The sequence below is a fragment of the Melampsora larici-populina genome (genome assembly GCF_000204055.1).
Source record: "Melampsora larici-populina 98AG31 unplaced genomic scaffold MELLAscaffold_28, whole genome shotgun sequence".
Lineage (NCBI taxonomy): Eukaryota > Fungi > Basidiomycota > Pucciniomycetes > Pucciniales > Melampsoraceae > Melampsora > Melampsora laricis-populina.
This window is the reverse complement of record NW_006768792.1, coordinates 696,584-826,646: the sequence shown is the minus strand read 5'-3', so window position 1 is coordinate 826,646 and position 130,063 is coordinate 696,584. Positions and strand designations below refer to the sequence as shown.

General features: G+C 41.3%; 17 protein-coding genes across 17 annotated transcripts; 10 read left to right on the top strand and 7 right to left on the bottom strand.

Moving 5' to 3' along the window:
* Window positions 1-2,350: 2,350 nt before the first annotated feature.
* Window positions 2,351-3,713, bottom strand: MELLADRAFT_88690 (uncharacterized protein; the record flags this gene model as incomplete). Its single annotated transcript, XM_007412002.1, has 4 exons — window positions 2,351-3,072; window positions 3,133-3,320; window positions 3,391-3,595; window positions 3,662-3,713. The coding sequence occupies 4 exons, from the start codon at window positions 3,711-3,713 to the stop codon at window positions 2,351-2,353; spliced, it is 1,167 nt and encodes a 388-aa protein (XP_007412064.1).
* A 5,864-nt stretch (window positions 3,714-9,577) lies between these two features.
* MELLADRAFT_88689 (uncharacterized protein) lies at window positions 9,578-10,609 on the bottom strand (the record flags this gene model as incomplete). The annotated part of the gene is made up of 4 exons (XM_007412001.1): window positions 9,578-9,900; window positions 9,986-10,082; window positions 10,153-10,303; window positions 10,380-10,609. 4 exons carry the CDS (start codon window positions 10,607-10,609, stop codon window positions 9,578-9,580), a joined length of 801 nt encoding a protein of 266 aa, XP_007412063.1.
* Window positions 10,610-10,894: 285 nt separating this feature from the next.
* On the top strand, window positions 10,895-12,896 carry MELLADRAFT_108298 (uncharacterized protein; the record flags this gene model as incomplete). The annotated part of the gene is made up of 8 exons (XM_007412043.1): window positions 10,895-10,927; window positions 11,014-11,268; window positions 11,365-11,502; window positions 11,574-11,823; window positions 11,889-12,037; window positions 12,141-12,181; window positions 12,366-12,544; window positions 12,625-12,896. The coding sequence occupies 8 exons, from the start codon at window positions 10,895-10,897 to the stop codon at window positions 12,894-12,896; spliced, it is 1,317 nt and encodes a 438-aa protein (XP_007412105.1).
* Window positions 12,897-15,187: 2,291 nt separating this feature from the next.
* MELLADRAFT_108297 (uncharacterized protein) lies at window positions 15,188-15,708 on the bottom strand (the record flags this gene model as incomplete). Its single annotated transcript, XM_007412000.1, has 2 exons — window positions 15,188-15,348; window positions 15,462-15,708. The coding sequence occupies 2 exons, from the start codon at window positions 15,706-15,708 to the stop codon at window positions 15,188-15,190; spliced, it is 408 nt and encodes a 135-aa protein (XP_007412062.1).
* A 13,205-nt stretch (window positions 15,709-28,913) lies between these two features.
* On the bottom strand, window positions 28,914-30,621 carry MELLADRAFT_49109 (uncharacterized protein; the record flags this gene model as incomplete). The annotated part of the gene is made up of 5 exons (XM_007411999.1): window positions 28,914-29,306; window positions 29,400-29,769; window positions 29,852-30,235; window positions 30,309-30,501; window positions 30,568-30,621. 5 exons carry the CDS (start codon window positions 30,568-30,570, stop codon window positions 29,267-29,269), a joined length of 990 nt encoding a protein of 329 aa, XP_007412061.1.
* A 3,076-nt stretch (window positions 30,622-33,697) lies between these two features.
* MELLADRAFT_88687 (uncharacterized protein) lies at window positions 33,698-35,025 on the top strand (the record flags this gene model as incomplete). The annotated part of the gene is made up of 4 exons (XM_007412044.1): window positions 33,698-33,953; window positions 34,027-34,496; window positions 34,552-34,835; window positions 34,896-35,025. The coding sequence occupies 4 exons, from the start codon at window positions 33,698-33,700 to the stop codon at window positions 35,023-35,025; spliced, it is 1,140 nt and encodes a 379-aa protein (XP_007412106.1).
* Window positions 35,026-35,369: 344 nt separating this feature from the next.
* On the bottom strand, window positions 35,370-36,582 carry MELLADRAFT_108294 (uncharacterized protein; the record flags this gene model as incomplete). Its single annotated transcript, XM_007411998.1, has 3 exons — window positions 35,370-35,411; window positions 35,832-36,310; window positions 36,387-36,582. 3 exons carry the CDS (start codon window positions 36,580-36,582, stop codon window positions 35,370-35,372), a joined length of 717 nt encoding a protein of 238 aa, XP_007412060.1.
* A 3,810-nt stretch (window positions 36,583-40,392) lies between these two features.
* On the top strand, window positions 40,393-42,334 carry MELLADRAFT_75154 (uncharacterized protein; the record flags this gene model as incomplete). Its single annotated transcript, XM_007412045.1, has 4 exons — window positions 40,393-40,786; window positions 40,872-40,961; window positions 41,028-41,353; window positions 41,416-42,334. The coding sequence occupies 4 exons, from the start codon at window positions 40,626-40,628 to the stop codon at window positions 41,550-41,552; spliced, it is 714 nt and encodes a 237-aa protein (XP_007412107.1).
* A 282-nt stretch (window positions 42,335-42,616) lies between these two features.
* MELLADRAFT_56632 (uncharacterized protein) lies at window positions 42,617-44,020 on the bottom strand (the record flags this gene model as incomplete). The annotated part of the gene is made up of 1 exon (XM_007411997.1): window positions 42,617-44,020. One exon carries the CDS (start codon window positions 43,928-43,930, stop codon window positions 43,433-43,435), a length of 498 nt encoding a protein of 165 aa, XP_007412059.1.
* Window positions 44,021-46,717: 2,697 nt separating this feature from the next.
* MELLADRAFT_108292 (uncharacterized protein) lies at window positions 46,718-47,328 on the top strand (the record flags this gene model as incomplete). The annotated part of the gene is made up of 2 exons (XM_007412046.1): window positions 46,718-47,129; window positions 47,165-47,328. 2 exons carry the CDS (start codon window positions 46,718-46,720, stop codon window positions 47,326-47,328), a joined length of 576 nt encoding a protein of 191 aa, XP_007412108.1.
* Window positions 47,329-48,471: 1,143 nt separating this feature from the next.
* On the top strand, window positions 48,472-48,975 carry MELLADRAFT_108291 (uncharacterized protein; the record flags this gene model as incomplete). The annotated part of the gene is made up of 2 exons (XM_007412047.1): window positions 48,472-48,641; window positions 48,675-48,975. 2 exons carry the CDS (start codon window positions 48,472-48,474, stop codon window positions 48,973-48,975), a joined length of 471 nt encoding a protein of 156 aa, XP_007412109.1.
* A 1,591-nt stretch (window positions 48,976-50,566) lies between these two features.
* On the top strand, window positions 50,567-51,426 carry MELLADRAFT_56630 (uncharacterized protein; the record flags this gene model as incomplete). The annotated part of the gene is made up of 1 exon (XM_007412048.1): window positions 50,567-51,426. The coding sequence occupies one exon, from the start codon at window positions 50,579-50,581 to the stop codon at window positions 50,750-50,752; it is 174 nt and encodes a 57-aa protein (XP_007412110.1).
* A 24-nt stretch (window positions 51,427-51,450) lies between these two features.
* MELLADRAFT_88683 (uncharacterized protein) lies at window positions 51,451-52,623 on the top strand (the record flags this gene model as incomplete). The annotated part of the gene is made up of 5 exons (XM_007412049.1): window positions 51,451-51,479; window positions 51,759-51,841; window positions 52,193-52,287; window positions 52,464-52,497; window positions 52,559-52,623. The coding sequence occupies 5 exons, from the start codon at window positions 51,451-51,453 to the stop codon at window positions 52,621-52,623; spliced, it is 306 nt and encodes a 101-aa protein (XP_007412111.1).
* Window positions 52,624-69,965: 17,342 nt separating this feature from the next.
* Window positions 69,966-71,204, top strand: MELLADRAFT_88682 (family 12 glycoside hydrolase; the record flags this gene model as incomplete). The annotated part of the gene is made up of 5 exons (XM_007412050.1): window positions 69,966-70,199; window positions 70,279-70,388; window positions 70,462-70,555; window positions 70,624-70,976; window positions 71,051-71,204. 5 exons carry the CDS (start codon window positions 69,966-69,968, stop codon window positions 71,202-71,204), a joined length of 945 nt encoding a protein of 314 aa, XP_007412112.1.
* A 33,128-nt stretch (window positions 71,205-104,332) lies between these two features.
* Window positions 104,333-104,644, bottom strand: MELLADRAFT_88681 (uncharacterized protein; the record flags this gene model as incomplete). Its single annotated transcript, XM_007411996.1, has 3 exons — window positions 104,333-104,435; window positions 104,524-104,540; window positions 104,585-104,644. 3 exons carry the CDS (start codon window positions 104,642-104,644, stop codon window positions 104,333-104,335), a joined length of 180 nt encoding a protein of 59 aa, XP_007412058.1.
* Window positions 104,645-109,892: 5,248 nt separating this feature from the next.
* On the top strand, window positions 109,893-110,195 carry MELLADRAFT_108289 (uncharacterized protein; the record flags this gene model as incomplete). Its single annotated transcript, XM_007412051.1, has 1 exon — window positions 109,893-110,195. The coding sequence occupies one exon, from the start codon at window positions 109,893-109,895 to the stop codon at window positions 110,193-110,195; it is 303 nt and encodes a 100-aa protein (XP_007412113.1).
* Window positions 110,196-111,718: 1,523 nt separating this feature from the next.
* Window positions 111,719-112,592, top strand: MELLADRAFT_37321 (uncharacterized protein; the record flags this gene model as incomplete). Its single annotated transcript, XM_007412052.1, has 5 exons — window positions 111,719-111,791; window positions 111,980-112,023; window positions 112,134-112,174; window positions 112,294-112,363; window positions 112,461-112,592. Coding segments are annotated over 5 exons (360 nt in total), but the record flags the coding sequence as incomplete, so codon positions are not given.
* Between the last annotated feature and the right edge of the window lie 17,471 nt (window positions 112,593-130,063).

The window sequence follows — 130,063 nt, the reverse complement described above, 5'->3', positions numbered from 1 at the left end:
TCCACATTATGAACCATACCTATCACCCTTTGTTACATCGGCCACACCTTATCATCCATCACCTTTAGAATCATCACAAGAACATCATAGTCATGAGATCTGGCCACCGCATCAAACAAGATATAACCGGTCCAAATAATGAATAGATTCCATCTTATCATCAAAGTCTAGCTGTGGATATGTGCGCACTGGTCTTGATGAACCCATCTCTCTTAGCTTAACACAAGCCCGCATACATAAATCAATCTCTTTAAATCTTCATTTAATCAAGCCTCATACTTTTAGTTCAGTTTTAACTGTTTACCCTTTTGATTCACAAGCAGAGGATGAAAAATTAAATCAAGACTCTGGACCAGATCGTCTACTTTCCAAAGCTATCTTTGATCAAACAACGATGATGAAGTCAAACTATGAAAAGGTCAAAACCTGGAAAGATTTTGGTATGTCAAATATTCAATCATGGTTTTGTTTGGGCTGGATCTGACATGAGCTTCAATATGTTTGCAGCAAAAGCTCGTATGTGTCTAGACAGAAATTGGAGTTCAGGCAATGGCCATTGGATATCAGCTATGAGTCCAGTTTGGAGATTTACAATTTAATCATGGGTTTAATTATAGGGTAGCCATGTCAGAGTCAGGAAAAGTAGTTAACCAAAATGGCTCGCACTACACTTCGTTTGGTCGTGGGTGCTTGGAATCTATAATCTGTTATACATATCTGAAAGAGAGACTCTTGCAATTGAAATGGCCAAGATCTTGGAGAAGGTTTCGTTTGTCTTGCTATGTCTTCAATTACACTTTGAAATGACTACACCACATCTTTAAGATCAATCTGCATTATCTTCTTTATATGGAAAAATGGGGCATATAAGGTGGTTTTTTCAATCTCGATATCCGCCGTATGTGTAACAGTACTGATTAGATATCTTATGTTATACCGCAATAGGTGTAATTGCTTTTACAAGTGCAGCTCAACAAAAACATTTTGGACAAGTACCAATCCAGAAGCTATATGGCCATCACCATCAGTTGAGTGCAGTTACTTTTGATGAAAACTGTCACTGAAGAGCCCTTTACATATTGATCACAAGATGCTTGAGAAAATATATACAAAGATATCTTGAACTAATGTATTCCAATGATAGATGATCTGAAGCATTTTTTGAATCAGGTCTCAAAGTGAACCAAAAGAAAAAGACTCAAAATTGTTATATATAAAGGACTTTATCTTTTCCCTGGGCAAAATCGAGATCAAAACAATATCCAATACACAAATGATATTATGTAAGAGAAATATAAAAGTAATCACGGTATTTATATTCATCCTTAGACTTGTTAGAGTCACATCTGGTAATGTTTTTTTGTACAAGTGATTTTAGAACATTACTTCACGTATCTTTTTCTCTCTGTTTCTCTCTCTCTCTGTTGGGTAAGCAAAATGATTCATGAGTTTATTTAAAATGACAATTGCAAATAGAAAAAAAAGAGAGAATCAAATGAATGTTAGAAAAGGAAAAAACAGAAAAACAGAAAACAAAAAGAAATATTCAAACAAATCCAAAAAATTGATATTGTATGAATGCAAAGGAGAAAAACAAAATTAGGAAAGAATTAAGACCCAAAGCAGACAAAAGGCATAGTAAAAGTAAAAAGTAAAAAGGAAAAATAAATATTGAGTTTTTGTAGATGTTTTTCTTTCTTCAAAAAATTGCAAAACAAAAGAAGTAAAAAATGTAAAGAGTACAGAGAAAAAATCCAACAAAAAAGAACAAAAAGGTTTTCTATATACTTTGAACAAAAGGAATTAAGTAAAAAGGGGGATATCTAGACAATGCTGCAAGATTTAGCTCTCAGCAAAAAAAAAGTAAAAGTAAAACACTATGCAAAAAAAAGAAAAGAAAAAAGAAACTCCAGCCGAGAAATCTAGAAATCCATTTCAAAGAAGGAGATTACGTAAAATATCAACGATGAACCGATCTATGAATCCCACCACCTTCGCTAGCGGTTCTAAAACTAATCAGACTCGAAACCAAATCATCAGGTCCATTAATTCCTAAAGAGTTTTGATGATCATCCGAATTGAGGATCCGAAGCTGCAAACCATTCATGATAATGAGGTGAGGAACCCGAGCCCCGATTAGGTAAACAAATCCAACATGATTGGTCTTGATTCGTCGATTCTTCTGTCCATGATCTAGTTTGAGTTCGAATATGTGATGGGGGTGGTGATTCGAATCCAGTATCTAATCTAATCCTTTCTCCAATCCCAGTAGGTAAAGGTGTTGTCATCGGATCGGATGAAGTCGTTCTATTCGAAAGGGTAATCACTTGGATTGTTTCTACTACTGCTGTCATTTTGACACTTTCAGATCTAGATTGAGTCTTCTAATCGGTTGTTGTTGTTGTTGTTGTGAATGTTTTCCATTCTTCTTTTTCTGTTTTTCATTATAAAACTTGGCATTCGTTCGATTTTCATATTCTAACTCATGATCTGATCTTAATCTTGCCATAATAATACTATCAGCACCTTTACAGATCAATTTGATTTTTCCATCCGGACATCTAACCAAATGACTCATTTGTTTTCTAGAACTATTGAATTCGATAATCTTCAAAAGTTGATACTTTTGTTTGACGCCCAAGATTTCTAAATATAATTGGTCACCTAATTTCTTCACAAACACAAATCCTAAATCTCTTGCTGCTGCTACTAAGGCTGCTTCACCTGGACTTTCAGCTTTATATTCGATTTTACCTTCACTTTTACCTGCGTTCACATCATGACATAAAGCAAGTGAAGTCCAAAATTCAATCATTCTAATCCGATGTTCTTCTGATTCAAGATCTTCATTGAACATATCTTCCACTAATCCTGGTGAGATCAAGGTAAGACTTTCGGAATTTAAATATCGATGTCGAAAATGTCGATTCATCAAATCAATCATCCTTAGTTCAGATTCAGCTAAATGAGTAGCAGCTAAAGTCGGATCATCTAATGCAGATGGATCATGATCAGCCCCTCTTTTAGCTGCTCCTCTCATCGCATCAGTAACGCCTTCTCCATAAGCAATACCTGAAATCGAACAACGTTGAAATTCCATGACGTTTTGAGTTAAAGTGCCTGTCTAATCACTAAAGATATATTCGATTTGACCTAGATCATCTGAAAGATTTGATGATTTAGGTTCAGCTGGACAATTCGAGGGTTCATAGTACATTTCGATATCTCTGAAAATCGTCAAAGCTTCGATCGTTCGAACAAATTCGAGAGTGATGACCAATGAGATGGGTACAATTGATTGAAACAGAATCAAAGCTGCACTGTGAGATGCTCAAAAAGATCAAATCAATATTCAACTTGAACCAGAAGCCAAAAGAAAAAGAGACGAACCCGAAAGTGACCAATGCATCTAATGTAGCAATCAAAAAGATACTTGCGTTTTGTTCATAATAATAAGGACTAGTCGACGTATTACCTGAATAGATTCCATCTCCAATCGCATTGATAGCACAGAGTAAAACCAAGATGACAAAATTGATGATCACAGCATAATTGGTTTCATCTGAGATTTTGGCTTTCTTGGAAGGAGTATCACCTATGAAAAATTCAGAAAAAATCAGTATCATTTAGAATGTTGAATTCCAAAGAAAAGTCTGCTAACCTTGATCTAACATGATTTTAGTATCTTTACCAGTAAAGACCACTAAACCCATAACCCGTTGAGTATTTCTCAAAGTACAACCTCTCAATAACATCTCATTAACCCCAATCACTTTCCTTTTCTCAGATCCTTTTTCAAGTTTACGTCCTTCACACTACAGAAAATGTAATCTTTACCGGGCGGAAAAGAAAACTACTGACATAGAAAAATCCTGAGGCAACAGGAAAAGAGCTAAAAATCTGAAAAAATATGCACCTTTTTCCTAGACGTTGGGGCGTCATGATGAGTATTTTTTTGTATTTTACGCACAGATATTGGTTAATGAACTAACAATAAAGGCTGAAAATCATCAAAAACCTGCCTGTAACAATAGCTGAAATTTGGGTCATGATTATGACAACAATATTTTGTGGTCTAAAAACTTCAATAACTTTGGCAATTCTGCTCCAAATAACTTGATTGTTGGTTCATTCAAAAGCTAAACCATTCTCCTTTACACTTCATAAAGGCAGCAAGGTGTTATCTTGTCATGTAAACACTCTACATTTGTTCAAACAATTCTACATGAATAGCTCTGTAGGATCTTTTGCAGACCAGCTACAGATGTGATATCACAATAATAAATGTACAGGAAAGGCCCACCTTGTTTATGAACTTGAAATTGAGTGATTTGATCCAGAACTTCAAAAGTTATTGATGTTTGAAGATTTCAAAATCCTGTCTTCAAAATCATGGGCCAAATTTCAGGTATTGTTACAGGTGGGTTTTTGATGATTTTCAGCCTTTATTGTTAGTACATTAGCCAATATTTTTGTGTAAAATACAAAAAAATACTCATTATGACGCCCCAACGTCTAGGAACAAGGTGCACATTTTTCCAGATTTTTAGCTCTTTTCCTGTTGCCTCAGGATTTTTCTATGTCAGTAGTTTTCTTTTCCGCCCGGTAAAGATTAACTTTTTTGTAGTGAAAGTAGCCATCTACCCAGTATATCCCACTTGTGAATCTTACTAGAGATGTGACAGGTTTTCTCATGTTTTCTACCTTGTACTATTATTACGTAGTTCAATCTGATGGGGTATGCTTAAAGTTGTGAAAATGAATTCAGATTTTTCACTCAAATCAAGTCATGCAAAAATTTCTCTGCTTAATAACATAGTGTAATGATTGACATAGCAAGACAGTGGAACCCACACAATTCCATAATTTGGGTGAACATCTCAGGCTACACTATTTTTCAGGTTACACAAATTGGCATAATATCCCATGATGCATGATTATATGCAAAAAAGAAAAATGCATAAATATAGGCATTTTTTTGGGTAGGGGTAACAGGTCGGAGCTCAGGGATGTGGTGTATTTCAGGGGTCAGGTATCATGCATATTGTTATGCATCATTCATAAAGGCCAAAATTGATGATCACATACAGGTGAGCATTGTACACTTTCCTGAATTCTCCAAAAAAAGATTGGTTTTCTGTCAGATGCCTTCAATCAACAATTTTGGTAGTGCTCAGGTGATCAGGTTGATTTGCTCAATCTTTGCTGTGTTCTATCTAGACAAGCAACAAAATTGTTATGCATTTGTTCCACTGATGCATGTCTCCAATCAGTTGTTTCATTATTACTCATCAATCTTCTTCTTCTGCCATTGGATAATTGAGTGGACTGATTAGGAGGATCATTTGAAGTTTTGAATTGATTAGCTAAATTTGTGGCATTGGGTAGTACTAGTGGCAGACATGGCATGGTAAAGCCTGGGAACTGGTTGTAGGATAGCATAGAGATCTTGGTGGCTGAAATTTTCAGCAGGAAGCACAGCACCCCTATATTCTGGGACACAGATTTCAGCTGGAGATTCAACACCCTGGATCCAAGCTCCCTGGCCATGCCTGGCACTGCGTGGTTTCCTCTACACTGCAAGCCATATTTGGTTGGATGTTTCTGAGTTGATTTTCCTCAATCTCATGACTGGCAAAGTTATTGAGTAAAAGGAAGATCTTCCTCTTGGCCTCTTATGGAGCTGTGGGTCCCACACAAGAAATCACATCTCAAGGATAAAAGATATGATGCTTTGTTCATATAATATCTGATTCCAAGCCTGGATTGGGTCTTCTTGTTGAAGCATTGAGTTGGTTTCCATCAAATGATGAAGGTGAGATGAATTGCCTGATCCATCAGCATTTCAGATCCACACAGAAGTGATTCTGGACTTTGAGCCTTTCACACCAGGAGTGCTGACACCTGCTAAGCCCCATTTCAGTAGCACCCTGTGAAAGACCCAGAAGAAGAGGTATCTTTGAGAAGAGTGATCAAAGGAAGAGAAAGATAGACAAAAAGGACTTACATGTAAAACAAGCCAGTCTTGTTCATATTGTAAAGATTTCTTGGTCTATATTAAGTCACAATCTCTTCAATTTATTCTTTTTCAGCTGTAACCATTTCAGGTTTGGCAGATCCAGCCTTGTCATGCTGCTTGAATTCACACAGGCCATGTTGGTTCTCAAACAAGTCAAGCCATCCACCATCAAGGGTGAGCCACTTCTGCCTGTCAATACTTTTGATTTAAGCAAGGTGATACCACTTTTCCTTGATTTGCTCTGCCAGCCTACAGAGTAAGTTACTTACTGCCTGGAGTACAAAGGAACATATTTGATAATAAGGACATATACAAAATAAGACAAATACATCTTCTCTCATAAACCACATCTGAGTTACAGGAAAACCACACACACTACACCAGATTGCAAATTTACCGCTGAGTTTAGAAAACTGAAAAGACATAGAAAATTATACACAAGGCAGAAGGGGTCAAAAAACTATGGAAAAAATAAGGGTTGCATTCCCCTGTGTGTGCCCAATATTTTGCATATTTTTACAGATTTTTACGGCAGCAGTGTATATCAGGTCAGAAACTCAGTTTATGTCCAAAACTGGCAGTCATGGAGACATTAACCCTGTGAGACCAATAAGATTGTCAAATTTGTGTGAAAATCTGGAATGTCTGCCCATTCTGCAAGCTACATGTTTAATTCACCAGATACACATTAGAATGAATGGTGTGTGTCCAAAAATGAAGAAGGTACAGCAATCACCGTCCCCAACAGCAAAGCTAGAAAAGCTTAGAAATCTGTTCCACAAGGGTTTCAGCATCCAAATGAAAACTGTAGATCCAGTATGTGGCTTTCATAATGTGCAACTGCCAAATTGATCAAAAGAAAATTGTTGTATTTGTGATTGTTGAAAAGTTTCTGCCCAAGCCTGGGTAGTTTTGGACAAAATTTGAGTTTCTGACCAAATACACCCAAGATCATTTTTCTATGGAACATCTTCAAAACTCAAGGTAAAAATATGAAAAAACATGCAAAATGATGGGAAATCACAGACTGATTCAACCAGAATTTTTTCAAATTTTTCCTACCTCTCATGCATTGCTGAAAATTTTCTACATCTTGACTTTTCTAAACTCCATGGTATATTATTGATTTGGCGTAGTGACAACTCACACTCATTTTCAAGAGTGAAACAGAAGGAAAATAATCAAGACAACCCAGTCAGTGTCTCTTAATAGACTGACTGCTTTGTACATAATGAAAAACAAGAAGCCATCTACACAGCATATTTGACCTGGCAGGGTTAGAACCCTGACCAGGTATGGGTTTTTGTTAGACTAAACCAACAAAAACCATGTCATCCAGGCAGAGAATTTATGGTACTCAAAACCACTAGGTTCAAGCCACCTTTTTCAAAAAATGTGAAAAACATAGATTCAAAGTTGATCTTTTTGCGGGGGAATTCCTGGGAATTCTCTGGAACTTTTTTTTTGGAGTTCTGTACGGTTCATTTTCTCCGCAAAAACAACATTTTGAAAGCAGGTTTTCAAGAAAGGTAGCACGGACCTAGCCGTTTTGAGTACCGTAATTATTCAAGCCCTGACCAGGCAGAATGTGATCACAATAACACAACTAATAAAACAATTCTGCTGTCAGTCAAACAAATATAAAGACTGAATGCTTTGTTGAGCAAAATGTACATGTACATACTTTTTGCTACATACTTTTTTTTAGCGGGGAAAACAAGTCCAAATAGATATTTGTTTTTTTCCCGCCAAAACAAAGTATATATGAAAACTAAATATGTGTACATATGTAGCTTTGTGTACCATAAATCTAACCTTTAGAACTCCAATTACTCAATAACCTTTTGAAACAACCAGCGAATTACTTTTACCATTAGATTCCATTCATAACTACATAAGATCCAATCTTGGTTCTCTGAACCCTTGAACCATTTTGTTTAAAACTGTCACCACTATTCCTTTTTTACCAACCAGACTGTTGTCAAAATAAGACCCAAAACTACTTGTAGACTTGCTACCAATGTCAAAGATATTCCTCAGATCTTATATTGATAAAGCTCTTCTAAAGTATGAGTTTGGCCTTTCCCTTAGATATGTATACTCTGTTGAAACACAAACAGGGCATTGAAAAGGTACCTCGATGAGTGTACAAGCAGACGCAAAAAGTTTACGTCACCCCGGGCCCCGACCAGCTTGATTCTGCAGTACACTCTTGGGTTAGTGAACTGGTCGGGCCCAGGGGGTGACGTAAACTTTTTGCGTCTGCTTGTACAAGTTTATGTTAATGTTTTTGTATGGGATTATGTGTGTATCATCTCTAATTTGTTTGAGTGTTGATGCTCTTAGATTAGTTATTGCAAGTTGAAGTGTCAATCAATACCATTCAATGTTGTTGTTAATCTTTTCTACTGTCATTTTTTCTCTCTAGATAATGTATTTGTATCATTGTTGTCTTGTCTCAATCTAAATCTCTTTCCTCATCTTTTGCAAAGGGAGTGAGTTGTATCGCATTGCCTTCAAAGTCTTATCTTACTGATATTCTTATGTGTTATAGGCCTCCATAAGATCTTTAGCCACAAGCCTTTGAGCTCATAGTTTTGTTTCTCACTTTAACTACTGCCTCCTGACTTTGAGGGATTTTCTTTTCACCTTCCATATTTTACTATCAGTACCTTATTCTTAATGATGTGTTCTGCTTTATTTCTTTTTAAGTTGTGTGTTGGTGTTCATTTGATTTGTAGCAGCTTCAACTAAAGTCAATTGAAGACATTTGCGTGTGATATTCATGATATGAAAAACAGTAAGGCTTGTTGTCTTTTGCAACAAGAAGTTTGTCAATCAAAATTTGTTCAGTTATAAAATTACCGCCTTTATCAAGCCATTTGTCATCAGCAGTAGAAATGTTTTTGCCAGTGTCTTGGCAAGTTTCAATATTGGCTTTTTTGAGGTGTCTTTCAGTTTGAAGCCCTTTCTCGAGTGATAGGAGCTTGTGCTCCTCCAAGTTTTGATCAGATGAAACAGCAGCAGGAAGGAGGGGAGTTGGTGCTACATGGATGATGTTGCCAATCTTTGTGGCATGTATGGGATTATGGTGGTCAACTTTGAGGGGCTCAACCGCCGGGGAAGGGGTTTCTGAATCATTCATGTTTGGTTTTGTTTGTGATTGAAGCTTACCCTTCTGAAGCTATGCTTTTTGGCTACAGAGATCCGCTTTTTCAAAGTTTGACCTATGCATTCTGGCATAATTATACAAGAAACCTAGCCTTGGGCCCGGGCCAAGTTTGAGAAGCCCTGGCCTATACAAAATGACTAAATATGCAATTGCATGGGTTCGATTGTATACGTTCAATACGAGCTTAGAGGGACGCAAACAAAGTTGAGCTTGGGAAATAGATACATGCTTAACCAAGCCATAACGCAACATTTGCAAGACACCAGGACAGTTATTGACATACAAAGGAAACAAAGATAACTAGACTTTTCGAATTCAAGCAATGAACTTTGTTCAACTTTTGATTCAAGCACACAAGATTCCAGCCACCAAGAGTTTAGAGTAGTTCACTTTCTTCCTTTCTTCTTCTTAGAAGAACCTGGTGGTTTTGAACTAGGTTTTTGAGCGGAAGTTTTGTTTGTCTTTTTTGACTCGATGGATTTTGAATTTGAATCATTTGATGGGATTTCATCTGTTGTAATCTCTGGAGCTTGAGAATCGGCAGCTTCTAAGACTCCATGTGAGACTGCTGGTGAATTGTATGGAAGTCTCAAGGAGATCAGAGGCAATGGTCCACTGATTCTGTCATCAATTGTAGGTGGCGGTAGATTTAATCGCTTTGATTCAAGTGGTCGCAAAAGAGTACCGAGTCGACAGAGAAGCGTATATTCTAGTCCGATTGAAGCACAGATTGAGATAATCAATATAAATCATTGTCTCTGATTGAAGGTAATCCATTCTCAATCGAGACTCACTATCTTTGATGGACCTAACAGTCGGTTTTCCTCCTTTCTTGATCAAAACTTTCACTCGACCTGGGTTCTGCCAATCCGAAGGATGGGTCTTGTCATTCTACTAAAGATACTCAAAATTGAATTGGCTTGTTTTCCAAATATGAGTCTTCAAAGAACAATAAGCTGACCTCTAATTGAGCTGGAAATCCGATTTGACTACAAACTTGTTGAATATGATGAGCTAATGGCCACCGTAGTGAGTACTTCAAGCTAACTCGTCTTCCACCTGTCTTATATGGTACTTTAGCATCTAAATAGATCGGATAAATGGTTTCCCAACTGTGTAATCCAAGAGGCAGTTATTATCTCTCTCTGGCTCTTGGGGTATATAAAAGGTTTTAAGAGAAATACTAACTTTTTCCATCTGGTTCTATCAGGTTCTCGTTTCTCTTGTGGCATCATTCCCATCCCACTACTTCCACCCATCATCCCACTGAACATACTGGCCAGATCCGCCATATTGGGTGGTACGGATCCCGAGGCCATCGGATGTGGTAGAGAACTTCCAGGTATGGCGGATGAAGATGATGCTTCTACGAGTGGAAAATCGAAATCGTCAACATCCTCTGGTGCAATTGGTGCCATCTCTAGTCGTAGGTAGTTGTGTGAATACGTAGATTCGATCGACTTCTCTTGCCCTCACCACCTAATCCGGCCCTATGTATTCCATTTTCTGACCTTCGGGGTAGCCCCGGGCCTCGATTTGGGGCCCGACCATTGTGGATGCTCTAAGGTGTAAGCTGGTGTAAGTCCCTCTGGGACTTAAGTTATTGTCTCAGTCTGAAATCAAAAAAAGTTGATTAATTCTGGTTAATTTTTTTCCCCTTCGGAACATCAACAGACATCAACAGCTTCTGAAGTACAAAAAAGATGGCAGCCCAGATCGAACATCGTACGTTGGAAGTGGGTACACTGCAGATAAAAAATCGCCAACCTTTCCTTCCATCAAGCGTCCTGATCCGGCTTCCCTTTTGATCTTCACCTTCCAGATCAACGGTTGCTTTAAACGATTTACCGTCCTTGTGAAGTCCAGAAAGACGATTGATGTGACGGCCTTCCTACCTAGAATAGAAGATCCAAGTCGCAGTTATGAATTTAAGCTGAAGAGTCGAAATAATGATTCAACAACGGCAGCGGGGCAGCTGGCGGTGGAGTCGAGTGAAGGTGACCAACGCGAGTTGGTTCTCCATCTGAGCAAGACCTTCCGCGAGACTTATAGTCCTGCATGGGGGTTGCTGCTGCAAGTCAGTCTAGTTTAACATTGGTATACTTATAGTCGCCTTTTTCGTGACATTAAAGCGGCGTTTGTTTGCGTGTGGATCGATTTTACACCTCTTCAGTTTGGCATTATTCGCGCGGGCAACTTCCAAGCCTTTCACCTGTCGTCTCTTGAATCCAAAGACTCGGCCGGATGGAAGACTACTGTTATTGGGAAAGCGTCAGATATAGTGAGCTGGTTCGATGGTATAAGTGTTCATGTGAGTATCTGAGCTCCCTCTTGCTGGCTCAAGTTGAACATCGAGCGGCTTTTACTAAATGGTGATCACAGGATTCTCTTTACTTCAAAGCACGGCTATTCCATCCGGAAGCTTCAATTGATGTTAAAGCCTTGATTAGTCAGCGCCGTGAGTTAGATGACCTGCGGAGAGCGATGCGTCGAATGCGCACTACATTTGAAGCCCTCCAACGACCCTCAATCGACATCACTCGTCTAGTCTTTCATCCCAAGCGTAAAGGAACTGTCAAGAATCTATATGTTCCAAGTCATATACTCACTCGGTTTGATTACTTTCAATCATGTAAGCTTCACCTCGGCAATCCGACCTAGCCTCACAACCCCTGATCTGTATGGGAACTTTCCTAGTGCATTCACAAAAATATTCTGAAACCGCACAAACAGACGATTCACTGCCTCCATTGAATGAAGCGACGCGACAAGGTGGTGAAGGGTTCATCTACGAAGATTCTGATGATGAATGGGATATTGATGACGATCCTCGCGAGCCCCTAAACGTATACTCACATCAATTTTGCATTTTCTACCATACCAAGGTTCCTCAGTTCCAGCTTGAGAACGCATTAATTTGATAATTGTTATTTGGATATGTGATTACAGACCGATACATTTCAGGCTACCATCCATGTCATGGACACATCGTCAGTCTTTACATTTTCATATGTATCACGGCGTCAACTCAAACTCAATGTCATCGCACAGTCGACGAACCTATCAGGCATTCATAGATTATGCATTTTGCGGGTGAGCGGAAATCAAAACTTCAGGTTGAATACAGATTGCTGAATGTCTGAACCTGTCAATCCAATTCTTTCTTGCGACTAGGGCTTTGTACTTTGCACCTCCCCAATCTGCGTACCGCAAATTTGTGCTAGAGTGTAAACCCGGCGATGTGCCAATTCCTCCATGGCATGAGTGGGCCGAGGATAATATTACATCTCATACCATCGTACCTGAGTACAAAACTCCCACAAGCCCCAAGAGCTTATACAGAATGGCCGATAGTAAGCACAGTCCGACATCATGTACTTGAATCAAGCCCCCTCTTTGAATCTCTCTGACAGATCTCTCTGACGGTTATCAGTGTTGATGATTCCTGAACTGAAAGATGTATGCCGAGAACAGATCTTCGATTGCTTAAACATCGAAAATGTGGTATCGGAGATTCTGAGCCCACTTTTTCAGCATTATCAAGAATTGCGTATATCTGGCTATGAATTTATACAAAAGAACTGGGACTCAGTTGTGCAAAGAGGTGAAATGAGTCGTATACTTACAAATCTCTCGAGTGAGGAGGCAGTTCTTGTCAACGAGACCATGTTGAAAGTCCTCACATGTGGTGTACCTAAAGGGTAATACGAGGTTTTCTGCTTTGATCTCAAGTCATGTTCACTTTATACTTGTCTGATATCTTTTTGACGCAATTCTGTCTCGCTAAAATACAATCGAGCTACATTCACGTGCATGTTAACTACATACTCTCAATCTTTAGCACTGTATGTACTATGTTGTAAAAATATGTTGTTTGTTAAATTTTGAAGCACCATGCACCCAGAGATTGGACAAATAAGGTATCTTGACAAGTGCTGACTCTGGGATACGCTATCTGCTCATTTTTGGTACCAATTGACAAATGGATAAGAAACCTGACAATGGGATCATCAGGTGATTTGCTTATTGTTGTGTTTTGATAGGTACTGGCTCTGATCATAATGTACTGTTTATGTGAGTCTGGCAATTCTCAGAACCAGATATTGTGAAGGAATGCTCTTTCACTTTTGACAATTATGCAGATGCTTACTCCAGTTCAAAATTCTGTGTTGCAAAATCTTCACTTTGCAGGCTTTTGGCAACCCATTTTGGAGCAGCTTGGAGATATCCCTCACATAAAACTGAGATGGTGCTTTCTTAGACCTTGGGGAGATGATTGAGAGATAAATTCTGTTTGGATGACAATCAAACATTAATCAAAGGGCTAAAGTCACAAGTTGAAAGACAGACTTGTTCTAGCTTACCCATTTTTGATCACATCAATGTGAAGGCTAGATCTAAGGGTTTGTTGACAAAGATTGAGATCACCTCCAAAAGGTCTCATGATTGATAATGAGATTGTTGGATGAGTAATACAATAGTATCTCTTCTGAATAATCTAAGTACAACTCTGATCTGTGACATGTTTATACATAGGTGTCATCTAGTATGTGTAACAATTCATAACACAAAGAGCCTTTACACCACTGGGGCATTCTGTGTCAAATGATTGCATCACCAAGTCTTAATTTGCTCATTGTCTCACATTGGCCTGTGGGTGGGCTGCCCAGAGCAGCTTTGAGCCCAGCCTGTTATGAAATGCCTCCAGACTGGCCACCTCTGCCCTTGGTCCACCAGGGGCCTAGCTCTGGCCGTTGTTTGACCACAGATCAATCACAACACCACCAAGTGACACCACCACCAGTCACAAACACCAGTCCATCACACCATGTTCACCCCTTTCACAACTGCCACCATGAACAGCTCAACCCAACTCATTTGATTGAACCCTCCCCCATATAAGTTGCTTGCCACCCTACTCACCTGGTCTTTTTCATCAATAGTGTGCTGACCACGAGTTGTAGATTTTCTTGGGAAGAAAAAACCCCCACTGGACCAGGTTATTGATGCACTGTATCACAGACTCCAGCTACTAGTCACTGGCAGGGAAGAGACTACCACTGACTTCAAGAAGATTGCAAGCAAATTTCAATATGTTTTCAATAAAATTTCAACATAACTTCAACTGGACCTAAGAGCCAGCACAAGTGACATGGGTGCATTATATGCAGGGGATCTCTGATAACATGCAATCAATTGTGGGCTCAGTTCACTTTTGATTTTTCTCCAGCCTTCAATTTGTCACAACAAAATTCTTCAAGTCATGTCAAGATTCAACAAACAGATGTTTGATGACAATAACAACGAACAAGTGATCATGTATAAAATATATCACAAATTTAACATGCATATTGATCTTACTTCAGACAATTTAACCTGCTCAAATGCATACCCGCACAGCTGCATAATGCACGATAATGCATAGAAAAAATCTTGAATATTGAGGCTTTTTACTGCCAAATTTAACAACAGAATTGCATAACCCGTCAAAATGCAAAGCAAAGGTCCGCCACCAACACCACCGGCGCTCCGCTCCGCTTCGCTATATCTCAAAAATTCATGAGCGGAGCGATTCACACTATGATAAAACGCTAATCACCCCGCTATCTTTTTGGAAGCGCTATGACTCCTGAGAGCGGTGCAATTGTTGAGGTCGCTCCGCTCCGCTATGGGAAAATTTAACGTTCAAAAGTGCCTAAAAGCACTGTCAGGAATCTTTTACATAGAAAGGACACACACACCCAAGTATTCAAACAAAAAAATTACCCAGAACCATTAAAAAAGTAAAACCCAAAGCATTAGAAAATGCACAATTTGTGTATTTTCTTTTGATGAAAAGAATAAGCTAACCTGACAAAGTAATTGATAAGATCTAGTCTCTCTCCAACCTTCAATCCTGGCCAAATTCGCACTCACCTCACGTTTCATCAGACTTTCATCCAAAAACACAGGTCCAGATCTTAACATTTTAATCTTCTCTTCCAACGTGTTTGTATTCAAATACAAACACGTTGGAAGGCAATTGGTTTTGTATTTGGTGAAATTGAAGATGTACCCAAATGATCTTCTCCCCATCTATAAGCTACTCTTACAAACCTACTCACATAATCTTTACACCTAGCTCGGATGATTGGTTCACCTAAATGCGAAGTAATAGCTGAGATAATATGAAGAAAACAAATAACACATCCAACCAAACTTATGTGAGTCATTCATGGTATCTCCTCTCTTGAAATAAGATCATCCCACTTCAAATCATGAATAAAATACATACATCATCCATAAAACTATGATTCACTGAGTCTCTGACCAACTCATTCTTAGCACCAGTAAGAGTAGCATGAGAAAGCACGACCCCACCAATCACCAGCGTAGTCTTTGAGCCATCTTCTAAACCTCCACCACCACCACCCCCAGTTTTTGTTGTACTATTAGCCAAATTAGTAGATGCAACTCCAGTAGTCAAGGTCATTTCAGTTAAAGATCTTTCAGGTGGGATAGGTGAAAATGATCTCATGGGTTGAGACAACATTGTAATCTTGCCTGTCTCAATATTACAAAACACATCCCATGCTTCTGTATGTGATTTAAAAATTGGATTTGTAACACCAGATATATAACCAGGACTAGATCAAAAAAACAGGGAAAGGAAAGAGAAGAGAAGAGAAAGAAGTCAATCTTTTAAAAATCAATAACTTTTGCGGTTCTCCCGCAAACCACTTGATTTTGAGTCCATTGACAAGCTGAACCTCCTGTCTACAATGTTTCATAGCACATCACATACATAGCTAGTCTTTGTGAGATTCTACATAGCTACCTATGTGGAACTCTTACAGAGGACTGTGAGGGCTGGGTGCTCTTTGTAGGAGTACTCAGTTCTCACTAAAGGGTAAATGGTAGGTTTCTTAATTTTAACTTCTTTATTTCAAATATGTAGTAGGTACAAATTGAAGTAAAGAAGGAAAAAGAAAGAGAAAAAAAAGGACTGACAGTCTGTTTGGACAAATCCAGACAGACTTCAGTTAATTGACTCCTGAAGAGGAGATTTAGTAATTATAATAAGATGTTATTATAATAAATGAAGGTTGGATCCTGGACCTTCCTTTAGTCTTTATTGTAACAGATCAAAGAGTGATTTAGTTCACCAATCTGGTTGTTCTTAAAGTCACCAACTTGGAGTTATTCTTAAGGTCACCAGCCTGAATTTCTTCTTAAGGTCACTAGCCTGGAGTTGTTGGAGGTCACTAGCCTTGATTGGGTTTCTACTTAGGGGAAGTAGAGGATCCAGAGGGGAATGAAGAATTGTGTTACCTACTTTCAATCAGGAAGCTGATTAAAGTTGATGAAGCTTATCACTAGTCTTATTTGTATAAGACTTTTGATATTTACTTCAGTTGAACTTTAATTGTTCTTTAAAAGTAGTGGGTAATAATTGCTTGGGGGTCTTTTCCTGAAGGCTGAGAGAGGAGGGGTTTATATACTCTCCTCTCTAAACCTAACTGTAGTGATATTTGTTATTATCACTACATTGGTTCAGGGTTATTCATTAACATATAGTGATGATTGTTACTAGTGATGCTTAGTTACATATACATGTTATGTGTGATATGTAATATAAGCATTTAACTCTTGACACTGAGTTATGAGGTGTAAATGGTGATTTATTACATATTACACGTTGTTTTACAGGTTCAGGTATATGTAATAAAGGTTTTGATACATTGTATTACATGTTACATACAGTTTATATTCAGTATGTAGCATGTAATTGATTTTATACATAGGGTTTTTACTGTTACAGGTTAGTTTTGGGTACATGTATATGTACTCAGGGCTGACAAGGACATAGCATGTTTTAATGACAAGCTAACACCCTACTACCTCAATTAAGTTTGAAGAACTGGGGACCAGCTTTCAAATGAACTGACAATTGATTGATCTCAAGCAGACTTGTGAAATTTATGGCTGTTTTTATATTGCAAAATCCTGTCTCCAACATCTTGGGCCAAATTTCAGGTGTTGTTACAGGTTGTTATTTGATGATTTGTCACCTATATTTTTAGTACATTGAACAATACCTGTGTGTAAAATACAAAAAAATACTCATCATGGAGCTCCAACATCTGCAAATCAGATGCGCATTTTCTTAGATTTTTTGCTCTCCTCTGGGTGTCTCAGGATTTTTCTATGTGAATACTTTTCTTTACCGCCCGGAAAAGATTATGTTTCTTGTAGTGCATCTGAAGGATCTGTGTCAGTTGCTGATCTCTCCAGAGACAATGATCAGATGGTGTTTGCTGTGGAAGTTGAAGTAAATTAAATTGTGAAGACAAGAACACAGTAAAGATGAACGGGTTGATGTGAGGATTGGCCAAGGAGCCAGATGACCATGGCAAGCTGGTGCAAGGAGAAAGGGGAGCTGTGCTACAGCCAATGAAGACAAGCTAAATCAAATAAATAAAGGACTGCTTTGATGGTTGATTCAAAGTAATAAAAGCTCACCAGGCTCTGGAACTGCTTAATGGAGCATTGGACAACATGAGTTGGGTGGATAAGGGCAAGATTCTACATGAACACAAGATTAATGAGACATGTGCATCAAATTGCAAACAACACAAATAACTCACTGGTCTCTACTCATACTTTGATCATGAGGGCCTGGTAGCTACAAGTCCAAACCAAAGGTGATATTGATCTTAATTGATTGATTTGGCCATTGGCAGGCCTGAAGGGTCATTCATCCAAACAAGGGAAATGAGATATTTGAATGAGTGAAATCAGTGAAATGTAGGGAAAAGCTTATGGGATGGAGTAGTGGTGGGACATTCTTTGGTGGACCATGATGCATACTTGTCTCTTGCTTGAGAAATTGGGATTTTGGTGCTTTTTGAGTTTCCCATTTGATCCTGAGGGTCACACTTTATGGTCCTTGGAGGTAGCAATAAAAATGTGGTTGACAAAATTTGTGGCTGGCTTTTGTTTAAAAAAGTTGGTGGGTGAATGAATGACAAACCCAAAGATTGTGATGTCCAACCAGTGAAGGATTCCTGAGGTGGAGTCAAGTGACCTGTGAAAATGGTTTATAAGTCATGAGTTGTTTGGGTAGTATTGAACTGTGCTGCCAAACAACCCATAGGTCTATTGAACCAATTCTTCTGACCTAGGCCACCAGGTTAGAGTTGGCCTGCAGACACCACCTGTACAGGCCTGTATTGACTGTATTTAGGTGGTGGTGGCAGACAAACAAGGAAAGAATTTTTTTAATCATGCCACAAAAAAGCAGAACAGTTGTACACAAAGTTACCGCCAAATAAGCAACTGGGTGTATGTTCCAAGTTTTTTGGTAAGTGGGCTAGGTTTCAGCCTGAGCCCCAACCCAAAAAACAAGGGTAATGGCCCACCCACACCCCAAACCAGCCCCCCCTGCACCCTATGGAATACATATAGAGTCATACCAACATCAAAACATGACATGGATTTTACATGTAATTTTTCCATGTCATGTTTGTTTGAAATTCACTCTTGAGCCAAATACCGTCCGACATGACTCATACCGACACACATCGACATGGATTTTTGATTCAAAAAACCGTGTTGTAACATGAGTCATGGCGGATGGTCTGACGGCGGGGAAGTGTCATACCAACCATAAACATGACACCATACTACATCTCATAGCTTTGCCCAATCCTGCCCGATCCACCACTGATATCCAATACATAGTTTTAATAAATCAAATCATCCTAAACAGCATTTAGTCACAATGTATTTCATTTTGAAAATTTGAAATTCAAAATGAACTTTCAAAGCCAGTTCCTGTCTGAAGTACCTTCTAAATCACCAACTCCAACTTTTCATCTTTCACTTTTGTTTCTTTAGGTAAGTCTTTCAACTCCCATCTTTGAAGTACTCACAATATTCAACTTGGAACTGATTTGATTTGACTCAAATTGATTTAGTTCATCATTGAACTGTTTTCTTCCTCATGTATAGTCATCTTCACTGATAGGTTCAACAACTTTACATGGATTATCTTTGTTTTTGGATTTATACTTCTCTTTGTGATTAGATAAGAAAATGTTAACTCAACTTGAATCAACCCAATTCGATTCTTTCCATTCAATTCAACCCAAAACAATCATTTTGATATGATTCAACTGAAACAAATCATTTCCATTTGATTCAACCAAAACAACTCGTTCTCATTTGATTCTAACAATCCTTTCTATCCAAATCATCCAAAAATGACTGTTTTGATTCAATTCAACTGAATCGATTTGTTTTCATTTGATTCAACTGAATCGATTTGTTTTCATTCGATTCAACTGAATCAATTTGTTTTCATTTGATTCAACTGAATCGATTTGTTCTCATTCAATTCCACTGAAATCAATCATCTTATCATCTCATTGTCCAATCCAACCAAATTAGATTCATTTAAACTCAACTCTATCAATCTCACTTTCTTAAAAGTAATCAAACTAATTAATAATTAAATTCATCTATTTAAAACATGATAATGATGTGAGCTGAAAATTTATTCTTCATTCCATGATGGTCAGATACAAGTACACGCAGAATTTTCACAGGCCAAGTTGATAGTGGATGATGTTGTATCTTGCATGTTCATTCTTCACTTTGTGGATGTAGGACTACTTGATGTCAATACCATTCCACTATCAATTTGGTTTTGGATCATGATGATCTATGGTCACTTCATGAGGTTCAACTGTACTTGTCCTCCCCAAGACTGGGTTGGCTTCACGTACCAGAATCTTGTGGGTAGGGTTCGACGCAGACCTTATGCAAGCCTAGTCATCATTATCCAAGTGTGGGATGGAGTCGGACTCTCAAAGTGTGATGCTCTCTGACCATTAGGAGTCCTAAACTGAGGATATTTTATTTTTATGTTTTGTTAGTGATAAGAAGAAATACAAATCTCCATAACGGAAACACGGTCAAAAGAAGTTCAATGCTAATCAAGGGGGAATTCAAATAGCAATTAAGAAAAGCAAGATAAATCCTTGTAATTTCACTTGATTCATTTTTTTTCTATTACTTTAAAAGTTTGTCCCCTTTTATCACATTCTGAATTAGTTTTTTTCATATACTTCAAGGTATAATTGTGGTTGAGATTCATAGAGTCTGAGACCACGAGTTTTCAAATAAAATGTGTAAGATATCTATGGTACAGTTCCAAAAGAGTTCAAATCTTGTCCTTCAAAAGGAGTGCCATCCCAGTTGTGATCTAACAAAGCATTACGCATGAAACAAAATGCAGCCCATATGTTAGAGTACTTAAGGTTCTCATGTGAGAGATTCAAGGTGGGCATGATGTTATCTGCAACCGATGAAAACCAATCAGGTGTGCATGTAAACAAACTATGTTTGGCAGGATAATCTTCTATGATTTGCCTATCTATGTCTTCAGCTGGGACAAGGATCAAACCATCATGTCCATCAAACAACTCTACAGGGTTTTTGTAGCAAAAGTCAGCACTGTGACAACTGGGAAGGGAGGAGTGAGGATCCTTTCTGCGCTTGCTGTGGTTGTGCCGCTCAGTGAATAGATCCAGCTGCTTCTGAATAAAAGGAATCCATAAATAAAGGAACAGAAGCCTTAAAAACAAGTGGAAGTCAGTGTTTGATGTAGAGATCATAGGAGTATCACTTACCAATCAAGTTGAATGTCAGGGTCAAAGAAACCCGCCTCAAGTGATTCAAAAAGTCTATTAACAACACCACGGTTTATATGTCGTCGCATGAGTTGGCTCCAAAAGCACTCTATCTTCTGGTTTCTAATTGATTTTGGAAACTTGTGTCTTTTCAATGCTTGGTCCTCAGGAAGTCCACTGTGAATACAAACAAATGCAGAGTGACTGGCTGCCATGGTTGCAGTCTCAGTCCCTCGATCAGTATAAAGATACTGTGGTGCACCACCATACTTCTTAACACATTGAAGATAGTAAATATCAGTATGACGGGGGTCACTATTGGTGACATGTACAAAGAGACCCAGGATGCGGCGGGACCAAGCATCAATGAAGCCGTATATCCTAATGCCCCACTTCTGGAGCTTGTCATGACCATCTGCTGACCATATATGATTAGGACCTCGACACTTAAAAGTACGGCAAACTAGGACTCTTCTTTGTCAACGTAATACTCCTTCTGGATCAATTTGCCTCAACATCTCTGCAAGACGGTCTCTGTTTGTTTGTAAAAAAGGTAAGTAAGCATCTTGTTAGAGATATTACACAGCAAAGAACACACCTATGGATGTGGACATTGTGTTCCTTGAGTAAAATGTTTTTGATGGAACAAATACCAGCTTCTTCTCCATTTTCTGACTGGATATTGGTAATAAGTTGAGCAATTTCTTCTTCTGTGTACTTTCTTTTGTCGATATCATCAACCTTACGTGTTAGGTTCATTTCTTTGCAATAACGACCCAAGGTTGATCGACTCATTTTAATATTATTCTCGTTCTTCAGGCATATGAGGATTTCTTTCATTGATTTGCCTTCATGGAAGTGTTTGCTGATGCTATTACGTGTTTCAAGCTGTGATTTGCGGAGGGGAGGCTTGGTGTTGTTGTGATTCAAAAGTTTACAATGTCAATTGATTGTTCTTTCAGTCAGTTTTATTCCTTCTTTCATGAGGTTATCTTGTATTTCTCGTATGGTCAGTCCATTGTTGAAACCAATCTCCAGTACCGCATTGATAATAGCTTTGTTGTTTTGTTTTGGCATTTTCGTGGATGAGCAAGATGAAGGAAGAAGAATGCAGATGAATTATGGATTAAAGAGGTGTTGACTGTAGAGCTGGAAGGGTGTTTAATGTGGTTATTGGAAGTTTTGGTGGTTGAGCCAATCAAGTGTTTAGTTCGGGGCTTTTTTTGAACTCTTAATTGCAAAAAATTACACATGGAACCATGTGGTGTCGTGGTGACACTTCCTGGATGGCATGATGTATGAGATGACTCATGTTACAACACGGTTTTATTGAATTGAAAATCATGTCAATGTGTGTCGGTATGAGTCATGTCGGACGGTTTTTGGCTTGAGAGTGAATTTTGAACAAACATGACATGGAAAAATTACATGTAAAATCCATGTCATGTTTTAATGTTGATATGACTCTATACATATTCCATAGCACCCAAACCCTACCCCGAACTGATCAAAACATGGCTCTCAGAAGAGGACCCCGGAAAGCTCCAGGTGAACTATCCGACGTAAAATGAATGGATTGAGGGTCGAAAAAAGGCCAACGTACCGACGAAAAAGGTATTTTTTGGGGGTTTTTCAAGCCAAAATCAGATTTTTGGAATTCAGACCTACCAACGTGACAGGTATGGATTTCTCCTGAGCCAAAGAAAAAGCCCAAAAACACTGTCTTTTGGACGTACGTACCGACCAAAAACGAATGGACAGGTCTCCTGGGAGATTTTTAGCGATTTTTGCTCTTTAAACCTACCAACGTAACCAGAATTGTTAAGCTTGATTTTCGGGTTTTTACCGCGTCACGGGGTATTGAAAAGGTCAATTGGGGTGGTTTTAGGTCGGATACTTTCCCTGGAGCTTTCCGGGGTCCTCTCAGAAGCCCCCGAACCCCTATCCCAACTGCCTAACACCCGCGGAGAACATCAGGGGTTCAAGGACTACGCCCCTCCGCCCCCAAACCCTACGGAGTCCCAAAAAGCCTGCCCAACCCCACACCGCGAGGATTTGGGGCTCGGGCCACCCTCGGGGCGTCGGTTGCGGGGCTCAGGCTGAGGTAGGTTTGAAATGTATATACAGTATCCGGCGTCTGCACAGGTGAGTATCCAAAGCAGATGGCGCTCGGAGATCTTCTGATGTGATCAATACCTGACTTGACGCTTCACTTCCTTTCATTTCTCCCTGATGTGATGCAGTTCACCGGTGTGCAGTTTGAATACAATGCGAGATGTCGAGTTCAGTTCGGAAGCGCGGCATCTCTTGTCATCCTACTTGCGCCACTTTCATCTTTACATTGAGATCACCGAAATTAAATTTGAGCCTGATCCTCACGTGATGGAGCGTGGAGGATGAAGAAGGGCTCAAAAGCCTAATCTTGGGTTATGAATGGCCATGAATAAACCCTCACTTAGGCCCTGTTTGGTATGGCTTACGCCTTTTGAAAATGCATTACTGGGTAATAGATTATGCAATGCAAAACCTGTTACGTTTTGAAATCTAGTTTCGAAATGTGTAAAAACCATTAATCACTTTTTCAAAGTGAAAAGTGATCGATGCTGTTTGGTACGTACCAAACACCATCATCCATAATCCACTGTCACGATGTCCGACTCCGAGTCCGATTCCGAAAATTCGCGATCAACCATTTCCTCGGTTGAATACTCGTCATCCATTGAAGACCTGATGGATGACTCCATGGACAACCTGAGCACTAGTTCTCTGTCGGATTCATCATCTTCAGATGATGATGACATAATCATCGCAGCAGCTGTTCTTGAGATTGAAGAGAAGGAACGTGAGCAACGCTACGCCAGCATTCCTTGTAGGACTTCAAATCTTCGAGGCTATGCTTATGAGAAAGAACTACTCGAAGGTAGTAATGTCCGCTTTCTGGAGGTCTTGAAGCTTGAAAAGCACGCGTTCAAGCATCTAATGACATACCTCAAGCCTCTATTGGAACCTTCAGAGCACATATCAGTCAATGAACAAGTAATGATCTTCTTATTCATCAGTGGTCATTCAGTAGAAATGAGACATGCTGCCGAGCGATTCCAACACTCCACGGAAACAGTCCATCAATATTTTCATATTGTTCGAAATGCTCTAGAAAGCCTTGTTGATTCTGTCATCATTCAACCAGGACCTGATTCTCCGATACCCGACGAAATAGTTGACAATCCTAAACTCTATCCATGGTTCTCTCGCTGCATTGGAGCTCTTGACGGCACTCACATAGAAGCTCAGGTCAAATTTGCTGACAGATCTAAACATCGAAATAGACATGGGACATTATCACAAAACGTGCTAGCCGCTTGTTCTTTCAATATGAAGTTTCTATTCATTTATGCTGGGATAGGAGGTAGGGCACACAACTCCTTTGTGCTCACCAGAGCACGTGAGAATAGAGCTTTCATAGTACCTGAAGGTCAGTATTCTTCTTGATCTAATTTTTAATCCAACATTTTAATTCAAATATGTCTTTGTAGGGAGATACTATTTAGGTGATTCTGGTTATGCACATTGCTCAGATGTGTTCATTCCATACTCAGGTACTTGTTATCATCTTCAAGAGTGGCACATTGGAAACCGTGCACCGCGTACACCTCGTGAACTTTACAATCTACGTCATGCTACAGCACGAAACGTCATTGAGCGCATATTTGGTGTTATGAAGATGCGATCTCAGATCATGAAATACATGCCACGTTTTGATCTAGAAGTTCAATATTCACTAGTGGTAGCATGTGCAGTTCTACACAACATCATTCGAGATGCAGGACCTGAAGACTCTTTCTATGACGAGTTTGACCGCTTACAACGGGAGGAAGAGAATACTCAAGATTTGGCATGGGCACAAGCTAGAGCAAACAATGATTATGAAGAGCCTGACCTTGGAATTCAGAATGAAGCACATGCTCAGAGGGATGCAATGGCTCAAGAAATGTTTAATGATTATTTGGCTCATCCATGTAGACAGTGGAGATGAAATCTAGTTTAATTATGGCTCATCCAGGTAGACAGCAGACAAGAATTCTATTTGTCTTACAGCATAAGATAATGTAAATACAAATTAAAAAAACTATACTGGTGTGATCTCATTCTTCAGCCAATCCCATTGCATATCATCTGGCAGTGAATTAAAAAAAAAAGCCTTGTCTTCAGTGTTTAAAATGATGGCTGCTTTCATCTTCTCATCTTTGTCAGTAATCATGGATGCTATTTTAGATCGAAAGACTTCCATGGCCTTGGCTTGCTCTGGATACCTCTCCTTCCTTGCATGGATGAGACTCTGGTGGCGAAGTCGTTCAAGTGCAGCAGCCTCTGCTTGTGCCTTCCTTTTGTTTCGCAGGGTTTCCATTTGCAGCTGCCTTTCATGTCGTATTAACTCGAGTTGAGCTTGTCGTTCCTCGCGTATCCTAATGTTCTCCTGACACTCATGTTCTTTAGCTGCCAATTTCGCTTTACCAACCTCAACTAGTCCCATCAAGGCATCGGCGCTGCTTGGCTGGTTTGGCTTCTTACGATGTGGGCGAGGCTTTGGGGAAAAAGGAGCTGGTCGTTTAGCATTGGTCGGCTTGGGTGGCGGAGATGGTGAAGTTGGAGGTAAGGAGGAATCAGGCAAGGCTATCGGTGCGATAGCCTGGTCTAGCACAGCTGTAGGTGTTGGACCATTGGTTGATCGATTGGTTTGATCGTTGACAGTCAATCGATTGGCCGTATCGTTCAGAGTCCTTGATGTTGAGTCTGTAGAAAGTAATGTTGATAAGAAGATGATGAGGGAAATGAAAATTTGTGTAAAAACTTACCTGGAATTCCTTCAGTTGGGTCAAATGCTGGTGGCAAATCCAAATCGGTCCCATCATCTAAAGCTAGTTCTTCTGCGGTGAGTTCAGCAGTCCTCGATCTCTTTGTCCTGGCTACGCGACTGCCTCGGACCAAAGTGTCATCCGCATTTCGACCATGCTCGAGTTCGTTCATGAGCTCATAGTTGGGAAAACCTTTGTTTTTAAAAGTTTTGTACTTCGAATTCGTCTGTTGGACAAACATTGTCAGTATGAAAAGGAAATGAGCAAATGAGATCAAAGTGACTGACATTGATCTTGATTGCCCACCATTCATCTGATGCAATGATCATGTTCTTCTCGTCATCCCAACCAGCGCCTGTAAATTTCTTGAGGGCATCGAATGTCTTGTACAAAGCACGTTGCTGATAGAACGATTATTAGCTGACTTTTTTAGATGAGCAATTGAGGGAACATGTACTGACAGAGTTATAATGATTCTTCAACGCTGATACTTTGTATGACTCGTGGTATCGATCGTTGAAAGCTTTTACAACGGTACCCCATGCTTCCTTTTTGAATACGTTCTCAACTCGAGCACCGTTGTGGGCTTGTTCCAAGAGACTTCGTAAAATGAAATCACTACGCCCATTGCCAAAGTTTGCTGAACCCCTATCCGGTTCCTTCGCCATTACGATCGTTCGAGGTCAATTGCCTAAGGTTGATATATTCAAGACATGGTATTAGCTTGCAATCCGAAAAAGAAGGCTGAAAATTGGAGAGTAGAGTACGAGTCGATGGAAAAAAACGTACTTGAAAGGTAGTGCTCCTCGAAAAGTGAGGTGCGTCAGAGTTCCAGTACGTGGGTGAGGTGAATTCGTACTTGTGAAATTTTTGAGAGTTCTTGACTCTTGACCCTGCAGAGCCCCGATTTTAAGGGCTTCCTACGGGTCCATTAATAGATTAATGGACTTGAAAGCTGCTCGAAAGCAGCTTTCAAAATACCCTATTTTCTACACAAAATAATGGATTATTGATGGTAAAATGTATTTTGGAATGGGGGGCAAAAGGGGTACCAAACGATTATTTTTAAAAAAGAGGAAAATGTATTATTTTCAAAAAATAATACATTTTACCCGGTTTTGGTAAGCCATACCAAACGGGGCCTTACACTGCTTTTTATATATATTTCATTCTTTTTCCTGAGTCATCGCGATGCCTTGAGTGAGGTAGCTTGGTTGAAAAATAGAATTCTTCTCTCACCCACCGCCGATGCTACCCACAGCCGCCCACGTGTCATTCTGAATCTACATTACACAGCGGTAGAACCATAATCTGGACGCCTGCGTGGCGCTCCGGCGTCCAAAGTTTTCTTGTGGAAAAGTTCCCTACTCTTTCCTTCAAATAGGGATCGAGGGGCGCTGTGAAGTTGACTATATCACTTTCTTCACTGAGTCTCAATATCTATAGCTTCGGTAAGCTTTTGTGCCATCATTTTCCCTTGTGTGTCAACCTTGGTGCGTATTTATTTTCGATAATCTGGCTCTTTTTGCAATGTCGTGTCATCACTTTGCTTGTTATCTGTCTACCGAATCTTTCGATAGTACTCAGTGTTCCATTGGAAAGCCTAGATTTTGACGCTGTAGTCAAAGACTTTCGTAGTATTTGTGTCTCTTCCCGAACATTGCGAGCTGACCTTTGTCCTTGCCTTTTCTTCCTCGATCACAAACGTTTGGGATCGATCTTTCACGATTTTGACATTGACTTGACCTCGTAAATCACCTTCGGCTCACATCTTGAAGCAAACGCATCAAAGAGGAAACTTTGAAAACTTTTGAAATGCCTCACCTCACGAAGTTAATGACAATCACCGTATTGGCCATGCTAGCCCTTGTGGTGGTTTCTGTTCCGGTGTCCGACGGGGTGAGTCATGCACAATCTCTCAGGTGTTTTCAATTGCCAACCCAAAGAAACTGACTTGATGTATGTTTTCTGTTATAGAATCCAAGGCTTCACGTTGAACGGTCTGAAGTCGAGGAATCCCGTATTGAGAAGCGATTGGTCAATGCCCGAACCTGGTGATGGACCAATGGCATGTTCTTTCTCAAATGTTTCCAGGGGTGTTTTTTGCAATTGGCTTGGTATGTGTTTCTTTACCGCTAAGGCCGAGATTTGCTCCGATTTAAACATGAGGATCTGAATATGATGCAACGCTTTCGGGATGTTTCTTTCGATAACACAGCGCAACCACTAATAAGCACATTGGCGTTTGTTTCTGCGCATCATTCATCACTTATCTTTACAACCTCAGCCCCCCCTCCACAAGTCTCGCATCCTGTTTATCCATACGTTTTTCACTCCATTACACTTCCGTACGAGTGTGTCCTTTTGTTTTATTTTGTTTCGTACGAAGTATAAGATCTTCTATTTCTACTCTGTGAAACACGGACACCTTATTCTATATGCACGCATACTACGTCCGCCACTTGTTTAAGTAATCCTTGTCTCTCATATGATACCTTTCGGATGAATTCATGAGCAGCCTACGCCAGTATTCCTCCATATATAGAGATGAAAACCTAATGCCAAGGACATGTCGTGGTCAGAAGTCAGGTAGAAAATGCGAAGCTCTAGAACGAGCCTGTTGACACTATCAACAATACGAACCTGTTCAGCAGGTTGCACATGGAAATTCAATGATGTGTAGCAGAATAACATCAAAAAAGGTCCAAAAGTTATCGATGAAGATGATTTTTGCATATTTTGTCCGCCTCCACACAGGATGAGGAATTGAAATCCTTACCAAGGTACCAACAAAACTAAAAACAAGAGTCTCTTGCGATCTCGTTATCGGTTAGCAACTATCCGAGTATGAACCTTTTCAATTTATAACATGTTCACATTAGCACGCCTAGCTAGCTATCTGACATAGCATTTTTCAGGTTGGTAGTATCCTTGGGAGCGTTTAATTTTCGTAGAGGCTGGTTAATGGTTATCAACCTGACCACTCGTGAAAAGTCACTCCTGTGTGGTAGGTAAAGACAAATCTGAAAAAACCCCCAGCAACATTGTTAGATTGATCTGATGATTTAGGTTGAAAAGGCAAACATGTTTGGATGGGCTGATTCCCGCCTACGGGGGAAAAGGATACAGGGACTGTGGGAGACCAGTCTTCAAGCCGACCATTCCTTCCCAGTTCAATAGACAGGCCTCAGCTTGCGGAATGGTTGGTCTGTTGATTTAAAATGAGAACCAAATGTTATCAAATCCAAAGCTTGCTTTGGCCATTCATCAAGGATGAATTTTTGCTCACTTCATCTGTGCGCAAACAAGCAAACCCATCCATACATGATTGGGGGCTGATAGAGTTTCTACTGTACAACACTGATGTTTTTCTGCGATATGTCTTCACGAGGAGAAGCTTCACAATGTGATATTCATACCTCTCAGGATGATACCAAGATTGTTAAACGTTGCTCGTAGATCCGGAGGAAATTGATTCACACGCTGGTAATCAAATGGCGTCGGGCTTCGGACAGGCGGTAAATTCACGCAGTGGGGTATTATTGACTTATCCGACGTATTCTCTCATCAACGCGTCTTTTTGAAGCCTAATGATGTATGGAACAGTGATAGCACAAATGGAATCAGCCCTCGTGATTCAAAAGGAGATATATCCGTCATTCTTGCGCAAAGATACTAACCTCATGATAAGTTTTTCCCATTGCTCCGTTGAGGGGACCGGTGGGGGCATCAAATCCTCTGGAGCCAGTACGAAGTGAGGGATCATCGCTACCTGCCCATTAGGGTTCACTTCCGTTTCGATTTGATCGCCCTCAGTTGTTTGATTATCTGTCTGTTCATCCTCGATATTTCGAGATTTCTTACTCGCTCCTGCCTCGTCCACATCGTCTTCGATGGTTTTCCGCTTGCCTCGCATGTCGGATGTTGCATTAGTTGTGGGATGTGGGTGCGAAACGAACGGCTTGCCATTTGTTATTGGAAAGGGTGGTGCAATGTGATCGGAAGGCAGTTCCAGAACTTTCATCACCTTGTCGAATGAGTCTTGCCAAGCTAAATTGGTAGGCGACAGCATGTGCGAGAAAAACTATCGTTAAGCTAAGAACCAGATAAGACGTGACCATTGAATTCTGACCTTGTCGTTCTTCAGCTGACTCGTATTTCAAAAGATCTTGACCATCTTCGCCAGATTCGTCTTGGTCACCGAAATAACTCGGCCCCTGATTTTTGAACATAGGATACACGTCATCGTTCTTCTTGAGACCATCCAGCTCGACTTGATGCTTGGACGCGCCTTCGAATAATTCCTTCACGCCGGGAAGTTCTTTTGCTCGACCGAAATATTTGTATCCACGTTGGCCTGGAACACTACGACCGGCACCATCGAATGTACTAGAGCCAATCCTTCTATAATTTGCCCCCCCAAGATTGATGATCTGAGTTTCCCAATGCCCTTTTTCACGTAGTAGTTTGTTGATCTCATCGTTCAGGTCTCGAACTTCGTAATCTGTCAAACCAGCTGGAATTAGCGGAATAGAGAATCGAATTCAGTAACTGTACTTGATTCACGATGAGCTCTCCAGAACACAGACCATCTTGAATTTTGGATACCTTCCTACTGATTTCTCTCAGAATCTCGCCTCGCCACCTTTCACACTGGCGAAGATCCTGACAGCTACTAGCAAGCCGCGGTCGCCGATCGGTTTTGGTAGACATTCCAAGCTCAACTGCTTGGGCTTCCCGGAACCGGTAGAGCATAGATTGTGCTTTTTCTTCATTTCGAGCCTATACTCGAGCAAACGTCGATCAGATGAAGTGATATGTTGGCCTATTTGTCTTTTGATGACTCACCATGACTGTTATCGAAGGAGGCGTGTTGACGGTTTGATGAGCTTTGCAAAATCAGATGTTCATACTGAAGTGTATCATGTCAAGTGCCGAGCCCTGCCCCGTCACCTGTCCTGATCCACTTGCGGCATCCTCGGGTCAAACTCGAGGGGTGCGCACTGCGTGTTTTCGAGAGTATCCGAATGTTTGCTCAACACGCGAGCGCTCGCGAGTGCGAATGCTTACGAGCGGTCCGGATATATATTTCATATGTCTAATTTGGGCCGTGACAACGCTTCCATCCTCTTACGGATAATCAAACGCAAAACCTTTCTCACATCATCCTACCACGTCAACCATAACGCCCAATGGGATAACAAAGTATCGCATCACCAAAGAGAGTCCTCGATCACATTCCACCAACCATCCTTATCACAACTACCAATCCCCGATCACAATCTAATCGTGAGATGATTTCAACTTACCTGGCCTCAGCTGAAGCCTGAGCAATCATCCATCAACCTTCAAAAGGTCAATGTGAAGGATTAGACGAACGCTAACACTTCTGCTCACTGTATAATACAATTACGAATTAAAGTAGAGTTACTCACATTCGAAAAATTACCAAGTATCAATGACCAAGCGCACTGTTTCAAAAGCGCCATCAACGTCCATCCCCTCCAAATATATTAGACCACTCGTACCAGGGCAACCTCTACCAGCCATTGTGTACAATCAACCCACAGGAACCATATGCACCTCTGAGAACTGCCTATTACGACCACTACACTCGACCATCTATTGGAAACCAAACAGACAAACAACTCATAACCCACTCGTGGGCATCAGTGTAAGGATTAGGTCATCATTCCATTATAAATAGATTTTAACCATTGATTTTGACCCTTTCCAGTGCCAAATAGACAAAAAATACTTCAGGTCATTTCCCAAAGCATTATACGAAACCACCCTTATAGGACTTAATGCAGATATAACCCTCAATCGAAATCGACGTTCATCTAACATTCAAATGATTAACAATCTCGATCCCATGTTGACAGGCTCAACCGCTCCTCAACCGCCGCCAACACCCCCATGCACCCAAAACCACGATAACCATGCAACAGGAAAAAAATCAACTCAGGCCAAATCTAAATCTCCCTGTCGCGGCGTTAACGGGGTTATCTGGCCTGGACACAGTCGTCGAAAAAACAATAATTGCAGTGTGCGAGCATGCTCTGACGTAAGTGACCTTGTCCACAGCATGCCAGTCATATTCGATGAGTTACTGACTAATAAAATGTATATAAAGTGTTGTGACAACTTAAACAAACAGGCCGGAGGATGTATACCACATCGTCGCAATCGCAAAAACAAGGAGGACGCTCTCGCTAAGAAAGCTGACGATGTTGTCAACAAGCAACATACTGTGGAAGTTTCTCCATCTGAAATCGACATTGGACGGCGTGTGTGCCAAGGCGAAGCAAATAAATTTTTACATCTAACTTTGAAAAAGCAAGCCGAAGAACGACTCCAACAAGAACAAGATTCACAGGCTGACAAGAATATATCATTGTTTGTGTGGTCATGTTCTTTTGTAAGTTCCATTTTAACTAACAACAATTGGACACCGACACTTACTTTCTATTGTATTTGCTTTTAGGAAAAGCCTCGCTTGTTCAGAACCAACGTGTCCACCTGGCCGCACTTCGCATTGAACATGTCGGAGGAAATCCTGGAGCTGGTCAAGGATAAATTGGGAGAGGACTGGGTCGGACTTTTACAAGTCTGGAATGAAGAGGAACAGTTATGGGTTAGTACTTTTTCATCGTATTCAAACTGGAGATCGATATATTACTGACTTATTACAATTAGGCTAATATGAAGTTATCACACAAGGAGAAATATTGCGCCGAGACACGCAAGTTGTTGATCGTCTTTCCGTCGATCAACCCTGACCACTGCCAAGATGTCGAAATCCATCGAGCATCACTCACAAAACCTTCAATCACATCACTAATGGAAAGTCGACACCTACTACCGTGGCTCAGCAAACCGGGCCATTCCAATCTTAGCCCTTCTGGAATTACGAAAACACCGTCACCTGCGAGAAATAACACACCAGCCGAGTTGAAAAATAGATATATACACGGCAATTTTGAACCAAGCAGCGATGACGGTAGTGAGCAATCTCAATCATCGGACAACCAAACCAGTCAGCCATCAAGCTCAAGCACCAAAAGACGCCAATCATCTTCTACCGTTACAAACCAGGCACAACACATCAACAAGCGATCCAAGCCTGCGTCAAATGAAAACAACTCCGACTCGACTGTCACCAAATTGATACCATGGCCTCGGGAAGTCAATATGCGAATGATGAAAAGTTATCTGGATGAATGCAACAAACAAACTACCATTGATGCGTGGAAGTATCTTTTTGGTCACACTCACATCTATGTCCAACCAACCTCCACTCGATATCAACGCTGGCTGGAAACAATAACACACGATCGCTTAGATCCGTATGTAGTTCAACATGGCGAGGACTCTGTCAAACAAGGTATTAAACATTTCGCAGCTGAATGGCGATTAGTGAACAAACGAAACCAGATTGAAGAGAACCAGGGAGTTAAAATAGTTAAACATGTTTAACTATTTCCTAATTCATACTATTCATACAAAGGAGAGATATCCCTGTCTTACATTTTTGACTATCATTATCATTACATGTATGTAATCTATGTTGGATTCATTTTTTTCTACCTACCTCATTAATTGTATCATACTATATCTCATCGTAAAAAACCCCAAAAAAAATTTTATGTTATATCTTCTCTTGCAATACCGAATTTATTTCTTGAACAACTTTGAGTGGAGAAGTATGATACCTATGGTTCATGCAATATATAAAACAATCACGGTGTCACATTATCAATGCATGTGGTTTTATATAAATAAAGGAAAATTGAATACCCGTTAGTCCGAACCCTGCATGAAAATGTGCAACCTCGACTTACCCAATATCCAAGCAATATCTAAACATTACTTTCGCGTAAATTGTAGGTTATATATTAATCATTTTCGCATCTGGTCATGCTGACCCTATTTCAATAGGATCCATATCGTACAAATGGATTCTGTAAACGTAACCATGCCTGCTACCAATTACAACTTTGTCACTCCAGATCCAGAAGATGAAGAGGAAGTATCTCAAGAAATCACGGGAAGCGATCTCAATCCCGCTCTGGATATCTCCGATCCTCATCGTGGCGCCAGTTTCGAGTTTTCTGCAATGTCGATTGAAGTTGGTCAGGCACAGGCGGTATCTACTAGTTTTGCAGGAAGTCTAGTTCTTGATGGACTTGAAGACAGCTATAACTATGCCAATGACATTCTTGAACAGTCTCGTAAGTATATGAGGTATAAATATTATTAGACATCTCACTGACTGTAAGTTATTGGTGCCTATTGAATGTATAGAAACTATCGAAGACGAGTCCGATATAGTACCTTATTATGAAACCATAGAGGATTTAGGACGTAAAAAGAATGGTATGCTATACCGATTGTCGCCCAAATGTTTCCGAGATCAGCAACCACACTACAATCCATTGGAGGTCGTGCCTTACTTGGACGATCGTGTGGGTTATAGCGAGGGACAACAAGTCCAAGTAGCAAACCACTCATTAGACTGGGTCGTTCGCAAAGCCTACCTTCATCACCGAGACTATCAAATCGCCGGATCATATCATATCAAGTACAACCTCACATGGGCGAACTTGCTGTCACAAGGTCGTTCCCACTGTTTTGAGCGAGCTCAAAACAGCCGATACGTCGCGATGGCTTTGGAATCGTTTCAAAAGGATCTGTTCAGGAAGCGAAGGGAGAACGGCAATGGCAATATCAACCCTTTGCACCTACAATGGGCCATCGTCGCGTCCTCGATGTCGGTAAGTTATTCACTTGTATGATTACTTACTGTTGTTGAAACGATTGTGTCCACAGGTCCAGCCGTTGCATATATTGCAGAGTTCGGCTACCGCAACTACCGATAATGAGCCACTCTGGAAAATATTCAAGGGAGCAACCACCGCTCGTTTCCACCGATTTATTCATGTCAACGCTTTCCACAACGAGCCTTCAATGGAACCAGAAGCTTGGCCTTGGACGAGTCTGATCTACGCTTTCTTACACTACACGTATGAACTTAGTGGTGACCGCACCTTGATCGCCAATCTGGACTGCGATGAACATGGAAACTTGAGCAACATAGTATGTTATGACAAAGAGTTAGTGCTCTCGCCCTATGATGTGATTCAGTACATATCCTGATGCCACATACTCCATAGGACAGTTCCATATCACAGTCGCCAAAGCGTAGAAATGGCTAAAGCTGTTGATTTAGCATTTAGCAAATTTGTAGACCAACACGAATGTAATGAGGTATGCGAACATGTAGGAAGCGTCAACCTTAAATAAAATATGTGCACTATAACTGTTGTATTGACCAAGTAAAATAGTATGTTTCACTCCATGATTGATAGTGTAATGTTTGTCCGAAGTATTCAGATAGTTACATTCTTAAATATTATAGTATTTGTTCAACGCCTACCAAACAAATAATAAAGGATTAGGGAAAAATAAAGGTGATAATTTATATAAAACATAGATAGGATGCGAGAGAGAGTGTATGGCTGGGGAATTGCTGTGTGTGGATTCATTAGTCCTGATTCCAAGTATCTTCTTCGGCTTCAAAGATTTTTAATCCCAGCTCGTGACACACAATGTTACACTTATGATGACCTTTGAAGAGCATAAACACCCTATCTATAATTCCACCGAGTTCGACCGAATGGTAGCTGGTTCTGCAACCCGAGTCAAGTTGTTTCATCAATCAAGACTGCTCTAGCCAATGTCGATTATTAAAAATACATTCTTACCTCTTATGATAACATACAACGCTTGAAATAGTTCCATCACCATCGCAATCCAATTGCGCAATCAAAGACTTAAATTCACTGCTCTCGTATGCAAAGTGGATAAATGCGTGGATTATGTGGGTCCAAGGGTCTTCTGCGTCTTGAGTACAAGCAAAAGAATATGGATGCACGTAACGTTGGTTATTGTCATCAACTGGTGCTTCACACAAAAGCCAAGAGGGTTCGTATCGGAGTGGTCCAATTGTATGCAATATAAAAGCCGAAGGAACCTACAAAGCAAACATAGTAAAGTGATCAGGATGAGGCCAATTAATAATTAGCTGTTTTATACATAGCGAAGCATACCTGCAATCCCCTTGAAGTTGCGTGTAGGGTCCGTCTTAATAACTTGGATTTCTTCTTCAACACTTTTTCAGGTGTTACCCATCGTGTCTTGAGAGCTTTCTGAAAGTGCCTCAACATTTTGGCAGCATACAAGTTGGATCGCACTCTCTCAAATGCCGCATCACGACCATGATCCTCCATCGATCGCCAAGTTTTGTTGAACTTCGCCCAGATCGGTCCTTTGACCAGTTCGCTTTCAACTTGAACATATCTGAATACCCAGCGATCAAGTATATCACGTGATACAGAGCCACAGACAAATGGTTTATACGATTTGTACACAACCAGTTTGGAAGGCTTGTCGCGAATGTCTTGTTTGATGTTGTAAGTTAACGTGGCTTCTTCAAAATCATGGACTTGAACAAAGAATATAAAACCGCTCCTCGTTTTGAATAAACATCGGAACGGGAGTGACAGTTCGCTTGAAATATCAGAAACGTCTAATCAACCCGAAATAATAGCATTCGTCTTTGATTAGTTTATGAACTTCCTGGTATGATCGAAACTCCACATTACCATCACTAGATGACTGCTGTTCCGCGTCCCGGTTATCTGCTTCCGACACCTCTTCATTCGATTCTCCTGCAGGCATGATCATACCGCGGGAGGTAGAAGTACTGGATAAGTTATCGCTAGTTTCAGTTTGGCTGACAATAGGTGGAGACGATGTGTTGTTATCTACAAGACTAGGTTTTCGAATGTTTGTAGACATTGTCTTGATTAGTGAATATATTGATTATATGAACTTTAATAATTTAAGGCAATGATAGAGAGGAAATATGGCATTGGACAATTAGATAGCGTAAGTGGAAAGATGTGATCAAGATGTGTTATATTTTGTATTGGTTTATAACCAATCGGCGATACGTTTACCTTTGTCTCAAAGGTAAAATTGTAAGTCTCGATCGCTTTGTAAACGATCGAGACTAGTAAGTTATGATATCTGTGCCATATATGATACTTGTAAGTAAGCGCTCAGGGTGAGCGCGTATGAGCGAGGTGATACTTTAATAATGGAACCAATCACTCATGGTCATTTTCTAATATCAAATGTGATTATATACGAATAAATATTCACCGCGCATAAGGATAACAAAATTTTGTCCATTAATTTTTAAAATGAATAGACACAAATAATATAAATATATACGGGAAACCAATCAATGATATGCTTATATAACACAAGAAATTTTATTTTGTTTAACAAGAAATAAATATCAATAATTTGTAAAACAGTTTATGGAATGTACTGTACATCCAATTACATTAGTGCCAGCTGCAATTACAACGATTCAGTCTTGAACAATATATTTCCAAAGAATGACACATTAGGTCGAGATGCCACCTTCCCACACGTTCGAACATTATGTAGCCTGATCATTTCTTCAAGGAAGAAATTGTATTTAACAGAATGCATATTTCGGCAGATTGAATCAAAACGACCAAACCAAGAGTTGACTATTTCGGCCGCGGACGAGTTGAACCTCCAGCTGCCGTCGGGTCGCTTGAGTTGTGGGAACAGTTGCGGATCATTGTTGAGGCGACATGATGTATGTGTTTCCTTGTGAGACTTGATGTGAAAGGCATCTACAGGTAGTATTGTGTTCCGGAACGCGTGTGTATCCTCAGCACTAGTGCGGATGTGAGAGTGTAGGTTACATGCATTATCGTAGAAGATCACTTGGGGCATTTCATCCGGAAATACCTCTTGAATCCATTCCTGGGATCATAGCACATTGGTTAGCTGGTTCAAAACTTTATAAGTTTATAATCACTTACTTTAACCTTAGTTACTGATTCTGATTTAAAACAAGTCTTACGCGCCATGATGACCCCACACGGTGAAACCATCAACTGTTCGTTGTGTGTCCTGATGCGGGACAACAAGATCTTTGGTTTTTTTTTGCTGTTATCACCGCCGTCGCGCGCACCCTCATGCTCCCGCTCCTCTACCTCCGAATACATGAGGTCTTTGGCGGTTAGATTGACCTCACCTGTTTCAGCGGAAAGCATTACACTAGGATCGAGATTGATGTGATTATTTGCACGAGTGAAACGCCTAGGTAGGCCAAAGAATGAGCTGTTGCGGTCTTTGAATGCAAGGTGTGCTGCTTCGTGTTCAGGATCACCACATGTCTCTTTTCCTGGTTCTCGAGGAGATATGCAAGGCTGGGCTAGGCAAATATTCCCAAGTGACACCATGTGTTCTGCGCAAAACCGATTGTTAACCTTCTCCAGAGGTTGATCACAGTGGTTCATTGTGGTATTAGGGTCAAGCGACTTGAGTTGAATTTCGGAAGCGCTGCAAGCCCAGTGACCAATCGTGACACCATCGGTAACTACTGCTCGGATTACTAAGGTATAGTAAATCATCTTACAAACTTTAGTATTCATATGTGATATGATAGTATGAAAGAGGTGGAGGTCTGACCTTTATAGTCTTCTGAGTCAGGTAAGGGTGTGAAATCGGTGCAAAGAGAACAAACATGTGCCCTGTAGACAGAACCCTCTTGCTCTAGCCACAACTTGTGTTGCTCCATCGCAGAGTGAAACCTTCGATCATCGCAACTTCCGGCGTCGCTTTTCAATCGTACGCCACGTTCGTTTGTTAATCTCATTAGGCGGTGCAGATCTAGACCTAAAGAGCAGGTGTTTTCGGTGATCCGCCTTTTGAATCGATCTTTGTTGAAGTCGTTTGCATACGTGGTATCTGTCTTGGCATGCGAGTCATTGTAGGAAAGGACAAGGTTGTGTACAGATACACTGATATGATGTATTATCGGAATCAAACTCATGTCATCATGCTGGGTATGTGTATAATTGATGACTTACACGGCCAGGCTTTGCAGGTGGTTGAAGTAGTCACACAGCTTGTGTGTCATGAAGAAATGTTGAGTAACTTGAAAATACTCAGTTGGCTGACCTTCAAGAGGAGTGTAATATTCTCTTTCCCTTTGGCGACGGCACTTTCGGCGAACGTAACACGGGGTATACGTGGATGAACATTCTGCACATCGAAAATGTCCGACATCAGTACAGTTCACCTCTTTTTAATATGTGGTCACTTACTTCTACAGTAACCAGAAAATGATTGGACACTCTCAATTCCACCAATGTCGAATAAATAGCCATATACTTGTTTCCGGATTGTTAATGCAATCGGTTTGCCACATGGGGTTGTGCAAGACAGACAATGTGAGGTGGGCGGATGGAACGTGCGTTCTGGTATGGTGAGAGCATGCTTATGCCTTAGTGGTCCAGGTATACCATTTGATGCGAATAATGTGGGGTTGTAGTGGCATGATGGCAGAGCGTCCAGGGTGAAATACCACAACGAAGCCCAAGATTTAGGAGACTGGGCGGAATCGAGACATTGAGTTAGGAACTCAATTGGTAGTTGGGTAGGTCCAGTGACATATACGCCTGCTGTCCGTTTCATGAAATCCGCTGAAAGATTGCAGAACACGACAAGTTGGCTCAACGTTAGAGTCTCATAGGTTTCGTGGTCTAACATAGTTAGCTGGTCAACCAATTGACGTAGCAGCATTTCGGATTGCAATTGCAGGTTATTAAGTTTTGGATATTGAATATATTAATAGTCTTAAGGTGTTAAATGGTATATTTATTTGTTTATGAGGAATGAAATTATCGACAATAACAAGGAGGCAACATTAGAATTGTCATCTTAATATGTGTTCGTACTTCCGTGAATGAAGTTGACAAACTTTATGATATATGTGTTGGGTAAATTTTTGTGCTTTTGTTGGTACATCATACCGATTTTGGTCGTGGTCAAACGCAAAGTGATGATTTTCACGTTGTGGTATCTGCTGATCATCTGATCATTCAGCAGTCAGATGAGTGATCATGGATATCATGAGCCAAGTTGACTTCTTCCCAGCCTTAGAATTGCTTAAGGCTGGGGAAATCATCAGTCCGGTAACGGTTGTTGTTTTGTTTGCATGTGTTCCATTGCTTAATCGTTGGTTATCATGTTATCATATTATGGTAAATTGTATATGTGATGGAGTTATAATGCACAGGTGGATCACACGGATAAGGAAATCTGAATACGGATATGGAAAACGTTTTGGGAGGCTTTAGGTTTCCAATTACCAAACGGGAAATGTAGTTCTGACAGGTTCCAAAATATACAAACTACGTGTACAGATCAGCCATTGACGACGGCTGCGTCGGTCCGCTCGCGAGCGGTCGCTCGCATGCTGAGTTGCCCTTCGAATTCTCTGGTGTTTTCCATCAATTCTTTAGTGTGCCCTAACTCAGATGCTTCATTTATATGTGTTTCAGAAATGAGATCAAGTACAGCTGTTCAAGAAATTCGTGTCTTGGTTGCACGAATTTTCAAAAAAAAAACCCAATACAGGTGCTGCGGACCGCAGTCTGCCTGTAATTCAAAATCCGACCACCTCGGAAGGTGTATCCTGTACCGCCCTGCGGGTTTGTTTGTCGATGTTTGCGAGGCGAGTTCAATCGCCCATCCACAACTTCCTCATCATCACATCGAGCAATCCAGATACCCAATCCAGGATCGAAGACCAAACAATGGAACGGTGGCCGGCCTCCACCAGTTTGGTCTACCATTCAGTCCCCGACCACGCCTTCGAGCAAGCTTCCGTATCCCTTAGATCTCCTCACCCAAAGGCCAATTCAATCACCCACCTCGACCCGCTAGCCACCAGACGTTTTTGATTTCCTTCCATACCTCATCGATTTCATCAACCACAATTTGGCCAGATGGCGAAGTCGCATAAAAAGGAGGCCACCCGTTTTTCTGTCCCAACGAACACGCTTGTACCACCTGATCCCAGCAGCAAGCAATTCCCCGACTTGACGTTTAAGATCACAATCACTAAAGCTCGCACTATGGTCAACCAAAAGCTGTTCCAGGTTCCTTCGTCAGCCTTTTCTTTCTTCTGTTGATTTCTCCATCTTTTCCTTTTGCTTTGTGCAGGACCGGCTAATACAGTTTGATTCAATCAGGCCGGCTGATGGCCGAATCGACACAATGTCTCATGTCATCCGTACTCGCAGCTACCAAGCGATGATGGCCCAAGGCACACCACAATCTCCGTAAGTTCGCTTCTGGCCTGTGATGAACAACCATTTGAGTTTCCCTGACACATCCTTCTTATCTAGGCTGTTCAACCGAGGCTCCAGCCTGCGCTTATCCCCAAATAACTCACCTGTCAACGGACGCTTGATCGGCCTATCAACCACCTCAATGATCAACTTTGTTAACAATGCTTCAGCTGGCCCGACTAACTCGCAGTCGTCTTTGGTCTTGTCTTTGAACCCACATATAAATCCTTTGATCTTTTCAACCCTTGGGTCTTCATCCAAATCTTTCTCTGGTTCCCCTTCAACCATCTGCACTTCCCTTCCTACTGGGGCTCTTTCCAGCCGAAATTCTCCTAACAAGAGACCCGCACCGATTCCTGAGCTCTCTGATGATGATGACAAAGGTAAGTCCTGTAATGCCTTCGATTCGATTGATATGTATACAAAGCTGACCTGGCGAAAGTAGAACTTCCTGTAGATGCGTTTGATGACCCTAGGATTACCATCAGTGCTGAAGCTGGCGACGAAGACGGTCCAGACGAGTTTGTAGGCCAATGGCGTACCAGGTGTCGACGAGGTGAACCCCCCTACGAAACGCCCTGATTTTCGCTGGTTCGATGTGGCCGACTACCAGAAACAGAAAGAGTTGTTCCTTGGTGTTACACCTTCAAAACCAACTGCCCAATCCGCTGATGCCCCTGCTTCCGGTACTGTCGTTCACCATAACTACTACGGTCAACCCCTAGGTCCCTCAGCCTTTCCAACCCCCCCTCCGTCCTTTCCTTTTGGCGTCTCCCCGATGATCACCCCAACGCCTGCGCCTTACAACCCACCCCATGCTTCTCAGGTTGCGGCCCAGTCTTCTTGCTTGTCCCCCCCTCCTCAGCTCGCACCTTTCGAAGACTTCTTAACCTTTGCTGGCATAAGCCCCAAAGCAAAGAAGACTCGGGATATCCTCGCTGAAGAGGGTATAACTGATTTTGGACGTTTGTTGGATCGCGAAACTTACAATTTTGCTACTTTTCGCAGTCTTGGCCTTCCTTTTGCTCACGCTGACAACCTTTTTAAGGCCGTTCCCAAATATAACCTTCACCTAAAGTCACTTTGAGATAGCTACCAAACGCCTGTGTGGCCTATTGTATCTATGAATATTTTCAAAAATTTCTTTCTTTTATTGGTAATGGTTCCGATAAAGAGATCTATATCCCCTGAATTTGTTTTCTAATTTTGATATCGACCATGTGAGCTGTCGAATAGTTCATACATGTTTGCTCAGTCTTTGTTTATCCCACTGGTGTCGGTTCGAAAAGTCGAAGTGGAAGACCGTCCTTTAGCTTGCAATCACAAACCTTTGTCCTCCAGCGTTCATGAACTTAATGAACTTGAATATTGCCACTCTGAGACCTTTTTGTCGCCCGATGTCCTGATAGCAATCAGGCGAAGTCTTGACCTTCGGGTCCATTTCTGGAGCTTTGGAGCTTATGTGACTTGAACATCACACACTCCAAAACGAGTGTGTGAGTGGTCCCTCAAAAATGTGATGTGTCACTCAAAAACTCACCTCTTCAAGGCACGTCGAGTTCTTTCCATCGATGTGCCTTGAGCCATTCATTCGGGCTCAGTCTCAGACTGGGGATGTGCGCTTTCTGAGCTCACAATCGCTTTTTAAGGTCACAAGGATTCGTTTCATTGGCAGGTCCCAAAATCAATCTTCAATCGGACAAAAGAGGTTCCAAACTTTCAGAACAAAGACTTTAGACTTTCTTCGGGAGGTAAAAAAAGATTCCAGCGGGTTGATCGCTTTGAAACAACCCAAAGTATCACCCTATCACAATTTCCAGCCTGAAATTCCACCATTAGATCCAATACCCGCATACCGCATACAACTTATGCATGAGAGCGGCAGAAAACCGTCCCCAAGTCCTATCCAAGATCAAATCGATCTTCTTGTCAGGCGGCGTTTGGATGAGGCTTTGAGTACGCCGAAAGTGAGATTTAAGCACGCTGAAAGCTTTTTCGATGGGATTCAGGTCTGGCGAGTATGGAGGTAGGTACAGAATCCGGATTCCTCTTTCGGCCGCCAGTTCATCGATGCGCCCGCCATGGTGGATACGTGCATTGTCCATGACCAGGACAGAATTGGCGTTTGGGTACGAATTCATTACAGGAAACTACGGGAAGTCATCAGTCAATATGTATAAACAAACCAAATGAGCACCAGGAACCCTTACCAAACAATGTTTCAGGAAGCCTTCAAAATCTTTTCGATCGTAACTGCCTTCTTGGCAGTCCGCAGCCAGAACACCTCCACGGAATATGGCCGGTAAGAGCGAGAATCGCTTACCACCACGACTCCAGGGGATTCGGGCCGTCCGTTGGCCTCGTTTGGCCCACGCCATTTCCCTACGCAGATATCGTTCCTGGATCGCGCACTCATCTAATGATGAAAGGCCAAAGCACGCACAGTTAGCTAAGTGGGATAATCACAAAAGAAAACCTTGAGACAGCGTACCTAGAAACACCAACATGTTGGGGTGCAGTGCTCCTACCGCGTGTAAGTACTGAGCACGCTTGGCGGCACTCTGATTAGGGTGCACCGTTCTGGCTTTCTTGAGAGTCAGATGGAGGCAATCCTTGAGATCACTCGCAACTGTTTGCAAGGAGATCCAGGTTCCGGTATGGCGATAGACACCGCGGCGATATTTGTCTAAGTAGAGGCCTGGATTACCTTCGAGGAGCTCTAACATGAAATCACAATCCTTGTCGGTCAATTTGGTGTGTCTTCTGAGACGCTCGTAGTTATCAGGGTTCCGGATTACTGAGTGGGTTCGTTGAAACAAGGAGTGCCACCGAGATATTGTCTGGATGCTGACTGGAGACTTCAGTATGCGCTGGACTTGAGCTAACGTCTTGCCTGCGCGGAGGTACTGCACCGCAAGTACCTTGATTCCTACATCATACTTTCCAGGGCGGACTCTCATGTCTGGAAGGAGGAAGTCGAGGTGTCAGGATAGTTGAGGTCAAGAGGGAAACGGGTGGGACAAACCTGATGGGAAGTGATGGTGGGTGATGCGATGGATGGTCTGGCGAGGAAATTTTTGGTTTGGCAGAAAATGTTTGATGTGGAAGTGATGGGTTGATGACCCCAATACCTGATTATGATGTCTCTCGGGGCTGGGGATTGATCTACTCTCTGGTCCATACCACAGCAAATACAGGTGCGCAGCACCTGTATTGGGGGGTTTTTTTTTTGAAAATTCGTGCGACCAAGACACGAATTTCTTGAACAGCTGTAAAACTTACTAAGATACTCTAATGAAAACACTGAAGCGGAAGATGCAGTGTGTTTTGGGATAAAAAATCCTAGGCTGAATGCCTAGGCACTGCCAACACAGATGCCTCGGGTTGCGGAATCCGAGGCATCATCGGAGGTAAAACCTCGGACAAGGTCTGTCCGAGGTTTTTGTCTGAGGTAATCTTCTGCGCTGGGAGTTGCCTCGGATCAAACCTCGGACAGCTTCTGTTGGAGGTTGGTAATCCGATAATACCTCGGATTTTCCAATCCGAGGTAAATATGTTGGCGGTGAGGGTAAATAAATTGACTTGATCATGATAACATAAACAACACCCTACGGGGTGGCTAGAGGCCTAAATAAAACTGATAACTCAAAAAATATTGAACTGAAACTACACAAAAGATAAAATAAACTAATAAAGGAAAAAAAAGAAAAAGAAACAAAAAAGGAACTAAAAATAACCAAAAGAATTGTTAAAAGAAAAAACTAATAACCAGAAGAATAAGAAAATAAGAAAAAAGCCAAACAACAAAAGAACAGGGAACAAGGGTGGGTGGGACGCGAAAAGAAATACGCGTAAGATAGAACCTTATAGCGATAATCGACGACAGTAAACGCAATGGAATAGAAAAATCGGAAACCGGTAAAGAGCTTTGACATCATCAAACAATGAGTGGTAAAATAGGTAGAAAGAAGTCCGACCCGTTAGTAACATGTCGTATGTAAAGTTCCAAATTTTCTCTCATTCCATTCCGTTAATACCAAGTTACCAACATTAATTACTTGGTTTTTATTATGTATAACTACATAACTAAGTATTCTTCTATACTATCACCATACGCACATAAGCTCCAATCTAACCCTGGAGTCTCTGTGTGTAGGTATCAGGTGTTTGGGGGGGGCCTAAGGCCGTGGACTCCCTGGATAGAGTAGTTCTCTGCGCAGCGGGTGAAGGAGCGGGTGGGAGGAAAAGAAATTTTGCTGTGATGAGATAAGAAAACAGTGGTGTTCCTTTCTTATCAAAAGGGAGATTGGAGATAGGGCTATGACCCGGCCCCAAAACTTTGTGGCCGGCCACGGGGCTCCCACATGCCCCGTTGATACCCAAAGGTCATCAAAAATGAGGCAGGGCCAACCAGTACACGCCCCAAAAATCAGGCCCCGGGGCTAGGTAGGGTCTTGGTCATTTTGGGCACAGGTCAGGCTCATTTTGGGCACGAAATAGGTGTGGAAGGGGGTAGGCAGGGTCTCATTTCATATATTTCACGATCACATGTATCTACTAGATCATTAGTATCAGTATCCAAACTACTAGAAAACTTAAATTCATCATATAACTACGTGTATGAAGTCATCATAACTGCTAAAAGATAACTAGAAGATAAAAATGAAAAAAACTAGGAGAATTGTCTGGACCAGCTTTTGAGGCAAACTTGAGCCTCGAGGTTTTGGGTAGTGAAAGAAGCCCGGTGGTCACTCATGACTCTTAACGCACTGGAAAAAGACCTTTCAGATGGTGCACTAGTTGCAGGGACAGCAAGCATAGCCTTCGCCATATGAGCTAGATTTGGCCAGTGACGTTGATTCAAGCTCCAGTAGTGAAGGACGTCGCATTGCTCATCTTCTTGAGGGGCAGTAAGGTACTTGTTCACCTCGTGTTCAATAGGAATCATTTTGCGGCGCTTGATGAAGTGCTGAGGGCGATCGAGGTTGAGTCTGTCTACTTGAGGTTTGACGATCTCAATATCAGGATCAATGGCTGGTACAAACTTTCTTGCTTGCCTGGTGAAGTAATCGACTAGATCGTCAGGTCCCCAACCCAAAGATTCCATGGTTGACGCTTTGACCGCATTGACTTTGAGGCGAGGATCGAGGATAGCTGCACATATATACACAGCTTTGGTCCGAGCAGCCTCTTGATATTGAGGGATTTTCTTCATCATTGGCATGATAGAGACCTTCAACTCTTTGCATTGGGAGTTGTGCCAAGCCTGTGATACAATTAATTAAAGATGTCAGTGTTTGAATTGAAAATGAGATGAGGAAAGATAAAAAAAGACATACCAATTCAAGTCGCTCCACTAGCCACTGATAGTCAGGCATGACATTAGAAAACGTTGGAGACTTGTTACGTCTCATTCCCTTGAGTGATACAGGTGCCCAAAGGAACGACGGCACCTGTAAGTTCCATGTAACTCAAAGAGAGCGGGCCCCGAAGTAGGAAGGACCGGTACCGTAAATATCACGGTATCGGAAAGTTGGTAGAACAAGAATGTTCACATCGGAGAAGGGTGGGAGAGAAAACTAGAGTTTTCACCACCCATCTACTTCACCAATAGCTTATAGCAGCAAATAACTCATCAAAACCTCTCCTCACATTTCTCTCGAAAATTTTTCTTGTTTTCAACAAAAATTTTTTTCCACAAGAAAACCACGATACCGATAATGTCTCAACAATCAATTCAACAATCAATGGCGAGTTTACTACATGGGAGAACATTAAGACCCAGAGGGCCAACTCCAGGACCCTCGATAGTTACGACGCAAGAGAAAACACAAGAAAAATACGATAGTTTAGAGAAAATCGATGAGATGCAAATAGACGGTGATGAAAACACTGAACTCCAAATGATAGAACCATCACATGTAAAAGAAATAAATGTAAAAGGAAAGAAAGGGAAAGGAAAGAATACGAAGAAAAACCTCAAAAACTTGAAGAATCAAAAGGAAGAAGTGAAACCTACTGGTATCGAGTTAGAAGCCCAGGGAGGAGATAGTCATCAAGAAAGAAGAGATCAAATGAATGAAGACGAAGTTCAGATCAACGAACATCAGCGAAATGAAATCGATAACGATGTTGTAGGTGACACGACTGTTGGTTTTGGTAAGCTCCATACCTTGATGTTTCTAATTTCCCAGTCTTCTCCTTCACTATTTCTATCATCTTCTTCATGACCCAACCCGATAAACAACCTCTACAGAGAAGGAGAGGTAATAGAGACCGACATGTTATAGCCAAGTGTTACAGTTGTGTGTTAGACACAGATAGAGTGGCCGGTGTTACGCTGAAATACACATTATAAGATGTCCAGTGTTACGAATATTATGTCCAGTGTTATGGTTAATGTCCAGTGTTATGATTATATCCCAAGTCAGATGAAGTGAACGTTCAAAACTTCCAAAAGCCCAGTATTAAAAACCTTACAAATCACATTCAAAAAAAAAAAAAAAAGAGATAAAGAAACTTACGTATTGTCTGGCCTGTGTTACTTTACGGGGATACTTTGATACATACAGAAATCGATGTGCAAGGTACCGCGGAACATCCAACGGTCGAATTAGAACACGCCAAATGGATCAGAAACATCCAAACTGCTTTCAGTAAAGATAAAATCACTAAATTCAAAATGTTAACTGAAGCTTATAAAGAATGGTGTGTTGATAACGAAACCCAACGACGTGATGCAGGAGTAAATGAATATGAGTTTGATTCTGATGAAGATGGTGGAGAAGGAAATGAAACAATCACCAAAACGAAGAATTCAGCTTCAACGAAGAAAGAAACCAATACTCACATGAAACTGGGTGTCCAATTGAGACACAATATGGTTCGACTATCAGAATATTGGAATAATGTTATGATCAATAAAAACATACATGTGCCTGTTACGATTTTCTCTACTGCTTGGCTGCTTGAAGATTCTACTTATATGAAGACTAAACATACGAAGACAGTTAGTTGCACCTCCAATACAATTTCGTATGTTGGATTGAAGGTACCAAACAAATACCGACTTAGCAGAGCAGAATGGTCTACAAGATTCGACCTGATGGTAAAATATCAAAAATTAGAATATGATACCTTAGATAGTCAGAAAGGTTTCCCAATCGCACCTAGATTAGTGGCGTATAAAGAAAATGTTCTTCAAATTCAAGAAGATAACTTTGGTATGTGGATGCCGGCAATGAGGTACGATATTGCACATCGTCGAAATGTTTGGGAGCATCGAATGCCGGATGGATCGATGGCGGATGTGGGAACCTTGAACACGATCTTAGTAGCGCAAGCACTTAGAGATGCGAAACATAGAGGAGAAGACGTTTTCGGGGATAACCCCTATATACTCGGAGGAGAATGGCAACACGTCAATCCGGTGACGGGAAGAACGCATCCCGCTGATAAACCTTGGGATGATGAAGCATTTAGCGGAGAGTCCCAAGCAGCGATGTTAACAGGCAGATTGGTTTCTCACCTAGCAACACCGGTTATACCAACACTTCCAGATACGAGAGTAGGGGTTAACACTTCGAAATCCAATTCATCTGCTCACCCGTGGTTCAAAGGAAAGGTGTTTGATCCAAATTATGTAAAACCAAATCAGCAAAGCCAAAATCAGTGAGGATTCAATACCTTCAATCACAACTCTAGACCACACCCTTATCACCCACCTTATGCTAATAGCCTGAACACTAGAAATGGTGGATACAGTAATAATTATAACCACAATGCTGGTAGTGGGTACGGGTTCCCGCAGAGTAGTGGTAGCGGATATGGTGGATATGGCGGATATGGAGGACCAAGTACGTCAGGAAGTAGTTACGGTGGAGGCGGAAATGCTGGAGGTCCCGCTCGTCCGCAAATCGGCCCTGGTAGTTTCACGAGAGGAATGGGGAGCAGTAGAGGAGGAAACGGAGCTGGACCAAGTAAGAGTACCAACACGTCAAAGTAAGTATAAAAAAAAAAAAAAAAAAGAGAAAAAGAGTCGAAAGAGAGGTTGTTTATGATAGAGGAAAGAGTGATTACTTGTTTGTTACCATGAGTAGAAGCTGATTGTGACTGGTTTTGTTTTTCCCTTTTTGTCTCATCTTGTTCTTATTCTTTATATTTCTTGACCTTTTCGATATGAAGCAATACACACGCAATGCCAGAGTCCCATTCAAGATCTGAGAAAATTGAAAACAGAACCAGTGAGAAGGCCGATCAGTGGAGTGCGTATGTAGTGAATGAGAAAGCCAACTTAGAGAATTGGCCAACACAAGCACGATGCGAAATGAACATACAAGAATGGAACATACTACTCACCGAAGGCAACTTGTTGCAGAAATGGAACCACGTATTGCAAAGCCTAACCGACGGCTTCCATCAAGGGATCCCCCCACATACTTTGGGAGACCTAAAATGGTTCACACCAAACAACCACTCGTCAGCATTAGCAGTGAAAGATAAAATTATGGCAAATTTATACAAAGAACGGCGAGAGAAACGAATCTTTGGACCCTTTACTCACGAAGAGGTCCATAAACGCTGGGGTTTCTTCCGCTCCAATCCGATGGGGAGCGTAACGAACAACGACAATTCTTTACGTATGATCAATGACCTTTCCTACCCGCAAAGCTCAGAATACAAGAAGTCAACAAGACGAGAACTGTTACGACACGGGAAAAATCATGACAAACTGACCAAGATGAGTAAATCAGATAGATCAAAAGAATGGTCAGAGAATCATTACAAGTTAAACGTCAACCATGAATTATTTTTCCAGATATCAACCAGCCATCATTTTCAAATTATAGGCAAGTAATTCAAATAAAACTGGACATAATTTGCTTTTAGCGCAATTTTTGAGCTCTGCGCATGGGTCAGAAATCATTTCAAGATTCATTTGTGATTCCCTTCATTCAAATTCACATTCATCCGTTGGCTACTTTGCCCCCTTTTGCCTCATCCGACAGTGCTTTGCAAGTCAATCCTCCCCTAGCTGATTTTCCTGAAGCACCCAACCTTGCTCCTACGTAGGTATGTGTGTCACACAAATCTCCTTATCAAAGGATCCAATGAATCCTCAATAAACATCATTTGAGATTCACCGGTAATCCTTGGCGGAATTGTAATAACATCAAGAGGCAAGGACCACCGTTGAGGTGGAAGTGGGGTCCGGGATATGGGTGTAACCGGTATGAGACCAACTGCAGAGAGTAACACTGTGCAGATGTAGTATTTTTCCACCATGCAAAATGATTAAAATTAATGTCAAAATGATTAAAAATGCTGTGTTAATGCATAAAAATGCACCATTAATGCACCATTAATGCGGAAAAATGCAGCATCAATGCAGTAAAATGCAGTGTTAATGCACACACAAAATGAATTCAGAATTCCACCTTTTTCAATTTTGTTTGTCCTTCAGGTCAATCATTTTTCATTTGGGAAAAATACTACATCTCCCCAGTGTAAGAGTAGAGAAGTCAAGTGTTGGTCTTTTTAATTGTTATGTAGGTTATTGAGATTTGGTTTGTCATCCTCAGCCAAAGTGATTAGAAGTGAACTTTACGATGTCAATTAGTAACATTCAAACTGATGACCCCTTACCTTCAAACTCACCAATTCATCCTCGTCAACATCTTGCTACCCTTCAATCCCATCAACATATTATCACGGCTTTAGCTCAGCTTGGTGAGCTTTATACTGCTTACCTCTTTGATTCAATCAAAGAATCTGAGTACTGATTTCAATTGACCAAAGTGCTGTTTACCAAATACAATTCACGGAATTTAAGCTCAATAGATCTTTGGCCCGAAAGACTAGAACAGCCACTCACGCAGATAGACGATCTTAGGCCATCGGTCTCTTCACTCGCTCAAGATGCATCAACCCTTCATGAAGTGGTAACCAAACGGGCAGCTGTAGCGGAAAGAATATCAAGCAAGGCTCGCATCCTAGACCTCAAACGGAGCAGGGTCAAGGAATGCCTCGATCGGGTCCAAGCTGTCACGCAACTTCAAGACGCCTCGATCGATGTATTTCAAGCGATCGAGAAAGCTGATCGGGAAGCTGCTACACGACATATCCAACGTGTCAATGGAATCAATCCACAAACAATTCGTACTCGATTTGCAGAAGCAGTGGTGGTAGGCGACTTTATACAGTCTTTTGGATCGCTGTACTGAAGACAAAACGACTCTCATATGTTTATTTTGTCAGCCTATGTACGACCGATATACCTGAACAACCTTCGATCGCTTTAGAAAACTTTACAAAACAATTAACTGGAATCTTCTTAAAGGCTTTCACTCAGGCTGCGAATTCAAAAGATGAAGCTACTACTAATTGATTCTTTGAACCCTTTCCACTCTTAGGGTCTAAAGCATCCGAGGCTGGTTTATCAGCTTACTCCGATTTTGTGCGACCTCAGCTACATATCAGAATGATATTGTCAATCACTCATTTAGTTTTGTAAGGTTTGAAATCCATGTGAACCCATGGGATCTTACAGTGACTGACTTTGTTTTGTTGATCTGGAATCTTGCACACGTCTTTGCTACCTAGTCGATCTCAAGGGCCATCGCATTATCCATTGAGTCCTAATAGTCATTTTGCTTCATCATTTCAACACTCACATCAACATCATCATCAAGAGACAAACATGAGATGACTTCAGTTAGAACTCCTAATCAAGCCAATTCATCAAATAAAAATATAAAAAAACCATCCCAACAACGATCCTTGTGACAGTAGCAATGATGAAGACAAACAAGCACCAAAGAATGATTTTGATAGCAATGAAGATTATGGTCAAGGTTTTGGGGTTTATCAAGGTATGTCTACTGTTGTCTTCACTAAATGCTTTGTTGATTTTTCTGTAACCGATCAATTTTGCTTTCAGCATTTCAATTCTTTGGACAATTGATAATGTTACAAGGATCTCATCATCAATCTAACTGTATATTAACATGACCTGTATGCACAAAATTGAACCAATTCTAATGGGTATTTAAATTCACCTTCAACTACTGTAGTAGATAATCCAAATTAATTACAATTAGGTGAGTCAAGTAGTTCAAAGATACCAATGGAATGTAAAAAATCAGATGATCATCATTCATATTACAAGGCCTTGCAATAATCACTTACCACATGGTGTTTTACATTGATCAATCGATTTTAAGGCAAGTCAATTAATTTGAACGCAACTTTGGTCAAATTTTTGATTTTCAAACGTTCTCAAGTGGTTTTTGGCCTCAATCTTAGTATTTTGATCCAAGTGAGCATTTTACTTGGTTATTTTAATAGCTTAGTTGATTGCATAAAATATAATAATAAATATTAAAAAGACTTGATTATTTCTTTTTATGTTGTTTATCTGGATTGGCACCCAATCAATCAATAAGGCAAATCAATCAAATCATTGATTTTAAAACATTATTGAGTTGCTTTCAGAACTTGATCAAGGTGTTTCACTTCCAAAGTATAGGTCAATTTAATATAATCATTTTTTCACCTAGCTCACATATGTAACCTCTGGATCAAATTAGTGCCTCTCCCTTCTACTTTTTCAGTTTTTACAATGTTGATGTTTGAGAATAGTGACTATGATTAAGTCTTTTGTTTTCTTTTGATTTGATTGGGTTCTTGATTAAATGCTTTGTCAAACTCACTTGATGTCAATACAATAATAATTTGATTGATCCACATGTTCATCCACATATACTTCTCATTGTGTCTATCAGCATGAGAGTTCAACAAAAGCCGATCTTAATATTATGAAGTTCTATCTTTGGTCTAGAGGATATTGAACAACTTGAACAATGAATGTTTCCTTCTGGAGCTCATTGATTTCAAGTTGTCTAATCTGAAGGGTGTTTTGTTTTGTTTTGACCCTGCTTTCTGAAAGTCTTACTTCTGTGAAAAAAAGTGACTTCAGATCATTCTATTTTCTTTTATTCAATAATCTGACTGTAGTTATTTTGAAAATAACAGCACTCAAGCAATTGTCATTGTTCTGTTTTGAACTTTGATATTTGTTTCTCAACCCATGAACTTTAAGACTAACAGGAGACAAGGACAAGACTATATCTACCAAACCCAAACTGTATTTCATTATCATTATATTCAAATCACAACACTTCATTGGTCTGCAATACATTTGGTCCATTTGCTAAGCTGTCTCAAGCACCCAAAAGAAATGAAAAAAGCATTTCAAAAAGCAAAACATACAATCAAGTCAATCAACCAAAATTACCATTCCTTCAAGTTGGGTTAATAAGCTGAAATCACAGCCAAGTCACATCCATATCACTTGATCTGTACAAAATAAGATAGATTGATTCAGTTTGAGCTCTTTCAAACATGTTCTTTGAGTTTTACTCAAGGTATCAAGAAAGCAGTAGCTATATATTTTGATCCATGAGGATGGATTCATGAATTTGACATAGAATATATAAAATTCAAAATAAAAACTCCTCCATTTGTGATTTTGAAGTTCATGTTTTTAGTCTGTTTATTTGAGTGAATGAAATTGATGTTTTTCCAGTTATTTGAATCACAGAAACAGCCAGAATCAAAAAGATTGAACTCGAATAAGACAAGTGAGTGTCTTACACTGGGCAGATGTAGTATTTTTCCCAAGTGAAAAATGATTGACCTGAAGGACAAACAAAATTGAAAAAGGTGGAATTCTGAATTCGTTTTGTGTGTGCATTAACACTGCATTTTACTGCATTGATGCTGCATTTTTCCGCATTAATGGTGCATTAATGGTGCATTTTTATGCATTAACACAGCATTTTTAATCATTTTGCATGGTGGAAAAATACTACATCTGCACAGTGTTATGATGAGTGAGGGTAGAGCCTCACAGAAACTAAGGATGGTCACATAGGGTTTTCAGATCTCTTCACTTATGGATCAAAATGATCTATTGAAGTTGACAAGACTATTTCACATAAATGTTTCAAACTCATCATGCTGTGGAAATGTTTGTCAATAATCATTAGTTGAAAGCTTGAAATTTGATAGCTAACCATCTGATATTGCAATTCACATCCTTGGTTCCATCAAGTCTTTTCCTCATTGATGTGCAATATAATTTGACTCATATTTAAAATTCATTTATCAATTTTTTCAGATGTCATCTTGAAACAACTGCAGCTAGAGTTGTGCATTCACAGGCCCATAACTGAGTGAACTATATGGGCCAATACCATCATGTACAAAAATACTACTACTACATCTCAATTGAATATTCTGCTTTATGTATATCTTTGAGAAACTCAATCTGCTTATTCATTTTTTGGAGGCTTGACATGATTCCTGCCCAGCAGCAGCAGTTGAGTTAATTGTTGATAATGACTTTTCTTCACAACAGTACTCTGTATGCTTTCATACCCGTCCTTGACTTTATTCGAAATTTGAGGTCCAATTTTAGCGGACTCATTACAGTACCCTGCAAAAGTAGAAGAATGATAATAATCATAGTGTTGTCTGCTGTTAATTGGTTATCATGTGGAAAGGTACAAGGCTAAATTTGGGTACCATATCCATATTTCTTCTTGAAGCTTGGTATGTATCACTTTGGTATATGAATACAAAAAAGTTGTGGATGTATGACTGGCCTTGACAAGTCAGATAGACTACCCATTCTTTGATTTCCCAAAACTTCAATCATTCCTCTATTATAGAGCATTGAGACTAGCGTACTTTAATGTTTGCCGTTGATATTTGCAACCTGTAGAAAAAACCATGTAGGCACTGCCAAAACAGTGTCTACATGGGTGTTTCCCACAAAAAAGCACCTACATTCTCACTGTAGGTGCTCAAAACTATCAAAAATGATGCCTACATGTTGAAATTCCCATGTAGGTGCTCAAAAGTGATGCCTACATTTCCAAATTCAAATGCAGGCATCTTTTTCAAGCATGAAAATTACACCTACATCTCAAAATAAGGATGTAGGCACAAATTTTGAGGGCCTACATGTGTATTGAGGCATGGGATGATGCATACATGTGTGTATGTGCGAGTTTGGTCAAACTTCTTGAATATCTTGACTTATATAGAGGACCCTTGGAACGTAGAAAGTGGTTTGGAGTCAAAATGAGGGTATTGGATCACATAGAAAGTGTGTGACTCAGAATGAGGGTATTGGAGAAAATAAAAAGTGGTGACTCCATTTACGTCCTCCATTACCCTCACTTCAACTCAAACCATGTTTTATGTCCTCCAATATCCTCATTTTGACTTAAACCATGTTTTACGTCCTCCAATACCCTCATCTTGATCCAAACCACTTTTTATGTCCTCCAATACCCTCATTTTCACTCCAAAGCACTTTTTACATCCCGAGGGTCCTCTATGTAAGTCAAGATAGTTGAGATGTTTGACTAAACTTCCACATACACACATGGAGGTGTTGGATGCACTCTGGTGTTGAAATCATTAGGGGGTTAGGGGGTTAGGCTTTGGCCAATATTAGTATCACCCCTCTCCAAACATATCATCATCCCTCTCCAAGGGTCTGTCACATTACCACCGTTCAAGATCAACATTGTTCCTCCCAATCCTTCATCCCACCACAATTAGACCTCACAAGATATATGGCCTCCATGCTCAGCCTCATCCCATACCTTTCATGTTGCTTGACCCAGCAACAACAGTCTGTAGCCCTCCATCATAATTTCCTGATTCATTTTTAGTTGCACCAACCACACAATATACTTGGGCCCAAGTTGTGTTACTCAAAATATACATAGTGACCTCCATAGGGTTTTGGGATATATTCTGGTTCATTATGATCCATGCAGTGTGTTTGAACTAGCATAAGCTCTGTCATCATGTGTGTATTGATCTAAGATGAGCTCCTCTTATGAGTGCGGCGCCCGCCGCTCAATTTGGCTAGTTTCAGTTATGAAGAAGAAGTAGAAATCCCGTCAGTGAATTCTTTCGTTGATAAATTAGACTTCGAAACATCGTGGGATGATTTCGAAACTGTGGCATCATTTTTCAGGTCCAAAATAGGTATCAAGTTATTGTTAGCAAATTATGATTGGCGGAAAGCTTACCGACAAGGTGCAACACACATATCCCAATGGCGGTTCTTGACTATAAAAGATTTTGATGGGAATATCTGGATTGATACAAGAATCCCGTTTGGTGGAGTAGCGGGATGTGGTACATTCGGATGGATGGCCGATGCTTGGTGGGATATCATTTCAGTAACGTTGAAAGTGGACCGTATTTTTTGTTGGATAGACGACAATATGTTCGTCAAATCAGAGGATAGTCAACTGTCGATGCAAACGGTGGTCCAAGTCAGTAAGAATCTAGGTGTTCAATCGAATGAAGAAAAGTTTCAAGACTGGAATGTAGAACAAAAATACCTTGGTTTTATATGGAATGGAGACAATAAAACTGTTAGATTACCTGAAGAAAAGTTAGAGGAAAGGAAACAGCAGATTGAAGAGTTCCTCACCATTCAGAAAAAGTGGAGTTTGAAAGAAGTCGAAAAATTGGTTGGACGACTAATTCATTTGATACATATTCTACTGCATATGAAGTGTTATATGTGGAACCTGTATGAATGGCAAGCTGAGTGGTACAATCCGAGTGCATTACGTGATTTACCAAAAGGGGCAAAGGAAGACTTGGAGGAATGGCGTGAGACATTAGAAAAGTTTGATCGCCTTCGATTTGTCCCCGAAGTCGAACCGGCTGAGATAGGATGGGTAGGTGATGCTAGCACCAGTTACGGGATTGGGGTTCTGATAGGCAATAGGTGGGCTAGATTTGAACTACTTCCGAGCTGGGATGTCAAAGGGCTGTCACAGAACGAACAGAAACGGGACATCAATTGGTTAGAGACTGTCACGATAAGATTAGGATTACACGTAGTTCATGAAATCGTACCAATGATGGGTAGAAGTTTCCTCCTACTAACCGACAATACGACCTCACAAGCAGCAGTTCGTAATCGGAAATCCAGGCATAAGCTAGTAAACGACGAGTGGAGGCGTATACAGAAAGACTTAGCCTTGTTCCAGTGCGACATAGTGGCTAATCGGGTCACATCTAAGGGCAATATCGCCGATACGTTATCACGAGGCGATCAAGGTCTACTACAGAACGATCAGGAGGTGATTATTAGCATACCGGCAGATTTAAGTCAATTTTTAAGGCGCGGTAGACAAAAGAAGTTAGATGGAAAATGACAAGAGAGTGAAACGCTTCTTAATGGATGAAAACGGGTAAGGAAAAAAAAAAAAAAAAGAAAAGGGGAAGAGATCGCAGATCGGAAAGAAGTAAGATAGGATACTGACGTGTATTTTTGTTGATTCAATTTTAGGAAGATAATGTGGAGGAATAACGTAATACAGAAAAGGCTCTTGAGCGGCAGCTGGTCCCAACCGACACTAGAGAACTATAGCGCCGCGATATCGAAACTTATGAAGTTCGGAGAGTCAATCGGTGAAGACAGATCACAAAGTTTACCGCTAGATGAACAGAAATTGAAAGAGTTTATTGTGTGGGCAGGCAAGGAATGGAAGGAGTATACCGAATCAAATAAGTCAGATAACAAAGATACAAGTCACAAAATAAGCTTAATAACACTTACAAAGTATATCACAGGTATACGCTCCTGGCACCTGTTTCATGATAAACCCTTCCCAGAAGAAAACGATAAAGTCGTCAAGTTAATGCTGAAAGCCTGTGGGGTAGCAGAAGCGAAAGATAAAAACCATGTTAAGGTACAGAAACAACCAATTCAGTTAAGACATTTAGCGGAATTGGTGATGAACTTAGCGGATGGATCGTGGAGAGATAAGGCAGTGCTGGCCACGGCACTCGTGGCTTTTTGGGGAATGGCTAGACTTGGAGAGTTAGTTTCAGATAACAAGAAGAAAAGGAGGATTTTAGTGAAGGATATGCTGAGATCAGAAGATGGAGCTTACCTGAAGTTCGCCTTACACGAAGAGAAGACAGCCCGACCGGGAGAACTCCAATGGATACAAATCCGCTCACTGGCATCCTTACTCGATCCAGTCAATGCAGTGAACCAGATCCTAATCCAATTGAAACCAGTCGATGTATATATGGAACCGGTGTTCTCCTACCCGAACAAGAATGGCTTACGGATTCCGTTGACTAAGTCGGTGTTCTTAAGTACTTGTAGAGAGGTGTGGTCCAGGTCAGGAACCGGAAATAACTTGACGGGACATTCTTTTAGGGTCGGTGGTGCGACGTTTAGATGGAATGAAAAGCACCCATTAGAGACAATAAAGCTTTTCGGAAGGTGGGAATCACGGGCTTACCAATTATACCTTTGAAAATACTCGATGGGTGATTCTAAGGATGCGAAATATATTTGGGAAGAGATGAAACTGCAAGATCTAGCAATTAGAGTGGTGGATGGACCAAAGTTATTATCAAATGGAGGAGGAAAGGAAATCGACAAAAGAGTATAAAAAAAAAAAAAAAAACGAGCGAGAAGAAGAGGGAAGAGAGAGAGAGAGGGTTATGTTTCAAAGGTTTGACGGTGAAATGAAAAGTTTTCTAAACATGCATGACAAAGATCTCGTTCAACAATACACGAAGTGAGTAGAAAAGATCTTCAATAGAAATCGAGAGATGGCGAGATAACCAAATGTAGCCTTGTGAGACACAAACAGTCTGTTGAATTGAAATAACTAAGAGACAGATTCGGGGGATACCTAAGAAGGTACAACTCGGGACCTACCGAGGAAGGCTCTCCGCAGGCTCCGGACGATACGTCCCGAGTCATGGTAGCAGAGAGCCTACCTTGGTCATCGGATCAGCGGCTATACGCCCCCCCCAAACACACGTCATAAGATTTAATTCAGAATCTTATGGCATCTGATCTGGAAACTAGGGTAGCTACGGCCAGAATTAAGAAGAGAGAGGTAGAACAAATAAAATGAAATATAAGTAAATGTAATACAATAAGAAAAATACCCAACTGAGAAATGTGAGCACTGAGAGAAATGGATGACAGTAGCAAGGGGAGCCAAGAAATGCACAAGGGAGTTGACAAGTCGCCATTCTTTGTTGTCAAGTGAGAAAGCTTCAAGGGCAGCATTTCCATCACATACATAATGTATGACTGGCTGGAGTTCAAGAAATCGCTTGAGAGAGTCGTGAGTCGAAGACCATCAAGTGGAGACCTCGTGAATCAAACCGACTTTTTGTTTGAGCTTAGCACAGCCTTGAACAGAATTATCAAGAGTAGCAGTGAGTTGTGGACTGTGTGTGATCTTCTTATGAAAGGAGCGGATGCGAGTGAGTATACTAGTAACTGCAGCATGTGGGGTACACTCGACAAAAAGGGGAACAGAGGGTTGGGGGATTCGAGGATCCAGGGCGTTGACCAGAGGTGGAGCTGTCTTCTGATCGAAGGCAACCATTCCCGCTTTCGCCACCAGGTTGATGACATGGGCCACACAACCGTGGAGGCAATCAGAGGCGTCAAAAGATGGAATCATCGTCTGAAGAGTTTGGCCCATGGTCGTGTTGTTGGAGGCGTTATCAGCGGTTATGCAATAAAGGTTATCGGTGATGTTGAACTTGTCCAGAGTGTGTTTAAGGAGAGTAGCGAGATTGGCTCCAGTGTGAGGTCCGTCAATTGGTTTCAAAGCTAGAATGACATTGCACATATTGAAGTTGTCCTCGATCCAGTGAGCAGTCACACCCAACATTGTGATGTTGCGAGGAGACGTCCATCCATCGCAAGTGATGGAGACGTGTTGAACTGATGATAGAACGTTGGTGACAGCGCCTCAAATAGATCAACACTTTGACAGAATTCCTTTGGAGATGGCCGTTTTCTTTGACAAAAGTGATGGTGCAGCGGGGTTGGTCACGGTAAGGAGCTCTTGGAATTCTGGGGTGTCAACCAAGGGGATGGGGAGCTCTCGGTTGACTATCAACCAGATCAGAGCGTCCTTGAGGTTAGCTCGGTTAAATGACTTCACCTAAAGGATATTAAATAAATAAACATCAAGTTAGTATTTCAATAACTCATGCATTGATATTAAAATTTGCACTTACTTTTGTGAGCTTTCTGTTGTTGAAAAAGGCCGCCAAAGTGTGTTGATCAGTGCTGACAGGAGGCTCAATGTGGTGGAAGCGTGAGAGATGGCGACTCATAGACTTGGTGCTACCGGTTTTGTCGACAGCAATACCTTTGTTGCAGATCACGACAGGAGCGTCCGGATCCTCCGCAGTGACAACAGAGCCTATGAAACCTTGATTAGCTTGGCAGACGTTCCTGTAAAGGCCGTTGTCTTGTTCTTGCTGAATAAAATACTGCCACACCCAGGAGGAGCGTGCAGTAGTAGTGGTATTGGAATTCACTTCGGAGACAGCAGAAACAGCAGAAACAGAATCGGAAGGGGAAATACTGGTGGCCAGATGAGTACTAGAAGAAGGACTGAGGAGACCACTGGCAGTGGTTAATTGGGATTCATGAGCCGCACGGAGGAGTTGAGATGATAACCGAGTGGTAGGAGATGATTAAATAGGCATTGTATATGAAGAATATCGAGTCGATTCAAAGGAACGCGATGAAAGGAAGCTATGACGTGATTTAAGCTTAAAAGGAAGGCTGATAAAGGAACTTTATTTAGAATGGGGTATGTATGAGGTGTATTATTTAAAGTTGAACTATGGGATCACGAGTCTCGACTCTCACGTAAGTCAGATGGATGGATGGACGGATGGTAGATCCTTTGGCCAGGTTTTGAGGGGAGGAGTGCTCGGGCAACGGGGCAAACGGTACCGCCCGGGACGCCCGGGGGACTTTTGTGAGTCTCATCAACTTAGGTTTAAGTGACCCGGGGCACGTACTGCTGCTCTGGTGGATATGCTCGGGCAGCCTCGGTTTTACGGGGCCGGGTCCGGGTCATAGCCCTAATTGGAGATAGTGGTAATTTTTGTATACTCCTTAATCTGTGAAGGGCAAAAAGTGGTAAAAACCTAAAAGCGCTGGTGTCAATATAAAGCTTTGTTGGACTTAGTTAACAACAAGCTCAAAACACACCTAATAAGAAAGATGAAAGTGGACAAAAAGAGATGTAGCAAGATGAGTGAGTAAAATTTCATATAGAGAAAGAAATTTAGAAATACGTGAAACAAAATAGATGCTGACCTAAAAGCGCTGGTGTCAATATAAATCTTTGTTGGACTTAGTTAACAAAAAGCTTAAAACACACCTGTGGTGTGGAAGTTGATGGAATAAGAAAGATGAAAGTGGACAAAAAGAGATGTAGCAAGATGAGTGAGTGAGAAAACAAAATACAAAGCTTGAATAGCTATTATTTACAGTCGAACCTGTACAATTGCATACCCACGCAGCTGCGTAACCCGTGATAATGCATAGAAAAATTCCTCAATCTCGATTGATGCTTTTTACTGCCAAATTTGACAATGGGATTGCATAACCCGTCAAAATGCATAGGAAAAGTCTTCCACCCAAATTATGTGATTGCACAGGTTCGACTGTATACATAAATTCTTATACAAGCATAAATCTCAATCACATATCAAAAATCTACAAGTTCCTAAATTCCTAGTCCAGTTTCTTATCCATCTCCTGTAAGGACTCAACGTAGATAGAGAGACATGAGAGATGATCAATAGTGCCCTTGTAGTACTGAGTAGATTGCAACGTGAGGAACATGGTCTGTGCTCGAGAGCGTACAAGATAAGTGGTCTACTATGTATAAGCATATCTGAAGTAGCCTAATACGGCTCATAACACCACTCCCCCTTTTATGACTCAACCCCCTCTTGACGGGTTAGCATCTTTCCACAGGTTAGCATTAAAAACCCTGTGGGAAAAAAGCTTTAACCCTCATGACTATCTCCGTACCCTACGGTATCTTGTTTCTGCTTGAGGATATTTAATATTGAATTCATTAATAAGTTCTTGCGCGTTACTCATTAAATTTTCAGGTTCCCATGAATCATGATTAGCATCATATCCTTTCCAACTTATTAAGTACTCTACCTTTCCTCTTCGGCGTCTTTTATCTAGGATTTCAGCTATTTCTAACTCTTCACTTTCTTGAATGATAATAGGTTCAGGTGGCACTTGATCTTGATTTGCTATTTTGCTTCTTTCAAACCGTTGCAGTAGTCCTACATGAAACACTGGGTGTATTTTCTCCATTGATTTTGGTAGATCTAGTTTGTACGCGTTAGCAGATATGTGCTTCAGTATTGGGAACGGACCAAGCCAGCGATGCGAAAACTTAGCAGTTGGTCTTGTGGTGGATATGTTTTTGTTGTTTAGCCACACCATCACCCCTTCCTTCCAATTCGGTGTTGCTTGCACTTTCTTGTCGTGTTGGGCTTTCATTGTTTCTTGAGTGAATTGCAACGCGTCTTTAAGTTCCCTTTGAGTGTCTTTTATTTGAGCTAATCTTCCCTTGGCTGATGGTAAGCATTGATCTCCCGTAGGAACATCTGTGAAACTGACATTGAAGCTGTAATTCGCCTTGAACGGTGACATGCCTATGGCAACATGGTCCTTGTTGTTGTATGAAAATTCTGCCATGGGTAATAAAGAGCTCCAGTCGTCTTGTTTATAACTTGTGAAGTGTCTAATGTACTGTTCAACCGCCTTGTTAGTGATTTCTGACTGACCATCAGTTTGCGGGTGGTAGGCTGTTGAAGACTGAGTGGTTATCCCTAATCTTTTATGTATATCTTTTGTGAGTTTGGAGATAAAGACATTACTTCTGTCCGACGTGATGGTTTGAGGTGTTCCGTGTAACTTCCATATATGCTTGATCATGATATCTGCCAATTCGTCTGATGAAAGAGTCTTTTTGCATGGTACGAAATGTGCCATTTTGGTTAGCCGGTCCACTACTGTAAGTATGCTATCATTACCATCTGATTCAGGTAAGTCGGTAATTAGATCGTAGCAGATATCAACCCAGGGTCCACTTGGAATAGGGAGAGGTTTCAGGCTACCAAACGGTTTCATAGTTCTTGATTTGATTCTTTGGCACGATTGACAACAGTCGACGTAGTTGTTAACAAATGCTTTCACCGACTTCCAATGATAAGCTCTTTTGACTAGTGCCAATGTTCTCATTCTTCCCGGGTGGCCTGCTAGACGACTATCATGACGTGACTTGAGGATTTGAACTTTTAGATTATGATCATTAGGTACTACCACCTTCCCTTTAAAATATAAGACTTCATTAATCTTGCTGTAATCTTTGACTAATTTCGTCCAAGAAGCTCCATTGCAAAGTTTCAATATTTCAATGATTTTCGGATTGGATTTTGATTTGCTCTTGATTTCTTCTAGTATTCTCGCATCGTTCCATAACAGTTCTGAGTCTTTGTCGTCAGTGTCGCTATTATCAACTAATTCATTCACTTCAGCACCTCCAAGTTCTTGTTTGTCAATTACCCATGATTCAAATAAGTCAAGTTCATCAATGAATGCGTCTGCTGGCAAGTTCTGTGGCTTGAGTAATTGTCCGAAAGATAGTTTTTCACCGTCTTTAGGCTTTAGGTCTGGTCGACGTGAAAGAGCATCCGGTTTAGTTGACTGCTTCCCCGGTCTGAATCGTATCTCAAAGTCAAAACTGCCCAATGTTTCCGCCCAACGAGCTTGCCTTCTAGTTAGTTCCTTTGTTGACATGAGAGATTCCAGATTCTTGTGATCAGTGTATACAATCACATTTAGTCTATTCGGGTTCCCTTCTAGGTACTGGCGCCTTTCTTTGAATGCACTGACAACTGCTAGAAGTTCCTTATCGAATATCTCATAATTTCTTTCAGCTTTAATCAATGATCAAGATAGAAAAGCTACAGGATGAAGTTGTCCGTCACTATCTGAGATCTGAGATAAAACCGCGCCCAGAGCATAGTCGGAACAATCACATTCCAATACAAACGGTTTGTATGGGTCAGCGATTTTGAGGATTGGGGCTGAGGTGAATGCATCCTTAAGTAGTTCAAATGATTTTTGCCGTTCAGTTGTCCATTCAAAGGCGGTGTCTTTTTGTGATAATTCGTGTAAAGGCCTAGCTATCTTTGAGAATTGACCAATAAATCGTCGATAGAAATTTGCAAAGCCAATGAATGTCTGGACTTCTCCCAAATTTTTCGGAGTTGGCCAGTCTTTAACAGCTTTGACTTTGGTTTCATCCATTTTTATTTGATTCTTAGATATTACTAGTCCTAGGTATGCTATTTCTGATTTTGAAAACTTGCATTTCTCCGGTTTGAGCCATACATTTTGTGCTTTGAGAAGATCTAGGACTTGCTTTACCACAGCTTTATGATCAACCCCAGCTTTTGTATAAATGAGAACATCATCCTGATAAGCCGCTACATTCCGTCCTATGTGAGCCTTGAGTACGTCTTGAATAAAGTATTGGAAAAACCCAGGAGCTCCAGTGGGACCAAAAGGCATCGTGAGAGGTTCAAACTGACCCTGTTTGCAGATAAACGCCAGTTTGGCTTCGTCGCCTTCTCTTACACGTAAGTTGTTGTATCCGTTTCTCATATCTAAGCTGGTATACTCATCGGCATCAAGCAAGCTGTCAATTAATTCCATTGTTAAAGGCAACGGATATCGATTTTTCACTGTCACTGCATTCAATTTTTGGTAGTCAAAGCATGGTCGTAGACTGCCATCCTTCTTCCCAGTGAACAATACGGGAGCCGCCCATGGAGAAGTAGTACGCCGTATTGTTCCATTCTCTAAGCCTTTTTCGAGCATTTCGTCCAATACCGCGCTTTCTTTGGGTGATAGAGGGATTACTCGCCCAGCTTGAGGAGTCGCTCCAGGTAATAGATCCACGCGGAAGTCATAAGGACGATGTGGGGGTAGAACATTGGACTTGCTCTTTTCGAACATGTCAAGGTACTTGTGGTAACATTTGGGGACTAGTTCGGCAGCTGTTCGTGTTGGTGCTTTCTGTGTTAGTTCCGCGTTAAGTTTAGCAGATACGTTCCATGAAGCAGATGCGGCGTTGATGTGTGAGAGAGAGTGCTGTTGCTTTGAGATTATCTGCGAATACAGGCGTCTTGCTGGTCCTTGTGGAAGTGCTCGTGTCGCCAATCGAGAGATTTTTCCCTGTAGAAGAGGAGACTGCTTTTTCATTGTTTCACAAGACATGGTTGATTGAGCATTAACAGACTCACTCTGTGGGGGTATAAATGAGTCATTTACGATCTCTACCCCCTTGTCACTTTTCCTAGCTTTCCTCATTGGGTCCAACTCGTGGTCTTCTGAGGAGTTTGGCGGATTGGACAAAGTCAACTCTTGGTTAACTGCAGGTGATTCCATTCGTGATATACTGTTGGGTGTAGCTGCTTCGTTGGGTAAACTGTTTTCTAAGTGATGATTAAGCTTGCCACTGGTTTCTTCACTTGGGTTGATAGTACACGAGAAATACTCACATTGCGGGGGCATTGATGAGTCATTTACAATCTCTGCCCCCTCGTCAAGTTGCCTAGCGTGCCTATCAGGCTCCAATACTTGGTCCGTCAAGGTTTTTTCCGGCCTCGACGATGTTGCATCCGCAACAGCAATGCTGAGATTGTGTCTTAATAGACTGCCTTCTTTCCAATTGATTCTTGAGTGATTTCTTCTTATCCACGGCATTCCCAGTATAAGATCATACTTGTCTCTGAGGGATGTGATGATGAAAGTGGTGATTGTGGATTCGTCGTCAATGTGATAGTCGCCAGAGTGAGTACAGTCAACTCTGAAATAACCCATACCACTTATAACACATACTCTTGCCTAACCCATACTTTTTTTGGTCCACAATTTTCACTTTTTAGCCCCAAAGCCCATTGTGATAACACATACTCTATGAAAACCCATACCTTTTGGGGTCCATAAAAAGGTATGGGTTATTTCAGAGACAACTGTAACTCGGGATTCATGTCCGCTGAATCCGGTTACGCTGTGAGAATGTGATAAAGGAACAGTGTGAAGGTTATACATTCTCACAAACTTGAGGCTAATAGCCTCGTGGGTAGCACCACTGTCAATTAAGGCTCGTGCGGTGATTGTTGTGTCAGAGTTTGGGTCGTGGAGGGTAACATGGTCAATAATTCTAGTATCATTCATTTCAAGACTATCAATGTCACCAACTTCCACACCTAAAGGTATTTTGCTCGGGGGAGGCACAACTAGCACTCCCGAGCTTCTCCATTTTTTGACAACTCTGATCTACTTAAGTTTGTATCACTGATTTTGACTTCTGACAACTGGCTATCTAATTCTGCAATTCTGGCCTTTAACTGATCAACTTCACTACTTCTGAATCCTCCTCCTCCTCTCTTCTTTCTCTTTGCAATATAACAATTGGCGATCACATGGTTGGTTTTCCCACATTCATAATAAGCACGATTTGCCGCTCTTTTTCGATATTATTCTTGGGAGATGTTGATTCGATAAGCTGAGCAATCCATCGCATCAGGATCGGCGATTGGAGTTGATGAAGTGCTGGTTGGCATCGTTAAGCTCTGAGATCGGTTGTGCAATTTGTTGTCGAGTTTGATTGCGAATTGGGCCATTTCTTCTACACATTTGAACTCTTGTTGAATCATATAAATACTGACTTCGCGTTTGAGACCTTCAGTTGTCTCTGAAACAACCCATACCTTTTTATGGACCCCAAAAGGTATGGGTTTTCATAGAGTATGTGTTATCACAATGGGCTTTGGGGCTAAAAAGTGAAAATTATGGACCAAAAAAAGTATGGGTTAGGCAAGAGTATGTGTTATAAGTGGTATGGGTTATTTCAGAGTTGACTGTTGTTCAAAATGTGACATAAGGATATTTTCAGGCCATTTGACAACTAGGGAGAGCTCAGAAAACTTGATCCAATAATCGGATACAGCCTTAACTTGCTTGAGACTACGAATTTTGTTTTCAGCTTTGGCAAGTCTTTTGGTATCAAAGAATGTAGCACGGAAAGAGTTGGCAAAGCTAGTCCAATTGACAAGGTGAGCTTGTTCTGAATCTAGCAATTGATCGGTAAAGGCTTGACTCCACATGCTAGCTTTCCCGGTCATGTAGGATATTGCGAACGCAACTTGAGATTTTTCGTCAACAAAGGACGTTGAATTCATTTGCATGTAGATTCCAATCTGATTCATAAAAATCTCAGCTTTAGATCCTTTAGACCCATCAAATTTATCCGGAGTAGCGATTTTAGGTGGTCTGATATGTTGCACCTGTGCGTGGGTTGCACCAGCGCTTACTGGAAACGATGGGATAGTTGAGGAAGGCATAGGAGGAGCTTGAGCTGCAGGAGCTGATCACGACGTTTGCGTTTGTTCTAATTGCAGTAATCTTTGCTCGACTTCAATACGTTTGGCGTCGGATGCACGTTGGTTGGCTTCAGCCTGTTCTCGGCGATTGACTTCCTCATTTAATCTAGCCGTTAGATTATTGAGTTGCTGCATAACACCGGCCAAGCTAGCTTCTGACATGTTGACTTCCGACATATGTGGATTAGACGTGGGTTCGAGAGCGTCTAGGAATTCAGAGTCGTGGTCTGTAGAAGTTGTAGAAGTCGGACTTTGGGGGGTCGTGAATTCCGGCGTGGTGGTTGATTCCGAGGGAGGCTAGTAATTGAGTCTGGATCTTCAAACTTTTACAGATCTTAAACTTTAATCGATTCTTGAATTATCTAATCTTCTAATCTTTACTTTCTCCGTATAGTTTTGCTTCTTTGATCTTCACTTTTGTTTTACTACTAACTTTAATTAACTTTAACTTTCTTTTCTTTTTTCGTTTTGATTGCTTTTAATTCTTCTTTTTTTTTTTTTTCTTGCTTGTTCTTCAATTTATCAATCTTCTCCGATCTCTTGAATTATGACGTTGCAATATGTAAGGACTCGACGTAGATAGAGAGAGATGAGAGATGATCAATAGTGCCCTTGTAGTACTGAGTAGATTGCAACGTGAGGAACATGGTCTGTGCTCGAGAGCGTACAAGATAAGTGGTCTACTATGTATAAGCATATCTGAAGTAGCCTAATACGGCTCATAACATCTCCAACACTAAGCCATCTAGGTACGTCATTTAACACCATCTTTTAGTTTTGTAGTAGCATCCATGTTAGGTCAGTTAATAACAAAATGAAATAAGGGTTTGGTCGCAACAAGAACAGACATATCAGTCCAGTCTAAAACAGACATAAGTTTAATCTGGAATGATCAATTACAAAAGTAATCACAAGGACCAAGATTTTCTACCTGCCGTGCATGATCTCTGATACCTCTACTGGACTCCTCGGGACTGTGGTCTTTGGGGCCGCTATCTCCAATCTCTTATGGAACTCTCTGGGTACCGTCGTACTTTTGGGCACCCATAACATTCACTTGACTCGCGAAAAGATGAAGGCTAGTTGATCTGCAAGACATCTAGATCCGCTTATAACATGCAAAACTCAAAAACTTTGCACCAATTAATTAATCATGAGTATACTTCATCTCGACTGGACATGGACTTCTACAGGGTCACTGACAATCACAAAAGACAACAACATTTTACCACATCAACTTTAAAAGACATAAATACCTTGAGACTTGAGAAACACAACTTCCCCTATCAACAAGGGTGCCTGGCATGCAAAGGTCCAAGACATCTCCTGGTGGAAACTCCCTCTCATGAAGTTTTGGATCTGAGGCTACCTTGAGGGCCACAATCAGCCTTAACTAAATAGGGTGGTATTTCCACAACTCCCAAACTTCATCCCATGATCAACAAAGTTGTCCATCCTACTTGAATTTGCAGCATCATAACCCACTCTAAACCACTTCATTGACAGTGAAAACCAACACTTTTTAATCAGCCAATTTCATACAACTCTGATATGTATGTTGTACCCAATGTTTTAATTGTATAATTCTTATATAGATCCATATTGTATCTTTCTCAAGCATCTGATCTGCGCTAGTATGATTCCACACAAACCAATTTTGTGATAAATGTAGAATTTATGCTTTGAAAGATGAGCTTTTCAAGTACCCAGACTTCTGCTCATCCCATTGTGGGTACCCCGGTCAACATAAATATGGGTGAAATTTGAACGTGGCCGCTTTTTTGTCATCAACGGTGCGGACGCGGCCCCGTGAGGGGCTTAGTCAAGCTTACCAGAGCTTACCCTTTTGAGTGTCTTTGTTGCGAAAAAAATCTCAACTTCTTGCGTATCCTGTACAGGATTTTTTATAGGTGATTGTACATGGTCGGTATAGCTTGCTGGTCCACATGAACCTAGATAGCAGTTGTCTGCTCTGATCTTTGTGAATTGATCTTTGACTGAGCCACTGGATCCGGCTCCACAAGTTGCTAGAATCAATCTTGAACCCCGTGTTCTCTAATTGCAGGCACTCTCACACAAGTGATAGGAAAAATTAGGAAAAATTCTTTGGGTCTTTATTGATCATATACTCTCAGCGCCCCGCATCACAAATGCACTCATCAAAGACTCAAAGAGCAAGCCACAGTCCTTCGCCCCATCAGCCAGGCTCATGCTGGCGCGTGCTTGATAGATACGTAGCTGGAGATGACTCATGACACTTGAGCAGATTCACATAACAGATGAAAGAGAGGTTGATGAACTGCTCCCGCACCAGCCAAAGAGGCCAGCGAAGTTTGTGCGCCGATGTATGTATGTACATAGTCAGCCTGGAATTTGGCAGGGCCTTGAGGAAGTTTGGTTGAACAGGGCCCCGCAGCGGCAGTTCAATTGTGGCTTGCGACGAAAGCCGCCGATTGGCAATGGTTGTACCCAGTGTGTATGTATCAAGTAAATGAGAAAATCACATATATTGACCACCCCTTGCCGTTGCTCTTTGAACCATTTCGCAACTTTGAAAGTTAAGACTCGAGATTTCTGAGCATTTTCCTTACGATTTTTTTTATTTTTCCCATCATGAGAACTTCAATCTTTTTACAACTACTTCCTACCCTGCTCGTGGGGATTGCTTTTTTCTTCCCTCAGACTGCTTCCAGGCCATCAGCCTTGGCTTCCACTCTCATTTCTTCGGGTCGCGAACAACTTAACAAACTCGCTAAGCGAAAGTGGACCTTCTTGTCCTATAAGCAACCTTTTGCTGGAAACGAAGATGCGACCTTGATACCACCCTGGTACATTTTGTACAATATGGTGAGCCTATTTCTTTGGTCTCCGGTAGTTGGCCAAGAAATATACAGTTAACATGCAAGTTCTTCATGTATTGTCGTAGATTTACAACCGGAAAAAGACCATTGGTCTTGAAGAAACCGTCCTTTATGGCACTAATGGTACCACGGTTCATTGGGGAAACTATCTTAAGATCGCGAAGGTCGACAGCACGTGAGTTCACCAAGGCAGTGTTCCAAGGAAGTGTTGAATGCTAACCATCAATATTTCCTAACCTGTCTCACAGGTCCAACGTACCCAAGAGCTATTCTTTCCTTGGGATGACCTCGGATCTGAACAACAGGATTAAAGATTACTCCTCTATTCCAGCATCATACAAGGTGTGTTGAGTCATCAAAGCGACATAATTGCAGTGTGAGGTAGGCGTTCACTGATATTTTGCTTCTAGTGGTCTCGTCGTAACCGTAAAGCAGGCTTCAAAGGGAACGTTTGCTTCGACTTTGTTGTTTCCAATGGCCCTAACAAAAAATCGGACCACGAATTGATGCTGTGGCTCGAATGGGAAGGAGGTCAGGGGCCAATCGGTACTGGCGATGCCACCATGCGAATCAAAAACCTTTACGGTCAAGACTGGACCTTGTACCAGGGCATGAACACCGACATCAACGTTCCGGTTAGGTCTTTGGTTCCCGATACCCCATACAAAAACTTCTTCGCGGGTGACATGAAGGATTGGTTGATGAAACTCGTCGAGGCTAAAATATTTCGAGACGACGCGTACCTCTTCACAGCCAATCTAGGGTTCGTGAATGATTAAATTAAAACGCTATATCACTTACCCAAACCTGATTATCCCTCATTTCCTTTTTGTTCAGGATGGAAGCATTTTGGGGAGAATCAATTTTCTCGGCACACTCCTCGCTACAGCTTTTGTGGGATGGGAACCATCATCAAAGTGGCTACATGCCCCCAAGCTATCAAACACCCACTCCCGGAAGTGTGGTTCCAGGCTACGAGAACACTCGCTGATGTGGTCTCAGTGATTTATACCTTGTGACCTTTGAGTACCACCTTGAGATTCATCTTGTTCTTCATTCACTCATTGTCAGGGACAATGTAAAAGTTTTGCCATATTTGCTCTTGATTGTCACTCTTTATCAACTATTTGAATTTTCTAAACTAGATGTATACTAGGGTTTGCTATTGCATTAGCTCTTACAGATGTGGTTTCATATCCTATCACTTGAAGTTGCGCTAGCTGGAAATTTCATAGACATTCAGTTTGCGGACCACCATATACCACATTTCCAATATGAACTCACAACCGGAAATTTGATGTGGAAAACTGAGAAATAATTTGAAGCTCCTGGAATATATTGTTTGGGTGAGGTTCCTTGTGTTTCTCAAATCATCATTGATGTGCTGCCCTGAGAATTCGGCCAATAGATGTAAGTAATTTTGAGTCGTACTGTAAGGTTGGTATAACCTTCACTGAAGTCCGGAAACTTTGTCCGGCACGACTCACTCGAGAGCACTAACTCTCAAACTTAGCAAAGTCCCTCGTTTTTGAGCTGTACTACTGGCCAGCTCAAACAAGGGACTTACGCGTAAAGTCGAAATTTTGGCGTGAGATCGGCCGGGGCTTTTGCCCAAAATCTAGTCTTCTTATGAAACATTTTTTTCCAATTATAAATTTACCTGGCCCAAAGTTGAAAGATGTGCGCCCTGGGTGTCTCTATAGCCTCGTACTCTTAGCTTCTAAATATGCACAGCCAACAAAGATGCCTTGGATTGAAAAATCCGAGGTATCATTGGACTCAAATCCTCGGACAAAATCTTTCCGAGGTTTTGATCCAAGGTATTATTTTGCGTCAAAAAATACCTCGGATCAAATCCTCGGACAAGACCTGTCCAAGGGTTTCCATCCAATGATGCCTTGGATTTTTCAATCCGAGGCATCTATGTTGGCGGTGATGATGAGTGGTTGTGTAGATATGCATAAACTTCTTTCAGTGACCAAAGTCGAAAATCGAGTAATTTGGGCTGCTCCGCGTCTAAAAGTTGGGATTTGGGCGTAATTGAAACACCAAGATTCTCATTTATTTTCAGCACAACTCATGTTATTGGGATACTACAAGCGTGAGGTTGTAGCCAAGAGTGAGGCTCGCATTTTTCATTTTTGGGCTCAGGAAACTTATAATTGCAAAAAAAAGTTTTATAAGACACCTAGATTTTGACAAAAAGCCCCGGCCAATCTCACGCCAAAATTTCGACTTTACGCGTAAGTCCCTCATTTGAGCTGGCCAGTACAGCTCAAAAACGAGGGACTTTGTTAAGTTTGACTAACTCTGAACTTCTTTATATATTACGAGGCTAAAACTAGCTCCAGAAAGTCCAAAATAAGGCTCTCAGATGAGTCAGCTAAACTAATCCGATGAAAAGACAAACTTAACATAAGTCCCATGCAGACCTAACCACCAACTCCCGCGAGGGACTTACACGTAATGTCATTTTTTTGGCCTGAGATCGGCCGGGGTGTTTTGCCAAAATCTATCTGCCTCAAAAATCTTTTTTTTACACTTTCAACTTACCCTTGCCCAAAAATGAAAGTTGTGCGCCTTACTTCTCTCTAAAACTCAGCGCTTCTAGTATCCTAATAGCACCATTGGTTCTGGATTGAAGTGTCCATTATCTATGTGGAGTGCACTATAGAGATGTATGAACCTCGGTAAAGGTGTTGTTATATGAGTGTTCTCTCTTAAGTATCTGAGGACCTCACTACACACTTACACGTAAAGACACAGTTTGACCATACAGTCTTTTTTGTTTTGTGTTACCTAACCCGGTATGAGTTAGGCCTCACGTGTTTGGGGGGGGCCGCTCGGCCGAAGACTCCCTGGTCAAGGGTGGATCTCTGCGTGGTCGGGTGTAGGGGTGGGTGGGAGGAAAGAAAAATTTGATAGGAACTAATAAGGGAAAGAAAGGATCTCTTTCTCCTGTGCGCTATGGGGATGAGTGTGAGTGGCAGTCAGAGTTTTTCACTCTGGCTGTAAGCACTCAGTGGATTATCTAATCCACATGAATAGGCCCGGTACTGCGTGCGGGCCTTTCATCTCCGGGGCCGTTCATCCCCATACTCATGGAACACACAGATACCGTCGTGACTTTGGGTATCCGTATCACAAAACTTTGAACTTCAATTGTACACCAAAACCAACATTTTAGACGCGGATCAGTGCAAATTACCCGATTTTTGTCTTTGAGCCCTTCAAGACTTTTATCGATATCTATGGAACCACTTAGGTTATTGATAAACCCAAAGTTTGAGGTTATAGCGACAGTCAAGGTGCACACTTTTCATTTTGGGGCAAGGCAAAGTGAAAATTGTAAAAAAAAGTTCCATAAGGCAGATAGATTTTGGCAAAACACCCCGGCTGATCTCAGGCCAAAAAATGACATTACACGTAAGTCCCTCGCGGGAGGTGGTGGTTAGGTCCGCATGGGACTTATGTTAAGTTTGATGAAAAGACTACAAAGAAATGATAAGAGAAGTAAATCTCACCTAGCTCCAGAAAGTCCAAAATAAGGCTCTCAGATGAGTGAGGACTTTCCGAAGCCGGGCGTTGAGGAGTAAGGTAAAGTGAAATCTAGCTAATCCCATGATCCTAATCCCATGACCTATTGTCTCCTGTGTAACCCTTACACCCTCCCTACTAAAAATAAAACACCCTTCAAAATTTAACTAACCAATAAAAACCATCTTAAGAAAATTGAAGAGAAAAAAAATTGGCATAACTCGCCCCAAAAAATTGACCATAACTTGTCCCAGTGCAATAAAACATAAAAAGGAAAATTTGTTGAAAAAAGAGAAAGGAGAATGAAAACTAAAAAAATTGAACAAAACTTGATGAGTAGAAAAATCTTTCAGCAAAATGTGATAAGGTGGATGTGTTAGAGGTTTAATTCATGAATTTATAATAATGATGTGAACTGATTTTTTTTGAAAACTTGATGTCTTGACTTTGAATCATAATGTCATTCTTGCTGTCTTGCTGATTTGCGTTAGTAAAAATGAAAATGAGTTCCTTTGTTGTTGATGTCTTGCAGTTTTCTTCCTCGACTTGCTGCTCCTTTGAAGTCATTGACGGGGATCTGCTTTCCAGGAGAGAATTCTGCTTGCCAGCCATTTCACGAAAAAATGTTGAGAAAAAAAACGTTATCAAACTCACATTGCGGGGGTGTTAACGCGTCATTTAGATGCACACCCCCTTGTCAATTGTCATAGCATGCCCCAGTGGCTCCAACTCCAGGACCAAAAAGGGCTGTTTTTGGCAATGACAAACTGCAAGTGAAATGTCCGGCGTTGATTCCTCGGCGGTTGTGGCGTGATGTTGGTCATTCATACTACAATTTCAAAAAGAGGAATGCTTGCCAGGGTTTTCTTTAAAACAAGGTAGAAAAACATTAAAAGACTCACATTGCGGGGGTGCTAACATATCAATTTTGATACACACCCCCTCACCACATTTCCTAGCATGCCCCAAGGGCTCCTCTCAAGACTCAGTTGGGGTGTTTTTTGGTTATGACAAGACCTGTTCAATGGTTGCAATGTTTGTGTTCTTGAACTCGTCCGGGTGGTATAGCTTGAGCTTTGATATGTGAAACACCGGGTAGGATTGATAATTGTGTCATGAATTCAACATGGTTAGAACCTTGTATGGCCCATTGTACCGGGCCCTCAATTTCCCAGTGCCTCTCGACTTGCTACCCACAACTTTTTGCCTGTCCAGACTATCAATCAAAACTCAATCTCCCACCTTGAAAGGTGTGCCCTCCCGGCGCCTAACATTGTAATGAGTTTCTTGGTCTACCTTACTGCACTACAGTCGGTCCCGCCAAGCTCCCCATTTGGACTGTCGTTGTTTGGTCCAATGTTTAACCTCGGTGTCTTTGGTTTCTGATAGGTTGTTAACTGGGAACAAACAAGGAATCCGTTCGTAGACAAAGTGAAACAGTGATACCCCCGTCGCCACGTTGACTGCCGAGTTGATTGCAAATTTGGCCAAAGGCAGGGACTGGAACCACTTCCCGTGACGTTTGCTTGCTAGATGCCGCAAAATTTGCCCAACCGTTTTGTTTGATTGCTCACTACGACCGTCAGCTTGAGGATGGTAAGATGTGGACAGACTCAACCTTACGCCAAGCAGTTCATGCAAGCGTTTCCAAAATCTTGATGTCCAAGCTTTATCACTATCCCCAATTATGGATGCTGGAAGACCAAAGATTGAGGACCAGGCTCCGAAAAGTCGCAACGCTGAGCGCTCTGCTGTATCTTTTTGTGATGTTGGTATCAAACATACAAAACCCGTCAGTCGGCAAGTACAGGATAAAATCATATTGTATCTGGCCACTTTTGGGAAGGGCCCAATGAAATTGATTGCGATTGATTGCATTGGTGGATGTGCTACGTCTGGGCATTGTAATTTCCCTGGAACCGCTGTTGTCCGGGCCTTGTTACGCTGGCAAGAGTTGCAGCATTTCAATTGGATGTCGATGTCTTTTGACATACCCGCCCAAAAAAAGGTGTGTCTTAGTCAAGTCAAAATCTTGAAGACGCCCAAGTGACCTAATGCTGTGTGCGCCTGGCTAATAAACTCGTGTCGCAGATTACCGCAGTTTGGTACCACCAACCTACAGTAGATTTCAAAAGTCTTGAAATCAACTTGTTTTCAAAACCAACAGATGGTCCGTGTGGCCTGCAGTTAAGTTCTGACAGGTGTCAAACTGAACTGCCTGATCAATCAAAGTAGACACTGCGAAATCAAAATTTTGAGATCAAAGACCTCAAACTCATTGAAGTTGTTATCTAACGGTGGCGTAGTGGAGTAGAACAAGGTTCTGAATGACGTCTTGCTGTCAAGTTTTGTGTTCGACTCGCTCCCTTCCTTTTGGTTCATGTCTCGATTTTGCTAAGATAGTCAACAATGAAATGGAAACAAAAAAAATCTGATGCATGACCAAAGTCACTATTTTCTTTGTTTTGTTTCATGACGACAGGCAACCCATAATAAAAAATACGTGCAGAAAAGATTTCCAACACTAGCAAAAGCAAGGCTTGAACTCGACCAAGCAAAATTATAAGCAGCAAGTCCCACAGCACACCAGTCACTTGCTCAACCAAACGAGCCACAACGACTATAAGAGCAAGGTAGATTGGGGTTATTTGATGTGATAAAATGGTGGTTATTTGTATGTATTTTGATTGATCAGGCAGTTAAGTTTGACAGCTGTCAGAACTTAACAGCGGGGCGCACAGACCATCTGCTGGTTTTGAAAACGAGTCAATTTCAAGACTTTTGAAATCTACTGTACCATCTAAATAGAGCAGGTTGTCTTTGACTACGCAATCTTCTTGTAGAGTCAGCACCTTCCAAAGTTTGGTGCAAAAAGCATTGTGTTCATAACCCAATGGGATTGCGTCCACTTCGTCCGGGCGCAAGGATGCTTGAATTTCACAAACTGCTACCTCTTCACGCCTGGAAATGGCGTCGGCGACTGAATTGTCTTGCCCTTTAAGATAACGGAAGTCCAAATTGAACTGCGATAAGGTTTCTAGCCACCTTGCTTGCCAGCGACTCAGATTACGATTATTCAATAGTGTTGTCAATGAGTGATGGTCCAACATCACATTGACTCGCATTCCTAATAACAAAAGCTTCCACTCGTTGAGCGCGTTGATAACTGTCAGAAGTTCCTGCTCGTGAACCGGGTAGTTTTGCTCTGCAGGGTTCATGGTGCGACTTGCATAAGCAATCGGGGAAGAGGTATCCCACTTAGTTCCTTGAAACAAAGCAGCTCCAAGTCCTGTACCACTTGCATCAGTGAACAGCCATAGTGGTTTGTCAGAGTCATAGTCCAGATTTTGTAAAACTGGTAAGGTTGTGATAAGTTTCTTGATGTTGTTAAAAGTGTTCTCTTCAGTTTGCCCCCATTTGAAAGGTTTGCCTTTCAAGGACGTGCTTGTCAATGGTGTTAAGGTACCCATTTAGTGAGACAGGCCGCCTATGAACTTCTTCATCCATTGGACTGTGCCTAAGAATTTCAGAAGTTGTTTAGCATTGGAGGGAGAGGTCCACTTGGAGACTTTTTTGACCTTCTCATCATCTGGGCAGACTCCGCATTCAGCGATATTATGACCAAGAAACTTGATCTGGTGGCGGAAAAGTTTAATCTTCTTGAGAGAGCAATAAAGCTTGGCCTGACGCAACTGCTCCAAGAAAAATCGTAGATGGACCTCGTGTTCTTCAATGCTTTGCAAAAAAATAACGCCCATTGCTATTTGGCGCCCACACAAAAACCATGTAGGCTCTGCCAAAACAGTGCCTACATGGGTGTTTCCCACGAAAAAGCGCCTACATTCATGATGTAGGCGCTGAAAACCATGTCAATATAAACAACACAGATCTTTCCAACTAGTTCCCCCAAGATCTCTTCATTACGTGCCTGGTGCGTAGCTGGTCCATTTGTGAGCCCCATGGGCATCACCACCCATTCATACAACCCCCACGGTGTCTTCACTGCGGTCAGAGGGATATCTTCCTTGTGCATGCGGTCCTGAAAGAAGGAGTTAGTTTGGTCTATGCCGGACCAAACCTTTCCTGTTGCAACTAGTCTTACAGCTTCATCCACATTAGGCAGTGGCGCACGGTCCTTCACGGTGAATTTATTCAAAGTTTGATAATCACATACCCACCAAGGTAGTTCATTGGGATCTTTTTTTGGAATTATCATGGATGGTGATCCATTCTGACTCTGTGAATGTCAAATGAAATCTGCCGCCAGATGTTGGTCAAAAAGCCTTTGCCATGATTCCCTATGTTTCAGTGGATAGCCGTACTGCTTTTCATTGATCGCTACGTTGGGATCCGTGAGGATGATCTTGGGCCGCACTTGATGTGTCGCTTCTGGTAATCCTTCTGGAAAGACTTCTATAGCCTAATCATTCTCACCTACTGGAGGAAGCTCAGCGAGGAAGACATCTTCAAACTCCTTCAACATCTTTGATTCTCTCTCACCCAACTCCTGCACATCATTCATTTTCTCCAAGTTCACAACTGCACCAACGTTTGGACCTCAGCGCAATGATCATGGTCAACGTTACGTTACACTACGGCCCGCGCCGTACCACTAACGGTCTTTTGCCACTACAGTACCTCCGTACCGCAATGCTCGAAAGTCAAATGTGGTTACGGTGCTTATTACGATTTCTGTTTGATTTGGTTGCAGTGCCCGCGACAAAACCTGTAGTCACTACGGTTGACTATGGCAGAGAACAAGGAAATGAAAAGTCATTGAAACTACATAAATTTTGCATCAAATCCATCCATTCATCATCTCAAAAACTAGCAGTACTGACTACTGTAATTTTTCACATAATTGATTCATCCTAACCTCAATCTTAAACTTGATCTCGGCTCCAAACATATCTTAGACCATATCTAACAACTTTCCTTATTCATCAGAAGCAATGTCAACAAGATTCATTAACCCAAGACAGACTTCATTCAGAAAACGAGATGTCCAATTTGGAACTTGTGACTCTTATTCAAACCCTCCAGAACAACCTTGATTGAACAAATATATCTCAAAATAACCCACTCATCATGTCTAGTTATCTCATGAACCGATTCACAACAGAGGCAATTTTTGTGTTCAATGAGGCTGGTCCGAACTGGGAGAAGACATATACAGGAGTATGGCATAACTTAGTTGAATATAATGGTAGAACTCTTGATAGTCTTATATTTGACCTTTTCAATTTTCTCTCGTTTTTTATTTGTCCTACTAAATAGTTCTCAATTTCTCTTTTTTCTTATCTCTCATTATTTTTTCTGTCTCTCATTAAAACCTTCTACATTGACACTATGTTTTACAATATGTAGTACTATCATTTTACAAATTTCGGTATTTTTGCATCTTTTTATGATTCCACCCGCAACAATACCCGAATCGCTCCGAAACGATATGAAATTTGGTCCATTTTCATATTGTTTTGGAGTGGGCGCTATGAATCGCTCCGCTCCGAGATCGCTATGAAAATGGAAAAAATCCTTGCCAGGTATCGGAGCGGAGGAATTGATCAATCCCCGCTACATAGCGCACTTAGCGGTGATGTAGGAAGACCAAACAAAAATTTTGTATTTCAAATATATTTGTACGTGACCATAGGGCTAGATACGTAGGAGAGTAGGACGTGTTTTCATAGAGACATCAGAAGCAAGAGAAACATGTATAATAAGAAAACTCAGAGTCAAGGTGAGACTTGAGTCACTTTAAGGAAGGAACACGTGTAAGAAATGAAATTGTATAAAAAGAAATTCTTTCAATGAAAGTAAATTGATGGACCTATCGGGTCATCTTTCCCGATGATTGCTTCTTTACCAATGCTTGCATATAAGATTGAAGCGCTTTGGCAGCTTCTTCAAACACCCCATCAGGGACGATTCCCTCCTTCAACCACGCTTGAGATCCAACAAGTCGCTCCATAGTTTTTGGGAGCATACTGCCTCTTGAAGGTGTACACACATCGGCAGCGGCTGAAAAAGTCCGCTCGCATGCACATGATGTGGCGGAAATCGCTAAGTAATTGCGAGCAATTGACGAGAGGATAGGGAAGTGGGTTTCGTGTTCCTATTGGTCATAAAGTAGGTTAGTATCCTCAGAAAGGGTGAGAAATAAGATAAGGATGGGACATACCTTCCACCATTGCAGAGGAGTTTCACCTTTACCAATAGGGAATTTACCAGATAAGTAATCTTCCAGATCTGAAGTCGGATTCTTACTGGGAACGGTGTCAGATGTTCTAAACACATCAAAGTCATCGGACTCTGAGACTGTAGGCTCGTTAGTATCTTCTGGTGGTGGGGTTGGCTCGTGACGGTGAATGTTGATCTCATCAATGGCAGATTTGAAGGCATCCTCAATAAGCAGCTGCGATGACTCTTCGTGATCTGGATAATGAAGGTTGAAGAACTTGACTCAAAAGCGAGGGTTGACAATGGTTGCCAGGGCTATCGCGTCACAGTTGGCCGCCTCGTCTTGATATTCGGTCAGCCACTTGACCATGACATCGATGGCCTTGTCAAGAGAAGGGAAAATGAAAGCTTTGTTTTGAATATCGAGGAGTTCTTTGATTACGCGCTTATATTCAGCCAAGAGGATGCAGCCAGTAGGCCCATCCCCTTCTACTCGAGCTGTAGCATCAACAAAAGTCTGCCCATCCAAAGCGGTCAGATCAGTCAGTCAATGAACAAAACATTATAACCAAACTTTTGAAGGAAAACTTACCTTCAAAACCTTGTTTACCATTTCGAAAGCATGCCACTCTGAAGCTGAGATTGTGACACCTTTAAAGAAACACGCCTTTCTATCGGCAGCAATCATCGAATTGATTACCTGCAAGGAAAAAGATGGATTTTGAGTGATTCGAAATGAAAAATTAAATTCAACTTTGAAATAAAAAGAGACTGACCTCCTGTGCCTCACATGCTATCTTTCGACTCTCATAGTGACTGTTCCATCGCGTTTTGCATGGCCTTTTCAACATTCGGCCATTGTATCCCATTCGAGTGGCACGTGTTTTAAAGTCGTTTCTTCGGGCGGCACTACTGGCAATCTGTCCAGAGACAGCGTCAACCTACATAATAAACATGATAAGCATCGATCAACTATGAGATTGATTCCAGAGAGGGATACTGACCTTGTGAAGTGCGGCTGCGACAAGATCATCTTTATCACAAGGTGATAAAGATGAGTCATCAATTATATCGTCTTCGTCATCAACACCGTCAGTGTACTCAGGCAATCCTTCATCGCCCTCGGATTCGGTGTCAGAAGCATGGAACTCCATTGCTTACCTTCTGGCCGAGGGCCTTGAGACCGTGCCCAACAACCAGGTTGAGTTTATGTGCATAACATCGCACATGATGAGTTTGGCTACACCAGTGAACCGGATCTTCAGCTTTGTTAAACATTCTTTGGAGCTCAGCTGCCATGGTGGAGTTGTTTCCACCGCTATCTGTAGTCTGCGCTAAGATGTAAATACAATACAAACATAGGTCAGAATGAGGTAACAATGGTTTGAAAGAAAAGAGAAACCGATAAGTGAAAGAGATATAAGTAAGAGGACTCATCTTTTTATGAAGATCATGACGTATCAAGAAACGCCCAACGGGCCTGGCTAGCAGAGCCCCGAAATGTCGCCATCCCACCATCTTGAGTGTAAGATGGGTCGAACAATATTGCCAATCGTTGTCGATGTAGTTCGCGGTTGCTCCAACAAAGGCATAGCAATTGCCTTTGGTGGTCCAAACATCGTGGACGAGACAGAATTTACCTTTGTTTTCCTGTTGAGATTCCAATATTAGATCAGTTTAAGTACTACATGTAGAGATAATATGTATTTACTTACCTTCAAGTTGTTGAGCGCCTTGTGGTGTAAACCTGCAAACAGATGGACTGACTGTTTAGTCGCCCAAGCAGTCGATCGAACTACAGCTCCGCGATTGACACAGTAGAACGCAGCACGCAGGGCCGGGTCTTGAAAGCGAATCCATGGGAGCGCATGTCGAACGATCCAGATCACGAGGATCATGTTCAGCAGGTCGACTGAAAAAACCGGTCCATTGACAAAGGAGTCCAAAGTGGAGTTCTTCTTCTTTTCTGCCGCCATCTGTTTGTCATATGTCGGAGGAAGTATGAGACCGGATTTGATCGCCTTATGGCGCATCTTACACACAGGCCGGGACTCGTTCCCGTCGCGGTGGCCCCAGAGGTTCCAGTACGATGTGGGATGTTTCAAGAACGTAACCTTGCAGAACCTACACTTGAAACTGCGACCCTTTATATTGAATGAATCAAATGCAAGACAACATCAGCTGTGCTAAACAAAAATCGAGAAAGATGTAAAGAAAAGAGATAACGGGGTAGATGGCAGTCAACAATTGAGCGAGTAAGTGTGAAACTCTTACCACTGGAGGCTCGAAAAACTTGAGGAGTTCTTGAACGTGATCGCTTCGAACTTCCATGTAGCCAGGTTCTTTCGTTCCAACAAACTCGATATCCGAATCTTGATCTAAGTTAACCTCTTCGGGCACCTCATAGGCCTACAGATCATAGAACAAGTTAGGTCAAATCGACTGTAAGTAGTAGATATTAAGATTAAACTTACATCCGTATTGGCCTTCTTGCTTGGTCGGACTGAAGGTGAGCCACCCTTGGAATTGCCTGATGGTGATCTTGCTCGCTTACTGGTTGAAGAACGAGCCTAGAAAAATTGATATCATTTTCGAGTGGTTGATAGAGTCATCTTGACTCATCTTACTTTGCCTTTCGCATTCGATTTGGGTGCAGCTGGAACCGGAGCTTTGCTGACCTTCTTCTTGGTTGGAGGTCGAGGTGATGCTGGCCGATCAGCAAGAGGATGAGATTGGTCACCATCCGAAGAAGGAACTATCAGAGTGGTCCGTGAATCTGATGGGGTCGCCACAAATCCTGGCTGTGATCGTGCAGGGCTTGGTGGCCTAAGAGTTCTCGATCTAGAACTTGGTAAACTAGGAACCTGAAGACTGGGAGTATTGGAGATGGATTGGGTAGAAGGGGTTTTTGAGATAGCCATCGATATATACGATATGAGCAAAAGGTTACAATTATGATGGAAGTAATAACTGTTTGAGTGGGTAACGAGAAAAGAACAAGTAAGTATCTTTGATTGAATCAATCAAAGATGAGGGATAGAATCTCACTGACCAAAAGATCACTACTAATACAAGTTGGTAGTCGATTGGACCACATTTTGGCCCTCGAAATGTATTCCAGGGGTCGTGTTCCATTGGCCGTGGAGGTGGTGATGGACTAGGACCAATAAAGACAGGTGAAGTGGTCATCTAAGATCAAAAGAGGTGAAGGTGGGTGGCGTGAGGCGTTGATCTAGTGAAGGGGTGGGGTGACAACCCTCTACCCACCCCTTGGATCATGATGTCCGCTATATATCGGAGAACCCGATGTCCCGGGGCTACAAGTCTTGAGCTCTGGAACAGTCAGAGAAAGAGACAAAGGAAAGGTGTGTAAATTTCACGGACTAAATCAGACAAAAAACAGAGAAACAGAAAACAGAGAGAAATCCTACCTGGAACAGTCAGAGAAAGAGACAAAGGAAAGGTGAAGAAGAAGCACCTTTCCTTGACTGCTCCAGTAGGATTTATATAGTGAAACTTTTACATAACGGTTTTCACATGATGTAATATGTTTGTTGAGCACACACTTAGATTCTACGTATCATGGGTTAGTCTCACAGGACTTTTACATAAAGAATTAAAAGTCATGCAGGACTATCCCAACACCCCCCCTTGCGTACAACATGTACATCAATAATGTTTGAAGGAGGAAAGAGAGAAAAAAAATTTAAGATAAAGAAAGAAAGAGAGAAAAAGAAAAAAAATCAACATAATGTTAAATAAGAAAAGAGAAAGAAAGAAAATCACACAATGCCAAATAATGTTCGATGAGACTGTAGCATTACACGTCCTAAAGGTTTTGTCAGCATATCAGCTAACATGTCCTTTGAAGCTACATGCTTCACTTGAATTGACCCGTTTTGAACACATTCTCTAACATAGTGATACCTTGTGTGTATATGTTTTGTTCTTGAATGATGCTGAGGGTTCTTTGCCAGTGCTTCCGCTCCTTCATTGTCCACATGAAGAGGGATAGCTGACGGCGCATTGATGTGGAGTTCAGACAATAGGTTCTTTAGCCAGATACCCTCACGACTTGAATCTGATAGCGCTTTATATTCGGCCTCTGTACTTGAGAGAGAGACCGTCGATTGCTTGCGAGACTTCCACGAGACCGCTCCTTGGCCCCAACGATAGGTGTAGCCAGATGTTGATTTACGATCGTGCCTGTCCTCGGCCCAGTCCGAGTCAGAGTAACCAGAGATAGTTGGTGTACCTCCGAGAGTGAGCCTGAGATGAGATGTTGTTAGAAGATAATTTAACACTCGTACTGCTGCAAGCCAGTGAGACTCCGAAGGATCACGCAGGAACTGTGATAGTCGACTGATAGCGAATGAAATGTCGGCTCTTGTGCATTGAGCCACCCATAGAAGGGCGCCAAGCAGACTTTGGTAGTGGCCACTCGACTTTGGCTCATCTTCCCGTCGAGGCATGAGATCTTTGAAATTGGAGTCGGTAGGTGTGTGAATCGAGACATGAGTTGATGGCAAGAACTTTTCACCTAACTCTTTGATGTAATGTGCTTGATTTAGAAACACCAGTTTCTTATCCACATCTCGTCGTATGTCGAGAGATAAGAAATGATGAAGTTCTTCGTTTGATGAGATTTCGAAACGAGAGGAGAGATCGGTGATGAAGGAGTTGACAAAGTCATCGGGACCTAAAACCGAAAGGTCATCGACGTGAACGGTGACCATTCCAACCAGTTTCTTGTCCTTGAGACGAAAGTAGAGAGTGGGGTCATAGGATGATTGTTGAAGACCCAACGTGATGAGAACAGCATGCAACTCCCGATTCCACTGCCTCGGAGATTGCTTCAAACCGTAGATTGATCGGATAACTTCACAAACCCAATCCGGATTATTGGGATCTTCGTAACCTGGCGGTTGAGACATATAAACGGGTTCATCAAGATGCCCGTTCAGAAAAGCTGTCTTGATGTCAACTTGTCGTCCAGACCACCTCTTCGATGCCATGAGGGAGAGAGCTAGGCGGAGAGTCTCCAACTTAGTGGTCGGAGCAAAGACTTCTGTATAGTCAATTCCTTCGACTTGAGCATACCCCATTGCCACCAGACGAGCTTTCAATTTGATGATGGTATTATCGACCCGACGTTTCACCTTAAATACCCATTTGGATTTGATGATTTTACGTTTTTCCGGACGAGGAACTAAACGCCACGTACCCATTCCAATTAGTGAGGAGTACTCCGTGTCAGCTGCCTTGAGCCATCGGTCTTTGTTTGGCGAAAGCAGTAGCTGTTTCCACGTCTTCGGTGTATCGCATGCGTCTTCAGTCAAGGATGCTAGGTTCACAAAGTTGCCAAGTCGTTGAGGTTGGTTGCGAGCGCGAATGGACCTTCTCGGTGGTAATGGGGCAGCCTCACTCAGCACTTTGATGACTTCTTGTGGTTGAGGTTTTGAATGGCCTGGGACCGTAGATGATGGAGGTTTGGCTTGCGGAGACGGAGATTCATTTCGAGGAGAGGAGGATGGTTGAGGAGCATGATCAGGAGACAGTTGAGGTGGTGAGGTAACATTGCAGATCTTCTTCGAGCGAGAGGGGTTTCTTCGTGGGGGAGTAGATGGACGCCTAGTAGGGATTACACTGTTTGGTGGCGATGGCCTCGTACGAGTAGGTATGTCAATTGAAGGAGTGCGCACCACAACAGAGGGAGACAAGGAAGAAGACACAATAGGAGGAGAAATGGTAGAGGTATTAAGATCTGTGTTTTGAGTTTGACAAGGAGGAGTCTTTGATAAGACTGAGAACGAGGATGGGCTGAGTGGTTTACGAGATGGATTATGGATGGATGTTGACAGACGTCTATGTCTCTGAGACGGAGGATGCTTTTCAGATGAAGGCCACGGTATTTCTACTTGTGGATTACAGGACGGAGAGGGAGGAGATTTTTCGAGCGATGGAAAGACATCATCATTAAAGATGACATCTCTAGATTTGACCACCTTCTTATTGGTGATGTCCCATAAGTTGTAACCATTTCCATCAGGAAGGTATGACAGAAGAACAGCACGCCTGGCTTTGGGATCGAGTTTGAGACGATTTGCTTCAGGGACTTTAAAGTAGACCTCACAACCAAAAGCATGAAGTTTGGACAGGTCAACTGGGGAAGTAGAGACGAGAGAACAAGGAGACTTAAAACCCAAAGGAGTGAAACAGGGGATAGAGTTGAGAGAATGAGCAAGAAAGCGTAAGGCATCAACCCAAAAGCTTTTGGGAAGACCTGAACTGAGAAGGGAGCATCGGATGTGATTGTTGATAGTGCGATTTGCCCTTTCAGACACGCCATTTAGTTGAGGAGAATGAGGAGGACCGGGAAAATGCTCAATGCCACAGTCCGTTAAGTAGGATGAAAACTCCTTTGATAGATACTCCCCTCCATTATCTGTTCGCAGTTTCTTGATGGAGGCGGATAGGTGTAGCTCAAACTTGGATCGAAAAGCTTTGAAGCAAGAAAAGACATCACTCTTAGATTTCATGGGATACATGATAGTAAACTTTGAGTAATCGTCGATGAAAGTTACAAAATATTTATATCCTTCTCGCGATGACACCTCAAAACTACACACATCGGAGTGAATTAGAGCACCTACAGACGTGGATCTGTGGTCTGAGCGAGATTTAAAGGAGCTTCTTGCCATCTTGGACTTGACACACACAGGACACCTTTGAACATCTATCTCATTCATGATATCAGGCTTGATCCCGGATGTTGATAGAAGTTTCTTCAGCGATTTGAGTCCTATATGACCTAGTTTTCGATGCCAGTGAAGAAGAGTGGAATCAGAAAATTTATCCAAAGCCAAATTTGAACATGGTTCATCCACCTTAGCAGCCAAGTAGTACAAGTTGCCTCTTCGGTAACCAGTGCTGACCGGTGCTGAGGTGATGGATACATCGTCAGCTCGATAGAATGAGCAAGAGGATTTGTTGAACACGAGTATGAAACCATCATCGCAGATTGAAGAAACTGAGAGAAGCGGTTCTTGAAGCGCTGGAACAAGTAGAGTACGGTGATGGTGATCATTTCCATTCATAGGTAAGACAGTTGTTCCAGAGTGAGTAGCTTTAATAGATGATGAGTCGGCTAATTGGATGACTTTCTTCGAGTTTTCAAGACCGGTGATAGATGATTCATGTGGCGTCATTGAAAGCGAACAACCTGAGTCAATATTCCAATCGGACACGTTCACAGCTTTGGCGGAGACAACTTTAGCGGATTTGACTTGAACGAAGTTTTCTTCGTTGACTGATTCTTCTTCATCATCGCTAAAGTCGAGAGTAAGCACCGAAGTCTTACCAGCTTTGGTAGTGAAACGAGAGGAGTTGTTTGACGCTCGAGATGATACACCCCTTCGAGAAGAAGTGGAGGACGGTCGACCTTCATCCGTTTCTTTTATCCAACAGTTCGCAACCTCATGATTACGTCTCTTACAGTAAGTGCAGAACTTAGTATTACGTGATGGACCAGACTGAGGTCGAAAACCGGAAGCTCGAGTTGCGTTTGCTCTTGCTGCAACAGTTTCAGATGATTGATCAAGCGAGGTCTTACGTCGGGTCACTTCATTTTTGATGGCTCGGATGACGGTAGCTGAGTTGACGGTGGTGCGTTGCATAAGTGGAGTCACGACGGGCAGCCAGTCAACCGGAAGAGAGGTTAAAATAGATGTGGTGAAGATTTCATCGACGGTGAGAGGAGATTCGCTCGTGATCAGAGAGTCGAGACGTTCATAGACGGTGTGGAGCTTGTCGATGTGAGAAATGACATTGTCACCATCCATTCGGGTAGTGATGAGACGGTGAAGGAGATGCATGCGGCCTCCAGACGTGGAGTCCTCATGCGCAAGACGTAGTGAACCCCACATCCCTGCTGCATCTCTTCGATGCGGCTTGATGTATTTGAGGTTACCGTCTTCGATAGACCTCGAGATCAAGGTACAGGCTTTGGTGTTGTCGACATCCCAACCTGATGGACGGTCCTTCGCTACGATGGGCTGTAGGACGTACGAGAGCTTGGCATCTTCAAGAGCAAGTTCGATTTTAAACTCCCAATCGAGATAATTGGAGTCGTCACCGGGGGGACGGAGTGGAGTAATCCCAGATAGTTTGATTGTCTTATCTGTACTGTCGGTCATTGTTCCTTCGGACCTTTCCGAAACGAAGGATACAGACGAGAGAAGATTGAAGCAGATGTGCGATGATGATTAGAGTTTTAGAAAGTAGATTCAAGAAGCTAATTGAGTCGTTCGAAGAACTAGGAATTGAGATATGGTTTTAATTCAGTCGGTAGACGCTGGGCTCATAACCTCTTGAGCTCTGGAACAGTCAGAGAAAGAGACAAAGGAAAGGTGTGTAAATTTCACGGACTAAATCAGACAAAAAACAGAGAAACAGAAAACAGAGAGAAATCCTACCTGGAACAGTCAGAGAAAGAGACAAAGGAAAGGTGAAGAAGAAGCACCTTTCCTTGACTGCTCCAGTAGGATTTATATAGTGAAACTTTTACATAACGGTTTTCACATGATGTAATATGTTTGTTGAGCACACACTTAGATTCTACGTATCATGGGTTAGTCTCACAGGACTTTTACATAAAGAATTAAAAGTCATGCAGGACTATCCCAACATTGCGTAGCGGTCCTTTCGCTATGGAAAAGTCTGGGGCTCGAGTTCGGTGCGCGGTTTCCGCTATGGACTGCGGAGGTCATAGCGGGTTCCAAATCCGCTCCGAAATCGCTCCGAAACAGCTATCTAGAGCGGAGCGATTCGGGTATTGCCCGCAATGACCGAAATCTGAGCTTCAGATGGTCACCGCGATACGATACGTAATGGTCCTACTGTACCAAAACTGGTTATTGGACGACACGGTCAGTGCTGAATACGGTCTAACGTAACGTTATGGATTATCCATAACATTACGGTAGATTAGATGAGGTCCGAGCCTTGACTGCACACATCAACCTTTGAAACTCTGCTTGCATTTCTTTTTCATATAAGACTTTTCCACTAGGTATATGTAGCACACAACGGCGATGGACAGACACATCTAATTTGAACTTTGAGAGAAATGGTGAACCCAGAATCATATCATAACTTCCCCCCAATGGTGCCAGCTTGAAGAAAACTGCCCCAAACTGTAACCTAGGATTTTCCGACTTGATGTTAGCAATTGCGAAATGCTTCAACACAACAGGTGCTCCCTGAGTATTGATTGCTAAACGCACCTCAACAGGAGCCACCAGTGGTTGTTGAGCCAGGCGTAATTCACTTGCCATCTTGTCTGACAGAAGGTTTGTCCCTGCACCGGACTGAATAAGCGCACGAACAAGATTTCCATTACAGGTCAGTTCCAAGATAATTGGAGAAACTGGGACCTCTGGGAGGCACCTCATCTCCTCTTTAGCCAAGGTCTCAACTGGTGCCTCTCAAAATTTATCAGCCTCTTCATATGCAGCAATATCTTTGACAAGGATGTCTGGGAAGGTATCCACAGATGCGACCCTTGTTGAAGGAGATGCATTGGTAGGTCTTCCTGCCGGTGGTTGGGTTGGCATGCCTGGCTGTGAAGGTCAGCTTCCCGTAGTTGAGCGTGTTGGGCAAGGTCCAGCATCCAAGTTGGCTGGATCCGACAGAAACCGAGCATTTTGTTTGGTGCAGTTTGGGTTATTGCACCTTTCCTTACATACTGCACATATTCCAGATTTTCTGAGATATTCGTGTTAGCGCCAACCATTATTGGCTTGCTCTTCATCAGTTCTGGTGCAAAAAGGGTTTTGATTGGGTGTCATGAAGTTTTGATTAACGCTTCCAGTCAACGCGGTAGCCTTGGTCTTAGTACTTGGGTCTGGATGAAGCTTGCTGTGGACCAGGAAGCGCCAAATCCCATTGGCTGTGTCCTTGAAAACCGGGAATGAGAATGGCTTTGCCTCTAGAAGCTTTTTGCGTTTGCTCATATCAAGAAATAGCTGAGGAGCACCCCATGTGATGTACTCTGCTAATTGAAGATTGATTGTGCGGCCTAAGCGTTTCAACAATCGGTGAAGGCCTTGAGCCCTGTTAACATAAGCTTCAAATGATTCAGTCAACCACATTTCCAATTTTTGTAAAGCTCCTTCTGTGTTGGATACCCAGGCATGTGGTAGTGTACCCGTTGCCATGGTGTTCATCACGTCTGCCCACTTCATTTGTGGCAGATCCTCCTTATTAGATTGATACCACAACCCCATTTCTTCACCATTGATCAAGGATCCGAGCAGCTTTAGTTTCTCACGGTCATTGGTGATATTTTTAACTTCAAAGTTTCCTCTATCACTGATCTCCAATGGGACAGGTCCAATGGCTTGCCAAACTTCCGCGTGAACTTTGGCAAATTGCTCAGTTTCACGCAATCTGCTGTCATCACTGCAGACATTATTCGGGTTCCCCAAGTGGGCAGGGAAAAATGATTGGGAGTATGATTTGTCATAAAATGGTCTATCACTCCACACCTGAGCCATAACACCCACACTACATATGTGTAGCAGGCTCAGTGAATATGTGGTTATCATGTACATACAGTTCTGCTCAGTTATCTGCTCATCAGGACAAGTTATTCATATGTAATACATGCTGTAACTTCTTTCAGATTGAAAAAAGCTTCCAAAAGATTGACTACATACACTGACTCAATGTTTTGGTGTGATCTCATCAACTCAACTGCATGTAACACACTTTCTGTTACTAAGACATAGCTTCAACAATATTGCCTGAGCAGCTACAGAATTATATGTAGTGAATTTTTGGGAAAAAAATTTCAAAGTCGAAAAAGTTACATGTGGTATAACATGTGATTTATTTATTCTGATGGGCAAAAAACTGAGCAGACCTGTATGTACATGATAGACAACTATTGACTTAGCTTGCTGCACATATGTAGTGTGGGTGAAATGGCCCAGGTGTGCAGTATTAGATTCTTTTATGAAAAACTGTACTATTAATCATTTTCCTCTGCCAAATTGGGGAAGTTGAATGATGTTTACAGTGCATTGAGGCGTTAGCGCTTGCCAGGGTATTGACAATCTGACTAGGCAACAGGCGCCCCTCTGTGTGGTCTGGGAATGAGTTCTCCAGTACGGGATGATAGGGTGGCAAGATCATGCGGAGTGGAGAAGGGCGATGCATAGCAAAGTCTTGAACAATCGGTGCAAAATGCAATGTGTTAGGTGTCTTTACAGGTGTCTGAGTCAATGTAGGTCTTGAAACCGTTGTGGTAATCAATCTATGAGACCAATCAAAAAATCAAAGAAAATTGAATTTTGAATTACATCAATTATATTACATATAGTTTAGTATTTACATCATTTTATCATTTAAACAAACTTAATAAGATAAGTATAAACTATTAACAAACAGATTACAAAAAGAAAGAAAGAAAAAAAAACATAAGAAAAACTCAAAAATAGAGGTATACAGGTTGGAAATGGTTTTGAGAGTATCAATATTAGGTTTATGGGTTTAGTAGGGTTAGAATATGAAAGAGGAGCATTATGTTAGTCAGTAACAATTTTCATCGTGAAAGTTGATAAGCAGAAATGGAGGTTATTACGGAAAAGGTACTTTTTCGAAGTTGGTGAACAAAGGGCATACATGTAGTTTGCATATGTAATGGTGGTAATAGTGGGATTTAAGGTTGCCAAGAGGATTTTCTGGGATATTTAAGGCTATAGAGGATGGTGTCATATTACATGAGCAAGAAACAGAGAGTAGCAGCTGTGAAAAGTGAAGAAAATGGGTGAATTTTGTCAAAAATGAAGTTTTTCAGCTAATTACAAATGTCAAATGACGTCAGATTAGGTTCGTAAATAGCTCATTCAACGCAGAAGAGTGGATTACGTAAGGTACAAAATTTAAATCATTAGTAGTGGTGGTGTATGTAAAAAGTTATAAGGCAAATAAAACATTGGTGTGAGACTCGAATTTACAGTGACAAGTCAACATGTAACACTAAAAGCCTTAACTTCACAGCTCAATATCTTACTCATCACTCATCAGAAATAGGTCATATGGGGGTGATAAATGATCAGTATCACGAGGGCTACAAGATGCACTTTAGTAATCAAAAATCGGACCTCATCTGGAAAAATTTGTAATCTCAAAATTTGGTTTTCAGCTAGTTTACAAGGAAAAAATCACCTGTATTCATCATATGAAGTGCTGTAAATCATATTATTGCGTCATTGATCACTTTTGGCTGTGAAAATTACATCATTTATTAGTAACAAGATCATTACATTGCATCATCATAGGGTTTTTAGGGATTTTTGGGTGGATTTGATTGGTTTTGAGGCTGTTGACCATTTTGAAAGTTGGAGTACATTGTTATATATACTTTTAGATGATTCTGGTACTGTTGTTCCCCTTTTTTCTTTATCATTTACGCAGTTATTATTTTGTCTATCATCATAAACTTATTTTAATAGTACCTGGTCACTTAAATACACCATTTATTATAGCTATAAAGAGAAATTTACTTTAGTGTTACAGTCAAAAATAGACTTATTGGGAATAATATCATTGAGATATTGCTTATTTTCTTTTGTTATCATCTGGGAATAACACTATGGCAGTGTTGATAGTAATAAAAACTGTGCTTTTGAAGTTAAAATACGTGTGAAAGTTATATTTATCTGGTGCCTTATCTGTACCCAATACAACAGTTTCTCTTTCTGATTGTGTTGTTTTAGAAGAGCAGTCCTTAGACAACTTCTACTAGTCATTTTTATCAGTAGATTATCCTCTTCCAGCTCTGTATAACCCTTGTTGGCTTATAAGTTCTACACCGTTGATGGTTGACGAACGGTGTCTGCCCACGTGACACGTTAGCCTTCTAGTGGTGTTGACGACAGTCGAGGGGTTGTGCCCGTCATAGTAGCTGGCGCGCTGGAGGGCTGAGGTTGCTCCCGAAGGGTTGTCACTCCTGTGCATTGTGTGCTGACTGTCACTGATTTTGGTAAGGGTGTTGGTGTCAAGGGTTCTAGATGGGTGTACCAATTGAATGGGTTGGCCAAGGATCTGGACAAATTGCCCACGCTAGATTGGCTCACTGAGTCAAATCTTCACGTGATCTTCCTTTCAAAAATTGCCTGAACAAGTTCTGGAGGTGAGTTGTTTGCTTTTGAGACTCCTCCAAGAATTTGTTCTGCATCTTCAACCGTGTGACTTCACGTCTTAAGGACTTGATAGTATCCATCTCCTCAGGCACACTTTTGGTAGAGTGAGCGTAACCGGTGCAGGAGTAGATTCATCAGATAGATGTCCAGGTACGCATGGTGTCTGATCTAGTTGTCCCAGTAGTTTCTGGAAGTTTAGGTTAATGACCGTAGACTCTGACGCCACTGGCAATATAGATGGTGGTGAGAAGGTAGGTCGTGCTGATCCCGGCACACTCTGTGTTCTACCAAACCCCGATGTGTAAAGGGTGCGGTCTGTGTTGGCAGGTGATCCTGAAATGGACACCTCTGATCTCCAATTAAACTTGGGAGGTGGGGGTGCCGGAGGTGAATCACCGTCCTGCAATTCAATCGTCTGTTTTCCCTTTTGAGCTTGTTTCAATAAGATATTGGAATTGTCAAGAAAATTATCCGGTTTAAAAGATAACCGTTTGGTCATCTGAAAGGTGAGAAACAACTAAGATCCTTATGTTATATGATAGAGTTGTAGGGGAGATGTGATGGGAAAGTCAATTGACTTTGATGAAACTTGTTGACAGAGAGTAGGTATAGCTGAAACAGATTGAGTTTATGTTTGAAAAAAAAATGACCAATTGACAGATTTGACAGGAATCTGATAACAGAGAAAATCCGGGGTATATTCAAAGTAAATAGTTAACAAAAGTGTAAGGTTGGTATAACCTTCACTGAAGTCCAGAAACTTTGTCCGCACAACTCACTCAAGAGCACTAACTATGAACTTCTTTATATATTCCGAGGCTAAAACTAGCTCCAGAAAGTCCAAAATAAGGCTCTCAGATAGTCAGCTAAACTAATCCAATGAAAAGACTACAAAGAAATGATAAGAGAAGTAAATCTCACCTAGCTCCATAAAGTCCAAAATAAGGCTCTCAGATGAGTGAGGACTTTCCGAAGCCGGGCGTTGAGGAGAAAGGTAAAGTGAAATCTAGCTAATCCCATGATCCTAATCCCATGACCTATTTTCTCCTGTGTAACCCTCACACGTACCTTTGTGACTCAATTTGGAATAAAGTTGGGTTTGACAGACATTATCAATCAGTCAGCTGACTTTTTGTCAGATTTATTCTCTTTGAAAAAGTGCAAAAGAAGATCTCTATTATGCCCCCTCTGGCCAAGGAGAAAGACTTGCACTTGGAGGATATCAAATTCTGTGGTTGGAATTTATGAGACAAATTAAGGCTGATGAAACCTTTCATTGATAGGCTGCAGCTTTGTCTGTCTGACCCCATGATTTGTGGCCATGCTATTGGTCTGGAATAGATGTGACTTTCCTTTGATTTTTATGACTATATTTGACCAAAGGGATAAAGCTCAGGAGCTTTAAGAAGCGAGGACTCTAACATAGGATTGAAGGAATCAAACAGCTTTCTGAGATCAAGTTTTGATTGTGATGTATACTGAAGACTTTCAAAAATCTGGAATTTTGAATTTTGACCTTGCACTGGAGATCTTGTTGAGAGGGTTCAAGATGCAGACAAAGAAGTGTGTGCCTGGTTTTAGGGCAGACTTTCCGGAGTTTGAAAGACCAGTGGAGATTTCAATGGTATATCAAGTTTATTTTCAGGTTGCCAAATTCTGTTTCAAGCAACTGTTGAAGTGTGCATTTGACTTGGAAACCAGTGTACAATTGACTTACGAAGAAGCATAAGGCTTAAGCTGAGAGATTGAAATTGAGATGAATAAAATTTAGAAGAATAAAGTACAAATCTCAAATCTTACCCCAACGAGAAAATAGAAAACAATAAACACACATATGTATCATATTCTTCATCCTAAATGTACTTCTCTTTCCCAACGTTGGAAAGGGAAGTATGTACCTTGTCATCTATTTAATTCAATAATATAATGACTAATACTTCAGTTTCTGTTCTGTTGTTCATTATATTCATTGTTGGTTAGAACTTGTCTCTTGTGTTCCCAAAGATCCCTATCAATAGCCAGATAGCTTAACTTTCCACTGACAGCTATCTCTCATCATCATGACCTTTCCTTCAGGTATTGAATCCTGAAATCAATCACTCTTTATTCTTTATTTTCCCAATGGTAACCTCATGTGTTATCTACCTTAGGTCAGGAGCTTTAGTTGGATAACTTTTTGGTCTTTACACTCATCAGTACAACTGTGTGCTTTATCAGGTGAGTAATATAATCCAATATTTGGAAAGAGAAAACTTGCCTCTTGTGTTCCCAAAGATTTCTATCAATAGCCAGATAGCTTAACTTTCCACTGAAAGTTATCTCATATCATCTCAACCTCTCCTTCAGGTCAGAAGCTTTAGTTAGATATCTTGTTGGTCTTTATGCTTACCAGTACAACTGTGTACTTTATCAGGCCGGGAGCTTTGATTAGATAACTTGTTGTTCTTTACACTGTGGTGAGCTGATTATGGTATCAATTCCCTGAAACTAAATCTGGATTCCCCCCCCGAAAGTGCTGAAACTTGTAAAAGAGTTTCAGCCTTTCAGCGAGAGGATAACAGGTTTAGATAGAGCTGGAATCTGACTCACGGTCTAAGGTGTAGTCACGAGGGTGGCGTGCAGCCTCAATTCTGGCTGAATAGCGGCCCTCTATTTATACAAATTCCTCTCCCACCACGACCTGTTCTGACCCTGTCCCATTACTTTTGTTCTCCATTGCCGATCAACGTTTCTCCTTAGCTAGTTAAAAGCTCTTCCTCAATCACTTCCTGTGCTTTTGAATCCATTACATACTCCCTGTACTTATGAAATAATCACATACTTTACTTTTGTTCTCCATGGCCGATCAACATTTCTCCTTAGCTTTTGAAAAGCTCTTCCTTGATCACTTCCTGTGCTTTTGAATCATTTACATACGCCCTGTACTCTTGAAATAATGACACACTTCCCATACGTTGAGCATTCACCTAAAATCATCGTTGTTCATTTATTTCTATGTGCACCTTTTTCGTACAACAAAAGTTGATAGCGTCATGTTACGCTATTGTACATACAAAACTCACTTGAATTTTGATCTATTCTTTGTATTGCTCTCCCTTGGATTTGTCAACAGCTCAGAACTTGACTTTTCACTATTTCTTACTCAATCATTTCCCGTGCTGTCAAAACATTATGGCAAGTTACGTCACTTGGAACAAGTAACTTGACCTGTGACCTAATGCTTTTGCCTTTGTTCTACGTATTTGTTACTAGATGAATTTGCATTTATCAACAACTCTTGACGTTGCTTTTCACCCATTGCTCACTCTTTGTTTCTCTTTCTCGTGCAACAATACACATCAATAGCTCTAATAGGTCTCTTTTGTTGCTTTTCAAACAGCCGAATTCCTACCCTTTCGCTTCAAGAACATTTATCACTTCGTTTTCAGTGTCTTATTTTATCAACTGAGATACCGTACTTGAATCTCAATGCCTTACAATTCAATGTGTGAAGAAACCTTTTCATTTAGATGGGGTTGGTGCCGTCAAGTGGACGTCGACTTATTTAGACCAACATCATATTGATGATGCCGCGATGGCAAAGGTCACTGTGAGGTTCAAAACTGGTAAGTATCTTTACCCTGACTTGAGTATGCCTACTGATTTATCAAATACTATGAGGATCCCCGGGACCGTTACTACATATGAGTATTAAGCTTATATCATGTTGCTCAATCCGGAATTCAAGCCTCATTGTTAGGTACAATTTTGCCATTTGCATGAATTGTAATGGGGGAAACAATTGATGTTTAAAAGGCGCACTTTGTTCATTGCATACATAGATTTTTTTGATTTGCGTAATAATGCATTGTTGCACCTATCTGCAATTGTTTGGGACTTTTGGAGCGTCCGAAATGGAGCCCTTGAACATAAATTGCAGTGGGAATTTGTGACTCTGTGGTCAACCTGGGGAGATTTTGAGTTTGTTTTGCACAAGTGGGGCTCTTCAGACCTAATGCAGGCTTGCCCGCGTGAGCCCTAGTCAAAGAATATATGACAAAACAATTTTTTAAACAAAAGCTCTTTGAATATTTTAGAACCATTATGAATTTTGAACTGAAACACACATAAATTACAACCATTAATCATTTATTTGTTATCAACTTCTATTTCTTGTATTTTAAAGGAAGCAACAAATTGATTTGTTTGTTATTTCAATAATGGTACACATAGGTTTAGATTTGACATTGAGATTTATTATCATTCTCTGGTTCAAATTCCAACAATTCAAAAGAAAGGTAATACAAACAAACAAATCATAATTAAGACAAGACCTCTTATTGAATTTTTAGAAACTGTAAGTAATGCACGGGTTTATAAGTAAGTCAAGAGTGGCTTATAAACAAGATAGGGTTGAAACAGATCAAGTTTGAATCTAGGTGCAGAAACCCACAGGTATATATAGAAAACTGTTAATATAAGTGAGAGAGTTGAAGAGACAAAACCCACTACATATGACAAGAATATGAAAAATAGTTAGGTAAACAGATCAAATTGTGTTTTGATTAGAAACATAACAAATAACAAAGCAGGAAACCAAAAAGAGAAACATTACAACATCTAAAATCAAACAACATAAAAATCATAATTCTTGAATTGAAACACATATTCAAGTACATATTTATCATTTGATTTCATCATCACAATCAGAGTCATTAGGTCATTTCAAAGCTCAACGTTATTTGTTTAGGTTGATTGACCACAATACATAGTTCATTAGTTTTACATTCTACCATTCAAACAAACAAATATGATAAGGAAAACAATTGAAAAACATTCATTAAAAGAAAGGTTTGACTTGATACAAGGTAATATTCATTGGATGCAATGAACAAGAAAGAGAAATAAGTCAAAGTGACAATTAGAATGCATATTAGTAGTGTTCATGAATCAAGTTGGTTGTTTATTAGTAGGATCTGAGGATAAAGTTTGAAAGAATGACATACCAATTGATTGTAGCTAAGACTAACACAATTGAATGAGAATGATTGAGTCAAAAGAAAGATTGAGTGAAAAGGGTGAAGAGGATTTGAAGAGTAAATGTAAGGGTTATGTATGTAATAGCTGTATCAGCTTGATATATGGCTTATGGGAGGTCTGGAAAGTCATTTGTTGATGTTTTCCATTTGGTCAACAGGATTACACATTGATAAGATCACAAATCAATAAGAACAATCAAATCTATTAATGAAATCAAATCATACGATGAATCAAGAGGGAATAAGTGTGTGTTATGATCCCAATTCAAGGATCACGGGAAAGGATGTCACAACCCGTGATACTTAGGATCCTGAGCCGGCCTACTAGAGACGCACACACACTTGTACTCTTTTCCTTTTTCCCTCATGCTACAATACCTATCATAAGCATGATCACCAGCTCACTTCCTCTGCCCAAGCCCACAACCCCCTAAGACCGGGTCTTAACACAATGTAGCATCTCTTTCAAGGCAGACCAAGAAGCCGGAGATGAAAAGAAGAAGAAACCAAATTAAATTCAAGAAAAGAAGAAAGAAGAAAAAATCACAAGAATTTTTTTTGGGAAGTAGAAGAAGTACAAAAAAAAAGGAAATTATTAAAAGAAGTAGAAGTTCAGAATCAATGAAGTAGTTAGAAGAAGATTAGTCATATCACCAAGCTCAACCTGGTAACATACTCCCACCAGGCCAACCTTCAACACCCCCACAGACAAATCCTTTGATCCCTCTGATCACTCATCTGACAATCTATCCTTGGCTTCCATGGATGTCAGCACCACCGACTCAGGCATTGAAACTCAGGCCATAGCAAGGCAACTCGCCAAACTTGAGGCAAAAGTGAAGGCAGAGACAGAGCAATGTGTGATGGCCGAGACACTTCAAGTCCAACGGTTGGAACCCCCTCCCAAGACCGCTAAGTTGGCAACACCCAACAAATTCAACGGCTCCTGCAGAGCTAAAGCTGAAGCCTTTGCTAGTCAAGTTTGTTTATACATCATTACCAACAAATCTCTATTCCCAGATGATGTCTCAAAAGTCACCTTTGCCCTCTCCTATCTCACGGGCAAGGTCGTCAAATGGGCTCAACCGTTCTTGGACTGTGTCCTGAACCCGATTGAAGGCATGGAGGCCACCTACAACGGTTTTGTTTGTGCATGCAAATCGGTCTACTTTGATTCTGATTGCCAAAAACAAGCCAAGGCGGCACTCCGGGTTTGGAAGCAAACCAAGACGGCCGCTGAATACACCGTCAGCTTCAATCAACTTGCCCCCGCTACACAATGGGAGCTACCAACCTTGATTAGTCATTATTGTCAAGGCTTAAAGCGTGAGGTTTGATTGGCTATGATTTGGAAGAAGTTTGAGGACCTTGAGAGCATTATGGCCCTAGCATGTGCAATTGACAATGACATCCGCGGTGAATACACTCCTCCCGCCAGCATCAGTCGCCCTACCAACCCTTATGCCATGGACATCTCTAGTACTCAGTCCGGCATTTCTTCCACCGAGTACAACCAACGGGGTGAAGAGAGGCTATGCTACAATTGTGAAGTACGTATCAGGTCATTCAGCAAGGTGGTGTCTGAGTAGAAAGGGGAGAAAAGGGGGCAAGGGGAAGGAGACAAGGAAGGTGGCGGAGTTGGAGGCTAAAATTTCTGCTTTGGAGGGTAGATTGGGGGATGGTAGTGGTAGATTGGATGTGTCAAAAAATGGAGACGCTTAGGAGTTACGGATGTGCCACCCCTAAGTGGCAACGGGCGGAAATTCTTAGAAATTGCTGAAAATGATAGTTGTGCAAAGAAAAGCTTAAATGATCCATGTATTTTCACTACCATTTCCCTTTCACAATTCCCCCACACCACGTTCCAACATGACCCCGATCCCAAACCTAAAGTGAGAGCTTGAGCCCTTGTTGACTGTGGGTCGACACATGAGGTGCTAGGACCCACCTTTGCCAACAAGGTGGGGCTTCCTATAGCTGCTCTAGCCGAAGCAGGCAACATCTACAGTTTTGATGGACAGCCGCGTAGCGTTGCCCACAATGCCAAACTGTTCATCAACAATGCGGACAATCCATCTCAATTCCTTGTGACCAAAATCAAAGACTCCTACAACATGATCCTAGCAATGCCATGGCTCTGTGAGAATGGTCACCAAATCAACTGGAAGGATGGAAGCATAGCGCCAAAAGACTCACCTGCCAATGCCGTGATGGCACCGCCGCTGTCACGTCGCCTATACCGACAACAACCCCTGACAACTCTGCGTCTGTGGAGGGGAAAGCTGAGGATTTAGGCAAGGGGGCTCTCAATGATGACCATTTCAAAGAGATACAGCCCCCGCAATGCGATCATGATACCGTTGTTCCACCTCACCCTCCCACAGATGACAAGCATCTTTGCCTCCTGAATAACTCTGAACAGGCCAAACCTACCAAGACTGGTACTTCAACCACTACAATTCAAATGACCCCAACAACCAACTTAACCATTGCCCCTGTATCAGCGTTGCCTAATCCAAAAAACACCCCTGAAAATCCTGCGTCCGTGGAGGGGCAAGCTAGGAAATTTGGCAAGGGGGCTCTCAACAATGACCATATTGAAGAGATAAAGCCCCCGCAATGTGAGCATGCCAACACACCTACCATGTCCCCTAACCCAGATGACAAGCTTTCTTGCCCTCTGATTAGTTCCGCCCATCTCTGCTTGAGTATGACTTCCTGGCACGTGTCAGCAAGGTTAGCTGTGGATGCCTCAAAGGGGAAGACAGAACGGATGGCCAAAGAATTAGTACCCACACGGTATCATTGATTCATCAACATGTTTAGGAAGAAGAATGCAATGACCTTACCACCACAGCGCCAATACAACTTCCGTGTAGATCTGATCCCTGGAGCAACACCACAAGCCGGTAAAATCATACCACTATTGCCTGCAAAAGAAGTAGAAATGGATGCTATGATTGGCAAAGTTCTTGAGAAAGGAACCCTCCGGCGTACACGCTCACCTTGGGCAGCACCTGTCCTGTTCACAGGCAAGAAGGATGTGAACCTTTGCCCTTGTTTCAACCATCAAAGATTGAATGTGGTTACAGTAAAGAATTGATGCCCTTTGCCTTTGAAGGTGGAATTGGTCAACAGCCCAAGGAACACTGAGAAGTACATGTCCCTGGACATGCGGAATGGACATAATAATCTGCGACTACATGAAGGGGATGAATCAAAGTTAGCGTTCATATGTAAAAGAGGCCAATTTGAACTGTTGGTGATGCCTTTTGGACCTACGGGGGCCCCAGGCTATTTCCAATTCTTCATCTCTGATATTTTCCGTGATAAAATTGGAAAAGACTCGGCGGCATACCTTGACAACCTGCTGATTTATTCCCCAGAGGGCGTCAACCATGAAGCCGTGGTAGAGGAGGTACTCCGAGTCCTGGAATCCCATTCAATTTGGTTGAAGCCCAAGAAGTGCAAATCCTTGCGTAAAGAGATTGACTACTTAGGATTGCTTATCTCAAATAACCAAGCTTGAATGGACCCTCTGAAGGTGTCTGCGGTGAAGGATTGGCCGACACCTAAGAACATGACCCAAACGCAACAATTCCTAGGTTTTGCAAATTTTTGACTCCAAAGACATTCATAGGTACCCATAGGCACAACGGTACCATCAATTTCCATGTATACACATATAAGTATCTGAAGGGGAAAACATGTGAATATCCCTCTAATGAGGGATACTGTAAGTTTTATTCGGGGTATCCCAGTACCCCACCACCCCAGGACCCTACCTTTCATAGCTAGTAAAAGCCTCACTTACCAGCAATACAAGTTGTGACAGTAATGCAGTCTAACTTAGCAAACTCACTCCAGTATAATTCCCATTGACATAACCATGACCATGACGTCCAGTCACAGACCTTCTCAAGGATTCTAGAGGGTTGATAGGCAAATCCATATCAAAAAAATGCCTAAAATATACAGCCGTTGTCATATCTATTGGCAGATTCCGCGAGCTTTGTGTTGTGCTAGATTTGATGCAGAGGTCAAAACTAAAAAAAAACCCTTTTGAGATTGATGAATCTACTGTCCATTGGCAATGCTGGACCAATTACGCCAAAAAATTGTTAGAGAAGCTGTTAGCGTAACTTTTTCACTCATCTACACCAACTCTTTCCGTTAGCTCTGGTGATCTATGCTTCCGGATCCCAGAATCTATGATGACTTGGGATCACTATGTTTGTAGTGTTGGTTGTATTCTTCCATCTACGTTAAGAGACGTCAAGATTTGATGTTAGCTGTTAGCTTGTCAGCATACCCCTGCACTGCCTACAAAGAAACATTTTGAAGTTTTCATCTCCTACCGGTGTAGAACTTAAAGCTCAACAAGAGCTTTACAGAGCTTAAAGAGGGATAATCTACTAATATAACTAACTAGTAGAAGTTGCCTGAGACTGCCTCTTTGAAAGAATCAACACGGGGTCTTGCTGAATTATTTGGGATAAGGCACCAGAGAAATTGTCTCAATACTTAATTCAAGTATTATTCCCGTGATTTTTAGAAATTAAGAAACCTCAACTGTGCTATAGTGTTATTCCAATTTGAACACAATAAAACACAACTTTAATTACTAGCAAAGTAACAATCAGTTTGATTGTTATTCCAATGCAGACTTGTAGTCTTATCACACGTAAAGAAATCTCTCCTTTGATGTAAAGGGGCAATTTAGTGAACTTAGTACTGCTAAAGTAATTTAATGATGATTAAAAACACTCTAACAAAAGTATAAGATGAGTAAAAAGGGGAACAAAGGCACGTAAAATCCCTAACAATAGTATATAACCCTCTAACAACCTGCAACAATGGTCAACAACCTCCAAAAACCTTCAAAAACTGTCAAAATCAATAAAAATCCTCCAATGTAATCATATGATGTCATAAATATTATTGTTTGTAATGATTCAAGGCGTGAATTTGATCAATTGATGTTAATAAATGATGAAAAGATCTTCTTATGATGAATACAGGTGATTTTCTCCTAATATTCATAGCTGAAATCCATTTTTGGAATTACGAATTTTTTGTAAAGTTGTTCAATTTTTGATTACTATAGCTCATTTGATAGCCCTCGTGATACTGATCATTTATCACCCCCATATGACCTATTTCTGAAGTGCGATGAATACGTTATTGAGTTGTAAAGATTGAGAAAATAAAGTTTTGTCATGTAAATCTCACATGTAACCTCCAAATTCGAAAATCACTCCAGTTTCTTTGTTGCCTTATAACTTTTTCACTACTCCTCTGTTAATAACGATTTAAAGGTTGTACATTATGAAAACAATGATTCTGCGTTGAATGAACTATCACACACCCCATTCTGACAAGTTTCAACATATGTAATCAGCCAAAAACCTCCATTTTTGATGAATTTTGACTACTTTCACGTCTAATAATGATTTTCCTTCTATCAAAAGATCATTCCACAGCACTCCAATCAATCGCACAGCACTAAAATCACTCTGAAAAACCCTTGGCACAATCAATCCATCAATGACATCACTACACAGGAATTAATACCATAGTACCCCTTTTCGAAATTTCCCTTTTCTTGAATAATTTCACACCTCCCTTATCAATCCTCGTGATTGAAGTTGATGATGACTAATGTTTCCCTTCCCTTTCATAATGAAACCTTCCTGAACCAATAACTCTTATAATAATAACCTAAAAACCATTTTCCAGCCTTTCATACCCATATTTTTGAATTATCCTCCAACTTTCTTAATATTCTTCTTCTTCTTTCATTCTTTTCATAAAATTTTTCCATTCCTCAAGATCCAAACTAAATGTTCTTCTTCCTCAAATCCCTTCTTACTAATTCTTTAATTTAATTTTCACTCTTATACTATTTTCACTGATCTTTTCAATTTTTTCTTTACTCTTAAATGGTCTTATCAATTGCTTATATAAATATATGATTTGAAAGATAATGAAATGCAGATTATGAATCAACTTTGATACCCTTGATGACTAATAACTTCAATAATAAATTTGCCTTTGACCAAAAATACGAATTTTCACATAATTTTCAATTTTTTTGCTTAAGTAGAGATCTTGCTCACCACACCGGTGTTAGCATCTCCCTCTTGTTCATCCAATTGTTGACCGCCCTTAACTAATCAAGGGATTGTGTACAAAAGCTTCCAAACATTACTTTCCTTATTTGATCTCATCACTCTCATTGCGTTCTCACTGGAGATTTGGTAAGTACCTTCAACCCCACTAATTTCCAGTAGGTGGAATAACAATATTTAAGTCAACCTAATAGTATCCTTTCAGGCCATCTCTGTTGAAAAATTGCAAAACCAACCACAAAGGGCTGTCAGTCTCAATCAAAATCAGACACATATCAAAATCTAGGGGAAATTGACTTCTTGTGACATTGCCACTTTGAAACAATCACCAAAACCAACATGGATGATCATGCCCATAAGTCAGTTCAGCAACATATTCAAAGGATATCGATTTCCAAGCCCAAGCACATCTATCATAACAATCCTGTTTGGTTATCAAAAGAATATAAATATATGAAATTTGAATGATCCGGCAATCGGGAAAGTTCATTGATCTTTTTTCCACTAGGATAGTTGTTAGCGCGTTTTGATAACGCACTACAACTGTGTTATGACAATTCAAAAAATTATGTTAGCTTGTTCAAGTTACGCTAATGTGAAAGTCTTAGCTTACGGTCCCCAGAATAACATTACTGACTTAATATGTTGACTTGCTCATCTTAACTATCCAGATTGGTCCTGATAGTGTTGAGTAGTGTAGTCATACAGCATTGCCATTGGTCCAATCTGCACCAGGAAAATAGAGTTCGCTGTGAAAGTGATATAGTTTTGAGTTTTTGACTTGAAAAGTTAAATCTGGCGACAACAAATCTTTTCAAAAATCTGCCAGTGGATCTTACAACGGCTGTAACTGTCCCTACCTTAAAATGCTACTTATAATCTTGACACTTTCAAAAAACTTTCAGAAAGCTGTTCAGGGGAAGCAGCTTCTAGTATATTTTGTTCAATTTTTTTAAGGACTGTGAGGACAGAATAGGCTCTTTTGGGGCACTCTCAAACAAGAGATAGTATGAGTTTGATTGCATGTCATATTTTGTGATACTTGATAATAATTCTACCAACATAGACAGTGTAGTATTTAAAGCTGAACAAGAGCTTTACAACACCTAAGAAGGGTTAATCTACTAATGTAAGAATAGTAGAAGTTGCCTAAAAACTGCCTGCTTCAAAGAAACCAGCACAAGGGCACTTGCTGAACATTTTGTGATAACAGAAGCAGATAAAGGCACCAGAGAGATGTTTCTCAATGCTTTTAATGAGTATTATTCCAGTTTTTGAGCGCAAAAGATCACAAAGCAATATCAATTACTAGCAATGCTGTTATAAGTATTATTCCCAAAGAGAATTATAGTCTTGAACATGCGTAAATAAATTTCTCTGTGCTTTGAAGGGGCAGAGTTAAGTGAAATTAATACAAATGTAGCAAATAAATGATGATTTATAACACTACAACAAAGGTATAAGATGCATAAAAGGGAACAACTGTGCCAAAACCATCAGTGAGCACATATATCAATGTGTAACAACTTCTACAATCCTCAACAGCCTCAAAAACCCCTAAAAACCATATGGTGATGCAATGTACTGATCTTGTTACTAATGTATGATGTAATTCAAACAGCCAGAAGTGATCAATGACGTAGTTTAATGATGTACAGCACTTCCTATGATGAATACAGGTGATTTTTTCCTTGTAAACTAGCTAAAAATTTATTTTTGAGATTACGAGTTTTTCCAAATGATGTCCAATTCTGGACTACTAAAGTGCATCTTGTAGAGATCGCGATGCAGATCAATAATTGGTGCGATATCAGGTATTTATAATGAGTAATGAATGGGTTATTGAGTTGTGAAGTTAAGTTTTTTGTATGTGAATGTTGTTACATGTATGCATGTAAGTGTAAATTTTGAAATTCACACCAGTTTCTTGTTTCCCTTATAACTTCTTACACACACCTCTGTTACTAGGGGTTTTGGAATTGTGCCTTATGTAATCTACTCTTCTGGGTTGAATGAGCCATCTACCCTCCAATCCTGACGTCATTTGACATATGTAATAAGCCGAAAACTGTCAATTTTGACAAAATCCATCCATTTGTACCACATTACACAGCTGCTACTCCTTCTTTCTTGCTCATGTAATATTAAATCAGACTATATATTCTTGATCTGTGAATACAGGAGCAGGTGTGTACAGATTTATGACGTCATATGATGACATTGGAATTTTGGTGGTCGGACTGGCAAATGGCCCCATATGATATTATGTTGAAGTCATTTTAAAATCTTTCTGAATCTTTCATGAATCTTTCATGGAGTTAGTGGTAGGCTCTGACCTTCCAGAGCCTAGTAGATGGGGGCTGTGAAGGAAGGTCTCTGGAAATCCAACATGGAGGTCAAAGACACAGCTGAGGTTCAAATTCAAGCCAAAAAAACATGTGGTTCAACGTCAACATGCGGGTATTGCTCGCAGCCTGGCCATAACTGGACAACTTGCACTGTCCAAATGACTGATGAAGGTTTGGTTGACCCTGCCAAATGGGATCTGGACTTAGAATCAGACAAATCACCAGAAGAAACTCAAATCACCCAACCGGCCTCCCTCACTCAGCTCCCACTTGCAGTTGTATTAGAAAAACCCACATTGTGAGTTTCTTTTAAAACTTCTCCCAGATCAACTGCTGTTCTGGCCACTTCTCAAGCATGTCAAGCACCTTTGGTTAACCCCATGTCATTTCAAAACCAATCTATTTTGACTCAACCTCAAGGCCATTCTCAAGCGAGTCAAACCACCAAAACAAGATGTATATACAAATGTACACCGTGTAAATATCCGTGTAGCACATCGACGTGCACACACGAAAGACTTTCCTTGGACCCTGTAACGACCCATCAAAGAGGTTCCACGACAAGTACATCTTCCCCTTATCACCTGGGAGGTTGAAAGTCAGTTGGCTCCCACTGACAACAAAGGATTCTGCAAATCCTTTAAACAAATCACAAAGAACAAAGGGCGCTCAACAAAAATCTCAGTCTCAATCCGACCAAAAGACTTTGAGATTTATTTCAAAACTCTCCGTGTGTGCACGTCGACGTGCTACACGGATATTTACATGGTGGTAGTATGTGCAAGCTACCTAATCATTGTGCCAACAAATGCCCAATTCAGAAGCAAACGCATGTGCCCACCCAATCTCAAACATCCACAAACTTGTCTTTACAACTGGACAACCCGGTTCATTTGGAACATTTTTGGGAGAAAGCTCCAGAGGATTTGGCTGTCTCTGCAAGAGCAGCAGCATCACCCCACTTTGGTCTGATAATGAAGATGATGACAATCTTTGTCCCTTCTGTGACAACCCCATGCCGTCAGGACCGTCCCAAAAACTTCTAACCCTCAAAGCAATTCTTTTTGTTTTGCCAAACATACCCAAGAGGGTGGGGGACCAAATGCAATGTCTTTACCTGTGAGTGCTATCTTGTTTTATTCAGTTTTTCTTAAACATTCTCTGGTCTTTGTTCATGAGAGAGCGCTGATGAGTGTTCCACTTTAGTTTCCACAGACAGCATATTTTTGTGATCTTCATCACATTGAACGCAACATGGTACCTTTGGGAATCTGCGAGGGATGGCGGACTTCAATCGACTTTGAATTACTGGCACAGTAAGCATCCTTCTATAAACTGATTTTGTAAGGGAAAAATTACAAAATTTTTGTGTTCTTGTACATAGCCGGGTTCAAACGCATTCCATACATCTAGTCCACATCATCCCTTTTCCTCAATGAAGCCCAGGAGAAATGGGAACATCAGGGTCGTTTGATGTTTAGCGGTGGAGCATCCAGGGTAGTGAATATGGTTCCCCCCCAGACTTGTCAATCTTTGAAACTGACCACAATGTTATATAGTTATGGACAAATAGGTCATCAAGTCATTATCAAGACTTTGACCATAATGTTTTTGTCTGGATCTATTCTGGTGGTTGATGTGACCAAGTCAAAACTGTTTCCCCCTGATTATTTCATTTGACATGTTCTCCTTCCCAAGGTGACAATGCTGCCCCTTTCTGAAGACTTGGACCTGCCTAAAGGAGATCCCAAGATCAAGGCAACCTTGGACACAAGCCGGGTCTTTGGCAATGCCGTTCACGCGATTCCCGAGGAAGGTGTAGATGGTGCAGAAGATGCAGATGCGATGCGCGTCTGTGAGAAGAGCGCATTGACTTTGCCTCAAGATCAACACCTTTTGAGGCAGCTGCCATGATTTATGGTTCCTTACATCCTTTTGGTTTTCAATCCACCGGCTTCCAGTAACTGTGAATATCATGCAATAGCAGCTGCAATTGGGGCTTATTCCGAGAACACTTACCTTGATGTCAGAAGAAGTTTACTAAACAAACTTTCAACACATGCTCAAGATCAAATATTGCTCATATCCTCTGCTTTCACCTGACCATTGATGAAAACTTGCAAACATCAATTGTTTGCTGCCAAAGTGATACAAGACCTTCTCGTTTGCCTGGACTACCACAAAATTGAGTGTTCTCAAAAGTACTGGTTGCGTATGCCATATATGGGATACGTCATTGCGAGCGCATGTGATTGTCCACCTTTACTATTGGACCCACAAGCGGGAAACTCTTGCAGTTATTTCCCTTATTGCACCACACCAAACAAGCAAACTCCAATACTTCTGGCTTTAGTTGACAACAACTCTTTCATTCGTTTAGGGCCTAAAGACCCGTGGTCTCTCCCATTTCCAAAAGTGTGGGGTTGGGATCGCAACCCTGACAGGCTTGAAAGCACTAAAATACCCCTTTGGGTTGGAGAGTCCAGATGTCAATTGTCGAATTGGACTAATCAAGTTGGTGTGTAGTTGTTAAAAAGCTTTTAACCCACTTGTTGTTGGCCTTTGTTGTAATCTTTTTCTTACTGCTGTCAGACAAGACATCATACTTGTGTCACGCTTGTTTGTTACCAAATGTCACGTTCCTTCATAGAACATGTTTATGCTATGCTATGTTTGTTTTATGTAATGTTTCTTGCAATGAGAATACAAACAAAATATCTCATTTTCACAAAACAATACAAACAAAATTGCATCTGAAATGAAATGGTTGGAGAGAGACAATTTGAGAGTAAGGTCTCTACAAAATTGAGATTCTACAATTTGAAACAAACCGGTTTGCCCGGTTTCATTTGAACTCAAACCAGGCTGAAGAAAGCATTTCAAAAGTCAAAAACCGGGCTTGAAATTTCAAACCGGTCTCCAAATAGTGTGATCCTCATTTAGACTGGGAGCATCGGACAATTGTATATTCTCTGATAATTATCACATGATAATTATCAGCGAATAATACATGTCAATACAGCTCTTGTCTACAAACATAACAATAATTCACATATTCTTCTACTGTGGTGACCCAAGGCTGATTATGCTGCGTACGAGGCTTGCTAGCCCCATGCTGCCTTGGCCTGCTGAATTCACAGAATGTGAGGACCCAAGAGGGATGAACAATGGTTAGATTGATCTTTTTGTCAAGCAGTTCTGATCTTGTCCAATTCTGATCATTTTTACTTTCATTTCTTTTGGTGGTGGACAATTTAATGAATATGTTAGTAGATTTTCCTATTGATACGGGCGGATCCGTAGTAGAGATAGTCTCAGATGGTGTTTATGCAGCTCAATTGGACAGACAACAATATGCAAAAGAGTTCAATACTTGTCAACCTGCGAAGGTGATGGAGAGAATGGGCATTTCAAAACTCTCCCCAACATGTGCTAATAGTCATGTGTCCGTAACAGTTAAGACAACCTCTGATATGGCTGATGCACTTGAATTTCAGCCTGCCTGGAAGAATGATGGATTAGGATTTGCTGTAGTTGAACCTAAGAAGAAGAAGAAATAGCTGATCTGTTGTATTGTAGCTTGTTGTTATCGAGTGATTTGGGGTTCTGGAGAAATTTCTTAAGCAAGGTTCAGATAGCAAATACTATCCTATATATTCTGCCTTATATTCTATTGCTATGAATGTGATTTTCAATGGAAACTGTTTGAGTTGATGCATTGAGAATATATAATCAGAAGGTAAGAGAAGTGTGTTATAAAGAATGAGGACCACTGCGCTCTGTAACAAATGGGTATTTTGATGTAATTAAGGGAATGGCAAGCTTTGCATATTTGACGTGTTTATCAAGTTAATCCTGAGCATCCTTGTTGCTGGTACGGACATTGGTCCAAAAGCAAATCCTTCATGGATTGGCGAGGTTTTGATTCAATCATCTCTTACACTGTAATTAAGTGATTGAGCATCTTTATCACATGGAGAATATCTTGGTTGCTGATAATCAGGGTATTTTGTAGGGTGATGATGCTTAATCTTGATTGCAGCAACACAGAAGAATCGTGAAAATCATATGGCCATTTTTGTCCGCCTCAGTCTCCTGATGAAAAAACACAAGAGGACGCAATCAACCAGAAAACTTGATGACTACATATAAAAGAAGTAGACGTTGGTAGTCCCAAGCATTTCCTCAACCAGCTAGTCAAGTTAACCATTCAATGATGCAATACTCCAGCCTCATACTAAATCCTAGTGATTATTTTCTTCTGACTTGTTGATATTTGAGAAAAGATGCCAGGATTCTTCAATTACACGCTATGTGGGTGCGAGGTTCATGCAGCAGTATGCTGGTGCAAACCCATGATATGTGGGTTGGTGAAAGGTTGTGTTTGCCGCAGGCAATCACGTGGCGGGCGTGGTGTGAGACTTGTGGTTTGAAAGTGTTTGCATATAAGCATGGGGCTGGGGCTGTATCATGCCTGTAGGTGAAATACGACAGTCAGATCTACCCTTCAGACTCATACTTCTTTGGATTTCGATCAGAGCAAGTTTTTGTTGAGAAGTAAGTTAGAAAAGAATCCGCCTTTGTGCATTTAGCACACGCAAGGGCATTTTGCATTGTCACCGAGACCCAGTTTGATCCGGGCAAGCTGACGACCCGGTCATTGCGCCCCGCTCGAGTCGGGATTCATATTAGCTTACCAAACTCTCAGATTCAGAGTATAAAGCTGAGCAAGACTTCATCTCGGAATGGGCGACGAATCCAATCAAGTCACCGAAGATCAAATAATACTTCTATGTAGAAGTGCGTTAAGTGGTGCGTCCGCCAACTTTCGCCTATCAGTATGGACTAGGAACTGCGAACAAGTCTTCCCGGAGGGCAGATGTTACGGACCGATGAACAGCTAATCAGATCAACCTCGTTTGCCTTGAATCGTATATATTCCTTGTTACTCGCCATATCTTCGAACAGCGCGCGAACTTTCGTACTCACCCTAGTAGGTTCCATTGCGACAATTCACTGGGTCGCGTTGAGCAGAAGGGTTAATGTATGGCTTGCTGCGTCATGATGGAACAGCTCAAAATTCCGCGTCGGGGCGGCATTACTGACCACCTCCGATGAGGTGATCACAGGGTGTAATGTTGAGAACGCGGCTTTCAGTAAGTTTTGTTTTTTGTGAAGGGCGCGAATGCATGCTGGTGATTTTTGGGATGACAGTGTCTCTTGCCCATGTTCATTGTCGGAGTCCTCTCCCTTCTTAAACAAGCCACAGTCATCTTCAATGCTTCTGCATCCAATTACACGGAACGCTGATGAAGTGCGACCTGACCTTACGAATCTCATCTAGCTCCTGGAACATGCGCAGAGCGGACTGCGTTTGCGAAAGCGGTTGTTAAGCTCTTCCCCATTCGTCTCATATACCTTGATTGGTGACCGGGACTGATTCTCGTATGACCTTGGCTATCTCACTCCTGCTCCTCGCGCGGTGTTACCGCATTCAGAGCGAAGGGAAAACCAAATTCAAAGCATTGGCGGTTGCCACGTTGAGTGATTTTTCCCGCTAGCGCATGATAGTTGACCATCTGCAAAATGCCCAAGCCTAAAGGTTTAAGCTTCGAGTGAAGTTATACTGATGGAAATTTATAATCCGACCCAGCTTAGTGATATAGACGGCCCTTGCTCACCTTGTGGTGTCTGTCGCCAATTTGCCCGAGAATTCTGCCAACTGGAAGTTGAGTAGTCTCATTTTCTCTTACGTATCTTAACAGCGCCTAGGGATGATGATATTGAAAGAGCGCGCTTCTAAATCCGAAATAACCGACGAACAGATGCCGATTTACATGGCATCGGCTTCGTTTCGCGCGGCGGAAGATTTGAAGACAAAGGTGACCATCAAGACTTTGGGAGAGCTTTTGCCAATGAGCTTTGGTCCCGAAGACCTCAGCCGGCCTTCGGAATGAACGAAGTGGCCCCCAGTCAATTTGAGGTCATGTGCTTCCTGGGTCGGTAAAGCACAAGCAGGCAACCCAGGCTGCAGGAACATTGGAAGATGACCAGCTACTTGAATACGTTCATGGAAGGTAATTTCTTCAGTTTGCTACATCATCTCAAAATCATTCTTGCTGTGTGGGATCATTGTAATTTGTGCAGCATCTCCGGCCAATATATATGGGCACTAATAGCAACACTTTTTGTGTCATTTCTAAATGCAAACCTACACAAATTCCTGATTTGGGTGCAAGGCGAAGGCAACCCATCATCATGGGTCGTGCGTGAAAGGTTGACAAAGTCAAATGGAAAAAGTATGCCACAATGCCAAAATGTACAAAAACATGCATTTTAATTGGTTTCAGGTGTCACAGCACACATAGTATGTTGTGCGTTGTGCAGAGTAGCATGTGTTGTTGTGAAGGCAGTTTTCAGGTTTTTGAAGGCTCTGTGTCTTTGTTGGTCCAATAAAACTTTCCTTTTTTGTTAATTGACTAGACACTATGTGGGCATGCCTGCAACAGAGGTGCTATGCTACAATTGTATCCAGTTATCATGTCTTGCTACATATGTGAACATCAATGATCTTTATACTCAGACACTGTGTCTGTGTAGGGTTTGCTTGTTGACAAGCCCACACCAACTCCCTTTGAGGCAGAAAGGGAAGTCGTGCATGCTTGTCAACCAGTGAACACTACCCAGAAACAGTGAGACTCTCAAAAATTAAATTGTGAATCAGATATAATACATGTCACATCATTTAGGGGCTGATCAGGCAATGCATTGATTGCAAAATCTATGGACATATTCTCACGAACTTCCTATCCAGATGATCTTTTGACCAGAAAGTACACACGCACAATTATGTAATTATAACAGACTCTGCCTGACCCAAGCCATCCACCTAAAAATTGGAACATTACTCACTTTCCCCAAACTTCACATATTCTCACTGTTTTGTATTAACCATCAAAGTAAAAAGCACAACAATTCTGGGTCCCATACCTGAATTGGTCCGTCAGCAGATTTGCAAAGATATTGCATTAAGTATGTTCACTATCCTTAATGACCAGAACATTCTTTTAGATTTCCTGATTACCCTCTTGTAGCTGTCGCAATTTCATGTAGGCCAACAACTTTGAATGGTTCCTGCACCACCATCACAGACAGTGTCTGGTACCACTTGCCAGATTGCTTGCCCAAAGCAGGATTTCTACATTGAATGATGGTTAAGGTCACTCACACTGGTTATAATGCTACCAAACATTGCTTCCTGTGTTTACACATACAGTTTTATTGATTTAATATTAACTATTCTTTAATTGTTCCTGGTACAACTGCTGGTTAATTTTGACCTTGAACAATGACCTCAAAGACCAAAAATGTCCCACTAGCTTCCTGTTCTAGAAAGTTTATTACAAGGGATCATTCTCTCTTATCCTCAGGCAATGCCATACAAAGTAATGGATGTGAAGAAATTGTAATTTCTAAATCCCCTCAATCAAAAACAAAAGTATTTGAGTCTCAGCATATTTCAGTATCGTTATTGAATATTGAGTCATGTGAAGATCTTTTTAGAGCTTCCAATTCAGAACCTGATAAAGAGTTCATCGGTTCTTTCCCCTTTGATAGCCCATTCACCAGTTTACCCCTCATGTGATTGGCTATCGTTTGTGTCATAACACAGTCTTCTATGTTGTAGTCAAAGAGTTGCAAGGCTGTCAACTTGACCACACCATGGCATTGAAAGGTGCATTCCCTTTCCATACAATTAGGCCTCATATTTAGCTTGGATGCAACACAGAGCTGAAAATTAAATAGTCACTATGGGAAAAAATTGGTTGAGATATTTTGACTGCATTGTACCAAATGAGTCAGTTGCTATATAGAGCTCAGTGGTAATGAGGGGCATCTGACAAGCCAACCAAAAGATCACATATACACCTATTAGCATAAGGACAAGAACCTTCCTGGTGCAAAACAACCTTTTTACTCCCAAAAATATCCACATTGAATGTTGATGTTTGTTAAGTTTGAAATACACCTAATGTCTTACCACATAACAGTATATAGGTACAAACTAGGTGTTTAACTTGAGGCAACAAGATAATCCGGCAAGAGTAGCTATCTGTGTTTTATGAAATGCTTCAGTAATTTCCACATATTCAAGTGCAGGGAGTTTCAGATTCAATGAATCACACCGTAATGGTTGATGTCTACAGGCAGAAGCAACCTTTTGTCCTTCAGTGTTATATTCAGGGCTTTATAGCAATCTGCAAAGCTATTGTCTTCCTTACACTTGATATATATAGGTTGAAACAAATAAGTTACAATTCACACAACAGAGAAAAGTAGTTCAAATTATGTATGCCAAAAATGTCACTCAATACTCCAAAGATTTTGTTCTAGAAATACCCTTACAGACTATTCACAGGAGCAAAAATAGATGCTCACATTGGGGTGAACATTGAAATTTTATTGTTTTTTTCAACATTTGTTCAATTTTACTTCCAAATTCTTTTGCTTTTCTTCCTGTTTTATACGTGCTTGTCAGCTGATGCCATGATAGAGAGGAACTGAGAGGATAACCTAGGCCTTCCTCAGGAATCATTCCGTAGCAAAGAAGCATGAGGGAGGGCTGGCCCATCTGCTCACTTCATCTCAGCCACTTAGCTGATCCTCAGAAGCATGCCTTGGAGCCTTCTGATATGGGGTTTTAGCCAAGGTGCTGAGCTGTTCTGAGTATGCAGTGACTCATGAACTAATTCTGAGTACTCATCTGAGAGACTGAGCTCAACAAATGCTCATTCAAAATGAAAATGAGCATTCCCCAGCAATGTACAGCCAAATTTGAGCAAAACAGGAACTGAGCAGATCAACTAGGCCTTCCTCAGGCTTTGCTCCTGAGCAAAGAAGCCTGAGGAAGGGCTGGCCCATCTTCTCACTTCATCCCAGCTGCTCAGATGTTTCTAGTGTCATGCCTTGGGGCCTGCTGATCCGGGATTTTGGACAAGGTGCTGAGCTATACTGAGTATTCAGTGACTCATGTAATGATTCTAAGTACTCATCTGAGAAACTGAGTTCAGAGGATGCTCATCCAAGATGGACACAAGCATACTTCAGGAATGTACAGAAAATTTAGAGCAAAACAGCCTGATCACCTGAGCACTGCCAAAATCATCAATTGAAGGAATCTGAAAGAGAAGCAATCTTTTTTGGAGAATTCAGGAAAGTGTACAATGTTTACATGTATGTGAGCATCAAGTTTGGTGGTTGTGGAGAGGTTGATTGGTGGTGTTGTCAATTGTTAATCCACACTCACACCCGTTGCCATGAAGCCACAAGGTGCCCTGATGGGGCACATGGCAGTGACCAGGGCTTAGGCCACCCGTGGCCCTCACCCCAGCCCATTCATGACCTTCACAGGGTATGAAGTTCAGTTGAAGCCCCCCTAAAGATTGTCTTGAGCAGGGATTAGCAGCTAAAAATGAGGGATTGAGGTTGTTTGAATGGAAGGCCACACTGGGCCACACCATGCCAGGCCATGGCTCTGGACACGCCTTGGGCCACTAAAAAGGTGCCAGGTGTGAGTATGATTAATAACTAAGACACAAATAGAAAAAAACAAACAAGGTGTATGTCAATCTGGCATGAACATACAAAAATTAATTACAGCAATGATTAACAGCTTCATGGATATTGTAGGATGTTTGAATATTGAAAATAGAATGATTGATGAATTGTAGAAGGGCTGTGTGGATGAGACGACCACCAAAATGATACCAAAATGACACTTTTTGATAGTCTAGCTCACAAGGCACAGGCAGGGTAAAATCAAGCTAAAAGTGAAATGCACCTCACTTTCAAAAGCAAGGACACGTAAAAGCACCATGAAATGGGAGTTTGAAAATAACAAAGAGTAGAAAGTGGAAATGAAATGAGATTTCATGTTGAAAGGAATAGAACAAACAGCATCTAAACATGATTGGGTTAGACCCGCAATCAGAACAATTGACAGGACAAGCTCACAATATAGAGCTGTAATGGAGTGATTGCAAACACCTTCCATGCACTCAATGCACCCATGTACACAGTTGTCATTGCTCAAATTTCGAGCAGAAATTCAGCTTTCCTTAAAAGGGAGGGAATCAGAGAAGGAATATGTTGAAACAAAAGTAAATATGCCACCTTCATTAAAAAGTGTTGGCTGTGGATGTGTGTACCAAAGGAAGGATGAGGAGAACATTGAACAATTGGACAGCTAGCAGCTACATCCCATTCAATATGACTTTTCAAGATAGCTTGTATGAAGTATTGAAAAAATCCAGGGGGTCCAGTAGGTCCAAAGGGCGTAAAAAGTGATTCAAATTGGCTGGCCTTGCATTCAAAAGCTAACTTTGCCTCATATACCTCTCTAACTCTGAGATTATTATACCCATTACCCATGTCTAAACCTGTGAAATTTCCTACAATCAATACACTATCTATGAGTCCCAATGTTAGCAGTAATGGATATCTGTTCTTGACAGTGACAGCCTTCAGTGTTCTGTAATAAAAGCAGGTTCTCAACCTCCCATTGGTTTTTCCATGAATAATGCTGGAGCCGCCCACAGAGAATTGGTAAATCTGATTTTGCTGGATGATTACTCAACCTGCTTTCAAAGTAGCACCAGGGATTGAGTCCACTCAAAAAGTGTAAGGTCTGTGTGGTGGCAGCACACTGGAATTGAATTCTTCAAACACGTGGAGGTATTCACAATAAAATTCTGGAACCAGTTTGCTGACTTGGGAATTACATCTTTGGCCAGCTCTACTGTCAACTTTGAAGATAAGTTTGAAGTAGTTTCAATGCCATGAATCATTGCATGAGTTGGCTGTAACAAGCATTGCAATTGTTTCATTCTCTTGCTTGGACTCTGTAGGGCTTGTCAATGTGTCTGCCTGCTGGTCTGTTGTAGAATGGATGTACACTTGTTGGCTGATTCTGTAACATCTTTGTCTAAAGCAAAGTTACGTGTACTCTGTGGCGGTTTAAATAAGTTTTTGCTAGACTTTAACTCCATATCATTGTGGCTGGCTTTCCTCATTTGATCTGGGTCTTAGGATTTGGTTTGTGTTGACAACATTGAATTCATGCTGCTGGTATGAGTTTTCTTGAATTCTATTTTTTGATTCTGTTTTGTGGCCTATAGGGAGGTGTACATGCTTGCAAGCTGATTTTTCAACTTTGGTATTCTTAGGGAAATCAAACTCATATTTGAGGGGTTTTGTTGAGCATTTAAACTCTATGTCCTTGTCCAAATTCCTAGCTTGCCCTTCTGTCAGTTCCATTGGCTGTGACATTGCCACATTTGCAGCAGCAATGGTTGGAACATCATTCTGTACCCTGCCATTTTTCCAATAAATGATGTTTTTGATCCAAGGCATGCCTCATATAACATTATCTTGTCTCTTGAGTCCATCACAATAAAGATTGTAGGGGGTAAGTCCATTGAGTTCACATGGAAGTCACCTGTGTGAGTGACCTTGCTTTTGTGGTGGTGTAGTATTTGAAGCTCAAGAGATAATCTACTAATGTATGAATAGTAGCAGTTGCCTAATGACTGCCTTCTTCAAAGAATCCAGCACAAGGGCACTTGCTGACCACTTTGTGAGAACAGAGAAAAACATAAAGTCACCAAAGAAATGTTGCTATTTGCAGCCCACATGAAATCCATGTAGGTGCTGTCCAAATTACACCTACACGGTTGTTTTCCGCCAAAAAGCGCCTACATTTATGATGTAGGCTCTTTTTCCTTTTTCAAATGACTCCTACAGGCTGAAAAACCAATGCAGGCGTCATTTGTGTACGCCTACATTCTAAAAACAAAATGTAGGCGCTATTTTCAAGCGTCTACATTCTAAAAATAAAATGTAGGCACTTTTTTTGAGCGCCTACATTGTTTTTTCCATGTAGGCGCTTAAGTTAGTTATAAGCATCTTATACACGTGTGAATACAAATCTATAAGGGTGCTGGTATTAATATATAAGGGTGTTGGTAGTAAATTATAAGGGTGGTGAGATTAATTATAAGGGTGGTGAGATTAGTCATAAGGGTGTTGGAATTAAATCATAAGGGTGTTGGAATTATATTATAAGGGTGTTGGTATTGAATTATAAGGGTGTTGGTATTAAAATATGTAGCTGGTCAAAAATTACGCCTACAGTCAAAAAAAAATATGTAGGCACATTTTTGTGACGCCTACACAATTATGGTACTCAAAACCACTAGGTTCAAGCCACCTTTTTCAAAAAATGTGAAAAACATAGATTCAAAGTTGATCTTTTTGCAGGGGAATTCCTGGGAATTCTCTGGAACTTCTTTTTGGAGCTCTGTCCGGTTCATTTTCTCCGCAAAAACAACATTTTGAAAGCAGGTTTTCAAGAAAGGTAGCACAGACCTAGTGGTTTTGAGTACTGTAAATGTAGGCGCTTCAAATTTACGCCTACATTTTATTTTTAGAATATAGGCGTACACAAATGACGCCTACATTGGTTCTTCAGCCTGTAGGCGTCATTTGAGAAAGGAAAAAGCGCCTACATCATAAATGTAGGCGCTTTTTCGTGGGAAAACTTCATGTAGGCGCTGTTTCGGCAGCGCCTATATGGATTTCGTGTGGGCTGCAAATAGCAAGTGCCTACTTTTTATGAGTATTATTCCAGTTTGTGCGCAAAAAGTCGATAAAAAAAGTATCATCACTAGCAATAATGCTGTAAGTATTGTTCCCAAAGAGACTAATTATAGTCTTGAACATGTGTAAGTCAATTTCTTCTTACCTGAAAGGGCATATTTAAGTGACCTTGGTAGAAATTTAGTAATATGATGATGATTAAAAACACTATAGCAAGGGTATAAGATGAGATAAGAGGGAACGAGGCGCATGAAACCATAACCAATAGTATATAACACTCCTTCAACACTCCAACAATGGTAAACAAACTTCAAAAACCGACAAAGCTCAACAAAAACCCTTGAAAACCCCAACAATATAATCTTATGATGTAATTATTGATAATGATCAATGTGATTTAAGCTGCAAAACGGATCAATTGATGTTACAAAACAATGAACTGTCTTTCTTATAATGAATACAGGTGATGTTTTCCTAATATCCATAGCTGAGAACCATTTTTATTTTCAGAATCACAACTATTTTATAAAATTGTCCAATTTTGAATTCTTGATACAGATCAATTACTGCACCAATAAAACCTACTTACAATGTGGGATGCCTAAGTTATTGAGCTGTAGAGATTGATAAAATAAGCTCCTTGTGATGTAAATGTTGCAACATGTGTGTATGTCAGTGCAAAAGTCAAAATTCCCACTATTTCTTCTATTTCCTTATAAATGTTTCACTACGCTTCCGTTAATCTAGGTTTAAAGGTTGTACATTATGAAATGAGACATTCTGCTTTGATTACACTATCCCCCATCCTGATCTGACTAGGTCTGCGGCCCAACCCTGAGCTTTCAGGGCCGGCCCCGGGGCGCCGCCCGGCCTCAGTGATGCCCGAAGGCCTGTCGAAATGTGTCAGGGCCAGGCAGGGCGCGCCCTGGAACTGGGGCCTCGGGGCCAGGCAGGGCCAGGCAGGATAGGGGTTTTTTTTGGCGCAAAAACCACTGAGAGAGCTCATGTGTCATTTCAAATCCCTATAGAAACATTCATTTATTCAAGGACCACTTTAGAAAGTAACCATAGAACTGAGAAAGTCAAAACTATGAGCTCGATCATTTGAAACAAATAAGTAACTTTACTTTATAAACTCGTGTATGAAAGTTTTAGGAGAGCTATCAGAGTTGAAAAGACTACTTAGAGGTTACAACTTGGAAATTCAACAAATTTACTTCTTTGGTGAAAAGTTTTTCCAGCTCTTGAGACAAACATGAGCCTCAAGGTTAGTGGGAGTGAAAGAGGCTTGATGATCACTCATCACCCTCAGGGCATGAGAAAACGTACTCTCAGATGGAGCGCTTGTGGTAGGGACTGCCAGCATGGCGTTGGCCATGCGAGTCAAGTTGGGCCAGTGGCGACCGGCGGTTTCCCAAAAGACAAGTGGTTTGCATATTTCGTCCTCCAGAGGCGCAATGAGATATTCTTTCACCTTGTCTTTGATTGGGACGGTCTTGCGACATTTAATGAAATGTTGAGGCTGGTCAAGGTTGAAGGTTTCTTGCTGTTTGACAATTTTGATTTCCGGGTCAACAGAGGGTTTAAATTTAGTAGCTTGTTCAGTGAAGTACACAACAGCATCCTCAGGCCACCACCCAAGGGATTCCATAGTCTGGGCTTGAGAGCGTTGATCTCATGAGTCAAGGGTCGAGAATTGCAGCGCAAATGTGGACGGATTTCTTCTGGGCAGCCTCCTGATAATGTATGATTTTTTTATCATTGGCATTATAGCCACCTTCAGTTCCTTCGATTTAGAATCCGCCCAAGCCTATCAAATGAAAGATAGGCATCAGTATCAAATGATAATAAACAACAGAACAAAAAAGAGTAAGAAGAAATGATACTTACTCGTTTGAGCCTATCTACGAGCCATTGATAGTCAGGCATGACTAGAGAGACGGTTGGGTATTGGTGACCTTCAATTGTTTCAGTAATGGCAGCGAGAGGAGACAGAAATTGAATTAAGTTATCTACTAAGGTCCACTCGTCATGTTCAAGCTGGAAGCACTCGAGTGCAGGATTACTATTAAAAAGATATTCTAATACCACTCAAAGCTCAACAAAACGTGCGAGGGAGGAGTGAGTTGAAGACCAACGGGTCGAGAGCTCATGAACGAGGCTGACCTTTTGTTCTAACTTTGCACAGCTGGCTATCGCATTGTCGAGGGAAGTTTTGAGTTGACTGCTATGTTTAACCTTGTTGTGAAAGCTTCGGATTCTAGTCAATATACTTGCAATTTCAGAGTTTGAAGTTGGCTCAATAAACAACGGAATGGAAGATTGATCTTGAGGTATGGCAGGATCAAGTGCGTTAATAGGTGGAGTAGGTCCCTTCTGATTGAACACCGCCATGCCGGCCTTAGCTACAAGGTTAATGACATGAGCTACGCACACATCCATGGAGGTTTGGGGAAGCATCGAACTGAGGGATCAAAGTCAAGAGGGCTTGCCCCATGGTCGTATTTTTAGACGCATTTTTGGCAGTAATACAATAAAGGCGTTTGGAAAGGTGGAAGGAGTCAAGTATATGCTTGAGAAGAGAAGCAAGATTAGTCCCTGTAAAAAAGGCAAGACAAGTCAGTAAGAATGGCAAACAATAAGATGAAAGATAATCTATGAAATAAACTTACCAGTATGGGGTCCTTCAATGGTCCTCAAAGCCAACATGATACCATGTATCTCGAAATCGTCAGAAATTCAATGCGCAGTAACACCAAGCATCAGGATGTTGGTGGGAGAGGTCCACCCATTGCAGGTGATACTAATATGGCTGACAGAAGACAACATGTTTGTGATTGCTGCTTTGGTCAAACGATAGCTGTCTATGATGCCATCGGATACAGCAGTGCGTTCAGAAAGAAGGGTGAAGGCGGCTGGATTGATCATATTGATGATCTCATGGAACTCGGGGGCATCAACAAACAACACAGGGACCTCGCAATCAACCACTAATCGAATTGGAGCTGCCATTAGATTGGTCCCATTGAGGGGTCTGACCTAAAATGAACCATTAGACATTCATTAACGTCAACAATCTGTTTTATTATATCTTAAGGAAACAAAAAAAAACATTCAAACTAACCTTGACAGGCTTGCCATCAACATAAGAAGCAGAGACGTTAGGTTGATTGGTTCAAACAGGGGGGACGATATGGTGAGCACGGTCAAGGTGTCGTATCATTCATTTGGTACTGGCATGCTTGTCAAGGGCCAAAGCTTTGTTGCAGATGATATTGACATCTTGAGGATCATTGTCATTGCCAACAGCACGAGTGTTGACAAATCCCTGGCTAGCTCGACAGACATTCTTCATTTCGCTGTTGACCTTTTCCTGGACAAAGTAATGCCAGACCCAGGAAGAGCGAGCAGTGGTGGTAGTATCGGAAACGGCTCCCGAAATGGAATCTGAGGGAGCTAGACTACTGGCAGGCGTATTTGCAAGCAAGGACTGAATTGAGCGAAGTAGATTGGTGGATGATCTAGTGACGCGTGTTGATGACATCTTGATGAGAATATAAATCCAATCGGATTAAAATTGAAGAACGGTCCTTGATTGATGGAGAAAGGGTTAACCAAAGCTTAATTATTAATATGATAAATGAAACTATAAGGGATAACGTTGAGATATTGGGATTTGCAATGCAGCCAGTTCAACGATGAACAGATCGGCTTGGAGTGGGAACTTAGTCGGGGGAAAGCTTGAATTTTGAACTGGGAATATTGCGGAATTGCGATATACAACGGAAATCTTGTAAAACAGTGACTTCGTGGGATTTTTTGGAAGAAAAACTTTTGGCAGCCCCGGTGCCTGACCCGCCTGAGGCATCCTCAGGGCACATTTGTGATTATCATCACGTTAGGTTTGTTGGCCCCGGGGCGCGGACTGTGAGCCCTCTGAGATGGCTTGGGCAGAGTCGGCCGGGCGGGGCCGGGTCCGGGTCGCAGCCCTAGATCTGACCAGCTTTGACCTATGTAATTAGCTGAAAAGCTTCAATTTTGAGGGTATTTGAGGGTATATGACAATTTTCACCTCTTTTCACGTCTAATAGTGATTTCTCTTCCATCTGTCTATTAGGAATATCTAACATTGAATCTTACTTTATTGCAGCTGTCCTCTGGAATTACCGTGCATCAACACAGTCGAGTACCATTGAAAGCCGGAGCACAGCACTCATTTCATGCCGCAAAATCTATTGTTTTGAAATGAAAGAAATTACCAGGCGGTCCTCACAACAAATCAAGAGTTGTATCCGTACTGCAAGGTATCTTCATACCTGCCTAGTTTTTGTGTCCTTGGCGGGGTGATAGAGCTGGTTGAAAATCAAAATTCCAAGTTTTCACGCCAAAAGTATACTGATTAAACCTGCAGCATCAACCGCAAAGATTGATAGATGAAAGAAAAATACTACCTTGTTGCAAACTGGCCCAAAGCATGGTTATTTGAGATGTGAATCCTTGTGATGTGTTAATTGGATTTACCCAGTGTTGAAGTTAGCAGATGAATGTATGTTGATGTAGGTACTTTTCCAATCTGATTTGCAGCCATTGTACTTTCTGTATTGAGAAGCGTTGATTTTGATGATTTGTTATACATGGAAATATCAATGGTCCATTTGAGAGATATGACTTGTAACAAAGGTGGTGAGTTGTCAGAATGCGAGAATGGAATTGCTTGACACAGGATGTGATTGACATCTAGTTTCACTGCAATCAACACTTGAGGCGATCCGCCGCAAAAAGCGGAAGCGGAGCGGCCGCGGGGCGGGTCGCCCCGCAGCCGCTTTGAAATGGCAGGTGTAGCGGGTCAAAGCAACCCGCCGCCGCTTTCTCTTAAGTATTATACATGTAGCGGATCGTGGAATTAGCGCGGCGGGATAAAATTACGCTCCGCAGCCTACTGGTCAGAGCGGTATGCAGCGGTCGTCTGATACCAGAGTTGATATGAGGATGGAAACCACGATTGACGGTGTTTTCACGCCAACCGCCGCCACAATCGACTCCAACAGTCAAGAACAGCCTTCAAGAACAATCCAGACCCCTCCATATGTCACTGAGTTTTGATTCTTTCACACGACATACTTGACAAACCCTTCATCTTGGCCTCTCACCAAAGAAGATGTCAAATCTGGTAAGATTCAACTATTTTCTTCTCATCCTCAAGATGCGAACTGATGAACAATGCTCTCTTATTTATGAATTGGATTGATGTGCTTTCATTTTTTCTTTGCTTGTCATCTTTTTTGGTTTGCTATCATCCTCTGTCAAACGTTAGGTTAATTTGTGGCTCGGGCTCTCGTATCTTTTTTATTTTGATCTTTTCATGTTTTTTTATTATCTTCAATCGCTCGTTGATTTTTGTGCTTATCTTGAATTTTCAACTTGATTGTTGACATCTTATTTAGTCTGTGTTTGGTTAGTTCTTTTTACTGAAAGCTGTACATACACTCACCTTGCTTTGGGAATGTTGAAAAAAATGTGAATAACCACTGTTGTCTCGGTCCGCTTCCTCCGCTTGAAATTCGACATAGCGGAGCGAGAGCGGCTCAAATAGCCGCTGTGCTACACAAGCAACGTAGCGGGCTTTTTTTGGCAGCGGATCGAGAGCGAGTCTCCTATGAAGCGGAAGAACGTTCCGCTGCAAAAAACATGCCAGAAAGCGGATGGAAGCGGTGCGCTTCAGGTGTTGCTGCAATATCCAAGATGTTCTATGTTTGGGATTCAAAGACCACAAACTTAACCCAAGACGGGGTAGGATTGGGTAGAATACCCGAGTTTTATATGCACATGGCGGCCAAGCATTCATTAGCATGCTTTTGTAACTTTGGGAGTCAAGTTGGGGTGGAAGCATAATTGCATGGGTCTTAATCATGTCTCAAAATTTTTATATGTCTGGAAATGGAGTGCAGGTAGGGTGTATATCAAATTAAAATCACCAAGTTGTGACAAACAAGTTACAAGACCTAATTATTGGATTCAAAATAGGAAAAATTTTGGTGGTCACAGAAGTTAAACTGGGAAAACTGTTGCTTGAAGACCATGATCAAGTTGCAAACCACTTTAATTAGGCAGGCAGGGACAATTGGTGAACATTTGGGAATGGATGATAAAAGGAATGAAGCACTGAAATGAATCAAGGTGGTGTGGTTGACAAAGCTTCTGATCAATGCCAAAATACAATGTTGATAGCTTCAATTTGCACTATCATACATAACTGGCTCAAGCAAATCCGCAAGGCCCTGAGTAAGAGATGTTTGGTGTCAGTTCATGATACCCACAAATTTATATGTCAGGAACACGGCATACAAAAATTTCAGCACACTTGGGTCGGAAGATAAAGTGGCATTTGATTCGAATGTTTTGAAACATGTTAACTAACTCTGCATCTCTCATTTCAGGACCTTGAGGAGTCGTAAATACAATGTGCTTCAATTTGAGGGGTCGGATGAGTGTATCTGTGTTTGTATGAGTCAACATGTCCGGCCAGTAGACAAAGCGGTGCCAATAGGTAGTGATCAATACTTCAATAGTTGCAACATGGGCCATTTTAGCCATTTGAGGTTCATTGTATTCAAGCCGCAGTATTCACTTGGCAAGACGTGTAACTTTGGGGAAGTAGTACATCAAGTTTGACGCTGAAAGCGATCCGGAACTGGTATTATGAATAGAGCTTCAAGCGTGTTCTGAAGACTTGAAATTATCAAGGCAACAGGGTTGGGGTTGTCCTTTGGAAACAACTCGAGGCACCCAATTCGCCTGGCTTTGGCACAGCAAATGTTGATTGCGGCATTTCGGTTGTTAGGATTACATGACAGCCAAAAATTTTGCAAAGATGGTAGGGATCCAGGGCGTAACTTCAATGGAAGTAAAGATGAGAAATTGATTGACAATGATTGCAAAGCTGGTATACCTTCAAGTAGAAACTTAATGGATTTTGAGTCATGCTTAGCACCGGAAGCTGGAGAACCATTCAGACTATGAGTATGCAAGCCAGCAGTAAGTTGAAGGCAATACCCGAATCGCTCCAAAACGTTATGAAATTTGGTCCATTTTCATATTGTTTTGGAGTGGGCGCTATAAATCGCTCGGCTCCGAGATTGCTATGAAAATGGAAAAAATCCTTGCAAGGTATTGGAGCGGAGGAATTGATCAATTCCCGCTACATAGCGCAATTAGCGGTGATGTAGGAAGACCAAAAAAAAATTCGTATTTCAAATATATTTGTACGTGACCATAGGGCTAGATACGTAGGAGAGTAGGGCGTGTTTTCATAGAGACATCAGAAGAAAGAGAAACATGTATAATAAGAAAACTCAAGGTGAGACTTGAGTCACTTTAAGGAAGGAGCACGTGTAAGAAAAGAAATTGTATAAAAAGAAATTCTTTTGATGAAAGTAAATTGATGGACCTATTGGGTCATCTTTCCTGATGCTTGCTTCTTTACCAATGCTTGCATATAAGATTGAAGCGCTTTGGCAGCTTCTTCAAACACCCCATCAGGGACAATTCCCTCCTTCAACCAGGCTTGATATCCAACAAGTCGCTCCATAGTTTTTGGGAGCATACTGCCTCTTGAAGGTGTACACACATCGGCAGCGGCTGAAAAATTCCGCTCGCATGCACATGATGTGGCAGAAATCACTAAGTAATTGCGGGCAATTGCCGAGAGGATAGGGAAGTGGGTTTGGTGTTACTATTGGTCATAAAGTAGGTTAGTATTCTCAGAAAGGGTGAGAAAGAAGAGAAGGATGGGAAGAGGAGTTTCACCTTTACCAATAGCAAATTTACCAGACAAGTAATCTTCCAGCTCTGAAGTCTAATTCTTACTTGGACCGGTGTCAGATGTTCCAAACACATCAAAGTCATCAGACTCTGTAGGCTTGTTAGTATCTTCTGGTGGTGGGGTTGGCTCGTGAATTTTCATCTCATCAACGGCAGATTTGAAGGCATCCTCAATAAGCAGCTGCAATGACTCTTTGTGTTCTGGATAGTGAAGGTTGAAGAACTTGACTCAAAAGCAAGGGTTGACAATGGTTTCCAGGGCTATTGCGTCACAGTTGGCCGCCTCGTCTTGATATTCGGTCAGCCACTTGACCATGACATCGATGGCCTTGTCAAGAGATGGGAAAATGAAAGCTTTGTTTTGAATATCGAGGAGTTCTTCGATTACGCGCTTATATTCAGCCAAGAGGATGCAGTCAGTAGGCCCATCCCCTTCTACTGGCGCTGTAGCATCAACAAAAGTCTACCCATCCAAAGAGGTCAGATCAGCCAGTCAATGAACAAAACATTATAACCAAACTTATGATTTGAAGGAACACTTACCTTCAAAACTTTGTTTACCATCTTGACAGCATGCCACTCTGAAGCTGAGATTGTGACCCCTTTAAAAAAACACGCCTTTCTATCTGCAGCAATCATTGAATTGATTACCTGCAAGGAAAAAGATGGATATTGAGTGATTCAAAATGGAAAATTAAATTTGACTTTGAAATAAAAAAAAGACTGACCTCCTGTGCCTCACAAGCTATCTTTTGACTCTCATAGTGACTGTTCCATTGCGTTTTGCAAGGCTTTTTCAACATTTGGCCATTTAGGGGATACAAAGTAGAAAGCCGGGCACGTGCCCGGGCATGTGCCCACAAGTCCAGATCCCAAATTTTGGCTGTAAAATCGGGATCTGGACTTGTGGACACGTAGCCGCCGGGCATGTGCCCGGAAGTCCACATCCCGAATTTTGGCTGTAAAATTGGGATCTGAACTTGTGGGCACATGCCCGGCTTTCTACTTTGTATCCCCTAATTGTATCCCATTCAAGTGGCACGTGTCTTAAAGTCGTTTCTTCGGTCAGCACTACTGGCAATCTGTCCAGAGACAGCGTCAAACTACATAATAAACATGATAAGCATTGGTCGGTCTATGAGATAGTTGATTCCAGAGAGGGATACTGACCTTTTGAAGTGCGGCTGCGACGAGATCATCCTTATCACAAGGTGATAAAGATGAGTCATCAATTATATCATCTTTGTCATCAACACCGTCAGTGTACTCAGGCAATCCTTCATTGCCCTCAGATTCGGTGTCAGAAGCATGGAACTTGATGTCGTCTTTGCTGTCGTTGACTTCTAGACCAGGGATAGGAAGAGCCACACCATGGGGAATAGACGGTTTTGCATTGCTTACCTTCTGGCCGAGGGCCTTGAGACTGTGCCCAACAACCAGGTTGAGTTTATGTGCATAAAATCGCACATGATGAGTTTGGCTACACCAGTGCACCGGATCTTCAGCTTCGTTAAACATTCTTTGGAGCTCAGCTGCCATTGTGGAGTTGTTTCCACCGCTATCTGTAGTCTGCGCTAAGATGTAAATATGATACATACATAGGTAAGCATGAGGTAAGAATGGTTTGAAAGAAAAGAAAAACCAGATAAGTGAAAGAGATATATGTAAGAGGACTCATCTTTTTATGAAGACTAGCCAAATTGGGCGGCGGGCGCCACACTCACAAGAAGGCTGTATCTTAGTTTGATTCACATGGAATACTGGAGGATATGCTGGATCATATATCACTCACAGAGGAAATATTCTTTAGGGGAGATTTTTTGCAGTAAAACACAGTAGATCTTATTTCACAATCTTGGTGGTATTGCTTTACATAGTATGAGTAACACAATGCCAGCCTAAATGTATTGTTCTTCCAAACTGAATTGATGTTTTGGCTCCACCAAATCCATCACTGGTCACAGGAGTCACACAAGATACGCCAACTTGTATTCTACCTGGCTATTGTCATTTTTGATAGCAGCCTTCTGTCAACATGAAGTATAGACACTGTGTTATAGATTTCTATCTTGTATGTCAGATATGAAGTTACCACACCTATCAATACTTTGGTGCAAGCCAATTCAGAGATGAAGTGAGACTGGGGGCCAAGATCCTTGAATAAATCCACTGATTTCAGATTGTGCATACTTTGCCTGTTCTGAGCTTGGAAAATAAAGAGCTTCTGGCTGTTTAGCTTGCCCAGAGGAGACCCATGTAGTGTGGTCAACACAGGATACCATGTAGTGTGGTCAATACAGGATACCAAGAAGTACGCCAGGTTGGTTAACTTGTGTTGAAAACTTTGGAGTTCTCAAAGATTGCCAATTGCAGTCATCAGATGTGACAAACAAAAGATGCACTGCTCATGATGTGAATAACTTGATCTGGGAAGAGTTGTTGAATTTTCCCCACTGTCAGAACACAAAAGTCAAGGTAATCAAGGTTCAGGGTATATTGCGTCCATGCTGCTTCTGAGTTTTGATTGTGGTGGGATCAAGCATTGGGAGGAATCATGGTGATTTTGAAAAGAGGTGATGCCACATGCCCTTGGAGTGGGGTGAAGATATCCTTGCCCAAAACTAACTCCCTAATTCTAGGCCCTAACCCCTGACCCCCAACCCCCTAATGGCTTCCATATCAGAGTACACCAAGTATCATTTTGATTCAAATTTTCAGAGACTGCACAAGTAGTTCTAAACTCAAAACACAACTTTATTGCTTGATTGAAACTGGTGTGCTGCATATACAACATGCTCTTTTTCATTAACTTGTCTTTGTCATTCAAAGATATTGTGTACCAAATACCTCAATAAACACATAGCACACTTCAGTTTTCAATCAGATTTAACACACCAGGACGTTTTTGGTTCTGAGTGGTAAGTTCTTGTATTTCATTGCCAAGACGGCA